At 43.7% G+C, this 144179-nt stretch overlaps 2 protein-coding genes across 5 annotated transcripts; both read right to left on the reverse strand.

Annotated features, from left to right (window-relative positions):
* Positions 1-788: 788 nt before the first annotated feature.
* bach2b (BTB and CNC homology 1, basic leucine zipper transcription factor 2b) lies at positions 789-85712 on the reverse strand. 3 transcript variants are annotated; one of them, XM_035423467.1, is made up of 5 exons: positions 85428-85712; positions 26200-26454; positions 15423-16994; positions 7629-7835; positions 789-6318 (listed from the first exon to the last, which is right to left on the reverse strand). In XM_035423467.1, the coding sequence occupies exons 2-5, from the start codon at positions 26440-26442 to the stop codon at positions 5794-5796; spliced, it is 2547 nt and encodes an 848-aa protein (XP_035279358.1). In that variant the 5' UTR covers positions 26443-26454; positions 85428-85712; the 3' UTR covers positions 789-5793. The 3 variants fall into 3 exon arrangements, with proteins under 3 accessions (XP_035279358.1, XP_035279357.1, XP_035279359.1); XM_035423466.1 differs by lacking the exon at positions 85428-85712 and adding an exon at positions 71483-71616; XM_035423468.1 differs by lacking the exon at positions 85428-85712 and adding an exon at positions 38749-38973.
* Positions 85713-96828: 11116 nt separating this feature from the next.
* map3k7 (mitogen-activated protein kinase kinase kinase 7) lies at positions 96829-114349 on the reverse strand. 2 transcript variants are annotated; one of them, XM_035423608.1, is made up of 17 exons: positions 113535-114349; positions 111367-111477; positions 110657-110722; positions 110344-110389; positions 109926-110064; positions 108975-109099; positions 108094-108222; positions 107478-107608; positions 107306-107387; positions 106829-106962; positions 106337-106484; positions 104854-104934; positions 101930-101997; positions 100087-100189; positions 99215-99276; positions 98598-98713; positions 96829-97054 (listed from the first exon to the last, which is right to left on the reverse strand). In XM_035423608.1, exons 1-17 carry the CDS (start codon positions 113619-113621, stop codon positions 96874-96876), a joined length of 1809 nt encoding a protein of 602 aa, XP_035279499.1. In that variant the 5' UTR covers positions 113622-114349; the 3' UTR covers positions 96829-96873. The 2 variants fall into 2 exon arrangements, with proteins under 2 accessions (XP_035279499.1, XP_035279500.1); XM_035423609.1 differs by lacking the exon at positions 104854-104934.
* Positions 114350-144179: the final 29830 nt, after the last annotated feature.

The following is a 144179-nucleotide window of genomic DNA, read 5'->3' on the forward strand; positions in this document are numbered from 1 at the left end:
ATGTGCTAAACAGTGTTGAGCAGAACTTTCTTTGGAAACACCTGGTGCTCAGATGAGACCAAAATTGAGATTTTTGATTACACACCTGTGGTGGATTGAGCATTGGAAGAAGGCCATTTACATTGAAATAAAAAAGTAAAAGATCTCCAATCTATGGTGAAATATGGATGGTGACATGGAATTATTTTTCATCTGTCCTTTGGGCGCCTGTTAAGGTGAATGGAATAATCAACTCCAGCAAGTACAAAGACTTTGACCAAAAAAAGTTGCATGGTCACAAATGGATCTGAAATCTGAATATTTGTGGTTTTAATTCAAGATGGCAGGCCACAGGCACAAAACAAAAATCATCTTTAAGGATTTAGTTTGGAAGAATAGTGAAAGATTCCCACCAATATGTTCACCAAATACTATAGAAGCCAACATAGTTGAGTTATCCTTGTGAAGGCAGGGTGCACAAAGTACTGTAAACAGTGGAATGAATATTTGTGAAATTTTTTTGGGGAAATAACTATATAATTTACTATGTAATTTTAGTTAATTCCATGGAATCATTATGAAAATGTCACATTTTTCCACATATTTCCGAATTAAAACAGCATAGTTGTGGTAGTATTTATTTTATACAATCTTTTTGTTCATCTTTATCAAGGATGTGAATAATTGTGGAGGACAGTGTATTTGCTTTTGAGAATAGTCTGTTATCCAACCAGCTGGAGTTTGTGTCCAGATGTTCAGGTGATAATTCAGCCCCTTCACTTTAAGCCATTATAACAGTAACAACAGCATTATACATGATATGTTCTTTATTTCATAAACAGAAATTGTGTCTAGACAAAAAATCTGTAATTTGAATAACACTAGCAATTGAAATGAATGAAAATGGGATTCACAATACTGTATTTACAACAGGTGTAAGTAATTAAATTCATTAGGATCATGTAGCATTCAAAAATTAAAAAGGGTAAAGACTCTTAGTAACAGAATATGCAAATAACACCTATTTCAATTTGACAATATTAACACAAAACAGTCGCCTAGAAAAAAAAAAAAAAAAAAACTGTGAGAAATAAAACAACCTTGTGACTATAAGCGGAACCATTACATTAAAAAAAAAAAAATGATGCACCGAAATCGACCAATACAATAATCCATAGAATCCTTGTAAAAAGCATGTAGAAAAAACACCTGATGCAGTTTGCTGATACAGTCATTGACCAGTTGTGAGAGGTATGGAGGATTTCACAGGTAGATAAGTGTGAGAAAAGTCCGTGCTGTTAACCTGGGGATGGGGGCGAAGTGCCCTGCATACACTCATTTCACTTGAATGTGAAGTATGGCCTCTGTAAGTTCTAAGGCAAATCATTGGAGGTGCACTTGTATCCATTTGACTCTGTTACTATCCATTAGTTGAATGGACAGGACATGGAGAAGCATAGTAATTGATGAAAATTATTTTTTTTTCAGTTTAAAAAACACTAGACTGTCCACCCAATTGAGTCTTATTAGATTTCTATGTACATGGCAAATTCATAAAACAAACAATATGACAACTCATTTTGTAAACATACTTAGTTTTTTTTTTTCCACTTTGAATGATCTCAGCTTGTGTATTCAGTCAGGATACCAGTATAAAGTTGAGCAAACTGAAAAAAAGTTTCATTCCTCTGTGAACAGAACAATTGGAAAGCCAGTGTTAATGTTCTGGAGAAGCAGCACACACACACACACAAAAAACCAACGATAAAACACGCACAACACAAAGATCTAAGAAAAAGGAGACCCTCCTTTGTACTTAGTCAAAATGTCATTGCATCCTTTGCAATGTACAAACACGCAAGATATCTGTAAATCTGCACAGAATTTAAACTTCAGCCAGTCAACAAATCTGATTACATTGCAGGTTTTGCCTTGATTTGGTTAACTGGAGACTTCGAAATCGATTAGGTAAATGTTTTTCGCTCAATTACTATAAAGCATTATTAATATCATTGCTCCAAATAATTATTTAGTCTTTTTTAATGTAGCCCTTACACAGGCATTCAACTGTGTTGTGCAAATCAAATGTTTCAGTCTGTACAGGCAAGGATCAGCTCAGAAGCAGGGAAAAAGAAAGCGTCAGAGAAGGGGTATAATTTCATAAATCCGAGAGAATAAAAAACAGCGACCTTGTTACATTACAAAAACAAGTTAACAGTAGAAAAGTCTTTTCCAGAATCAGAATTTGATTTAAAAAAAAAAAAAAAAAAAAAAAAAAAAATCTTATACCATCGGCACCCTGAGACAATGTTTGAGAGCATCAGAGAAAATCACTTAGGTAGGAAAATCGAGCGCATTGATGCATGATTGAAATGACAGTGCAAAGGGGTGTAGTTAGCAAGCGGGGGCCCAAGCAGGGTCTTAGGCTCCCTGAAACGGTGTCCTTGCCCTCCGCTTAACTTCCTGTAACCATGACAATGCTAAGTAGCGGGAAGAAGGACGATAACTGAAAGCACAGGGAGGACAGCCTTGGCGAAAAGGCCATGTCTTGGACTTTGTTGACAATTGTGAGATCCCCCTTTCAAAAAGGGAGTGCAATTAAGGTCCCCCTCTTCATCACAATTCTTCAGTGTATATTAACCTAACCACTGCTTCATGAAGCAGAGCAAGAAGCAGAAAGAAATTATGTAACATAGAGAAATGCTATGCATTCACTGCTATCCAAACAGCAATAGTCAGAATAAGAGGAGTAGCAGAAGTAGTACGAGAAAAGAGATACCTGTGGATGTCCATATCTATAGCATTTGACGAAGACCGACGAACTCTAATTGCATTATAAAAATCACAGCCAATTTTCAGGCAGACATAGAAATCTGTCAACATTTACTGAGTGTGTGCTTTATCTAAAACATCACATCTTAACTTAGCTTTTTTCCACATTTATTTTGCACAAAAGGCGAAAGAGAAAAACCTTATCTTTCTTTAGTCTCCCTTTAAACTTACATCCGTTGTATTAATTTCAGTCACTTCTGCGTTATAGCAAATTGTATGCATATGAACCTTACATTCTGAAAGTCAGAACAGGACACCACTAATTTGGAGACTGTGGTCAGGTCTTAACTGGGAAGCCCGCTTGTGTGCTCTGCACGCTCCAAGCAAACATGGTTCACAACAAATGTCCACTTCCTGTGTGGATATGCCTAATCCAACAGTTTGGATTCACTCATGCACACTTTCACAGATGCATAACAGGTCCACACGTGCACAGGCACACACACACACACACACACACACACACAAACAGCTGCAATGCCAGCTCTTGTGGCTTGATAACCGTTGGAATGAGGTCAAACTCGTCCAGCCAGAACAGTTTTTTTCTTGTGGGTTTCTATGGGGCTTGCACCAAATGGTGACAGGTTGAGCTCTCTCGCCTTCAGCACTAGTACAACATTTATTACGATAAACCATATATAACCGTACACTCTATAATCACAATTATTTTCTGTTCCCCGATACAGCACACTGTTCTGTACAAAGGACAAATTATGAGTAAAGCTTTGTTTTCACTTTTGTATCTAAGTCACTTGTTACAACTGATAATGTATTTGGACACTGATAATTCACCAAACAATTGACATTTCATTAATGTCGGACTTGAACACAGCACTGAATATGTGCTAAGTTAAACAGAGGACCAAATGAATTCACTTTTCACTTGAAATCTTATTATAGTTTAAAAAATGAAAATAAGAAAAAATTTTCTTTTTTTTTAGCTGAGGACTAAAGCGCTAGAGGCAAACAACAAGACGAAGTAAATCAATTTTACAGGCAACATGCAATCCCATCATATATGTTCTCGACAAAATGTACAATTAGGGCAAATATATGACTATTCCATGTAACTGTTACACCATCCTTTTATAAACAACATCTACTATACTATCACATGGATATTAAACTGATATCTGACTTAGCTTATTAGAGTATTAAACAAATACTAATACAAAGATCAAACATTTCCACTGATTGCGGATTAAGGTTGGGCTTCTTTTTTGCGATTAAAATCGGCTATATATTTTAGCCTAATTTTTCTTTATAAGGAAAAAAAAATTAAAATACAAAAACAAATTTGTTTTTTGGAAGTGCACTTTAAGTGCCAAACTAAGTGCTTACAGATTTTTCGGGGTTTCCGAATCTAAAATATACCCTCTCGAAGTGCTAACCTGTATCATGAGTGCCTCTTGCAGAAAAAGAAAGTGCTGGAAATTAGACCAGTTAGAGTAGGGGATTCCAAGAGAACTTCTTTACGTTGCATTTAAACAGAGTAGGCCTCAATTATTTTTCTGAAAGAGCATAAACTGGACTGTTTATTCTTCAGTGTACACATTTGTTCATACTCTTCAACACCAGAATGTAACACTGAAGATATTCATAAAAGTGGCAATGAATGTCTCAACACATACAAGTCATCTTTAAATACTGATGAGAAAAAAAACCAAAACATTTCCTTATAAAACATTACTCCGCAATACAACTGCCATCACAAGCTGTTTTCACATTTAATAAGAATCTTCAACAGGAAGCAACGGGTTCAATGCAGTTTGAACCACTGGTTAACAGCACACTTTACAATGTCCTCAATGTTCACATCCCATGTACATGCAAGGGGCTCCATTAATGTGTAAGTATGAATGTGTATGCACGTGTGTGGGTGTGTAACAAGCTGATTTCCTGAGATTAAGAATACACAACTTTTTTTTATTCTAGACAGGAAACAGCAATATAATATTTTCCCTCTGCAAAAAAGGCGCTTGATGTAACCCCACGAAAAAGCAACTTTCACTGCTACCTGTACACTTTAGCTGTGACGCTATGCTCCATATTATATACAATACACTATCTACCGAACAAGCACTTAAATATTCACCATTAAAATGTCCAGAGACAATGGTATTGCTGACGTGTGGGGACTTAGCCGTGTAACCTCTGATCAGATTGGTTTGATTACTTGCTTATTTTCAGCACTCTAGAAGGCAAAAGAGGAATGTTTAAATACAAACGTCTGTACAATATGCGCTAAGGGTTTCAGTAGAGAAATGCTAAAAATGAGCGTAGACGCAGCAGACTTTTTTGCATATGAACATGTACAGTCTAGCTGCTGTATAAAATTTGCTGTACAGATTCCGTATTTTATTTATTCTCGTGAACAATATTAAACATTCAGAGTATTTCCTGAGTCTGAACTGCCGTGACAAGGGCCACTAAGAGAGAGAGTTAGACAGAGAAAGAGAGAGAGAGAGAGAGAGAAAGAGAGAGTGAGAGAGAGCAAGAGAGTGAGAGACAGAGAGAAAGAGAGAGAGAAAGAAACTGATATTCTATTAACATTAGGTCCATAGAGGTTTGAGATCTAAGATGTGGTCTGCTCGTCCCTGCTGTGAATAATGGACTGTAATACATAAGGACAGTGTTTCCACTGAAGAGGTTACTGGGGAGGGGGGGGGGGCGTGGGGTAGCACCATGGTGGGTGTCTTTGCGAATGGTTCCCACTCTGTCACGGATTCGAAGAGCATACTCAGAGAACAGTATTGCTGCTGTTAAGACAACTGTAGTGTCGACCTTTAAAAAAAGACAACGAAAGTGAAAAACAAATCGTTACGAAGAGCACTGGCAGAAGCTGACCGACTCACCAACCCCGAGTTGGAGGTTTTTCTGAAAAAAAAAAAACAAACAAAAAAAATAAAACAAAACAAAAAACAAATTAAATAATTAATAAAAAAAACAATAAAAACTAACAGCGAAAGATGCCCGCCGCCGCTAGGTGCAGTCCTTCCTGGGCTGTTCATCGGTTGTACATTTCTCAGTCATTTCCTGGCAGAAATCCACAGTCACCGTCTGGTTGCACTGATCGAAAGAGAGCCCTGACTCTAGGTAAGCCCCGGGGTCCTGCCCCAGCCCCAGCCCCAGCCCCAGCCCCCCCAGGCTGTCCGGCCCGTTGCCCGCCCCCCAGTGGGCGGAGCCGGGCTCGCCCTCCGAGGCGCGGGGGGACTTGAGGGCTCTGACGGGCTCCGGGGTGGGCGAGCCGGAGCTGGGGGTGGTGAGGTCGATGCTGGTGGTGGAGGCGGAGGCGGGGGGGCTGGCGGCGGCGGCGGCGGCGGCGGTGGCGGGGGGGTCGCCGGGCCGCAGGACGGGGCAGCAGCGGTGCAGGGACTGGACCTGCTCGGGGCTCAGCTGGACGTCCCGGCACACCTCCTGGGACAGGCAGGAGAAGTTCTCCAGCAGCTCCCCCATGCAGGCCTTCAGCTGGTTCCGCTCCGTTAGCAGCTTCTCCTTCTCGCAGACCTGCGCCGAAACAGCCACACGCACAAAGGAAAGGGGGTGGGGGGGTTACACTTCCTGTCAATAACTGCACATCATCATAACCACCGTGGAAGTGTGCAGCCTGGATCTGCAGTCGTCTTTAACACTGACTCACAATCAAATGCAAGTGTTCACAGACACAGGTTAGCGGGTGTAAACTAAGCTAAGAAACACTAGCTTTTTATTGTCAATCAGATATATATATCAAAGGGAGAGTTACTATCTCTGTGTTGTACCCCCAAACATCTGGCCTAACCAACACAAGCCTGTGCTTATCAGATGACTGGACCTGTCATCATGTTTAACATATTTAGTTTGTTTGGGGCCTTCAAACAACAAACAGTTGCACTGGGGCCTTCAAAAAATAAACAGTTGCAGTGGGGCCTTCAAACAACAAACGGTTGCGCTGGGGCCATCAAAAAATGAGACAGCTGTGCAGTTTCCAGGCACATCTATCAAGGATGGGAAAGGAGGAGCCGTTATTACCAGCCATCCACCAGGAGTTTCCATCGCACGTCACTCTCGGGCTCCTCTGAGAACCGAGGAGGCTCGAGATCGCATCGAGGATGTGGGGAGAGGCGCGAAAGAGACGCCCGCCAGCGCTCTGCGGCCTGCGAAGCTGCGGCGCAGGAGATCAAAGCCTGAACGTGCGCACGCGAGCGCTCCGCCTCGCCCCGGAAACAGCGTGGGTACCCCGCGCAGGACCGCCCCCGCAGCGCTGCCATGGAAACCCGGGGGTGCACTGGGAGGGGGGGGTGGGGGGGGTGGGGGATGTCGCCCCTTTTGATGATGCCCAAATATAGCGCTGCCCCTTCTGATGATGCCCAATTATAGCGCTACCCCTTCTGATGATGCCCAATTATAGCGCTGCCCCTTCTGATGATGCCCAAATATAGCGCTGCCCCTTCTGATGATGCCCAAATATAGCGCTGCCCCTTCTAATGATGCCCAAATAGAACGCTGTCCCTTCTTCAATATGTGCTTAGTTACTGACTTTGGACATTGGGACACTGTGGGAAAGGGACAGCATCCCTCTAAATAAAGCCAATGCTACCCCATCACTCATAACTGTTCTATGTGGTGTTAAATTAGCACCAGCTAATAACCGCCTGAATAATGTAAGGAAGAAAAATATGTCTTCTAATGGAGCATTCATTCTTTCCTTCTTATCCTGTCCTATTCCAATGCCATAGCAGCACTAATTTTAAATGTACATGTCTGTATATATACACACACACACACACACACACGCACAAACACACGTTATCGTTAGGCTAATGTGTACAGCATACCAGTTTGTGGATCTCGCACTCCAGGTTCAGGATGCAGTCCAGCTTCCTCTTGCGGCAACGTTGGGCGGCGATACGGTTCTTGCTTCGGCGCCGGACGTCGTGGATAAACTCCAGCTGCTCTGAGGTCAGTTTGTGCATTTTTACCATCATTTGGAAGTCATTCCTTGGAAGATTCGTGATTTGATCGACAGGGAAAGGAAGTTTGACCTGCAAGAAAAGAGGCTATTTTGAAAACATATAACAGCACATAAAACAGAAAGTTGACATATTGAAATTTGTTACAGGGATATCACTACGCTTGCTTGAGAAATTGAATCAGAAAACACTGTGAAAGAAATTATACCATCCATTGAAGCAAATGACAGCTAGCAGTTCCTACAACTGCCACAAGATGGTACCATTGCGCTACTGACACCACAAGTTTTATCTGTGGCAATATTTTATGGAAGCTATGACTCACACTTGAGAGAGGATTCTATTTTTTTCTTTTTTTTCAATATGAGTATTTCACAGACACACCAATCTCAGGTACAGGAGAGCAGGTCGATCCAAGAAAAATATTTCAGTATTTCTCCATCAGTCCCCAGTGCTTGGAAAGCAGTTGTCATGAAAGATTGAAGACAGATGACATGCAACAACTTGCCACCTTGTTTCACATTTATGTCAGACAATTACCGGCAGGCACGAGTATGTAAATCAATACTGTCAACCTGCTGGAGACCTGTGGGTGTGACAGAGAGGTTGGACATCACAAGCTAACCCAATGCACTGTGCGCACACACACACACACACACACACACACACAGAGCGAAACGCAGAGAAATGTAACAGAAAGCCAACCTCAGATGCATATAAAAGATAAAGGAAAATAAAGACCAAAAATGAAGGGTTGAAGCCTGTTTGAAGGCTTTATTTTTTATTATTCATGAACACAAATATGATGGTGGAATCTCAGATGCATTTTGTCTTTTTTTTTGTCAAGAGCATCGATGACCTGTTTTCCACCCCCAGGTGCTGGCAAGCCTTCTGATACCCCACATCACTCACAGAAAGCCCTCCAATCGGCCAATTCACCTGGGAACCGTAGCTTCGGGGAGAGACAGAAAGGGAAGAACGTCAGAGAGGAGGAGGAACAAAGAGCGGAGGAAGACAACCCGAGAAATGGGGAGATGAGAGGAACCGCCTCGCTCGCTCGCTCGCCCGCCCGCTCCGACGGCAGTCTTCGCCACAGCGTGTGAGGAACAAAGGCGAGCGGGGGGGGGGGGGGGAGACTCGAGCGCTTTTTTTTTAACGCTCGGCTCTCCCTATCTGCCGAACCTGGCCCAGGTCACCCCTGGAGACTCCTACACCCTCAACCCCACCCAACCGCTAGCAGAGCTGTCATCGCCTAGCTAAAAATAAATATAAAAAAACCGCGTGAACTGGACCCAGAGGTACTGTTGTAGCGCTAATACCCCAAAGAGGCCTGTTAACAGACACAACTGAAGAAGGAAGTTCAGCAGCCACAGATGGAGCTCTCTTTGGGGTCTTTCCTGAAAAGAACTAGCATTCTTTTCTTCCTGGAGGAACCACAACTGTCACATCGCCACCGTATTCCGAATTCTTATTTATTTATGCATGCAGGGCTACGCCGCGGCACACGTACACGCCTTGTTGGTTTAAAAAGCCATGTTCCTCAGGGGAATGAAGGTCTATGCCCATTTATGGTGCTAGTGAAAGAAATATGTACCGATATACCTTCAGCCAAAAGACAATTTGTTATCCGATACATCAGCGCAAAGACCACATGCTAACCCCATCTTGTTCGTTCTGGGGCCTCCAATTTTTAATCACGTCAGTTGGTGAGTACTTGAGTAGCGGTACAGAGCCAAAGTCAGAGGGAAAGTCCCTCGTTGACAAAGCTGGGTTTGAGGAAGGGAAAGCTTAATGTCCTCCTCTTCAGCTCGAAGGACAAACTATGTTCTGCTGCTACCTCACGGTTCTGCTAAGGTACTTCCGTTACTCCGAGAGAGAAACTCAAAAATGTCTTCACTGTCAAAATAACAGTTATCAGTGTGCTTCATTTATACTTGTGCAACTCACACTTGTGTAATTCTTTTAGCTGATTTTGCAAGCTAGCGTTTTTTCAGTCGCTCTTTCACAACAGTGCTCTGACGAAGGCTTGCAGCTGAAATGTAGGGTTTAGAGATGCTTTTGTTCAACAGAAAGCACCATTTTCTTTCAAAGAGCGGTGGAAATTCTTACATCCTAATACGGAGCCCAGCCTGCTTGGTTTCTTATGATTAATATTGCACTGCCTATTGCGAAACACAAAGGGAGAGAATCTGACATGAGGCTTCGACAGAGGCTAGAAGCCACCCGCCAGGAGAACCATGAATAAGTCATGGCTACCGCTTCATCGGCCAGTCGCTGTCCAGCGGGCCCAAAAACAAACCGGTTTTGTGAGGTAGCTACTGGGCCCCCATACCCCACACACAGCCCCAGGGCTGGCTGCGGAAGGCTCCGGAAGACCACACAAGTGAGCCACATTAGCATCCTACACAGGAACAAAAGATCAATCCTTTGTTATGCCTTTAATGAGAGCGTCGGCAGCTCGCTCTCCCTCGCTCGCTCGCTCGCTCTCCCTCAGCAGGGGGAGCGAAGACGGTCGCGAACGCGCCCGCGTTTCGCTGCGTTAAGTCAGGTTCGCACCACCTAGTGCTTTTTTTCTTCTTCTTCTTCTTCTTCTTATTTTTTCTCCCCGCGAGCATGGCTGTCAGGAGTGATGCAGGAGACTGCCATCTCTCCGCTGTGACCTTGTGAGTTTTTTTTCCAGCAACGGGCGAAGGGCTCTATATTTAGCCGCTCTACCAGGAGAACCAGTCCAGTAACAAGGCTAGCATGACAGAGTGCGCCTCTTCGCCGCTCATAAATCCACACCCTCCTGTTCTGGTTTCTCACTCTTTCGCCCCCCAACCCCCCCCCCCCCCCCCCTCTTCCCTCACGCGTTCGGTCATTATTCTACAAATGGGTCCGGAGTGAAAAGTAGGGCTCATCTGTTTCGCAGGGAGGCCTGGCGTCGGAGGCCAGGCAGCTGGGAGACCGAAGGTGCGGTGGTTTGGGCCGGAACTGGCGATGGTGACAGATGGTACTGGAAGCTGTGGGGAGTGAGTAAGTACACACACCTGTCTGTACTTACTGGTGAGGCTGGGGAGGAACTCGGGGGTGTCACGCCTCAGAGATTGCATTGTAGCACACGGCAAATCCGCACACCGCGTTACATCTACTGACTGTCTGTCGGTGTATGCGCAAACAGACACATGAACACACACAAGCACATCATGCACAAACACACACACAAACACACACATCATGCACAAACACACAGACACAGACACATGCGTAAATCATGCACAAATACACACACATACACACATGCACGCATACACACGCATGCATACACACATGCACAACATGCACAGACCAGACACACACACACTCTCTCTCTCTCTCTCTCTCTATCTCACACACACACACACACACACACACACACACACACACCTCTGTGTCAGGTGCATGCTCCCAAGGTCCTGCTTTTCAGCTAAATGACCTTGGGGGTGTGTTTCCATTGATAACATAACCAAGACCACCTTTAATGTTTCACCTTGTACAACCACTGCAGCTACTACTAATACTATTGTTAAAGCTAGTGCTACTACAACCACATCTTGTACTACTATTTTTCTATTGCATCTGTACAACCCACTATCCCACTACTGTCACATAAACAAGCACTGTTTCTACTTCAGCTGTTACCCCTATTATTACTTCTGCCTCAACAACTATTACTTTATTAAAGCAACAACTATTGCCTCAATCCTATAACAAGCTCCTAAACTCTTCGTTCTGAGGCTATAAGCCGTGAGCTTAGGAACAAACCCACTAGAAAGGAACCATAATTCACAGTTCGCGAGCGCAACTGGATGCAGAACAGACGGAACTGCAATGCATTGAGTGTCGCGTGCAACGGTTAAACAGAAATGACTTACAACTGCTAATGGCTTTTAATCACCGTTTTCCCCACAATGGAAAAATGTCCACAGATGAATGCAAATGAATGAACGCACTGCGTGTGGCGCGGCCCAGTTTTGAGTTGACGCGCAACAGGAACGGAGCGGAAATCCAGCACAGTGCAATGGATATCTGAGGCACGAGACCAAGGCCTACGGTGAGGAGGCGGGACGCATCATCTGGCCACTCGATGCGGCCATGTGGTGGGGTCCCAGAAGGGCAGACGGAGGATGCGATCCCAGCCTGCCGGGTCAGCTCTCTCTCTCTCTCTCTCTCTCTCAGCGCTTCCCAGTCATTGGTCAGTCACAGTCCGACGGACAGCAGCTACTCGTCTCGAAGTTGGCCAACATCAATAACAAATAATGACGCGTTCTTCCCCGACCGAGTCCCCCCCCTCGGGATCGTTCGGACGGCGGTGCCAGGTTTCAGCTTGGCACGGGCGCGGGGCTGCGGGGGCGGGGGTAAAGCCCGGCCGCACGCCGCGGGCGTTTTTTTTTCTTTTTTCTTTCCGGCATTCGCATTCTCCCCGTCGCAAGCGCAGAGAGGAACTCTCAGCCGAGACGTGATTTCTGCAGAGCACAGCCCCGTGCTCGGAGGCCACTGAGAATGCGAACGTTCGAGATGAGCGCGTGCGGTTTTTACCCATTCACCAACAGCACTCTTGCCAAATAATATTCAGACCACAAATGTATCATATCGAGAATGGGACAGAAGTCACTGCGACGGTAGCGAAGGAACGGAACTGCTTCTCTTTCCTTTTCTTTTTGGGGCACATTGACTTCCTGTGTGAGTAACACATTCACTAACAGGTTAATTTTTTTTCGCAGGCTAGACGCGTGGATGAGGACAGGCTCTACGCCCATGGGAGCGCACGCCGATGGCGGCCCACGCCTTTTTACGCTGGACGGCGTCGCGTAGGGAAACGCTGCAGAGCACCGCCAGATCGCGCAGAGGACGACGACGGGGGCCTGTGACTTCCTGCTGACCTTTCACCTCTTCCTGTAACATTACGCCCATTTCACCCCAGCAACCGCCGTGCCCGTTTTCCTTTTACAATGTGGGGCAGGGGACAGAGGAAAGGACTCAGGGCCGGAAGGTTCTGCATACGTGAGCAGCGCTGTAGAATTCTCTCACCAAAAACTATACCTCAACAGGCCAAATAACAAAGGCAGCTGTATTACTATATATGACATAAAATATGTAAGATGTTTAACTGAAAATGTGGTGCTCGCCATCTGCTGAGCCAATTCATTACAGGCATTTAGCAGACGCTCTTATCCAGAGCGACTTACACAACTTTTACATAGCATTTTACATTGTATCCATTTATACAGCTGGATATATACTGAAGCAATTTCGGTTAAGTACCTTGGTCAAGGGTACAAGGGCAGTGTCCTACCCGGGAATCGAACCTGCGACCTTTCGGTTACAAGCCCAGTTCCTTACCCACTAGGCTACACTCCGTCCTATTCAGTGCATACAGGCTTTGTGTAGCGTAAACAGTCACCGCACTATAACCTTGGCTTGGGAGTGGCTGAGAGACCCGGTGTGACTTTGAGTACCTTGAATGACTATTGCCTCGGCGAGAGATTAGCTTGCAGTTTAACAACTTCCTTCCTCGCCAGAGTTCATTGTTTCCAGTTTCTCAGTCGCGGCTATTTTTAACAGGGCGCTCTCCGAGTGCGGCCTGACGTTTGCTCTGCGAACACACGGACGCCCTGTAAACACTGCGCTCCCTGGCCCTGTTTATTTACACAGCCAGCTGACTCTGAGAGAGGAGGGGGGGGAAGGGGAAGGGGGGGGGGGGGAGGACGAGGTCCCGGGAAACGTGAGGTGGCACTTCGCGCCGCAGATACTGTAGGTATTTAACCGGGAGGACTTTAGACTCCGCGCCTTGTTAATTATGTAAACACTTGACTTCCACTCTGGCGAGAGGTCCCGCTTTTACGCCGAACGGCAGGCAGTCAAAGTGATATGCATACGTTACGCGCGGGAGCCGAGCGAGGGAGACAGGCTCATTCATAATACATCTTATCGCCGCTGCCAGCGCGCGATAAAACAGAGAGGGGCCGGGAGACAGCGCTACGCAAAGGTCAACAGAGATTTAGCAGGCGATAGCGCTCACAATGGTCTCAGCTCAGCAAGCCAGTCAGTTAAGGTTTATTCACCCAGAACAAAAATGAAAGAGACCAACGGACAAAAGGGGCCTTTTGGTAGGCTTCCTGCTCTTCGGTCTCGTGTTTGAAATGAGATCCATGCATCTTAGAGCCAAGGACCCAGCAGTCATTGAGAGAGCACATAAATCAGCGAAAGAGACAGATGCAGCCAAGGTAATAATTACACATTATTGCCTAGGTTGTTTATCTTGCCGCTGCGTTTTTTTTTTTTTGCCGAACGGCTAGATTCTTTCCACAGTTGGAGGCTCAGTTCTGTCATGTTATTCAAACCAGGGGAAACAGGAACTGTTCTGGCAAAAAAGATTGCCATGGCAACACAGCAGTTTCCTTCACTCATCTCTGTAGTTCCAGGTCTTGGCCTTAGAAACAGAAAGCATTTCCTTTTCGGGTAAAGAAACAACAAAGTGGAACTGCAGATTGATCTCTTTAAGAAGAACATGCATTCAAATGTAAATAAGTGCATGTATTCTTTTGGGAAACTGATCATAAATAAATGTACGTAGAGTATGTACGTGTATTCCATTTATACAGAGATATACAAATTCTATTACATGTATACGTCTAATGTAGGAAACTATTTTGCAAAAAAACAAAATGTAAATTTTATTTTGTTAAGAAAAATTAAGATTTTAGATTTTTTTCTGTACTCTGCGGATGTCTGTGTTCAACAGGCTTTTCTCATCAATGAGTTTAAGTTCATTTATAAGATATCCATCCAGTTGGATGATTGGATGATGGGCAGATTGAACATTTGTCCATGTCAGCAACAAGCTGAATTCTCCTGCTGGTGAAGTGATTGTGATTTGAGGGAAGGCCCTCAAAAGGCTTCCACAGGAAAGCACATAATGTGAAAGTAATGTAGCATTTCTCTCTCTCTCTCTCTCTCTCTCTCTCTCTCTCTCTCTCTCTCTCTCTATCTCTGTCTCTCTCTCTCACACACACACACACACACATACACACATACACACATACACACACACAAACAATAAATTCAATAAGCTTGCATCTTAATACCCGTTGACCTAAGTGTAAATACTCCTGATTCGTCCTGGAAGAATGAGACAATATCCGGAGCCACACTTGCATATTTTCAGAAATTGAATTAAGAGTCATAAATTAGATTTCCAGTTTACACGAGGAAAGACTGAGTGGGTCTGCAGCACGCTCCATAAAGGCTCTTTTCAGGTCCTCTGGAGAGCCAGCGATAAGTGAAAGGCGTGGCTTAATACAGCCTTTCTGCCCTGAGGGGGGGGGGGGGGGGGGGGAGAAAACCCCTCTGCAGGTCAGGTGATATAGTCGCAGTAATGCTTTCAGGTCAACACAATGCTAAAATTACTCCCTGAAGAAAGATGACTCACAATTCAATTCAGTCTAGCGATAGGAAATCATGAGCATGCGCCAGTGCTTCCTTCGCCAGTGCGCAAGCGCTACGCATAGCATTGCTGCTTTCGCTGTGTTTTTGTCTGTCAAATCAAATATGCAGATTAACCACAATGACGAAACCTTCACTTAAAAAGGACTCTCAGCGGCCTGCTTTGGGTGGAACGGGGGTGATGTTCACGCTCACCTCTGGCCCTTGTTCTTGGACGTGGCAGGACTCGCTGTCGCCCTCGGAGAAGGACCCCGACTCGTCGCTGGAGTTGGTGCCGTACGACTGCTCGCACTTGATCTTGGGGCGCGCGGGTCCGAAGAGGGCGTCCCCGGGCCCGCCCTGGTCCTGCTGGTCCATGGCCAGGCAGCGCGTGGCGTTGGAGCAGGGGGAGGAGGAGAACTCGAACTGGGGCAGGCTGCACGGCGACCCCCCGCTCCCGTCCTCGGCGTAGGAGTACGAGGAGCAGGAGCTGGACGTCCGGGTGCGGGTCTCCGAGGGCGGCGAGCGGGGGCACACCTTGATGGGCACGGGGCAGCTGGTGTTGGCGGGGCGGGAGCGGCACTGCGGGGGGGGCTCGGAGGGGGCGGCGCCGGGCGAGTAGGCCTGCGAGCAGGGGAGGGACTGGCTGGCCCCCGCCCACAGGCCCTTTGGCGTCTGTTCGGACAGCTCCTTGTCCAGGGAGGTGCCCCCGGGGTAGGAGTGCGCCGGGGCCGCCCCCAGCCGGTCGCACGCCCCCGAGGAGAATATGACGCTGCGGCGGTCGAGCTCCGCCTCCTGCTTGCAGACCCCGTCGCAGGAGGCCGACTTCAGCGACAGCCTGGGCGGGAACCCGTCCGTTTCTTTGAGGGGCGTGGCGGAGGGCAGGCCCAGCTCCCCGGGGAAAGGCCCGTAGTCCTTTTTGTGGTCACCCTGAGTGGTTCCTTTGTCTTGGGGGCAGGCGAGCCGGCTGTTGGCCAGCAGCTGATGGGAGGCGTTGGGCAGGGCGGTGAGGTCGACGCTGAAGAAGGAGCGGAGGCAGGTGGGGTTCCTGGCGCCGCCCTTGGGCCGGTCCACGGACATGGGGCTGTGGTCCCCGCCGTCCGTCTCCATCTCCGACACCCCGTCCTTCTCCCGGGGGTCCTGCTCGTCGCCCGACAGGCTTAGGGAGGCAGGCTCCTCCTCCCGCGGCTCCGCCTTGATGTGGGCCACCGCCTGCCGGGCCGGGCCGCGGTTGCCGCGGGCGACGCCGCCGCCACCGCCGTCCGCCTCCTTGAATGTGCTTGGAAAACCTGAGGTACTGCTGTGTGAGGAGGTGTTGTTGTTGTGCTTGGCACAGGCCCGCTGGTACTTCCTGTACTTGGGGCACCGGGGCAGGTCCGAGGCCCCGTGCTTGTCGAAGTCCGGCTGTCCGTCGGCGTCGGCGTCCCCGGGGACGGCCACCGCCAGCCTGTCGTCGTCCGGCGGCCGGGAGGGGCCCAGGGCGTCCGGGCGCAGCCGGGCCCGCGGAGAGGCCGCCCGGACCGCCTCGGGCTCCATGCTCTCGTCCTCCGAGTTGTCGTCGTCCAGGGCGGCGGACGAGGGCGGGCGCGCCGCCACCTTGCGCCACCTCGCCAGGCCGTCCTCCTCGCTGCGCAGCTGCGCCTCCAGGAAGCGGAAGCAGGAGTCCTCCAGGTTGTGCACGCGCAGGAAGTCGGCGCAGCGGATCACCTCCTGGATGTTTTCTCTGCTGAGCAGCAGCTTAGCGGTGTAGGCGAACTGCAACAATGGGGCGAATCCCCTGGCGGTGACCTGCGATAAAAAAAACAGGGGAAATTGGCGGCGTTACCGTCGGCGCTGCCATTGTTCGGCTCTCGTGGAGTGTGGTGAGACAACCCGACAGCTCTAATGGCCATAAACAAACACCGCAAAGCACCCGTTAATCTTTTATTGGGTCAGCACTGAACGTTCTACGCGCTCGTAAATAAAAAAAACCCAGAAGCGGCCAGAGGCGTCCGCTTGCGTCCCGCGCCCGTTCTCACAACAATGAACCCTGTAACATTCCGCGCTGCCGCCGCGGCCCGACTTTTATAAAAAAAAATAATATTAACAGTCTTTCGACTCCACGCACTTCATACGGTCGTGGACTATTCGGTTTCTCTCTCCGTTTCCATGGCGCTCGACAGCCGTTCTGAGGTAAAGCGCTCCTGGAAGCCTAACGATTGCTAAGGCGCCAGCTTATCCCGGTTTCTGCCAGGTTAAGCGGGATAAGAGAGGGAAGCTTCCATTTCAGACGTAAACGCTGGATAATTAGGCAAACCGCTACGCCCGCGAACGCTGGCGGCCTTCCGTGCGATTGGTTAACCGGCAGACGCTCTAACGAAGAGCAATAATGGACGGCCAGAAGTCGGAATGAAAAGCAATTAGAGAGCACATAAAAGCCAGGTGCGCCTGCACTGCCAGACTTGACAGCGCAGAGCGGTTCAATCGTTACCAGGGTAAATAAATAAATACGCGCAGCAAATGGAGGGGCATTGTTTGTTTGCATGACAGTACAATATCTCACTGCTGGATTATCTACATGACTTACCAGAGCTTCCCGAGGTGAGGGAGAACAATGTGCTTTTAATGAGCGTGGAGAATGCTGTGTTCGGTGATTGTTTACAGAAACAACAACACAATGAATCTCCCTCACCGTGATGATATTCTCCCTCTGCCACACAAGCAGGAGGCACTTTCAGACTCACTGCCAGGCACCCTGCTAGTAAAACAGGATTTTCCCCCCCTCAAAATCAAGCGCAAAACCACAGAATTCGCTTTGTGGATTTTTCCACAAGAAACATAACTAGCTTGTGTGTACACACAGAAGGCGTAAGAGAGAAAAAAAACAAGCAACAGTTCTTATGAATCGTTTTTTTTTGTTGCCAAGCAAAGCTGAAATCTGGAATCCTCCATGGTTACAGCAGGAAAATCTTAAAATAACACTTATTAAAAAATAAATGTGACACATGCATAGAAATATGATATTAGCCTCCACTTGGAGAGCAGTTAATTCGCCACCCTGATCAGGAAAAACAGAACATGTCACTTTCAGTCAAATGCAATTTTTTAATTATTGCTGGGCAATTTTACTATTTATATGTTTTGCAGGTATGTATGCTCTATCACCTGAATAAAATAAACACACCTGCAAATAGTAGGGTCATCATACACAACAGTATACGGTATTTGATAGACCATTGATTTGGTGCAAGTGAAGGTGACCCAGAGTAGCACACCTGTCACATTCCGCAACCCTGGAGAATGTCTCAGAGTTCTCTCCCTCTCTCTCTTTCTCTCTCCCTCCCTCCCTCTCTCTCCCTCCCCCTCTCTGCTTCTTTTCCTCCCCATCCCTCTCTCTCTCTCTCCCTCTCTCTGCTTCTTTTCCTCCCCACCCCTCCCTCTCTCCCTCCCTCTCTCTGCTTCTTTTCCTCCCCATCCCTCTCTCTCTCCCTCCCCCTCCCTCTCTCTCTGTCTCTCTCTCTCTCTCTCCCTCTCTCTCTCCCTCCCTCTCTCCCTCCCCCCTCCCTCCCTCCCTCTCTCCAGTGGCCACAGCAGACCCGAGACCAAAACGGCAACAACAACGCGTAAACTTCACCAGGGTGGCTTTCTCCCTGAAACCCCTCCTCGCTCAAGCACCCTCTAGGCAGCGGAGGCGACTGAAGAAGCACTCAAAGGGACGAGAGAGCGAGCTCACAGACAGCACAACGGCTTCAGTCACTCAGAGCTGCGACAGAAGCTGCTGACTCGTTATCTCTCTCGCTTGGGGTGGGGTGGGGGATGTAGTGGTGGTGGGTGTGGGGGTGTGGGTGGGGTGGTGTTGTGCGGAAGGGAGGGCTGGAGGGCGGTGGGGGCGGCGTGAGCCTTTGACTGGGCACTGTGCGTCTGATGAGCGCAGCACCTCCGCCGCTGCCTCGCCGCGCGGCTTTATCAGCTAGCGCCCAGGGGGAGCCGCCCGGGGGAGCCGGACCGCCGTCCGAGAGGGCCCGTCCCCCGCCCTGCCGCCCGTCGGCCCTCCGTCCCGATCCCGGTGTCCGGGGGGGGCCGTCTTTAAAGGTGAAAGTCACCCCCCCCCCCTCCCCGCCCCCTTGCCCCCTCGCCCCTGCTTAAAATAAGTCTGAGGCCGCTCGGCCCGGGCTCTGAACGGAGGCTCATAAAGGAGGGTGCTGGGGAAAAGTGCTGAGCGTACGCTGGATCTATTTTCAGCTTGCATCAGCAGCTGCTGCCTTTATGTGTGCCCCGCACCATATGTGATTACTCTGGTGTTACAACCAGCAGGCTAATGAAGGCCTGCAGTGGGGGAGAAAGAGAGAGAGAGAGAGAGAGAGAGAGAGAGAGAGCGAGGGGAGAGAAAACAAAAAAATCCATACTAGAAAGGAATACCAAATGAAAGGAAGAGCTCGCGAGGAGAAAAAAAAAGAAAAAAGAAAACCGAAGTTGAAAATAAAACCACGATTTCTAGTCATTAGCGGATAGACTTTGACATACGACGCGTTTCAGCTGTTAATAGCACTTATTGTGCGAAGTGAAGACAAAGAGACAAATTAATCAAAGCGACAGATCTGGGCCGTCTTATGCTAATGCTAGCGCCCTGGACTTTGGCTGCCGCTTGCTCCCCGTCTGGTTAGGCGATTCCGTCACAGCGCAGGAAATTGTATGAATAACACATCGCAGATCCTCACAATTCACACGGCATTTTCGGGAAGGCTGCCAAAAAAACCCTCGACAAAACAGGCCGCGGAATGCTATCCCCCCCCCCACCCCGTCCCCCCTTTCTCCCACGGAATTCTCAGCACTTACGCCGCCCTTTTTTTTTTGCCCGTCTGTAGTAGAAACGGCTAATTTATGCAAATGCACTCCAACAAATTCCTGCATGTCATGCATTCTAATGAGGAAACCGCTCGCGATGTATGGCACCGGTGAAGCTTGCCGCGCATGAGAAAAACACAATGCTTCTCGAGTGGAATCTGCTCAGGCCCCGTAATATCAAATTCGCTGACTAACATTAACCTCCGAATTCGGATACCGACAACAGAGGCCCCGCGTCGGGCCGCTAATGGGAGAGCGCTTCTTCGGGCGCAGGGAATGTGTTTTAACCCCCCCGCGGGCACGCTCATCGGAATAGCAATGAGGAGCACGCCCAACGGCCCATGCTGTGATCAAGCAAGCCCTCATCTGTTAGCCTGTGCTTTTTCCGGGCTTTACAATTCAAATGCAGCATGCCGTAGAAGGAAACACACCCCCCTAACCTCCATGCATTTTTTCAGCCAACCTGTGCAATTAAATGAACGACACCCACACGGATGGCGGAGCAGTTGATCGTATACAGTATATACATAAATGCTGATATTGCTGACCTGTTTTTGGGGGGGTGGAGGTTAACCCCCCCCCCCCCCGCCCCCACCCATGGGATTGCATTTAATCCGCTACAATGTTTCCTAATCCTCTCCCATCTCAGTTTACTGGACACGGTGAGACTGCAGAGAACACTACTCTGTCCCACACTCCCCATGTCTGTTTAGGACCCACTTTGTGTTCCCTGTCACGGTGCCTGCCTGTCTGTTTATTGCGATGTGGGGCACTGGAGTTTCGAGCCGCCTCGTGGGACTAGGTGTGTCTTGCTTCAGACACGCGCTGCGACGTTCGCTTGTCATCCGACGCGTTTTCATATTTGGGATTCAGCGTCTCGATTTAGGGGGGCCCGCATGGTTCTCCTTCTGAACCTGCATGTTTCTATTTAGGACACGCTGGTGTCCTGGTTTTACGACCCCATGAGTGTTGCATGGAGAGGCTTTAGAGGAAACACAGTAAACACGGCCATGGGTAACTCTGCATGTGTGCGTTGCCTTTGGCACGACTACTAATTATTCCCACCAACACAGACACAGATTCCATGTGGTTCCTCCCAGATTGAAGACCGTTCCCCTCCCGCCTGTGGTCTACTGACCGCCGAGACACGTGCAGCGCTCCGTCCCCACCGCACCAACCCCCCACCACCGAGATGGGCAGGGGAAGGCAGTGTGGCAGGGTGCTGCTTCCATCTGTCTAATAAGCTGCAAATGTGTGATAGTCTGGGGGCCACGGTTGGCCAACCTGCTGCTACTTCCTCTATGAGCGTGAATCCTGAGATTAGCCTGCTCCAGCGCTTCTCAGGATTTTACTCCAATCAAATCGCCCGGAAGGCGGAGAGACGACAACAGAACCTTTCATGTTTAAACTGTGAATCCTGCAAGGTAGCTAAATTCCTTAAGTGTTCTGTAGTTCCCTCAAACAAGCCCGATTCAGTATTGAATCTTTTGTATGTATCACAATGAGGAGGTGGGGGAATGTTTTGCTGTTGCACAAGACGAGACAGCCCTCTCAGTAGTTGGGCAAGCATTTAACAGACAGGAGGCGGTTTGAGGTCTACACGCTGCCCCGATGCTGAATCATGGCTGCGGCTTCTTGTGTACTGAGCAGCCCGAGGCCAAGTGGTCACAACTGAAGTCCTTGTGTACCCCATACCTGAAAACCTCACCCACCAGCAACACTGTGCCTGGAATCCATTATACGAGGGTCTAAAGCATTTGTGTCACGTAGGCAACTTTTTTTTTCCTTCTAAACAACGAAAGAATGAATCAGTGAAGGAAGAAAAGAAGGTTAATTCCGTGTCGGTCGTCTCAGGCAGACGCAATGTGCTTTGTCCTTTCCGCACTGACGCGGTTTATTAATAGATCTATGTTGTAACCATGATAGCCAGGTGTTGCTTAAGACTGATGGCCTATTTACCCAATTTGCATAATCAGTCGTATTAAATTGTCCGTTAATGCAATGCTGACTGTGACTGCTCTAGACCCACAGTGTCGGTTTTCTGTATAATTTGGCTCGTTTGTAAGTGGCTCGCGGTTATTTCTAACAGCGGAGCTCTGGGGCTGTGAGAGTAGCCTACATATCCCAAGCAGACTTAATTGGGTGTCAGCATACTCTTAGATAATTAATAGCTAATTCCGCGGCTAAAGCAGCTGCGCTATTTCAACTGGACCGTTTTTTTTCAATAACGGAAAAGAATCTGAAGGGAACTGCGGGGGGTAAAACAGTATAATATGTCAACGGAGCTGGCCATAGAGCCAGAGCCTGCAGTACAAGTAGGTCACTGTACTCTGAGTCAGAAAGAGAACGAGCATTTGCTCTCAGTTTCATCATATCACAGAGAGACCGAGAGAGTGAGAGAGATGATATTGATACTGACGTCATTACATAAAGCATGATATTTTAATTGTGAAATCAAATATATGTGTTGAGAATAAAACACTAGATTGTATTTGAACATGTTCTACAACTGCAAACATTTTATTGTGAATTTAATGCTAAATGATATTTACTTTGTACTTTATTCAAAAAGAACTGCTTCACCATTTCCTATTTTGAACAGTTTTTCTACTCAAGAAAAAAAAATATTATTCTTTTCATTTTTCTGATCTGGAGCCGAAAAAAGCCTTGTTTTCATTAACAGGTCTCTCTCCAGCCGCCATAGCAGAAAATAGATGATGTCACAGACTCGATTCAGCCCCTGGGACTCCGGAGTATCAAGGTCATTGGGGTGGGGGAAGGGGAGGGGGTTGTCTTTGTTTCATATTTCAGCTAGGCTGCCTGCGTTTTCACTTCAGTGACACCGGTGATCAAAGCTAGCGGTCTCGACTGCGTTTTATTGTAAACAGGCTGCGCCGTCCCATCGCCTGTATTCCATACAGCTCCGTGGAATGCGGTTTGACTAGCCAAGAGGCGAACGAAAGCCCGCCGTGCCGATACGAGATAAGACTGGCGCGGTCCAGACCCTCTCCACATTACTGCCTCCACGTCCCGCGAGAACCGCCAACATTGTAGCAGCGGCGAAAGTGAACCGCGTTCGCCTCGTTCGCGCCGCTGACTGAAAAGTGGAAAATGACAGGGTACCTAACGACCTGAGAGATGACATCGTTAAATGATATATCTCCTTGCACTGAGATGACACCTCGTGCAGGCGTAAGAGTCATTTCAGCAGTGAACCAGCGCATCTCAACCAAAGTTGCTGCCACCAAGCACACTCAGGCACACTCAACCACCTTCAATTAAATTTTATTTGTAGGGCGCTATTTACAGAGACACTGGAAATTAACGGCTACAAACTACGTCGCTGATAAAGTTTCTACTTGTTCAAGTTGTCCACAACAATTAAATCAATAAATAATTGAACCGACAAACAAACAAATTAATGAATAATAATTTGAATAATCATTTGAATAATAAAAAAAGTTGTCACTTATTGAAAACTATGATTTATTTATTTATTTATTTTTAAATTAAATATATGAATCATAATTTGTTTACTTATGGACAATTTAGGCAGGGCAGGGGTGTTGCAGGAGGCAGCTGTTGTATGACACTCAAATTTTCTAACATGTTTCTACAGTTTCTGAGACACGTTTAGCCAAAAGTGCATTCAGCATGGTAATCAAACACCAGAAGAGCTGGAGATAATCAAATGAGTGTAACTGTCAAGGTGTTGGCCTATGGGTTGTAAACATGCTGAATGTACCATGGCCAGTCCTTGCAATAATACACATATACTTGAAATTCTTGCACCATCCACTCCTTCCAATATATGGAAGAACATGTACATGTGGATGGAGATTTCTGTAGCCAAGGACATAAGCCTGGGCAGTTAGGTAGGTAGGAGTCAATGGTGTAGTGATGAAACAAGTGGGAATACACTAATTGGGAGGAGAAAGATGGAACAGGAGTAATTTGCTAGAAATCTGTCACTGTCACTGACTCTAGACTCTTGAATAGCTAGCTAGCACTTATCATAGGACATATGCCATACGTTGAATTCAGTATTAAGGTATCTCAAATATTCACCACAATTTATTCATTACTGCTAATTAGATCACCAAGTTTACTGGGGAGATATTGATTGATGTTAGAACCAATACAGACCATCTTCGCATACTTCACAGACAGAGTACACTTGGAAACATGTTAGAGGATCTTTTTCCAGATTCAAGACAATGTGCCTTCCCTAACACAATTAAAATTTTTGTTATGTCTGTGCTAGACCTAGCACACAAAAGGACACATATAGACATTTTAACGGTGTATTTGATGTCCATAATGTGTGACCACATACTCAGTTATGCGTTTCAACGATGTGTATAATAACTGTTTAATTAATGTGTGAGCTCATGGGAAGGTTCTGTATCTATGTATATGTGTGCTTGAGCTCGAATAGTATTTCATACACCACCCACCTCTTATAATTGCATGCCCTTATAAACATAGCTCCTTCGGTTGCCAGTTATATGGATGTGGAAATTTTTAATAGTGGATTAGAAAAAAACATATGTTGATTGTTTACATTTTAAGGCTTTTGCTTGCCATTTAATTTCTCATTTCATTTTTAGCTTATTGTACAGTGCACAAAAACTGAGGCGATGATGGCTTCACTAATACTGAGACTTCGAAAGAATGTTTCTCAGAAAGAAACATAAACCTCATCCATTCTATGCAAAATTCACAGACATGAACCACAATGGAGGTTATGCACAATTAACCTCCAGAATTTAATGGATTTTATTTTTATCCAGGTGACCGTCTTCCAAGGTAAGCCGAAGCATTTCAAAACAAGAACAAGAACAAGATGCATCAAGGATCTTTAATTTAGCTCAATAGGAAGACATTGTATTCTTGCAGAGAACAAAAAAAAAAGAAAAACCAGTTCCTGCTTGTAACCCTCACATGAATGATCCATTCAAATAGTATGCATCCCGGTTTTCTGGCTTTCTCAAGGGCAACTTAAATGTGAATACTTCAGCAGGAAACTTGTAATCACATCATTTGTGTGTGAACACAAAGAAGCACGAGGCACAAAATGAGGAGTGCCAGAGGAAGAGAGACCCTGTCAGGTGGGTAATGACTGAGATAGCATAAATTGCATAGCCAAGTGCTACTTAGCAAGTATTGCAGGAGAGGTGCTAATTGGTGATTGTAACCTTGCCAGATTTCTCTCGTGCTGCTGTTGGTAAGTGTCACTGCTTGCGCATTCCTTTCTAGCTATTGGACTTCTTATAAGAAATTAAACACAATTACACTCTCCAGCTGAAGAGCGATAGTCATTGACTATTCATGAATAACAGTGCTTGAATAAACAGGGGCTCATATTTGAGGAGAATGCTGTCTTGAGTGTAAGTATGAATGTGCATACACACCCATTCACTCCATCATTGTCCTACATCAGGACATGATGTAATTCCTACACAGATCGCCCGATATGATGAATAAAACCAACCATACTTATATATATATATTATATATATATATATATATATATATATATTGTAACAATGATCGCATGCTTACCATTCCACTTTTCTTCTGTCCAAACTATTTCCTGATAACATTTTTCTTGAGATATCTCAATATTACACATGGTTTTTGTTGTCTTTACCAAGTATTTGACAAGCAAATGATTTTTTCTGGCTGCAAGTATAGCATTGCTCATGCTATATGTCTCCAGATATATACAGCAGATTTAAGTCCTTCATAAGGTGTATTTTAAAACATTATTAAGAATTTACCAAGCAAGAAGCATGTGCGTTTTTTTTACTTTGATAAGCTGTATCTAAATGAACGGGTCACTGTGTTTAGGAAAGCTGTACATACATGGGTGTGCCTCAAAAGTACCTAAGATTGTAATATTTGTAAACAAAGGTGCTCATCAAAATAGTCAGCTAACAAAGCTACTTTGCCAAATACATTCAAGTTTGTGTGAAGCAGTTAAAAGACAACCTTACGTTCAGATTGAAGGCACTCACTTTGGAGAATGCGCAAAAAGCCTACTGCACAGGCAGGGACACATTAAATGCAACCACTGGACCTGCAAGTTGCAGTCAATGGGCCTTCTCCAGGCAGGGTGGGCATTGTTTTTTATTGATTCGGTGTTACTAGGGGAAATGTGACATACCTCCTCAGGCAAGCTGATGACCAGCTCATTGTCGCTCTGTCCCACCAGCACCTGCAAGAAGTACTCGCTGCAGGCGGCCAGCACAGCCCTGTGGCCACGGAACTCCTTTCCCTCCACCAGCACGGTCACATCGCACAGGATATCCTGTTTCCGCTGATCGTTGAGGCACAGGAGGACATTGGTACAATGAACCGTCGACTCATACACGTACATGGGGGCTTCAGGCTTCTCATCCACGGACATTCCGCTCACGCCCTGAAAAGAAAAACAAAAAACGGGGGGGAAGTTAACTCACAGCGGGTGGACGCATACCGTAGGACTGACATCACCGCCCTGCACTCACATAACCCTGGCCACAAAAGCGCCCATACTGTACCACCACTTAACGCACTCAAAGTGACCCCTGCTCTTTTTATCCTGCATTTTCACACACACATTCAGAATATAAACACGCACACACACAGTATTTGCTCACTCCCACATAAACATTAGACACACACACGCACACAGTATTCACTTACTCCCACATAAACATTAGACACACACATGCACACACACACACACACAGTATTTGCTCACTCCCACATAAACATTAGACACACACATACACACACACACACACAGTATTTGCTCACTCCCACATAAACATTAGACACACACATGCACACACACACACACACACACACACACAGTATTTGCTCACTCCCACATAAACATTAGACACACGCGGTCAGGAGTTTTCGCAGGGCTTGGCTGGACTGTGCCTCGCCATATTTCAGCAAAATTCCTGGCCTCGGCCAACTGCATAGTGAGTAATTTACATCAGCGTGGCCGGCTTCCTAAATGAGAAACGCATGACAACATACCTCCTACACAACGTATGCCCAAACCAGTCCCAAGAAAAGCTGCGTCTTTCTGCTGGGGTTTCCACCCTCACACAACCTGCAGCCAGACGTATGTAACAGAGGACACGTCCTTACAGAGGACGTCAGAGCATTATTATGATTATTATTATGATTATTATGACTATTATGATGATGATGATTATTATTATTATAGTTATCTATTGCTATGTCTCTTGTTATAATAATTAATCACTGTGATTCCGATTCATAGCAATAATAAGAATCATAGCCATTTTTACCCCAATGTTTTCTTATTTTGGGTGAATGAATACATGTCCGTTAGTCCATGTCCATAATATATTCCATATGTTATGGAATGTTCATAAGTTCACCTAATCACAGAAATCTCCACCATCAATTTTGTGTAAACATGAATAATTATTTAACTTAAAAAATATAAGGAGAGACTGATACTGGCTACATTGAAACATGCCAATGAGCAAGGCACAATGGACTAAATGAACAGATTTTGGGAGTCAAAGCTGCAGTACAGAAGACACGTTTCTTTGGCTCTTCCACTAGGCATTCAGAAACATTCCCATGGTGCAGTAGCAGGTAACAGGGCCAGACCTGGACACTCCTCCTCACACCTCCTGTAGTTGTTACTCTCCTGAGTGCAATAATGTGTGAGAACAGAGGCTCCCTTAACTGTCGCGGATAGTAACGGAATGGTTTTCTTTCATTAAGGCACTCTCCTGTCACTTAAGGCCTGCCGCAAAGCAGAACCCGTGTTCGCTCTCGTCGAGGCGGAGAGTCAGAGAGCGAAGATTTGTGGTCGTCATCAAAAAATGGCGGCGGAATTTAATTGCCTCGAAAGAAAGGGCCGTAGCTTCATTCCGACTTGCCGTGCGTGTACCCTTTTTTGCTGAGTAATGTCCTTCTGACTGACAAAGGCTCCAGGTTTCAGGATCCATCTTAGAGAAGTGACGTTTATCTGCTTAAAAAATCTGAGATCATTTTCAAAGGGTGATCTTTTCTGCACGCCCATGGAGGAAGAAAATCCGTGCCAACATATAAGCACTTGCAGTGATTACACCAGTTATCTTCCTAATCTTCGTCTCAAAATTTTTGTAGAGCAGTGGTAGCCAACCCTGGCCCTGGAGATTTACCGTCCTGTTGGTTTTCACACCAACCCCAGCACAGCACACCTCATTCAACAGCTAGAGATCTTGTTGAGCTGCTAATTAGTAGAGTCATGGTGTGCCATATTAGGGTTGATATGAAAAACTACAAGATGGTGGATCTCCAGGAGCAGGGTTGGTTACGACTGTTGTAGAGGATATGTGCCAGGGGCAGCATTTCAACCATTAGCTTCACATTTTTATAGCATTTGTCAAAGAAATTTGATCAAGACAGAAAGATGAAGCAGAAGGGTGAGTGGTTCCTGATGTGTTCTGATTAGAATGACTGACGCTAGGCGGTTTTGTTTCTGGGACATCTTCGGCTCTTGCTAACCGAAGCAGTCCAGCGGCTTTGTGAATATAACTACGACGGAGATCAAAAGCGCCGCACGGTTGACGCGTTTCCGACACTCGCCGACAGCGTCGCTCAGCATCGCCGGCTCCAGGGCTTCCCGCCGCTCTCTCCCTCAGCAGCGTGACGAATCACAGGGCTACTGATTAGAACGAGCGCTCCAGCGCGCCGCTAGGTCCCGCAGGCACTGCTAGCAGTTTGACGCTCCGGTGTAGGCCTACCTACTAGCAGCCTTCACAACCTTTCCTGTCGAGCGCAGAGACACCGTCACCGTAATCCGAAACGAGGCTGAATTAAGGGCCCTTTCGTAACTACGGTTACGGTGTGTCGCGGGCTTTACATCTGAGCGTGGCGGCGGCGGCGGAAGCATCAGGATTTGTGCGCGTCGCACTCCGAGGATGGAGCTGAGCCAGACACTAATGGCCTCTTATCAGCGGCTTCATCAGATCGCTCATTCAACGCCTTGTCATCATAAAGTCCCAACAGGCTCCCGACAGCCGCCCCGCTGCTGGATCACATGACATCTCACCCCCCCCGTCCCCGCTTGATGGAGAATCCGAAACGCGAGAGATAATAACGCGCGCATGACTATGCACTCCACACCGCCGTCTGAATCACACGGCGCGTAACTAATTGCGTTCATCGAGCGACGTGAACCAGCATATGGGCCTACATTACAGAACGACGGCGTGAAATGGCGGGTGTATCAAACAGAACATTTTAATACAACCCCAAATAAAAAAAATTGACAGATGTCAGAAACTTAAAATAATTGCACCTTCGTTCCTATGCATAGCTGCAGCCGCACTTGAGGTGAAGGACCAGCTTGTCCATGATGGCTGCCAGACCACTTCACTCCATATTAGATGCTAAGTACACCAATTAATGTGAGTCTAAGCGGTGAGTGCAACGGCGATAACCGGAAATTTCATGGAATTTTTATTTTATTTTTCACAGCGAGCGGCTCTCACGTCGAGCTCGAAATGAAGAAAGACGCGCGGTTCTCCGGGGGGGGGGGGGGGGGGGGGGGAGGTGCATCGGTGCGCGGGAGCGCCGCGCTCTGAAGCTCCAACGACGCGCGCCTCACGCCCGGGCTTACAAAGCGAGCGCTCTCCGAGGAGCAGCGCCGTCTGACTGACGGCTCTCATCGGTCCCCGCCGCGGGAAAAAAAGCTGAGACGCGGCGTTCGGAACAGCGGCGTCACGTGCTCCAGTCAAAGCTCTGACGTCACCCCCTACACCCACAGCCGCGATACCATGACAACACACTAGATATGCCTCTCTAATGCACTCCCCCCTTTGTGCATCGCATCCCATACATGTAGAATACGTTTTATAAACACTCTATAGTATCAACAATATAGGAAAAAAAGGTTATTTTTTAAAATGCCACAACAAAATGGCAGCACAAATAGATCAATGCAATGTGTGTGCATTTTGTATTACATGTACAAATAAAGAATGCAAATATGAATTAGGTGATTTATGTGTATACCCATTCGTGCATACATGTGTGTGTGTGATAGAGCATACTTTTAGAAGGGACTCATGACATTTTCCAAATAACTGAATTATTCCTAAGCAGCAACTGAGTGAGGCATATTGAGTTGGATTAGGTCTATAATAATACATTTTGCTCACATTCCACTGCTGTATGTCAGCTCAATTCCTCGATATTGTCTACAGAAGGAGCTCATTTATCTCCTTTGATTCTTTGAAAATGCCAGTCTGTCGTAGAGTAAAACATTTCCTCCAGCCACTCTGACATAAAATCAGATTCAATGGCTCATTACATTCAAGCTCCACTGGGCATTAATCATAGGGTTCTATGACTAATCTTCTTGTTCCAAAGACCCACTGGTAAAATGTGCACTCAAATGCAGAAAGATTTAATTGCATAGCCTATGTACAAAGCTTTAATGAAAACCAGTGAATGCACACTGTGTCCAGCACTTTTAACAATACTACACGGCGCAGCATAATTTTGTTTTAAATAAATTAACAAATCAGATACGGTTTTGCTGGTTATGGATATGCTTATTCACTGATATTAGCAATCTCATTAGAAAAACATTAACAGCTGTCTAATTTGTTCTGGATGACACATTCAGTTGTAATTGCAAATAAGCTTTACCTATTTTTCTGATGTGATTGTCTCGTATTTGTATGAGTACGCGCGTGTGTGTGTGCGTCTATGTTATTGCTGTCCCACACTATATGAACAATGGCGATGATTTTTAAATAAAGTCTTCTTACAAACCCATTTTGTAATTCAAGCATTTGGGACCAATACCTGTGATTTTGAAAATGCCTGACTTTTTGTAAGATTCCTATGTGTGCGAGAGACTGAAGTTTAAGTGTAGGCGTGTTGGGCCCTGCAGTTCGAGGCCATGTGTGGTTTGTTTGTGTACCCTTGGAGAAAGCGTAACCTCCAGCCGCCGCACGTTGTTTCCAACAGGGCTGCTTCCTCGAGTGAGGCGCGGAGAGCATTGTTATTATTTTTGCTGATAACCAGACAGGGCTTCCTCCCGCTACAAGTCAGCTGAGAGCTGGAGGCGGAGCCTTCATACAGCACACAATGGCGGTCAACGGGAAACGCGCGCACAATACATTACATTACATTACAGGCATTTGGCAGACGCTCTTATCCAGAGCGACATACAACAAACATATGAATGCAAAGTCAATGAGTATCCTTGTATAGTGACAAAGGTTTCAAATGAATTCACTTCAAGCATATTCATGATTTAATGTAGAAGAAGGCACTATACCAGAGGCATTAAGCATTAATTAAGCAGAGTAATTAAGCTTTTAGGTGATGCTTTGGCTGAAGCCAAGATCCCACGAAATTAACACATTGCCTTGTTACTGGTCCGTAAAAAAAAACTAGTCAGTCTTTTTGTCTAACATCACAAAGGATTCATTCACGGTGTGGAATCAGGCCATCAAAAATGTTCTGAAAATACTGAAAAGCTATCTTAACACACACATACTGAAGCACCAACATAAAAAACAGGGATAGGAAAAAAAACATTCCTTTTTTAAAAAATTTCTTTTTAGCAATAATTAATTTGGGTTCCTTCACAACAAACAGGGCCATGGAATTTTCTGTTGTAAAATCTATATGGAAACACCTGCAGGGCTAAAGCAATCTAGCCTGATACAGGGACTTGGAGTACTTATAGTCAATGAGTGAGTGAAATGAATTAAAGAAAATAAGGCTTTGATTAAATCCTCTTGCTACTATGTTTAATTTAACAAATTTTTATGTTGTAAATTTTTTGTAAGCAGGAAAAAAGAGGCCACATTGAACACATTTATCATAGCGAGCACTTAATTGACCACCCAATGAACATAATGGCCAATGACCAGACAAACATACAATGTCCATTTTGTGAATGCGAGTCTTTCCACATTCAAACGCATCAAAGAGGATGAACTTCAGTTGGCCTGTTAGTGGGTCCTAATATGGCGAAAATCTATACATTTTCAAAGAGCATAAATGTGAATGTTATATTCATATTTCCATGAGTGTTGGACTCCATGGTTAGCAACATACTGTATTGATATATTAATGACTGAAATCACAATGCAGCTGTCCTTCTAAACCTAAGGTAAAGGATTTTATGTTTATGGATCACAATGTTTGGTCAGAGACATGTATCAATGTTATGAACCATTAAAATGACGTGACTTCCAATAAAATGAACGAAAAGTAAGAAAATACATAAAAACAAACACATAAATAATTGGATCCAAATTCATGCTGAACTGCTACTGGACTGAGATAGAATGTATTAAAAGAAGTGTAGTGAACCTGATTTATTTTACATTGTCTATCATATATTCTTCATGGTGTGTGTTTCATTCACCTGCATTTCAGGTGTGCACTGTAATAGGGTGTAATAGAGAGTGGGCTCTCCAAGTCTTGGCCAATGCTTTAACACATTTGCTTCAACAGTTATACAGAAGGCAGAACAAACAAGAAACATACGGGACCCCCGGGGTACCATGTACAATTAGGAGAAAAGGATTCCTACCAGATGTCTTCAATTACTGTCAGGATGAGCACAGCTTTTATTGCAATTTTGGGAATTAAGTACTAACAACCAACGCGCTCGGAGTGGAGTAAAACTGCAGATATTAAACGAGGCCTTCGGGGAATAAAACACTAATAAAAAATAAATGAGAAAAAAACAATGATGGGGAAGTATCATTAAAGGCTAATGTATTCTTTTTAAAAAGTCTTCTATAAATGAGTACAGTAGACTGTAATTAACATGCTGGTCTGAAGACAAAGGTGGAGGTTTGAATGATTCTGGTACATCAGACTTTTCAAGGTGTCCCTGTCTTTTCTGTTCTCTTGACGTCTCGCTGTTTGTACGTATTGATTATTCTAAATAGTTAACCGGGCAGGTCACCCTGAGATGCCCTGTTGTCCCATCCAAGGAGGCGCCCGGGAGAGGATTGGGGGGCCATTTGTGTCCACCCGTCCACCCCAATCTCCAAGGCTTCTGTCCGTTCACTCTCCTGGTAGACTTTGACATTACTCAGGAACACCGGCGTTCACGCTGAATGATGACTTCACCATTTTGCTGACACAAGTTTTGTGGGAGAACATAATTGCAAAGTAATTCCCTACGGTGTTCAGCTCTTTTCGAGTGAACAGCTTGATACAAAAGAAAAGATTTTCATCACAATGTTCAGTGTCATATCTGTGAGACCAAGAAAATACGTCAGGAAAACAAAGAGAATAATTGAGCGTGAACCCTTCATCTTTCTGTGTATGCGCACACCTATAACCTTACCATTCTGCTACCCTAGAGGCAGAAGGCATGACCATGTGATCACTGTAATTCCAACGGATTCATTATCTTTCTCCAGGAGCGGCATTGTCTTTAATTTTATTTTCCGCATTTCTGCCTTTCCGTAAGGTAACTAATTTCTGCCTGTGGAGAAACAGCACAAAGCCGAACAAAGTAGCAACAGGCAGAGCAGAGCAATATCTAACCTGAATGTAAATTCAGCAATAGGGACGGTTTGGTGTGATTAAACTATGCAATTATCTTGCGTTGATGCTTACACAAACAGACGTTTGTTGGGAAATAATTGGCTCGAATGCTGAGAACACATGTAGGGAACACAACCAAAATGAGAACAAAGGTTCAGTATAACTATTGGAATTTTAACAGGTAAATAGCTGAGCTGATTGCATGGAGTTACTCATAGTGATAGCCCAATAAATGCTCTTTCTTGTAGTGCACCACACCAGGATAACATGTATACCAGTTGGTGGGGCATTCCCCACATCTATATAGCCCTGAGAGTTTGGAAATTTTGAAGGCTTCCAACAGAAATGACTGCAGACTTATAAATATCAATATCAACCTCTGTATCCTCTGACCAATATATGACTGCATATATATGTACTGCTGGGCACATATGTTCAGACAACGTGTTACCTACACATTAAACACACATTGTGCTGACATTACTGGAGCCCCACACACTGTTATACGCATTCGTTAATTCGTCAGCGATGTTGCCCTGCAACCTTCTGTCAGTTAAGCTCCTTACTCACCATTTTATGCAGTAATTCAAAGACAAACTTAAAAGTGCTTTTAACAAATCAGTGGCTTCTTATGGACTTCTGTGAAATCACATCACAACAACCACAACAACAACCTAACCAATCACACGACCTTACTCAATTGGCTTTAGATATTGTGGGGAGCAATGATATCACAACAAAAATGTAAAAATCACATACACATACAAAGCACATATTCTATATAAATGTGAAAACACGATTTCTAAAATCTTACTGCATACCAAATTATTGATATAAAAATTATGGCATGTTTAAACCAAACTTACACCAATATGATTCACAGGAAACAGAGAAGCCCTATTTCAAAGTAATTCCACATTTGGTTTCTGATTTTCATTAATTTATCTTGACCCTGCATTTCTTTGTTCTGCCATCTCAAGAGAATGCGGTCTTCATGTTTGTGATCAATGTGTGCAGTCTTGCCTAGCGTCAGCAGAAATTCTGTGTGATGAAACTCTGATAAAGTGCCTGTGGTATACATGGAAATGTTTTCAACTTATACACTGTTTAAACTAACAGCAAATCTTTAGCATTTCTTCCTCACCAAGCACGTTCAGTATATTTGTGCTTTATGAAAAGTGAATGAAAGTGAATTTTTTATACCACCAATGCACTGCATATTCATGTAGTACCAGTGCTACGTTTCTGCGTAGTAAGACTATTATATAAAATAAGAGATAATAAGGTAATAACAGAAAAACAATGAACAAAAATATGTATTTCAGTAATTGTCATTATTACACAAGATCTCTGATTCAGAAGCCACAATATTTTGTTAACGATAACAATAACATGAGTTATGGATGACTGGTCATTTGTACATAGCACTGTTTGAAATTACAAAATGTGTGTCATTGTTTGAACTTAAAGATATGTTTAATATACTGTATGTATATAGATAAAGATCAGTTTAATATATGTAGGCACTTACATAATATTGTAAGTCTCAGTATTGTATGTAATGTTTTAGGAATTAAGAAGTAATGTGAAGTATCAATCAAAAACATAGAAAAGCTTTACATATACTTTAGGGAGCATGCCACTTTGAAGTGCACAGGATGAAAGTCATAGTAATGTTGACGCACATTTAGACCCAGGGATTTTCCTCTTTGATATGACAGAATATTTGAAGAAACTATATAAGACACGAGATGGCAAGATTAAAAAACAGGTTCACATTAGGAACATAAATGGGTTCCTACTTTCACAAAATAATATAGGAAACTATGGGTAGCTGTGGTTAGGAACTGCGCATGTTACGTTTTTGGGAAATATATTGATGAATTTCTATTTTTATTGTAAGGTTTAGTTGATAATTTAGTGCATACTTTTGCTATTGATTGTTCTGTATGCAGATTAGATTAGAGGTTTTTATACACGTATGGAGAATATGTTCTCTATAGGTGAACAACTTGGCTTTTTTATGTTGAAAATATTTCGTCGATATTCTAGGACCAGCAACAAAGTGTTTTGCAATGAAAGTGAAAAGCGCGATAAAAGTGCGTGATTATGTGGCCGCAGCTCACAGTAAACGACGTCGAAGACCGAATTGGTTTTCATTTCATATTATCTGTTGAGACAAACTCAAAACCGTGATTGTCGTTTCAGTATTACTAATGCGCCAGTCCTGCATAGCTGTTTGAGAATGAAATAGCTAACATCACACAAAAGAAAAAAAAAAAACTGTACAACGGACGTCAGCCTCGCTGTGGGGCTTTCCAGTCGGGTATCTGCGGCCAGAGACACGGCGGTGACATCACTCTCCCTGCGTGCAAGGCGGGCCGTTGGCGCAGGAGATAAGTGAAACCGTCTGGCTTTTCGTGAGGCCAATGAGATGCTGACATTGATTGTGAGATCATGCACGTGGAGGTGTCAGTACTGTCTTTGTCGGGGGCCCCGGGGGCTCTTCAAGCTGAACATGCGACTTGTTCGCCGGACTGGACTGACTCAATCGTTTGTCCAAGCCTTCACCCTCAGCCGGGATGCAGTCACCCTCAGAGTCACCCAGTTTCCTTTTTTTTCACGACGTCCTAGACGTATTAGTAATACGAAGCGCATAAAAAAAAACCCCCAATTTTTTCAATTTCATTAACTAAGAGGGACTCTTGTAATAACAGTTCTGTAAAATTTCGGTCTGAGCTTCGGAAGCTTTTATCGCCATCGCGTGGGACCGAAACCGAAAAATCACTAAACAGCCCTGACAATGCACACGGCACGGAGAGGGCCGACTGACACCGCCTGGGCATGCTGATGAGTCAGAAGGGGAAATCGGAAAGTTCAAGGTAAAAGCTCAGCGGCGGTTGCAAAGTCAAGATATGCTATTGCCGGGGTTCATTAAGTCCAACTTAATCTGCAAATGGATTCACAGTCTTCTGGCCCCGGAAACAAATCAATAAGATCGTCTGCCTGCGGTTCGATCCCTAGGCGAGGGCGAAAACGGCACATCGTCAATTTTCTGACCGGTCTGCCTGGAGCTCTTTAAATATTCATGCGTGAGGACCGAGGTGGCCGAATCGCGCAGGACAACGGCATTGAATAACCGCGGGACGCGGGAAGACGTGCCTGTGCGGCTCGCAAATTAAAACCGGGGGGGGTTTCACAGGCCCGTAATTCCTGGGGCTGGGATCCTGATCCCGATCCTGGCCGGTCCGGTCCTGGGTTTAGCAATGGCCGTGCCTTTTAGACCTTGACCAATCCCCAGTGCCATAGGAGCAACGGTGCCTTGTTGTTGTCATGGAAGCCGGGAGGTGTGCGCCCCGTCGTTTTCTTGCTGACGCCGACTCGCTGGCCTCCTGGAGCTAAAAGCAGAGGTGTCCGCCTTCTCCTTTGTCCCCTGTACATGCATGCACGTGCACATACGCACGCGCAGGCACGTACACAAGCAGGTGCGCAAGCATTCATGCATGCGTCCACATATACGCTCACCCTCCCATCCCACTTACTGTCTGCACTCTAACGCTAACAAGATTATCCTCCCGTCGCGAGACGGAGCAGGAGGAAAACAGTGCCCTGCTCCATCTCGCAACGGCACCCTAGATCTTTCACTCCATAATTGCTGTTGGAGGCGAGAGGGCAACTGGGAGAAAACAGTAGCCTGCCCTGCAATAAGTGGAGCTGATGGCAACAAAGACATCAAACAAGACCCAGAAGCAGAGAGAATAAAGAGCTTCTAATTGCGTTTTCAGAGCAGATCAGCCTGAGATATATATCTACTGTATGCAATGAAAATTTCAGCTTTTGAATATTCATCATGTAAATGAATTCATTTAGGCAAACTCTCAAAGGTACAAAAGGAGAGAGATCAATGCCTGTAAGTGTTGGAACAAGGAACACCCAACTGCGAAAGCTGAAGAGATGCAAGGGGCCATGCTAACATTTGAACAATTTTTTAATGTATGTAATTAAATCAAAATAAAATGGAAAAACAATCTTTCTAGTGATCACAATAGGCAATACAATGTGAAAAACATACATTGCAGAATTCTGTTCAAAATGATGTCGTTTGCATTCTGATATGAAAGGTTGGCACCATAATATAATCTGATAATGCGATGCCTTCAAATGAACATCAGGCCAGGAGTCAGTGGCACATCTCAGCCAGCTTCTGTCATCACGGCGCTGTTATCTATGCCATGAAACCCGCAGGACTTGAAAGACTCTTGCGCGGAGAATGTGAGACTTTACGTGCGTTTTACGCTCATGGGATGAAAGGATCAGATCCACAATCGTGGCATTTTAGATCAGAGACACGTCAGAGCCCTTCATCCCGGACAGCCGTATAGCGGGGTATAGCGCTCGGCACGCAAATCAATACAGCAAACACGCTCCGGGGTCGCCATCTTGGTTCAACAAACAGGGAACATAATGCCATGCTCCATTAAGATCATCAAAGGAAAACGCTAACAAATTAAGCTGCAAAATGCACAGCGGCCTATGCAGGGAGATCTATGAGCGGCCTGGGTGATCCAGCCCTCACAGATGTGGTACTGATGTCTCTGAAACACACTGGGCTAATGCAAACATTCTCGCTTATATTACTGCAAATGTGACAATCGACACTTTAAAACGATGTGAGAAATGAAATAGACGCCTTCCAGTGAAGCTCAGTAGAGGAGAAACTAAGCAACACCACGCATGGTGTTCACTCAAAGCACTTGCAATTGCATGAACCTGGAGAAAGCGATGAGGATATATGCAAATCAGGTGCAACCTAAGCATTAACATTAAATGCAAAGGTGTGAATGCCAGCTCAGTGAAGTATGATTCCTCAAGGATTTTCACTTTTTTTCTCTCATAGGGTATTTGATGTTTCAAAAAATTCTACACAATGACTACACAATGCCTGCTTTGTTGTTACAGTTCTATATATACTGTCAGAACTGCCTCAGCAAAAACAAACAAACAAAAAAAAAACAAACAAAAAAAAAAAACAGATATTCTAAACCATATTTCTAGTGAACTGAGAATGAAAAAAAGTACTCACATCACTTCCTGTAATGAAACATAAGCTAGGTCGCTAACATTTGTTCTGTTCAAAGAATACAGATGAACGCAGCATTACCTCAAAATGATAGCTCAGCAGACAAAATCATTCTTCACTCTGTCTTCAACTCACTTCAACGCCGTGGCAATAAATTTCCAGTCACCAGTAGGGTACAAATTTAGTCTAACGGCAGCGCAGCAGGTATTCCACCAAAAAGACAACACAGCAGTATCGGGACCAGGAGCAGGAGCAGGAGCGTTTTCATATTTCACAGTGTACGAAGGAGTGACAGTGTGCTGGAGTATTTCGGGCCCCTGGCTGATAAAATGCAGCTTGCATGAATCATGACTTCCCACATTGTGGGTCAGAAACCAGAGTGAGTCATAGTAGCTTTTAATATGGTAACAGACGAGACATGTGACAGAAACACCAGGCTATCTATAGCGCTATCCTTTACCTCCAGCAGGGGTCTAAAATAAAAATAATACGGGACTCCGAGTTGTTATCATGTAAAGAGCTTGCTTCATTCATCAGCGTGCTTAAACTTCAGATAATCTGATGCTTCAGTCAGCTGTGGTGTACTTCACTTCAAATGATCATTGTTTCACATCACTTTTTCATACAGCATTATAAATGATAAGACGATGTTTCAGCTTGCTAAATGGACCATTGTAGAGAGAGGAAGAATTAAACAACAGTCTGTTACTTCTTAACATTTAAATGCCCGTCTGTTCCACGCGCTCTGGCAAAAGCTGTATGTAATATGTGACATTCGCACATTTCGCCCATGTAAGATGCACTTGTGGGTGCCCTTAAGCCACAAGGGTTAGCAACAGTGATTAGTCAGTCTCATGCCTAGAGTTACTTGATTACGGAGGTTTAATACAGCAAACCACAGCAGAGGGCATTATAACACAGTGTGCATGCTAATAGACATGTACTCTGGTATCTATGTATATTATACAGCATTGCAGTGTGGGTTTCTTCTAACTGTGCATCAACATTCAGGTATATCTCATTTTTGGCATTCTGACAGAAATGCTGTAATATATAGGAGTGGACCAAATGCATCCAAATCAACCTAGTGAGACGTAATGAGAAAATCATCTGGCTCAAATCTTGTGGTAGTCATTAACGTCTGGATAAGCACTGGAATCAGAATTCTCTAATTGAACTCTGATTGAACTACACTTAGTGATATTAAATATAAGATGCATAATCAAATGGTTTTTAATGCACATTTGGAAACATATTTTGAATACATAAGAAATAACACGCCATCATATGAGAGGAAAGACACCATATTATTACTAGGGAGACATGAAATATATGATTCTTATATTCTTATATGGTTTAGCACACATAAATATACAGTATATTTTCAGATATATAAGGGATCTAAGGGAGGGTAATTAACCTAATTAATTCACCTTCAATAAAACATACTCAATGTAGCGCCTACTTTGAGGAACATATTTATATATATTTAATTATATATTTGGTGTGTACAGGATGCATGTTCCATTACAGTACCAACTTTCAAAAACAAAATTGGAAAGAGGAACTGTCTTACACACATTATTTATTTATTTATTTTTGCTTTGCGGGGAGCTTTGCAAGATACATATTTCCCTTTTTTTACTTAAAGAGGAAACGACCTAATATAATATTTCTGCATCAGCTTCTCTGAGAATATAGACGGTATAATCCTATCCAGGGATAGAGAAGGATTCTCTACCTGGAGAACATTCCTCTCTCCTCTCCAATGGCTCAAAAACAGCTGGACTGATGGTCACTACAGACAAGCAAGTTTCATGAATGATGACCCTCTCTCGACTGACGGTCAATTCTCAGAGACCGCAAGTAGACTGCTCTCACAAACACGCAGACAAGCAACACCGAAACCCAAACAACCAAGTGATGCTCTGACTCCTGAAAGCAGCGAAGGAACGACTGATTATTTTGCCGTGTTCCGCCACCTGGAGGTCCTGTACCAACGTCCGCCTTGACGGCGTGCTCCGTAGCTAATTGGTGTCATGATTGGTCAGGCCGAAAGGCCCTTGTCAGGAACGGATTGGAGGCGGGATTAGCTGCTGCATTATTGATGGATTGCTGAGATGGGGGGAAGCTAGGGGAAGGAAGGAAGGAGGGGACCCACGCAACGCCCGAGATGCTATAAGCAAATAATATTAAACACAAACACGGAAGAACCTTTCTCAAATGTCAAATCACCAACAAGCGGAAAAACTGTCTTCACAGGAAAGAGGTGACACAGTCAGCCGCCTCCGTCGAGCCTCCCACCACTCTTTGCGCTAGGGCTCCTCGGGAGCACGCGTGAGTGCGTGGGAGCATGCGCGCGTGTGTGTGGGAGCGCGTGTGTGTGTGGGAGCGCGTGTGGCCGTTAGCGTGGAAGCAATGCCAACTCCGACTGCATTGTGGCTGGCTGAACGTCTATTTCAGCGCGAATAAGCACAGCTACCACCCCGCGCCGCGCGTTAGCGGCTAGCCTATTTAATATGTGCCAGCGGAGATCAAAGCAAACGGAGACGAACAAAGGAGCCTGATGCAGACCTTTGCGTTGACTCACTGTTACGCACGCGGCGTGTACATTTTTGACAAATCATCACTGCCCAAACTGCCGAAAGCAACACCAGAGCGTTGCCACGGAGATGCTGTAATCCTTGGTTGTAATTTCCCGCCTCATTAAGCTAACTCAGATTCTTTCTGTAGGAAAACTCTGGCATGACAAAATGTAATCATTTTCCTGGTTTCTGCATAGAATGTACAGTAGCACCCATTCATAAAAGAAGCACAATGATCTTCTCATTGATACACTTTGTACTTCTTATTACGCCTCTTTAAAATACAACCACCGCCTGCTGTTATTTTCGAACCTGAGACACTAGTTGTCTGACACTCACGGAACTCAAAAGATATATTTAGAATTATCTGACTCATATTCCGTATTTCAATAAACTTCTAAACTGGATTAATTCGAACACATGCACATATATTGTACAGTCATTGTTCTTCCAAAAACATGACTGTTAAGTTCTAATACTTAATCAAATATAATACATTTAACTGTACACTAAATAACCGGCTAGTTTATTTTGGCATTTGCTGAACTCGATAATCTGTATTTGTGAAGAAAAGAAAAAAACAAGTTTTCATTTTGTAAGTCAGTGCTAGAGAAGCATGTTGATTGAATCCAGGCCAATGATAAACATACGCTTGTGAGTCAAAGTTAAGGTCGTTAGTGAAGGTCATTGAATCCGGGCTAATGACTGGGACTGTGCTAAGCCGTAAAGGCTTGACTGAAACAGACAGGCAAACCGTGACCAGTGTCCTTGCTGTATATGGATATTGTAAGGGGAGCATCACCTTCACACATTCCCCCCTGTGAAGTGTTTCTGGCCCTCTGGCACAGGGCCAACAGAGCCACACCAGGTCACGCTTCAGCAGGAGAGAGCCTCAGTTCGACCTAGGTCAGCTATCCTCCGATGAACCGATGTCGCTAAAGCCGCAAAGTAAGGAGAGAGCCCGAAGACATGAGAAAAGAAACGGGAACTGAACTGTGGACACTGCACACAGTTTAGGGTCACGTGTATGTGAAAGGGGATTGGGATTGGTGCTAATGTATGAACAGGAGTGTTTCTACAAGGGAAGGGAAGGGAGTTTTTCAAACAAAAAGTGCATCTTTCCTCACCATTGCCATGACAACATTGTAAAATTTTAACATTACAGAAAGGCTCCATGCACGACTTTGGATAGTATGACAAAATAAAAAATAAGAAAATACTGCAAAGAAGGAAAAGAACAGTAGGTCATTAGTTTTCCGGTCCAGTGAACATGACTTATTTGAAGTCCTAACAGGCTTACAACAGCCCTAAGTGGTTTTACTTTGACAACCTGTAACACTAAGCATAATTCTCTGCAGAGACCACTACAGTCAGGAAGAGGTCAATAAGGCAGATATTCACACAATCGACTCTAGGTTTTTTCAGATTTTCCAAAGGTTGCCTGACAAACTGGAGGGCGCCATGTTAGAACCAGTAAACACACGTCACAAAATACACCATCAAGTCTCTGTGTGATATGACATGAACTGGTCCCCAACTTTGAGAGAGTTAAAAAACAACAACAACAAAAAAACTAAAGGTTATGGTCCAAATATGCGAGGGTATGACACACGCTGTGGTTGTGGTGGGTTTGAAGCAGGTTTGAACCCTTCGCGAGTCAAAAGCAGAAAAGAAACCAGTGCCTTCGGTCTGGCTTTTGCGTGAGAGACACAATGGAAATATTCTGAGGGAGGCAGCAGTACACTGCGCACTGCACTGTCAGTGGGTTTACCAGGTCACAAAGGGAGAAAAGTTCAACTGAAAAACTGAAAATACCAAGGGAGGCTGCAAACCACAAACGCCCCCTACGGACCAGCCCAAGGACAGGAGACCTGCCGGAGACGGAAAATCTACCCAAGCTCTGGCAAAAGTAAACCCTTTTTTGGTGCACGCCCGTTCACATTTTGCCGGTGGAACAAACTGTACGTGCAGACTGCCCTTTTGAGGACATGTTCGAGCAGCACCTCATATCACGCCTTTGTGGTTTCTGCTGTTGTGTGAAGTGGCGAATGTTTTTGCGTTCACGAAATTAAATCAAATTCCCGGAAGTATTCATTTTGCCTTGATCATAGCACTGGAATGTAAAGTGGCTTCTACAAATGTAAAACGTGCCGAAAACCACAAATTGCAATGGCACTGCTGGATATCAGACAATACACACCAATGCAATATTTTCTAAGCATGCATGGAAGACATGCCAAATGCAACAGAAATGTCATGGAGAGCAACCAAAAATTATTGCACTGAACTGTAGTGGTAATGCATTATGGATCAACCAGGTTGATTCTGAGGTTCAGCATTATGCCATAGTAGAGCAGGAAACCTCTTCAATAATTATCTAGTTGGATAAATAATGATATATGCAAAAATGTCAGTTATAAATAACGGTGTCTGCTAAGCAAATAAATAATAATAATAATGAATTGGTCTCAAATCAGATTCAAATCAAATGTGTTTGTGTTGCACACTTGACAAATAATTTGTCACAATACACTTCACAGTATATCCCATCCTAAATCCACACAAAACAAGCCAAAGACAACAGTGGCAAGGAAAACCTGTTACCTTTGGCTTGCACGCACAACATTTTTGGATACATATTAATTCATTCTAATTTCTCGTTATTTGGAAACAACAAGTATCACGGCTCCACATGCTGATTCAGAGTATCCTGGAGACGTCTACTTGTTTGTTTACGTTTAGTAGATGTAAAAAAAAAAAGAAAAGAAAAAGAAATTCCTGCATTTACAGAAATCAGTAAAATACCAACAGCAGCAGCCAAAGTCAGTCATTCCTCCCTTGCCTTGGTACAAAGCTTGTGAAAGTATTTAATTACAGTCTGGGATTTTCAATGACTCAGTGCTTCACTGAATACAGATCAGAATGAACTCCCATTCATTACTCTAATTACACTTCCCACCCAGCATTAGCTGCTGTAGGATTGGGAGTTCTGCTGCCTTGATGCTCAGAAAAGTATTAATGAGCGAAAATGAAACACTACAAATGACAAATTACATTTCAATACCTTTCCACCCTCACCAGAAATACCATGCCTTTGGAATTAATGTTTGTTTAAAAAAAAAAAAATCTTTATAGCAGATTTTTTTCTCTCTTATGTCTCACTTCCTGTTGATTGTTGAAAAGCTGTCTTATTTTTTCCCCTCGGTTCAAACAGAGCTTGGGAGGATGAAAACTATGCACATTAAAATGACTTATCATTCAAATTTTGACACATGATGCGTCACATACAGGGACCACAGTGGGGGCTTTGAAAGTTCAGAACATACATACGTACTGATGCAGCCAGATGCCTTTAACGGAGAACGATATGCAAAAATAAAAAAAACACCACATCTCCGAACACTACAGCTGCAGGGAAAGGGCATTGCTAGCAGATTTTAATCGTGAGCCCCTCCTGACTGGCCAGATAAATGGTGACAGAGAGACTAATGAAGTCACCGTACAGTGAGGCAACCCACTGCTGAACTCCAGCTCCTCTGTGCAGGCATCAGCTCCCCTCTGTTAAATTACAATCCATTTGCAGTGTACTACAAATCCGCAAAGTGCTGCCTACTTTCTTATAACTCAGAATTCATTTGCAGCATAGTGATTAGAATAAATGAAAACACATAAATGACTACTTTTTTTAGGATCATGGTGGACATTCATAAAAATATTTATGAAATACACGCACTGTATACACACACTGTTTATTAAATATTCTCCACACGACAGCCACCTGGAACAGGATCAGACTGATTTTTAGTGAAACTTGATATTTAAAAATTTTAATTCCAAAACCTGTTTTAAAAAGGCTGTCTTTTTTTTTTGGGGGGGGGGGGGGGGGTAGGTTAGGGGGGACTGAAATTGAGGCTTTTTAATATGATGGCAACGTGGTGAACATCATTTACGATATGCATAACAACCAGGGTAAAGCCAGGCAACTATAGTAAAAATTAACCGCAGCCAACATGTGCAAATGGAGATTTTGTACAAACCATTCTGCTGCAGTACCAGCCCTCCTCAGTATTATCACATGACATTGGCTCCATGGAACATTCCAGTCAGTGCCCCAGGTTTGGAATTTCCCTCTCAAAATCAGTCATAAAATGACACTGAACACAGGCCACTTTATACCACACAGATAAGTTCTTATTTTTACATTTTGGAAATAAGCACAGGATAAGAGTCCGTCTTTTGGCCCATTCTCATGATGGTAGTGTGCACTTCCTGGCATCAACAATCCTTTATTTTTGACTTACAGATAAAGACGAGTGCATCTTTTTTTTTTACCAGAAACCCCAATTTTTTCATTAGCATTCCTGATTTCTGACCTGTTGGGAAGGCTAAAACCCACAAATGTTGTTTAAATGCAGATCTACCCCTTATAGATCTTGACAGGAAAGGAAGGAGACTGCGACCGTTTAGACGGACCATCGCAGATGTGTCAGAAGGGGCGTGATTTTCCCCAGGGATTCAGAGACGAAAATGCTTTGAGTGCCCAGAGCCAGCACAATGGCCGACACATCCTAAGTGGTGCTGATCAAGAAAAAGCCTCCATTAGCGAGTGCGCACATCCAGCCCGGACACATTTGGAGCTGAAAGGGAGCTCGGGCAGAAATTACACCTTCAGTTATTGTCGCCAGGACCGGTTTCCGTTCAGTTCTTAGAAGGCACGTTTGCCGCAGCATCCAAATCATTTCACTCCTCTGGGTGGACAGAGCTCTTGTTCCCCGTGTAGAGCCGCTGGAACAGCCCCTCAGCAGTCCACCATCTCTAAATATAGCAGTCTTCCCTCTCGTTTTTTTCCCCCCCGCCCGACCAATGTCCAATCCCAGCCAATGACAACCACTCCCTCAAAATCCTCCCGACTCGGGACCAGAATAATTCACGTTTGTTTATTTACGGTTTAGCCCACATACGACGTCCCTCGTGCAAGCGGCTATTTTTAGCGGACTAATCCAGGAAAGGATTTATAATGGTCCAGACTTTGCAGATGTTGAGAAAACATAAATAAAGTCTGTTGAACTGTGACTGGGGTTTTTATCTAATCTCTCATTATTCGGACCCAGAATATCCCAGGATAAAATACAAACCTGTTGCATATTCTATATTCTGCATATACTGTTCAGGATTAAAAAGTTGGTTGGCATTGTATGTGATGCTGAACATTCTATTATCTGGTGAGTTGTGTGTGAATTATAAACCCATGTGGTAACAGATTAAAGGAGAAACATTTTGTATGGTTTCAAAATATCCCATCCTTAATGAAAAATTAGCTTTCAATTGAATTTGCACTTGAAATTATTTTACTGTTTGAGGACCAGCAGTTTTCTGTTCATAGAAAAACCAGACCATATAATGACCAATTAATCTTGATGGTCAGTTATTTTTTTGTTTCATTAGCATTTGTTGTAATCAATATTTAATAATTTGTGTCAGCAGTCTTTGTAGTCAATAAGGATTTCATTTAGCAGCAGGGGAAATGCTGATGTTTTTTGCCTAAGCAAACAAAATTTATGTACAGTGAGAAAAAAGACAGCACAAGGAGGAATTATTTTGTTTGATTTGAATAATCCCCTGTGAATTGGATACATGACATCACCTTAACTCAGCTTTTAGAACAAAAAAAACATGCTAATCTCATCTCTCTGCACCCCGTGTGTAATAAACCCTAAAGTCATGCTATTATTGGTTGAATAAACCTAAATAACAAGCAAGAAATCACACTAACAGCCAATGATCCTGTACTAAACTGGCCAAATAGAGGTGTAGGTGCAGTCAATTCAGGTCTATGGCAAGCATTTTCCTGGCTTGAATCACACCTGACTCAAAGGCCACCTTCCACTTACAAGTGACACTTATGAATGTAAATTTTATATTGTCTATCCATACTGTTTGCAGCTGTTTTTAAAATAGAATAGAATAGAACAATTTTATTTTTCCCAAAGGAACTTCAATTGTGGTGTCAATGGCAAAATGCTATATTTTAAGCTATCTTGACTAAACACTAATAAACAATGGAAACGAAAGCCAAGGACTGTGTTACTGCACATAGTACCACACAACATTTGACTTAATATTCATATCTTTTTAAATGTCCCTGGCAGTAATGTAATAAAGAAAAAGGACATATCCTTTCTGGCTGATCTGATTATGCAAGGCATGTACAAATGAAAATGCACCTGATTGGATGAAATGCTCACACTTACGCCCACTTTTACTACACTCTGGCCCTCTTTGGTCAGCCTTTAATAATGTCACAAAGTCAGCTGATCACCACCAATCTCTGAACAGGCTGAGGTGCCTATGCAGTGTACGCAAGCGGCTCAAACACACGGGTTCTGGCTTGTTGAGTTTTAATCGAATCTGCCTCCGTGTAAATGTCCCTTAGCATTAGAGCAAGAGAGGGAAAAAAGAGCACAAAATGTTGCCTGCTGTTACTACTTTAAAGCGGAGCAGCCATCACTCACCCATGGCACATTCACTCAGTCTCCCTCAGACTACGAAGCACAACAATAAAATTGCCCACCAATTGCGGTCTGAATTACACACGTAAGTCGCTGATAAGGACTGATGAAACGATAAAAGGGGTGATTTATTCGCTCGGTTTTGATAAATGGGGCACATTCCGCATGTCTGGGACGTCTGCGGAGCGGCCCGGAGGCCGTCCCTGCGGTCTGGGCCCGTTGCCGTGACCTCACGTTCGGCGCTAAGAGAGCCGCCGCGTTCGCTGACGTTCGGAAGACTTCCCGCAGGGAGGCCAGACGGAGAGCTTCGCTGTCAGCAGGTAAGGAAACGCGAGAGAAGAACAGGTTTGGCGCTCTCCCCTCTCACAGGTCTCCTCATGTGCCGAGCTCTCGCTCTTTCAGCGTTCTTCCAGCCTTAATTTGCTCCCAGAGCACAGATTCGAGCCTTTCGGCGCTCGACGACGTTGTACGTGACTCTCGGCACGCCACCTCAATTTAGTCGCAATGTACAAAATACTTTTCCCCAGGGAGCAATTCAGCTAATCCCGTTAATCGTGATTCTTTTACGGAGACAGTAATAACGAGTTATGAACACAGTGTGTGAGGTCTACCACTGCCCGTTACGAGGCTATTCCCCAACAAGGCACCCTCAGCCCACGCTCCTAAAAAAACGTTCTCTGGAAGTCCCCTCTGCGGTACGAAGAACAGGGAGCTCTTTTCACAACAAATTCCACGATTAGCTCAGCAATGTGCGGAGTAGCTGTAAAAAAAAAAAAAATAAATAAACAAAAAAAGATTCACGGAAGCACGAGAAAGCAGTTTAACGACCAACCATGCGCGTGAAACGTGAAAGGGTTCTGCTGACGGAAATTTGGTTGTGAACTATGTCTGATGTCACAGAATGCACTGATTCATTTCGACCTGTCAGTCATTGAAAATAGACTTCCTGGTGTGAGGAAGACAAATCCCAGAAAGATGCGCACGCCATCTTCTGAGCTATCGGGCCATCTACAGTAACAACAAGGTGAGGAGGGGTCTCTTCCTGGACTGGACATTGAAGAGTGGGCAGAGGGTCAGCTGGTGACCTCACTATAAGTTCTCTGTCAGGATAATAAATAACCCTTAAAATGTTTTTTTTTTTCATTTTTTTATTTTTTAAACTCGCACAGCTGTATAACACCTGCCACCAGTGTTTGGGTCTGAAGAAGCCATGAATCACAGAAGATCCAGTACGCTGCTATGGAATGAATCACACGGGACCAGTGTCTAAGTTCGTCTAAGGTGAGTCAGATAGTGTCAAACACATCCTTTGGTTGAGTTGCCTACGAAATCTTAATATCAAAAAAACAACACAAAGACACACCAGGGTTTTCCCACAAGCTCCCCCACTTTAGGTGAAATCCCGAGATTGTCATTTGTTAGATAAAAATAAATGCATCCTAAGCTCAAATTGGATGTAAATGAAAATGAATAATTACATTTTTCTTGCATGGTAATATGAGTTCAGTGGTCCCTGACCACATTAACAAAAATGCTTGAGTTTAAAGTAAGAGCATAACTCTACATATCTACTAATCTAACTAATATCTTTCCTCCCCTAGTCTCTCTCATCCCTAACCCTGAATATCATCAGCAGAAAAAAAACTGTGCTTTCTGATTACAGCTTCATAAACAAACTTCGACACCGGACCATGCCAACGACACTGCAGTCACACCCATCGACCTCGGTGAAGGGGACGATCTACAAACGAGCCAGTAAAGGGTTCTAATTCAAAGTGAAGTGCCATCAACAGCTTGCACATGACACATGCAGACACCTTCATCCGTGAGCTGCACTGAGCGGACTCCTTCCCTGTCTGAGTCATAATTTCACATACGTAGCTGTGAATGAATCAGACGATATTCCACAATGCCACTATCACACTTTCAGTTGTAGTGCATGAATGAGTTCCATTGCTTTTCCATGCTTTTTCTTCGATACAGTATTAACATAAAAAAATCCTATGTACATACATACATAAATACGATGATTTTTTTTCCCATTTCATTTTTACTGTGAACGTTCTTCCATTCAAGAAGGATTAGTTATTTCTCCATCACGCCTAAACGTGTTATAATAAAGGTGTTAGAATTCACAAATGTGAAATGTGAAATGTTTGAATTTCTAAACGAATTGATTGTAAAACCAGCAACCTTTTGCAGGCTACATTTAACATAACCTTAACCCTTAAGAGAAAGCGGCAAATTATGACAAATTACTTATTGTTTTAGTTTAAGCAAAAAAAACCCCATCCTATATTCTTTTTTTGTATTTCAGTCCTGTTCAATAATTGAATTGCCTTTAAAAGATGAAAGAGCAGTTTATTGTGGAGTGCTCACTGTGCCATTGAGAAGCTTAGGAATAGCACATCACATCAAAGCTTCTCCGGTTGCAATCCAAATCCCCCACTCAAATGGGTGGTATGGGCAGGGTTCTATGGATACACAAGCAAGGCGTGGCTTTAAATGATTGCTTGTGATTATCAATCCACTGTTTCTTGAGACAGCTGCCCCCTGGAGAGGTTTCTTAATATCCTTGTGAGTGAAAGCACCAATTCACTGCATCCATTCCATCATGAGGCAGGGTCCAGAGACCTAAACCAAGAGACACTTAAGTCCAAATCTTCACTTGAATGTAAGCCATGAATGCGCAATAAATGTGAACATTTTACTTACGTTTTTAATTTAATTCCATTGTTTATTATAAACAGCCGTATGGGGTATCTAAATCCAAGGGAAAAAAAATAACTGTATTGTCATGTGATTTCTAAAACGTTAAATATGGTTGTGAATGTGAGGTCGTTTATGTTTTTGAAATGGGTCTGGAAAACCAGAGCTTTGGGGCAAATAAGGTTTACACTCTAATTCGTTCACCATGATTACAAATCTGTTTGCCTGAATCTACTCCATTTGGGTTTATTATGAAAAGCTTTATAGGGTCTTTCAATCCAAGAGAAAATATGTTGAACAGTAAAACAATTTTATGAAGTCTTTGATTTGTTTAATAATATAAATACAGATGTTGTGATTGTGTTTATGTTCCTGAAATTGCTCTGGAAACACAGAACACAAGATAGCATTTACACTCATACTTATGATTACAGATCCGTTTGTGACAAATTGGCTTGACAGAGGAATAAAACCACACTAAATCAGTGGTTATTATTTAAAATGTTTATTTTCCTTTTTGAAAACAGCAGTGTGATAGAAACTGAACGCTAAAAAATGGCATGCTAAGATAATTTATCGCTGACTGTTTTTGTATTGGATTCAGAATAAATTATTCAATAAAAAAAAGCCTGGTTTTGAGATCAGATCACTACTTGGCTCTTATTTTGTCTTTAGCGAGGAAAAGCATATCATTAAAATAGCATGGCATGCAGAAGAATAAGTAACTATGGAAATACTGTTATTTTCAAGGTGCTTTGGTATAGAGGTTTATTCACAACATGAGGAAAACAACTATTAGTAAAAAAAAATACCACTACACACACGCACGCACACGCACGCCCACACACGCCCACACACGGTGCTGCCAGCGGTAAGGGTGTAGGATTGGTGAGCTCTGCTAGCATGAAGACTAACTATATGCAATACTGCTGTTCCACTCCTGCCGTTTCCAACCGAACAATGTGGCTTAGCACAATTAAAGAAAACGGGAAACGTTTGCCACGACGATGTTTGACGCTTAGCCGTCAATTCTGAAAGGAGGAAGAACCACCCTTAACAGTTCATTGTTGCCTTTTGAGTCTCTGTGGATATGGAGCAATTCGCCAATTCTCCAGTGACCACTACACCCGCACTGTTGTTTGAAGTGCGGTCAACTTAGTCATGCTATTCAACGCATACCAGCCAAAGAATTTTAAAAAATAAAAATCCAGAGACATGAAAAAGGTCTTTTGTTTGGGTGCTGAGGGAATCCGTCAACTGTGAGTGCAAAGATCTTTTTTCCTCTTTTTTTTTTTAACAGCCATCCAAAAAAGAGACGCTTTCTTGGAAGGCAAATACCTCATGATGGAAGAGAAATTCCTGAAATAGTCCAAGCTAAACACACTGCACATACTTCTGCTAGATTTATTTGTTAAATCCAGATGTCTTTGTCTCACGCTTCTTGACAGTGGTTTGTCACTTTTTCTCCCCCTCTACGGTATAATATTCCAGCTGATAAAGAACAGACCTGCTGAAAGTTTAATTGAGGTTTGAGAAAGGGCAATTCTCCTACCAAAGAGATTATAATATGAAGGTGATTTAAATTTGTATGCTATATATCAAGCAAATTCCATATCTGTTATACTCTTTTCTTTCTATGGAATCCCCTTCTACTATAAATATTGATTTATACTCCTGACCTAGAGGATGGTATAGGTTTAATGTAACAGTACTTGCGTCATATATAAATCTGGTAATGGAGAAAACACACAGGTTTTACCCAAGTGGGGGTTGGGTAGGAGGATGTGGGGGTGGTGAGGGGGGGGGGAGGGTTACGCATATGTTCGTCAGACCATGGGATTATCTGAGGCTACAGAAAGATAGAGGGGTTTAACTCCGCTACCCTTAGTAGCCACAAACTCTCACCTTAAGGAAAAGGGCACAGCTACAGCCTCGGGTCCTTTACAACCCTGAAATAAAATCTTACGCAAGAAGCAAAGAGCGCTCTCTTAAAAGTAAAGAAGAAATAAACAAATAAAACATTCCATGGTCAATGAATAAATCGTGAGTCATTTCTATTACACCTCCCTCCCCCTCCCCCTCCTCCTCATTCTCTCACTAGTGCCTTCTCAGCCTTGGGGATAGGAAGGCCTCCCCAGGGATGAAGTCAGTGTTTATTCACCGGCGTAACAATGCGCGGCCCCTCGCGAGAGGAGCGGCGGCCATCAATGCCTGCCTTTCTCCGTCGGGGCCGCTGTTTGCTCAGCACGGCCACGGGGACAATGGCGCCCCTGGTTCCCCTCGCCAGATATTGATGTCATTCGCCTCACCCCCCCCCCCCCTTCGCCCCTGCCATTGATTAGGCTGAGATCAGCCCCGAACCCGCGATGCCATCACACCGGACCTCGTCTCCGTCTCGGACCCGTGTGCAGTTTATGCTAATACGCCCCCCCCCCGGCCTCGGTTTGCTCCGTTCGTTACTCCGAGCCGCTACGCTAACGCCGCAGAAACGCTGCAGTTGAGTAATCCTCTGTTATCCATTAAAGCATTTTCGTGCTTAAATACATGCTAAGTTGAGCAGAGCCAGTGTATCCGCGCGTGCAAGTTTTTGTGCAACGCCCTTGGCCTGCTGCTGTATGAACCACACTAGCCGATTTCACACATAGAACAGGGGACATTGCTATATTAACTTTTCTGGAGATCCAGTGGCTTTTCTCCTTCACACAACCAAGAGCTGTTCAATATTTTATGGGGTCGATATCATTAACACATGATGGTGCCAGTAATTGTATAAACAAGCAGCTGTCAAAGAGCTATGGAAGTAGGACAATCATAACAGCTAATGTCCTGCCATATTTTAATGTCCACATACACCAACATGAACTTTACAAACTCTAAAACTATATAATATAGATGTGATGGTGACAATGTGCACATATCTAGTCATTAAGGTAGCCTATCATTTATTGGCGTAGCCTATGTGCTCTGTGTAAAGACATAGCTTGATGAATGTCCCGGTGAAACAATTTGTTTTACGTGCTAGGTCTGGTAATGTCACAGCTCTGTTTACACCGACGTCGAAACCGAACATTTTTGCAAATGTCACTGGGGTCTTGGGCCGGTACCCTTTCCCAGAATGCCGTCTCTGGCGCTCATTCACGTACGGCTCCTTAAACGGTGAAGTTCTGGAACTTTGCCGGCTAGGGCTGCACGTGTGAAACGGCTGCCGACTCCCACTCCTCTGGGACGCATTGCAGGGGCTGGCAGAAGCCGCGGACACGTTGCTGCGAAATCGGTACGGGAGACTGAATGAGGCCGGGCTCTGGTTTCCGCTCGTGCGCGCTGTGGCCCCTTGTGACAGAGTCACAGGGAGTACGGCTCCGTCTCTCTGCTGAAAGTGTGTCAAGGTGATTGGGCAAGGCCAGCTTCCCCCTCCTGCCTTGAGTGACACCAATTCCTCTCCCGCCCCGTTTGTGATCTTCCACGTATCCGTCAGTTAATCGGGAGCTGGCGCCTTCATTAAGTATAAAGAGAATCCTTTTGCAAAGACTCAGATTAGAATAATGACCCCGATGTAAAAAGATTCCTGTTGAACCTGGCAGATGATGCTATCAGCATTGTCAGCGCAACATGAATACAGTAGAAGTCTTTAAGATGGTGTCATACCACTCTGCTAACAAATTAATCATCGAGAAAGAAATGAACCTCATGTGCCAAATGTCTTATGGGTGGAAAATCTGAATCACACACACAGTAACATTTATTATTTAAAAAAATGAAAGTGGAAATGTGGGTAGTGGTTTTCCCTCACTGTTTCCACAGAGGAAAATCTGCAGGGCTTGTATCACAATAACTTCATTACATCTGAAAATGTACTTAAAACATGCATTTAGGAAATTTACCACATTCCTCACGAGGGCAACTGATTCATTCATCCTGTGCAGTAAATGTTTTGTCTGAAAACAAGAGAACATTTTCAACTTATTTTGTATAAGTATAGATATGTGGAGGTGGACGTAACGACAGCAGATGCCACTGAGCTCTGTGCACGCGCATTCAACAAGGATTGTTTTGCAATAGGCTGCCACAATTCATTGGGGAAAAGTTCAGTAAAAATCTGAATCAATTTTTGAATCAGAATCTATTTCTCCTATGAGCTATTTCCTGGTCTCCTCTCATCTAAATAGATGAGGAGAGCCATGAAGAACAGACGGATATGAGCAGGAAAATTTCCTGTTCCGCTGCATCTGTGCTTGCAAGGATTAACATGAAAATTCAAATAAAGCACACGAAGTTGCTCTCATCTTTCAAACCACCGATGAAACGAAGCACTAAAGCGAGCCTTCACGGGGTTAACATTCTGGAGACGGTCTTAAAACATCCTTTTGATGTCCACAAACGTGTTTTTTTTTTTTTAATCAACCGCTTTCAGAACATGACTCCGCGTTGCATCACTCCCGTCTAAATAAACACCTGACGGCTTTTCGGTTGTTGTTTGTGTTTTTCTGATTGTGAAGCAGACAAAAAAAAAAAAAAAAAAAAGGAAAAACTCCGGGCGAGCGACACGGCGAAGCCTGCGTCAGCGGCGGCACAAGAGGGTGCGCGTCTCACACACGAGCCCGGGCGCCGCGACCGTGACGCCGGTTTCGGCTGCCACCTCGCACCGCCGGCTCCAGGGACTCGCGACCGAGAGGCTCTTTCCCGCCCCGACGGAAATGAAATCCGCCGCAAATCTATAAAGACAGACAGTACTGTCAAGACGCTGTAACGCTCCATGATTCATTTGCAAATTATTGGCGCTCTCAGATATTGCAGTTGTTTAAAAAAAAAAAAAAAACAACAAAAAAAAACATTGATTTCAGTGCAATTTTCAGCCCCAAAATGGGAAATATGTTGCAATATGTTCCATTTATGTTCGGGTTTGAGCTCTAGTTTCCCGTGTTTCCTGGGGAAAGAATCTGACAATGGGGTGAGCCCGCTTCACGGCCATTTTCCATTTCAGTACAAATGGTTTCCAGTGCAAGGGTGGGTCTTTTATGCACATTTCATTTGGAGTAAAAAAAAAAAAAAAAAGACATTATATTATATTCTTGAATGTTGGCCCGTTTCTAGTATTGTATCAATTGTATCCAGTCTCAAAGGTGCCACTGATGTGTAAGAATGAGGAGGAACATGCACTCAAATTCACCCAAGGGCAAAAGTATGCAACCATTTTATGATCTGTAACGTTGGCACTGGCATCATTTCATTCAGGAGACAGGTTGTTCTGGACTCTGCTTCTCTTGCCCAGGCTAGGGTTTCACAGACGGTTGGGTGTGCCTTCAGCACAACTAGTCCTTCTGCGTCTGGTCACACTATCTGTTATTCCAAAAATAAACTTGGCGTGTCCTCACAAACACGTGTGGGAACCCCCAACAGAAGACAAAGGTGAGCGTGGACTGTATTAATGACGGAAAACAAATAGGAAAGTGGATACAGTGTTCTGAGAGTGCTTCTCACTCACTGTGTGAAACCTGAGGTGTCTGCACGAGGATTGTGAACACCGAAATGTGCAAATAGATTTTTGCTTTTTTCTGATTTGAAAAACAGGTTAATTGCTGCTCTGCAGTCGGCCATTTTGGAAAAGGTGAGCGCGCTCATAAACCCGGTGTGGTTTGCAGCTTTTACATGTGATCGAACTGTCACACATTCTGTCTAAATATACAACGCGGCTGGCAAATGATTCCGAGCATTGAGGATCTTCAGTCTAGCAGGCTGTCACCACGTGCAAGAACCTGTCCTGCCTGATTTTATCTCTCATTATTCGGGGAATCAAATCATAATAAAAATGTTCCGTTTTATTGGTTCTGTTTGTTTCCAGGAGGGGGTTGGGAGGGAAGGAAGAGAGTCGCAAGGGCAGTTTAACTGAAAAAGCAGCCTCTTCTTTCTTCTGCTCCTTGGTGAGCACAATGCGAAAAGACTGGTCTTTTCACCTCGGTGGAAACAGATGTCAAACAGGAACTGTGTTTTAACGTCTTCTCTGCAACAAGTTTCCTGAAGCGGGGCTGTGCCGCTTGCAATTGGCAGGCCTGTAAACTGCTGCCTCACTCTTCGGTCAGCTGACGATCTGCTTTTTTTGTTCTTTGAGAAAGAACCAAAACAAAACGGACATTTACTATTGCAGCATTTCTCGCTTCGAAAGCAGCGTAGCATAGAGAAGCTCCTTCCACAACCTTCTACGGTTGAACAGCCTCTATCTGTTGGCTTAGCGTGTATTCTTCCGAGAGTATTCTTTTGCAAAACCTGAATGCACTTGTGCGCTGTGATTAAGCGAGATAATTTACCTGACAGATGTCTTTGGTGCAAAATTGTGATCGCATCTTCGACTAAAACCTAAAGCGCTTTTGTCGTAAATGAGAGCTGGGAGACTGTCACTCGTACCGTTCAAACGAGACAGACAATCTCGATTGAAGATAAGAGTTGATCAACGTAGCGTTCATTATGCACAGAACAACAGAAATTTTTTGTGACTTATTTAACGACTCACTGATGCTCATTATAAATGTAGGGACTTAACACCAAGCCCGACGACCTAATGCTCAGTGCCACTGACATTTCTATACATAGTGTGCCTCTCGCGTTCACGCATAGCAATTATCACAAGGTGCCAGTTCTGTCAGCATAATTACAGATAAGTTGTTCTTCGCTGCACCCAAGGTTTGAGGTGATTGGATCCAGTGCCTGGCTAAGGAACCCTTCTGAAGAATCGGGGGCTTCTGATCTCAGACAAATTCATTTTCATACTTTAGGATCATATTTATCTTCCATATAACAGTCTCTCACAGTCCCATCTCCACCGGCAACTCCGCTTTCAGCTTTAATTGGAATCCAGCGCATTGCAAATGGTGGAAATCATTCCACGCGTGAGCTTCCCACAGGGGGCCAATTTAGGGAACCCTGTGTCTGAAGCTACAAGCTGTACTGCATAACCCGCATATCGAAGCCGGGTATCAATTTAGCCGAACGCGACGTGAAAGCCGGTGACGCACGCGCGAATGCATCCCCGGGCGCCGGCGAGCGCTGGCACCCACCTGAGAGCACATATTCCATTAGCGTCTATTAGCGAGTGCATTCGATATCCTGCATGACATCAGCCTTTCCCGTAGCTCGGCCCGCAAATCATTTACTCCTTCCTTTATATCGCTGGATGGGGCGAGGGCTCGCGAGAACGAGGAGAACGGAGACACGTACCCAGACATGTACGCACGGGCAATTAAGTGAGCTTAGCGTCACAAAAGGGTTTACTCTACACCTGTCTGTCTTTCAGCCCGACGCACTGATTCTCCTCGCACAGCCTCAGTGAGCGCTAAACCTTCAGCAACTGCATCTGCATGGAATTTCCTCCACGGAAGGGATTACCGCTGTCACTCAGAATGGATGGGGTGCGAGAGTATTTACTCCACCCCATGTCTCTCAGGGACAGGGAGGTGTCTGATATTACCATAAAGCAAACAAACAGACAAAGCCTGGCAAGTTCAGTCAAAGCCAATATGTCTGCTTATATCTAAGAGGACCACAGACACCACAGTTCTGCGTAAGCGCATATGTTTTGCCATCGGTGCCTGCTTTGTAACCTCTGAAACCTGAGGTGTAAATTGTGTGAAAGAACGTGTTTGTTCACAATTTGTCTTTTGTCATTTCAACTACAAATCAGAGTGATAATTCTGTGCTGAAGTACCGCCAGTAATATTTGCTTTTAAATTGACAGTAGCCTACACGGTTTGGTTTTAAAGCACCTTGCATTTTGCACCATGAAAACAAAGCTTGTTATCTGCGTATAATTATAAATGAGCGCTTCTGGTGGTTCTGAGGATCACCAGACAATTGAAGATAAGCGGGAAAGACTGACCGTTGTCAAAGAACAGATTATCCTGTTTGAAAAAAAAGAAAGGGGTAGCGGGTGGGGGGTTGAGGACATGGCTTAGGCCATACACAGTCCACAACATTGACAGATTCAGTCATTAATGGAGTGCCAAAACAGAGTGCATTGCTGCCCCTTTTAATACCAGACCAGTCCTGTTTGCTGTGCCAATGGCCGGCCCAGTTTACATCCACATCAATATTTCATCATCCATCTCTTAGCATATGTTCATCTTGACCTCTACAGATTGACTGGAGGGCGAGTGCGGGGGAGGGGGGGATGAGGGGCAGACAGCCCAGCCAATGGGATGACGGCAGGTCGGGCCTCAGTGTGAGTGAGTGAGTTGGAGGGAGAGACACTGAGAGAGAGAGAGAGAGAGAGAGAGAGAGAGAGAAAGGCAGAAACCACAGCTAAATGAGCAGCAGAGGCTAGTAGGAAGCCGCTGACTCAGACAGGGGCAGGTCAGCGGGTTCAGTCAGTAAATAAGTGATGGCTCAGAGCGCATTCCAAGGCTCCGCCTCACCATCCCACCCGACACCTCTCAGGGGATCCCTGCCATCTCTGGGACTGCTCTCCCCGCACTCCTCTGGCGCCTCACCCTATCAGGACCCTCCCCCTGATGAGGTGTTGCGGCTTCTTTCTTCCAGCGTGTCCATTTCAGGGGATGGGGGGGGGGGGGGGGGGGAACTTACTGTACCAACCTCTGCTCTCTCTCAAATCACCCTTTACAATATATTACATCCTAAAGGGCTGTCAAAATTATTTGCCATACATTGAGAAAATTCACCACAAGCTCCCATAGTTGGATCGGCCTATCCTCCTGGCGCATTTTTCGTAAGGGTTTTGCATTTGGGAAAATGCCATTTCCTTTGTGCAGCACCCCCTTCGGAGTAACAGTCAGCGGTGCACCGAGCAAAAATGATCGTGTGCGGCAAACGAGCTTATCCACAGAATATGCAGATATGCACACCCCCATTGCGGTGAAGAAGCTGGCCCTGGCGCCATCTGCCCCAGCTTCTGCTAATCACCTCAGCCAGATGGGTTGGCAGATCATTTGAGAGGCTGTTTTTTTCCATGCAAGGGTACGTGGGATGCTCTGCTACTGCTACCACTCACGGGTGAGGCTGGTGTAGTACCACCCCCCGCCCTCATCGCATCCTTTGTTGTTGGGGGGGGGGGGGGGGTGTTGTATCTGCATGTGCCTGTGGTAAACGCTATTGATTGGGTGCTTGTGGGCTGGCAGTGCAGTCTATAGAGAACTGGGATTACCTGAACCCTCCAATGCTGTTGCAACCTTGGAAATGCTGCATCACATAATTTGCATTAGAAATTATATTCTACAGATGCCTAATATGGAGAAATGCAAGATGACAATAAATAGACTCATTGCACCAGACTGCCCAGCGGAGGATGGGCTCCCCCTCTTTAGTTGGGTTCATCCCGAGATTGGGGAAATTTGACTCAACACCATCTCAGTGTTTCTCTTCCCACAAGGGAGTTTTTTTTTTTTTTTTAACCTCAATTGCTTAATATTTGGGGGTTGCGGCCTGGCTTTTGCTGAATTTTCATTTATTAGACAATGTTCATGTATGTTCACTGTAAAGTGTCTATGTGATAGTTTCTGTAAAAAGTGAATTGAACTTAATTCAAATGTTCATTGATTTAAACAGGTGTGCACAGCAGAACATGATCTCACTATCTCTGTTGCAGGATTCAGGATTCAATGGATTTATAGGAAACAGTCAATACCAATGATTCATAAACAAAATCACATGTAATATGCCATCTAGCCACTTGTTAGTCAACTGTGGTCTTGGTGCATCCAAACTGTGACTTGTTTTGCCCAAACACCACAATAAATCTATGTGTCCATAAAGAGATATTGATTCCACATTTCCCACATTCAATTAAAGTTTACATGGAGCTCAAGTTAACTTAATTGAAAACAAAGCAAATATGTTGGAAGTAATGGGCACAGTTGGCAACATATTTAGAGAGATTTTATCTGATACAATAGCAACTAGTCAATAAAATTACTACAGTAAAAAGAAGAGAGACTGTCCAATAATGAACAAGAAAAGCCAAGATCCAACTTTAAACCAGAGACAACAAACAACAGGTAACTGCACAAATATTTCAGCCAGTGACAGCTGTGAGAAAGCAATTCAAAGAGCTATTAAATTAAATTAAACTAGAATTCATAAACAATGACGCGTCTTATATTACGTATTATTATTTCCATATGATCTTAATGGCTCCCAGCCTGCAGTTATTTCTTTCCTTATTTTTTTCTATAGCAAGAGATGAAATATTATAAAACACAAAACAAACTCATCTGCTTTTAATGGTTTGGTTTTACAGACCATTGAAACCCTAGGTTATCCGGAATGTTCCTCAGTTGGATACATTTGTCCTCCAGAGCAAAAATATGTTTAGCACAACCTTTGGCTGACCGATTAAAAATAAAATAATTCTTAGCAGAAAGCCAGAGCAAGCCGATCAATCAAAGACAAAATATCTAGATTAAGGCTTCGATCCCCCGCCCTGGGCGTGTCGAAGTGTCCCTGAGCAAGACACCTAACCCCTAATTGCACCCAACGAGCTGATTGGTACCTTGCATGGCAGCCTTTCACCGTTGGTGTGTGCGTGTGTGTGTGAATGGGTGAATCAGAGGCATCAATTGTAAAGCGCTTTGGATAAAAGCGCTATACAAATGCAGTCCATTTACCATTTACCATGAAACATGACACGGAATGAAGCATGGCTTAAGTCACAATCTTAATCATTCGGGAATTAATTATACCTGTGGTGATTACACAATCATCATTGCATTTTGCCACAGAGAGGCAACTCGTTGACTGCGGGTCAGGGGGTGTAGACCTATAGCTCAGTTATGATTAATTTATTGACTTTTAACTACGTTTAAAAGATCACAAAGCATTGGTAAACTCGTATTACTGAAACACCCTAGTTCAGACCTGGAAAGATCAAAGGCTCAGGGAAAGTGCATCACTACTTCCACTGAAGCCACGTAGTTGTGCACTAAAGGCTAATGCCATTTTACTGATATGTTAATTCAGAAAGATCAAAAGCTTTCTGTTTGTATGACTGAACATTATGCAGTCCATCTCACTAGTCTTCAGGTCATATTCATTTATTAACAGATCATGCAAATTTATACAGGACATTTTTATAAAGGGCATATTTATGAGCTACATCTATTTGTCAATCATACAAACAAGTTCAGTCAACTAGACAAATTAACAAGCAAGTTATGATTTGCTTGAGACAAGACAACAGTCAGTAAAGCTGCATATGTACATTTTACAATGAGCAAAGGAAAAAAAAAACACATTGTAACACAATGAAAATGTTTTAATAAACAAAAGGAAATAAAATAAGTCAAGTGTACAGTTGTATATCTGTGTTCATGTACTCAGTTCTCCACTTGACAAACCAGCAAACTGGAACTAACGTGACCCCAATCGTGTCATAATGGGACCGTGCAACAACAGTGCCTGCCAATGGGCATGACCTCTGACCTCTGATGATGTGCCTCACCCTCGGGGGCCAGACGCTTCCAGACCGGCGCTGGCACTCCGGACATGCTCAGTGTGTAGGACTCTGAGGAATGGTGCCGGAGGAGAGGCGATACAGTGTGAACATCCGCAACTCCGGCGCTACCGCACTGAAACAGATGCTATGTCGCTAATGCTAATACGCTGTGGGTAATGTGGGCAGAGACCCTTATTAAATATACTGCAAAGACTTTGTCTTTTACAGTTATGTCCCCTGACTTTGAGCAATCAGAATAAAAAATAAATAAAACTGAGATCACCTTGTGATAATGTGAGTGCGCTCTAAATTTCTTCTCCTCCGCCACAATGAATTCCTTTGCTTATACACGGAAGGTCATACCCATGTCAGGTCCTCTGTTCACTTTTTCCCCCATACATAGACTTCAGTTACAGATCAAATTTTTTTCACAGTGTGGCAGTGGAAAGAAATCAACTGCTTCTTCCACCTTCTGATAAGTACTTTCCTAGTACTGACAAAGTTTCAGACCAATGAGTGATTTTTGTCCATGTTAAAATATAGATAGTTAATAATGTTTTCCCTAACACTCCTACTGTCATTACACATGTTTCTCCACACTATGCAAATAATTGGAAAATCTGTCTGTACTCAGGAAACACAATAGAGAATGCCTCTTCCTGCAGATGTAGTAGGTACAGGACAAAAAAGCACGGTAAAAACAACAGATAGAGGCAGTGTGAAGCTCTGATGCCACTCTAATACTTCCAAGTGTTTTTTGATTTTGTTCATAGAGGTAAAACAAACATTTAGATCCTTGGGGGCTTTTCCAGGTTGCCCTGAAGAAGATCCATTGGGACCTAAACCTTGTCCTTTAAACTACTCCGTGCAAATAAATCAAAACCCACTTGGGAGCAATAGAACAGTGTGAGGACTCTGTTTGCGGTTTTTACTCTTGAGCCGACCCACGGATACGCCTTTAAATAGCTTCTTGGAATTTTACTCTAAAGAAGACAGAAAATGCAAAAGCTTCACCTGTTGTAAACAAATTACACTACTTATGTGTGACACAGCATGGCAAATATGGTGAAACTATGAGACTGGTTGATGTTTCCGTTTTCCTGTTAGAACTGCTTGCAATACTACAACAGTGCACAAATAGCATTATAGCACAATATGGCACTACTGCTGCTGCATCACTTATAACTACACTCCTCTGCACCACAGCACTAGCAACCCATTGCTAGCATAACCTGCTAACAGTACAGCAACTACACAGAGGCATCACTTGTATTGACATCTTATTCAGCCGTGTTCCTGTACCACCACACTGTTCCAAGTGCTATCTGCGCAATAGCAAATCTACAGCAGGACAAATTGCACAGCGGAATTCGCAATCTGAAACAAATGCCTACAATTAACGCTATGGATTTTGCTGACTTTGAACCTAATTCAGGTGAAGTTGCTTTCAATAATTTTCTAAGCTGGCCACAGAATATGGCTTAAATATCTGATTCAGAGAGGGCATCAGAGGCTTTCCTGCCAAAGCGAATGGCTTCACAAGAGCCGACGTGGGCTTGGACAAAGTCTTGTGTCAGGTAGCGTGGGTTCGTTCCCTGAACAAAGAAGATATAACTCCGCAGATTAACCAAGCTGCGCAAGATATGCTCCATTTACTACCCCCCGTTTGTGTATGGATTCGGGGTCCGTTCCAAGGAGCATCTGGGCAGAGCGTTAAGGACACAAGCGGCTCGTCTTCAGCGCAAAGGAAGTGAGAAAAGCCGAGCCGATACCGAGAATCTACAGACGAGCCTCCCGCTCAAAGGAAATTTGCCCTCCTGCAAACAGCGCTTTCAGGGTGTTAGCACGTGGTTGCTTGTGCGGGGTCGAAAGAACATAGCTGTCGGCTACAATTTGGTAAACCATTGTGCCCCACGCTGCTCCAGCAAGAAAAGCTTTCTTTCGGTCTTTCGGGAGCTGGGTGTTGTTAAATAAGCGTCTGTCATTCTGTGCCTCCACTGGGCGTCCCAATCCCTCGTCCTGCACCCAGGACTGCCTGTTCGCTCAATTATGCAACCGTCATTACCGAAACAGCGGCTCACCGAACACTCGCAGTGGGGCTTCTTCACACCCCCGGTCTGAGAGAAGACAGTGCTGTTTGTCAAGAGTGCCAAGTCATTTATCTCCGCTATGCGAAACTCACCGATGAGTTAACACTGAAAAGGCGAGACTGCTCGCTTCTCTACGCCGCTTCAGAGATGAGAAGACTAAGGGAAAGGACAAAAGCAATGTGACCAGCAAGGTTTCTGGCAAAACGGGCACTCTTACGTGACTACAAAACCACGCTGACAGCCCAAAGTGTGACCTGAAGCCGCACCCAGACCGGGTCAAGGAAAAGGGATAACTTTAAAACAGGGTGGCGCTTTGGATTTTGTGCTTTTCCTTCGTCACTGACCGGCATTCACCTAATATATCCTCCACAGCCGTCAAAACAGACTGACTGATGTTTCCATCCGCATTTCCTTTTGGCGTGCTCACTGGCTCACAGATTCAGTCACCGCCAACAAAACACAGGGAGTTCCAAGCCGTTTCCTACCCTCAAAATGCTGAGCTGCGATGAGTGTGCACGAACCTGCAAACGCAGCAAATACATCATCACGGCGCTATCGAAATATATAAATCTAACACTTCTCCAAAACTGAGCGAAGTCTTATTTAAGGTGTGCATTGGTTCTCAAAGGTATTCGGTGAAGGCTGCCTAAGGTGAGAATCTATGTTAACAGGTGGACTGTCAAGAATTAAAAAAAATGTGGCATGAAAGATCCTACAGTTTTGCAGTTACATGCCTAATATTTTGTTCGCTTTGTTTTCCTGTACGTGTATTAACAGCATCAGACACTATGGACTTTAATTGCCCCCATAAAATCGCTGAATGACTGCCATTGGAGCACAGCAGCAGTGAGAGTCCAATAGGTAGAAAAACAGTGCAAAGGCCAGTACAGCTCAAACCCTTTCACCTTAAATAATGGTATAATATTTTTAATACTTTTTCCAGTACAAGCCCTGTTGCGGTGGGGGTGATTTTGTTGGGTCATTCAAGGTAAGACTTCTGCAAACGTGCATTTGACATATGCCTACAGAAGGTGCGGTTCAAGTTAAGTCATGCTAAAAAAAAAAAAAGACACTGCCTCCGTTGGGAACCCAATGCATTCTTCCATCAGGACAGAGCAGCTGATGATGAGACCAGTACAGTAAGTGAAAAACAAACTGACCTCTAAACAATGGCGAAAGATCAATCCAACCTCAGCTGAAAATGCAGATTAATCATTTCCGACCTAAACGCGCCTCTTCGTGCATTTGTGACTCCTAACCAGAGGTGGAGGGCTGCCCAGTAAAGTTCCCGGTCTTGTCCTGAGAATGACTGCGATCCTCAGGGCAAACGAGCAGACCGCAGGAGCTCCCTCATCGCCCCCAACCCCCCTCCCTCCTCCCGCCAGCAATGCGTTATAATAAATCTCCCCACATGTCCCTCCTCCCCGAGCGCTCAGCAGACATTACCTTATACAAGGCTGGGCCGAGCGCATTCCTCCGTCTGCTAGCCCGAGAGCGCATTTCACCCGCCCCGTCTCCCATCTCCCAGCCCCGCCCGAGCAGGGGGCCCGGTTTCAGCCTCGCCGTGTTTCTGTGTACATGATCTCACATGACTCGACAAATCCGGCTGCCGGGAGTAGGCTAAGTTGGGAGCCTCTTTCCCGGGAGGGGGAGAGGGGGGGAATGACTTTGTAGAAGGGGACCCTGGAGCTCTGCCCTCGCGCCGGCTCAGATTACCCGGTCGCCCGTCGGGCCTGACGGATCGGGCTAAAAATAAAAAGAAAGGAGCGGGGCCGGGGCGGCGGGATGAATGAACCCTGGGCCTCCTCCTCCTCCGACGACGACGACGACGACTCCCGCCGCGGCACTCCCCCCCCCCCCGGGAGGCTCGCGGCGAAGCCGTCCCTGTCGCGCAAGGCCCTCTTCTCAAAAGCGAAGATAATGGAGAGACGTGGAAGTTGGAGGAGGAAGAAGAGACAGAATGCAAGCGGGCTCTGTCCGTCTGCCCAGCAAGATGGAACTTCACCCATTCGTCCATCCATTATCTGTACCATGCACAGGGCGAGAGGCAGGAATACACCCTGGACAGTTTGTCAGACCATTGCAGATGAGGGAGCTTCTCCTGCTGTAACATAACAGCAAACAGATAGGGGGAGGGAGGGGATATCACAATAATTTGTCATAATAATTAGCTTTTAATTTGCTACTGCAGGATAAAGTCCAAGTGCATCCCAGCCAGCGTGCTGTTAGAGATCTTCTGCATACAGTAACCAGCAGCCTGGGCATGGACTTGGGAGGCAGAAATGTACAGTTAACGCAATGAGCAATGCCTTGGCAAGAAGGGCTCTTTTAAAATATCTCTTAGCTGTTTACCACATGTTTTGGTCCTTGGAGCTCTGCTCGGGTGCTCCAGCCTGCCATCTGGATCTTACCCGGGCTCTCAAGAACAGCAGCGCTGTTGCTGGGGGTAGCAAGAATCGCGCTGGCCCCTGGTAGTAGGTACAGTACACAGACGCTCTTTTTGCCCTCAGTACCAGGTCACTGTTTAATTACAGGCTGACGGAGTGAACAGCGTCTCTCTCCACAATCCGTACACACTCCCCCCTCCCCACCGAGGACGCCTGACGACAGACACTTGAGGAAGAAAACCTCAACTTCGAGCTTGTCAACCCGCAGGCATCCATAGAAATTACTGAGGAATTTGGTAGGCTGCTGTGAAAAGGCCTCAGGGGGAGGGGGGAGGCGGTAGTTGAAGGGAGAAACAGGTCATCTCGTCTGGCGGAGACTGTGAGAGGACCGTGAGCGTACGACGCCTCCGCCTCTCCCCAACAAAAGAGCGAAACGGCGAGGAGCCGATACGTGATCCGGCCGGGTTAAATATAGACCTGCTGCTGACGGGCCCAGCAGATTTTTGTGACCTACGCGCATCTCCATTTACGCTCCCGCGAAGCACGCCCCCAAAATAATGGGGCCGCCGTTTGGCTAACAACGGACTACGGTTTACGAGCCGCTCCGGGGACAGAGACCGCTGGTCTCCCCCTTACTTCAGACAATACGACCAGAGGAAACCGAAACCCACTTCGCCGGCTGTAAAAAAAAAACGACAATCTCAAACAACACCGAGCGTGCGAGAAGTAACGCGTTTCATCCTTTTTTGTATTCAGCAAAAAAACTGGATAGCCTTACTGCTCACATGGAACTTTGTGCTGAGATTGAATGGCACAAAATCTGAGAACACAACTAATGCCATTACCCAGAATTCTGACTTCCGAAGTACTGGGGAAGGAGCTTCCCTGTAACCCAACATCAACAACTGTTCACGGTTTGTGTTAGGATTCTATCTCAAGAAAAACACACGAGACAATTCTGTGCCTTGTCGTTTCAAAAAAGTGTTTATTTTCTCTTCTGTTGTGTGATGCAGTGTTTAGTGGAGCATTCAGCTGCTACTTTTTAAAATTTGCCTACACTTGTTAAAAATAGAAAATTCTTCTTTGTTTTTAATTGAAACCACATATGAATTTTTTTACAAGCTTTGAGAGATAATATCAAGACATTATGCACAGATAATCCTTGCGCAAACACCCTGCACCATTGGGCTGTTCCTATTTCAAGCACTTCATTTTTGATAAATGTAAAGAAAGATCAAGAAAGCATAAAGGAAAGAAAGAAAGGTCTGGAAATCCGCTTGTTTTTTCAAGGAATTAGCCAAGGATTTGACAGAATGGATCTGGCCTCCGAAGCACTCTCAGGCGGTGGTCTTAACAAAGTTTATTCCCCACACATGACCCAAGAGCACTGAGTCATGCAATAAAATGAGCCATTTTTCCCTTACATATGAGAAAGTGAGGGGGCCATTTTGCAGCGAGCGAAAGCAAAAGATTGATTTAAAAAATGGAAGAATTTAATATTTATTCAGTGTTTCTGATTTCTACCCCTCAGAAATGTGGGCACTGACTGTTTACCCTTCATTCCCGCAATAACAATCCATATTATAACTTCATACCTTTGTAGACACCAAATACTGAATATTTAATAGCTGCACGATTAAAATTTCATCGGTGAATTAAGCCGTTCGGGGAAACACGGCCTTTCTGACTGCACGGGCTCAGCTTTTTTCATCCCATTACAATCCTGAACATTCAGTCAAAGAAATTCCAGATGTTTAAAGGGCAGAGCTTCTCCCACTTAGAATCGTAAGTGTCCGCAGCATGCCGGGCAGTGACGGGAACAATGACCCCTTTCACTCGGTCTGCCTGCTCAGAAGAAGAGGTGCATCATGGGAACTAGACAGACGGACCGTCGTTCACGGCACACACACTGGAGGAACGCAGTTGGCGAGAGTGAAATTAAATGTCACGCAATGTCACTTTTTGCTCGGACACGTCGAGCCCCCGAGTCGCAGGCTTTCCCTTCCAAAATGGGGGCCGCGCCAAACAGGAAACGTTTACAGTTCTAAGCCGAGCGGTCGCGTCTCCCGCTCGGCAGACAGAGGAGCTCGGCTCTCAGCAGAGACAAATCCATCGGCGGCGGCGGCGGCGTGATGCATTCGCGCGGTCACCGGCGCGAACGCCGCGCGTCCATCTTTTCCCGGGGCGGCGGTGATGAACGAGGCTGCCCCGTTTCGACGCCGCCCGATGCGCCGCAAACCCTCGTGCCAAACGCACGCTGAGCGCCGGCTCTGATGGCTGCGGATTATGGTTAGAAAACATGGCCGTGGCGGCTGCCATGTGACTGCCTGAAGCTACTGGAAATCCATCTCGGGGCCGGGATGACCGAGCTGCATCACTGAACCTGTGCATACATCTTACTCCGAGGCCTTCCTACCGCATGGATGCATGCTCACATGCGCCACAATGGTATTAACTCTGGCATTAACCCTAAGAAGCAAACCCAAACTATGAGACTAATAGCACAAACAGAGGATTTCTTTGTGCTCTTAATAGCCTTCCAGTTAAGAGGGGATATTAGTCTTGACTTCAAGTACATACCCTGTATAACTGAGACTATTCACTGAAAAATTTCTCATTTTAGTATGTGCTTAGGATTCTTAGCAAATGAAGTTTAGTCTGGGGAAGTGCTTTAAATGAAAGATGAACAAAATAATCAAAGTGAAATACGTGCTTATTCATTCCTGATGGGTACACGATCTTAAATGAATGAAAATCGCCGGACAGATTTATGAAACCACAAACAAATTATAAGAAATTAACTATAATCATGTCTTCTTAAGTCTCGGTTCTACAAAACACACATTTATACACCTTTAATAGTCTGCCACCTGCAGAGGAAGTCACAAAAGGAAGCTTTATTTCCTTTGCCAAACAGTTTGTATAATCTGCAACTAATGTAGCAAGAATATTAAACTGAAAGTTAGTACACGTCTTTGGGATTCTTTAAATTAGGTCAGGATTCTGGTAAAAATGAATAGTGCCCTCACAGAAACACGTTTCACGCACCAGGTTTTCTGAATTGCAGCATGTCCTGGACCATTAGACTGAATCTCTCAATATTCAAATATCATATTACATTATGAAAAAAACTGTAAAGTTAGCCACATTGGCAGCGTTTCGCAATAGCATTAATTGATTGGCAGGTAGCATGGGATTCCCAGTCTTGTTGCTCTGTGGACAAGTCTGTGGCGCATTATCTCATTGGCTATTCTTTTAATGCAGCCACTTTCTTCTTTGTTGGTAAATGAGTACCGGGCAGTGTTAAAGCAAGTAAGTATGTTAAAGTAAGTACGTTAAAGATTGACCTGGTTTCCTGGCTTGCTCCCTTGCCACATGGTGATGTATGGTGGATGGCCCTTTCGAAGTTTCTTAAAGATCAAGAACTGGGCCAAAAGTAAAAGTGTGCTAGTATCAAGCCAGTATTTTCCAGAATTTTCTGAACGTCTTCCTTTATTACTTATGAACATTGTTTTCCTGAACTGCAACAATGTGAAGAGTTTGGGAGGGGTGGGAAGATCAGGGGAACTATGATATTCCCGACTTCAGGTGCACCACTGTATGTAAAAACTGTGCCCCAGCTGGATATGCCAAAATACATAACTTGCTCATATATAACAGCAGGTTCCACTACGCACTACACACTGATTCATCTAGTTACTTTATCCTATATTTTCAGTCAATACAAAAGAATAACAACAGAGCAAAGATGGTTTCATTAAAGGGCACGTTACATGTTACACACATTTAGAGCACGTGTCCAATGACCAACATTTCTCATGGTCACAGTGATGCCCCAAACTGATCTGATGATTCACAAACAATACAGATTTTCAGATTTTTTTTGTCGTCTTCTTAAGGTGGCTGGATGCAAAAACAATGGAACAGATAAGGTTGTGTAAAACCATTTCTGGCACGCCACAGATGAAAAAGATATATTTAATTCAATGCGAACTGAAAGCATAAACTAAATGGCTGAGACACACTGTTCGGATCACACACGCGAATCACATTGGACTGTGCCGAGCATTCATTCAATAAACAAATAATAAGACCATTAAAGACCTTTGAGGGAAGACAGTGTGGATTGTTTCCGCTCTGTTGCTGTACGTGGTTTCATATTTTAGATAAACAGGACTTAGTTGGTTTGTGGACATTTTGACATTTTTAGTGACAGACTGGTAAGCTTGAGAAAACATTTTCATACACGCATTTCAGAGGATGAGGTACCACTAGTCCAGCATAGCTTCGGTAAATTCCACGCTGTTAACCACTTTCCACTTCTGGATCCAAGACATTTAGTTATGCTCTCAGTTTGGGTAAGAGGGAATGCCAATGTACTTTAGCAATGTCAAAGGGAAATAATGTGTGTGTGTGTGTGTGTTCGAGAGACAGAGAGAGAGAGAGAGTGAGTGTGAAATTGCATGGCCTTGCAGTTTTCATTGCTAAGTTTACACAATAACTAGTGTAACTCTGTTTTGTTTTGAACTGCTCCACATGAAGATCAGTGGTTGCACCATAACGCCACTGGTAAAACTGAACAAGAAACACTGTCTGCCACTTTATTTAAAATAAAAAAACAAACATTTTATTTGTATTAACTATATTCATAACTCAAAGAGAGTTTGTTTTTCAAATGATTCACTCAAGCAGTTGCTTTTAAACTAACATCACTAACTGACCTTTCCTCCTAGATGCTCACACTTTTGCTTGGACCAAGCACTGCACCCTGAAGCACTTTCCTTTCTTCCTCTTGCTTCCTTTGTGCCTTTTCTGCGCATTCCTCCACAACAGGGCAACCGTCTCATATATATCCAACAAACTGTCTGCAATTTAGCCTGAGGCCATTTTGAAAACATCAACTTGACATAAAAGCCACAGCAACGATCACCATCTTTCGCACGTAATCACGCAGCAGACATCGCACTGCTACGCTCAACAAAGCACCTCAATTCTCTGTGCCTAACTGTGGAAACACACAACAGCCGAAACCAGAGAACTTCATTAGGGACCAATAAGAGAGAGCGGGCCAAGCGTGGTGAGAAAGGTACGAGCCACTCACGTTTCTGCGTTCCATTTCTTGATTCCTATCCGTCATGGCACCAGCGGCGGCATGCGTGTGCGGTGGCTGCTAACTGTCAGTTTGAACGGCGAGTGAGTGGAGGCACTGTACCCACAATGCGATTTGTGTGCGCGTGTCTGTGTACGTGTGTGTGCGTCTGTGTGCCTGTGTGTGTGTATTGGGGGGGGGGGGGGGGGGGGGGGTGGGGGGGTGTCAGCGTGGGCCTCAAACCAGACAGGAAGGCCCTGCCACATCATCAGAATGCAGCCTACTCATTGCTCCTGCGCACTTTCACTTCAGTGCACATCCCGGTCGTGGATTCATACCTCATACGTCGGTGCGACTGAAATAAGAACGGGTCTGTCTTAAGATGCAATTTTACATACGATAAAGAACAGGCAACCTGCCGTCACACGCTAGTTTGGACGCACCCTTCAATTTACTGACCATAGCATAAGGGCTGTGGAAGCTTACATGTTCTTTCAAATAAAATCTGCTAAATCTTTACATTTTTTGACAAAACTGCAAACAAAGGACTCATTCACAATAATGCCCCATAGTTAGACAAAGAGAATTAAGTTACTTATAAATTAAATTATAAATTATAATATAATTTATAATATAAATTATAAATGAACAATTTAATGCTAAGCACCTTCAATTCAGAAGATCTTAATAGAGGATTCTTTGCACAAAACTGCTTTGAACCTACTTATCGCCAATGTGCCAAAATGTCGAGAAATCCCTCCAAAAATACAGTTGTGTCAGCCTTACAGAAGGCGGGGAAAGTCAACGGGTCTTCTACTCTATAAGGTTATTTCCATAAACTAATTATAAATTACACTTGCATGCTCTCATAATCTTAAGAAAATGGCACAAGTACATGCCATTGACATTGGTAACGAAAGTACCAAATCATAAATATTTGCTTATGAACGTAGCTTAGACTAGGTAAATTATTTTGTGTATACGAGGATTAATAGTACTGTAATATGAGACATAAAAATAAAAATAATAAAATGAAAAACAAAATGTGGCAACCGTTTTAACAATATGATGTGAATAATACATGTGGAAAAAGTAATGCTGATTAATTATGTAAATCTGAATAATCTTTACACACTATTTCTGTGAGATAGGGAACCTATTTTAATATAATGTTATTTCAGCACTGCACACAGTCTTGCAGTAAGAACAGTTGTTCAAAATGAAAACATGAAATGGCACAGTCCTTAATTCTGTGACTCTGAAATAAACATCAGTGGCTTATCAGTTTCTTCTCCTCCTAAGTATTGTATCGTCAGCATGACTGTACCCACTTTAAAATTTTAGAGAGTACAGAGATAATGCAATGTAAAAAGTAGAGATAATGTTTCTTCAGCTCTATTATGCAGCCAGTTTCTGCACTTATGGATCTTCATCTGAAAAATGCAATATGGACATTAAAAAAGTAAAATATTTTACTTCAAGTAACAGACACAATACAGAGAAGGTTTTGGCCACATGAGTTATTATGTTGAAATTTATTGTCTAGGCTTTTATGCAACATCATAATTTATTTGGTGACTGTTGAGCACACAAAGTTGTAAGAAAAGCAAAAACAAAAAATGTCTCCTTGAATTCATAAGTGAAAATTGATTTACATACCCATAAAGGACTAGATTTAGCTCATGAATCTAAGAATTTAATTTATATATTGCAACAAAATTATTCAAGAATGCAAGAAGGAAAATATTGCCATTCTTAAATTCACAGCTAAGATGACAGTAACCTCTTAAAGGAGACAATGCCACCATGAACGACAGTTATTTTGAATTACAATTCTACTTGAAAATGTTTGTAAATTAAAGGAAACCTGCCCAAAATAGAATGGCAAAAATGAACCTTTTGTGCAACCAATATATACAAAGACAGATCAGACAGACAGATTGACAGGCAGTCTAACTGACCGATAAAATATATAGATTCCTATAAAATATATAATTTTATGTGGGACAATTTATGTCAGGCAGTTTGTAAAGGATACCTCTTTCCAGCTTTGAATATCTGCCTGCATATTGCAATTTTTAAATTGAAAGGCTTATCTGTTGAAAACAGAATTTTAGATAACACTTCTAGATTCCAATTACTGTACATATATAAGAACTTAGTAACACAACTTTCAATTAAAAATTTGTGGATGCATAATTATTTCACTGGGCAAAAAGTAAACAAGGTATACAAAGCAAGACCACTTCACAGTATATTTTATTACCCATAGTTTCCATTCAACTCTCCACCTACATATATTCTCAGTGGAAAGTATTCTGTAATGTCCAAAATAAAATATTTTCTAGAATGAGGAGATAAAATCTGAGTCACTTTGTACATATGTCAGCACAGACCTGAATAGCAAGGTATATATATTTTAAAAAATCTTATAAACTTTAAAAAATTATTTTGCTAAGCAATAGATAAAAAGATTAATTAATATGTAAAACAAACAAAAAAAAGGAATGGTTACATGGTCATGAAATGGTGATCGTTTATCTGGTCTTTTCTCACACTTCTGGGCTGAATACAGCATGGACGCAGTGACCTTTTAACTGTCTGCCCTTGCAACATTGCAGGTTGGCCAGGCGGAGGATAACACAGGAGCACATGGCTACTGGAAAACACACCTGTTCATACGCAACACAGTTAGCACTCCTCTACTGAACGCGTGGGGATCCATTCCATTGTGTTGGACTAACGTCCTCAGAAACTGCTGCTTCACACTTTTATATTATGCCCTTCTGTGTACCAACTGCGATCTGACAAAACAAGGAGCAGCATTGCTCATTAACTGAAGACCAATTTTAACTACTTATCAACAGTAAAAGACAGTAAAAGTAATTAGTGACAAACATCCAGTTTGGTATGGGGAAACCAGAATTTGGACTGTAAAACACAATTGCAAACCTAAGGACAGGGTTGCATGTCTGTAATGATAACATTTTCCATTGAACTGAGCATGATTTCCTCCATTACTGCCAAGTTTCTTTTCATTTTTTGCCATTGTGCTACATTTAAATTTGTGGAGGTAAACTGTAAAGATGAAAAAAACTTTTTGGTGGCAAACAGCACAAGTTCACCTTGGGAATCTGATTTACTTAATAGCTCTAGCAATTAAACCAAATGATGATCATCTTTTACAAAACAGATTCAAAACATTCAAAACAAGTGATGACTAACAACGCTTTTATTTATAATGCAAAAATACTGCTATATTGTCGTTACAGTTACTACAAACAGAAACAGAACTATGCATGATTGACCGCAAGTTTGTCACAGAATACGAAGTCTGATCTGGGACATGAGCAGCCACCACAAGAAGATCCTGTTGATTTCAGCATCTGGTAACAAAGCAGCAGGTTACAGTACATCACGGTGCACAATACAGGAAGTGGGTACTACGCCCATGTACTCCCCCTGATCTCCCACCCCCACCTTCACTCCTCCTTCCAACCACCTGTACAAATCTCACAGGATGTAGAGCCCCCTCCCTCCGACCCACACCCACACCCACACACGCGTGCGCACACAAACACTCCCACCCCAGCTGCGTTGTGAAAGGCGCAAATGTTTTGTACTTTCATACCTCACTGCTTCAGTGATGACTAATCGACCTCAAAATATAAAATATGTCTCAATATTTGTTTGAAAGGAGTAGACGTTTTTGCATAGAATTAATGCAGAACAGACCACTTTAAATCTGAAATTGCGGTGTGTTCTTTGGCTTTGAACAAGTCTGAGAATACAAACTGCTGGAGAAGTGGAATAAAACTTAACAACACATGAGAAATTAATAAAGGCTCACTGCTGCATTATTGGAATATTTATAATATTTCCATAATGGATACACAATGGTTCATGAATTGCATGTGTATTGTGATTAAAATAATCATAAAATATCAATCATATTACTATGCACTTTTGCTTGATCCTGAAAAAATTTATTCTGAAAATAATCCATAAAGATAACAAAATTTTGTTCAAAAATTACAACATGCAACTCTCATTTCTTTGCATGACAAATTCAGACCCATATACAACCAATTTCCTTTTTCAATACTTTTTCCAACAAACTTCAGTATGACTAAAAATAACATGAATTATTTTCTCCTAAATATGACAATAACTTATTCCAAAAGGTCTCATTATGATTCATAAGGTACGTTTTCAGACACATATGGTTCAATGTCCCTGTGCTAACATCTTTCACACACACACACACACACACACACAGGCAGACACACAGACAGACAGACAGGCACACACACACACACAAGCAGACACACAGACAGACAGACAGGCGCACACACACAGTGTGGATGTTTTGAGTTTAGTGCAACAGCAGTACAAATAAATGAGTCTGTGAGGATTTGTGACCTTTGTCAAAGCCAGTGTTACTTCAGAGTTCAATGTGTCTGCTGAGTGGCCCTGGCAAACAGACAACAACAACTCCATCACAAGGTCATCCTGTCGCTCCCTCCCTCTATTGCTCTCCCTCACTCTCTGCCTCTAGCTTTCCATCCCTCCCTCCCTCCCTCCCTCCCTCCCTCCCTTCTCCTTACGCTCTCCCTCTTTCTGAAAGAATGATCTCACTCCTCTTTCCAGGAATCCGCTGATTGTTTTAAATATCTTCCACTCCTCTGTTCTTGAGCGACTGCAGCTCCTTTTTCCAGCCCCCCCTCCCCCACAACACACACACACAGACACATACACACACACACACACACACACACACACACACATACGAAGGGGAAAAGAAAATGATGCTGGCAGGAAACACCAGTCCTGAAAGCAGCCTGGGATTCTCTCCAGTCCAGCTTTCCACCAGCATTGTTTCAAGTTACAGGCGAGGACTACAAAAGCGCTCACAGCCGAGCGCTTCTCCGAGAGCGGACGGAGCAACTGGTCCGCTACTTTTGGAGGGAGTTTTTCCTGGCAAAGGTGCGAGGTGCTAACTCGATGATGAAACTGATTACCAAAGTGCAGGACTGCCCAAGACTTAGGGCAGTCCTCCACATGCATCATTCACACTCTTTCTCTCCACATTTGATACTGCAGGTCAAAATAAAAAAGGAGAAAAATCTGAGTTTCTCACTGCATAGCGGTGGCGTGTCCACCTGGGCAAGGTGCAAATGAATCACGTTAACCGTGTGTTCGGAAATTGTGGGTTCATACGATTACCCGTTCACTCGTATTGAGCACTGGGCTTTTGCAACAGATGCACCAATAACAAGTCGCGAGCTCAGATGCGTGCACGTGTGCACTGAGCAGCCGTTTGAGATAAAATCAGTGAAGGATGTCCTCCGAACGGACGCAACGAATGCAATGAACGCTAAACGTGTAAAGATAAAAACCACAACAACAACTTTAAAAAAAAAAAAAAAAAAACAACTAAAAAAGCACTCATATTTTCCATTCCCGGCCTCAGCGTCTGATGCTTCAATAACCCGCGCGCAGCGTGTTATATTTAGACTGAGCATAATATTGACATGTTGTGTTGTATGACTCATCTGTGACACCCATGTCCTCCCTCACAGGTTTCCTCTGTCCCCTCTGCGTGGCTGGTGGTGGCTTCTGCTGAACCCCCCCACCCTCACCCCCCCCGCACCCGACCCCTCTCCACCCCCTGCACCACACCACCCGAACCTCGCCGGACCCTGCGCTGTCCGCTCCACACTGCCAGGGCGCCACTACCGTGGGTACGGATCTTTAAATGGTCTTCCTCTGGGAGTCTGAAAGAAGCATACGGCTTCGGCCTCTACTTTTTATCCCCACCGGCGGAGCCTAACCCAACAGCCACCCTGACACCATGGCACTTACGGCAGGGGTACATTATACAAGTTGCGGGCTCCCGATCGTAAGAAAAGCGCTTGGGTCTTAACGTAACAAGGTATGAGATACCATTCCAAACCGATCTGGCTGGCTTACGGGCTCCAGATTGTTTTTTGACATGTCAAAAAAAATTTAGGCGCAATTGGCTTGAATTCATCTGGTGTCAGAGGCCATGCGAGCCAATTCTGTAGTTCAATTCTCGTTGACCAATCAGGAGGTGACTCCGTGCATGACGTTTTGCCCGCTGCGCTTCGCCGACTGTAATGCTATCTGATCTGGTCGTGAGCTGGCGTAGTCTACGCTATGCACCAGACCTGTTGTCACAATCTGAACCTCGTTAAGTGCGAGAGGGCATCTGATCTCCCGTCGTCTCAACCCGTGAGGAAATCGTATAAGTACGCCCGCCCTTACTGGTTCACAGAGCCGCTCCACCACACGGGACCCGCCTGAGGTTAGCGCCGGTCGCGGCGGGACCGAGGACATTTGAGAGAGTGGTGAAATCCCGTCAATGAGAGTCAGAGCCGCGCCTAGCGACCGGCTGAGGAAATGAGCGAGCTGATGGAGCCTCTCAAGGATCAATGACTGGAGTGAACGAATGAGTGTTAGGGTAAACAGTGAGTGAATGAGTGAGTGAGTGGTCTCTGGAGGTCCACGACCTCTAGCCCACGTGTGACTCAGCAGGTGGAAAATGCTTATGGGTGGCACGGCTCTAAATTTAACTGCATGCTCCCACTCACACCCAGTACACAGTGGAAACATGTAGGAGCTCATGAAAGACACCTCCAGTCAGTTCCTGTTTACACTGCCATGCGCTCAAAACAAACAGAATTCATTTGACAAAAACACGTGAGGCATACATATGTATATATTTATATATTTTTTTGCCACAACGATGTGAGAGTTGCCCTCTGGGAAATTTGGCGGGCACCTGATGCAGAGCTGATCTCTCACCAGTGAGCATTCGGAATGTTAACCCTTTCCTGTAGGGACAAATGAGCCTGACGAAGCAAATGAAACAATACAAAGATATATGGTGTCCCTTTAAATAAGGATGTTAGGAAAAATACATGCCAGGTTATTCAGACAAAAAAATAAAAAATAAAATAAATAACAGAACACCTAATTCTCTGCAGATAGATTAGGGTGGGGTAAGTCCCTCTAACACTGGTGGGCAGGAAAGCAATAATTATTATATCAGATGCACACACCAAGGTGCACAAGCACTGCTAAGATACATACTGGAGTGGGACTACTTTATCTGTATTTGTCAAATATCATATTTTATATATGACAATCAGCAATACAATCATGAGGGACAGGATCACTCTGGTAAAATATACAATGCTGATCCTTTAAAACGTTCACCACTCTTAATTAAACATTGTAATTTCAAAAACTGCACTAACAATATTCACAAAAGGACAATTTTTCAACTTTGAACTATTTTTGTATTATTTTTGGCTTTGTTTACAGCTCAGTAATGTTGTAACTATTACCTGATGTTGCTGTTAAGATACTGAGCATTATACTTAAAACCACTGCATGTCAAAAAGGTTGCAAAGCACTTGTAAAGGCAATAGCTGTAATATTCATGCAATGCAATGGGAGTGAGCGATACCATTTAAAAGTAATTCTAGAATAATCACAGCTCACACTTAGCAGCAATACGATTTGCCAATTTTAATACTCCACTCAGGAAGGAAGCCATCTTCATAACAGTTAGATGCATGTAAAGAAAATATTTCCATCTGAAATGTGAAAACATATTTGAAGTAAGCCGGAAAAAATGACAGCACAGAACAGAGTTCAGAAACTTTGAGGTCTCAATCAATTAATCATCAGCTTTAAACTACAATATTCATGAATTTGGAAAGTCAAGTCTTCATTTTCCATACTAACTATGTCCTGTCCAGCCTGAGTATGATGCAACATATTTTCTTGTTTTTTTCCCTCTCATATACATTGTTCACTTGAACAATGTATATGAGAGGGAATACTGCAGCTCGATTCCAGAGTTCCACAGTGCTGGCAGTTTAGGTGCAAGGGCGGTTCAGAATAGTATGAGTATGAGTATGATGCAACATATTTTCTTGTTTTTTTCCCTCTCATATACATTGTTCACTTGAACAATGTATATGAGAGGGAATACTGCAGCTTGATTCCAGAGTTCCACAGTGCTGGCAGTTTAGGTGCAAGGGCGGTTCAGAATCATCAAATAACATCTTTATGGAAATTCTTCAATATGAGTTGTATGTTCGACTGTAAGAAAGACCAATTAAATATGTACAAAAGAGATTCCCCCATGCCAACTTATAAATAAATAAATAAATAATATCGGTGAGACTCTACTTACAAATATCACCTATTATAACAAATTATGATCATGTGATCTGATGGAAACTTCTTTAGTGAACTTTATTGGGTTCACAAAGGATTTACTTAAATGGCAAAGCCAATACCATACACTTTGGAACTAGGATAGAGTTGATTGCTCAATAAATAAAAAATAAAATAATAATTTCAAATGTTAGAGGGTCTAAGGAGTATAATTTGTCTGTATAATTTCTTACAAAAATGAGTTACTTATATAATTATATACAATTCGCTATCTTGATCAATATATGATCTTATTGGTGAAATTTAGCATAGGTATAAAATGTGCTCAAATGTGTGATTTTAGTCCACATTTAAACATCACGCAAACCTCCAAACCTAAGTTCAATGAACAATTACAATCCTCATCCCTCCAACATCGTTATAACATCCACAATGAGAACAATAAAGACATTCATATATGTGATGAAATAACACCCGGTGGCCATATGATCAGTTCCTAATGGCCATTATCTCCCTACAGTCTGCAAGTGGAATCCTCTGATGAGGTCAGAGGTCAACTGGAGGTGATTTGGAGGCTTTCATAATCGCAGTTGTAAAAGGAAGGGATTATGGTGGCCCGGGGAGAATGAAAGGCTATGCAAGTGATTTACAAGGGACTGAGGCCAGTTATAGGAGGAAAAAAAATTGTTTAGTTGGACGTGGCAAGCATTTCTAAAGTTGTTAGCGCAATTTACTTGTGCGCTTATAAGCACTTTTCCCAGTTAATTTCCTAATCCATATAATTACACATATCTATTCCCCCCCCCCCCCCCTTTAAGAGCGCATGGCAGTGCCTGAAAACCACTTTCAAGCATCAACAGATTCCCGTCGAGGCTACAGACACAGCAATACTCATCTGGACCCTGAAAACCTTGGCATGATATTTATTAGCCTGTTGCACACATCACACATCATGAGCCTGCTGTGAGACATTTATAGGGGACAGACTGCTTGGTAACCGTGGATGAGGTTTTCTAATGTGATACTGCCGCCTGATTTCACATGAGCAGAACAGCCAAAAAAAAAAAAAAAAAAAAAAAAACTTAAATCGTACACCCAATTTTGGTCCTTAGCCTCTGTACCGCACAAATACTGGTGCACTGTCAAGCAAGGCTCTGTGATGACGTGGGGAAAATCATGAGAACACTGAGTGTGTTTGGTAGGTGCAATCAACCAATTCAGCAAACGAACCAGGTATAAACCTGAAGCCACTGACCAGCCCTTTTGGACGCACAAACATGTAACGTCACTTGAGAATGAAATGAAATATAATTAACTTCATGGCATTTCAAGATTTCATAGATAATATTTTTATCCCATTGTCTTGCTCAAATTACATGGAAGCATGTATGAATTGGTCTTATATATAATAGACTGAAAAGAGTCTGCACAATATAATTACTCACAGCAAAAATGAACATTTCACTTTTTCACCGAATTCTATGAATAATAATGACATCCTTAAAAAATTATGGAAATAGAAAGAATTGTCAGTAAATAACCTGTGATCAGTGACAACAAACCCTTTTTGCTAAGAGCTGGCACTAAATTTAACTGCATACCACAAGGTTTTCCAAACTCAATATAACAGCGAACAAAACAAGTGGACTCCAGCCATGGAACTCATTAATTCACCTGAACAAGAAACCTGAGATTACCTTTGGATTGCAGAAAAGCCACACATCTGACTACCCTGTGTAGGATGTAATGTTTCACTCTGATGAAAGCGAACAGGTCATTTAATGACAATTACACAGCATCAACCATATCTCATAATTTCACACTTAATGTACAAGATTTGCCATCGGAAGACATAATTTGTTTTGTCTGGTTATTACTAGCTATTTATACGTTTTTGTCCCCTTACGTGCTTACAAAATGAAATATACTAAGCGTTCATTATCATTATTATGTGCTAGACTTTGCAAGAAGACTATACCTGTATCATGTCATTACTCAGTGAGGTGATTGGGTCAAAGTGACGAAGTGAATGAATCACTTGAATCACTCTTTACCGCCAAGCTGGTATAAATATCAAGAAAGAAACACGCTGAAAATAAAATAAGCAGAGCTGCATGCAAACAATGCCTCTATACGTTGTAAGTTGGCCCAAGTCAACATATCCTCACTCTTGCTTTCTGCCTTTGGTGTTCACAGCCAGCAATTTCTAACCTTGGAAGGCACCACTGACAAACTGTTTGTTAATGATAGACCGCAATCTTGGAGACTACGGAAACACTAGGTCGCACCAACCTGTATGCCAACAGTTCAACTATGCAAAAGCAGTTCCGCAGTAATAGTTTGCAGTATACATACCAGTACTGGGGAGTAATGCTTACCAGTACTCATTTGGTCAGAAAAATGAGATGGTCAATTGAACTCACCAGAACTGGAGCCAAATATTTTGTAGGGATAAATACAAGTTCAGTTTTCCACCACCCTGATAGACGCTAAATTGTTTTGCATATATATATATATATTTAAGCAGTGATACAGTTTTGTGCAACTGAACAAGCTATGACAGTCAACGGGTTGGTCTGCGTGAGAGTTTGTAGTCACCACTCATCTCAGCTTGCAAAGTTTTATGGATGAAATCCCGACTGTACAATTCCAAAAAGATGGTGATCCTGTTGTGCCTGATATAGAGGAAACATGGTACAAAAATGGTCACAAAGCTAGAGCATGATGATGTCACAACCTTGGTGAGATGTGACTCATGGTTTCCCAGATTGTGGTCTATCGCTGATGGATTTTGTTTGGCAGTAAAATCTTGCCAGGTTAGAAATAACTGTTTGAGAACACCCTGGTCGATGACTCAGAGAACAGTGCAGCAGATTAAATAAACAGGGTCAATTTCTTTATTCTTCTTTCTTTATTTTCAAAAGGTTGCACATTTAACATTCATTAAGTTCTGGTTTAGTCAAATTACCTCTACATCCACCTGCAGAGATGTTGTGTATACACAACATACAGTCACTTGAGCATAGCAGTGTCTGTCACAAAATCCAAAATGTGCACACTTTTCTAAAACCATGCATACTTATTGAGTGTATGGGAGTCTGGAAAAACATTTAGAGTTCAGCCTCTGAGTATACCAAAAAGTAAAACTAAATTGTGACAGACTCCAAAAACAAAAATGCCATTACTTTCCTTCCATCATGGATTCATGAATGTATTCTAGTGATAATATGATACATAATCATGTATAAAATGCAGTGCAAACCTAGTAGCTGGTAACTGTGGATAGCATAGCAGAAAGAGGGTTTTTTATTTTTATTTTTTTAAATCTGTTGATAAAAAAGGTTATATGACGTCTTTTTTGGACAATGCAAAATTAGCCCCCAGTCCTATACCATCCGCTTTCAAAGAGACATGTAACCTGATTCTGACAAACCTGTTTTCTCACAAAAAAATAACATATGCAAAATCATGAAACAAAATTATTTACATCAACAGAGAAGAAAGGTAGAAGAGAAAAACCAAGGGGCGCGCAACACTTAAAGAACAATGGCGTCATATTTGCAGCGCGAGACTATGCACGTGCCTTAATATTATTCAGATAAATTCTGCTGCGCCAAAAACTAAGCTCAAGTAAGTTCACAGATGAAAATATGTGACTGTTGAGGATTCGAGTACACGCCCTGCTTTTAAAAAAATTCAATCAGGCTTAGAGCATTCAATGACTTTTGATATTTTTAGTAGCATGTCACTACCATTTAAAAATAGCTTGGAATGCAGCGGACAAGATTACACAGTCAGTTTCTTTTACGACTGCTAAATCGTCTTCCCAATATATCACTACTCCACCTTTAAATACTGCTGCGTAAATACATTTCACCATAAATTCAGTAGCCAATTCTTTCGCCGATGTGCCTATATATTTCAGTCAGAGATTCTGAACAGATTTCAACGTCAATAGACAAAGGAGTAGCGCTCACTGGATCGAGTTCCCATTATTGTACAAACTGCTGTATCACCGCATTCGAAATATCAGCATCTGCTATAAAGTTGCAACGCTGTCATTTCATGTACACGTTTTCACACATCGTAAACTTGCAAACACATTATTGTTTTTGTATAGGCTATGTTTTGTATCATTTGCATTTGTACTGCATATGCGATTTCACTTTTAGAGATAAATAGCCTACATCACATTTGCGAAGCCATCAACTTGTGCCACGTTATTTTAACATACATTGCCAATAAATGGTGGCATCTTGTGTACAGTACAGTAACTAACGTGGGCGACTTGATTTTATAGGACGAAAGGGAGTATATGTGTTTGTGTGTGTGGGTGCGCGCGCTTGTGTGGCTCAGTTGATACTGCATAAATCGCCGTGCACTGAACATTTCGGGACAAAGCAGTCGAGCTACTTATAACAAAGTAGAAATAACTGCTTCTATTTACCCTACATAATTCCTGAAAATAATATACCGCCAAAGCTCTTCTCTGTAAAATGGACAGTGGCGAGATATTCACGAGTCTTGTTGCAGAACTCTAAACGGACAGCACACAAAGCAACGACGTTTATCTGAAGAGCCAGGTTATCGTTTTTTTTCCGAACCAGACGCTGAACACGCATTTCAACAAAAGCATGAAACCTAAATTATTAACTGTTTATGTGACGTGGCGTTTGTCCTGTCCTGTGTGCTTCAAGCCGACCACATGCATTCCAATAGTTTCAATGAAATCAAGTCTCTGGTTCTTTAAATGACAGCCGCTGGCAATCTAGCCATTTGCATTGGCTGAACCAAATAGGGATAGCAGTCCCTTACACAGCAAATATTTTGCTGATTTTATGTGGATTAATGGGGATCGTAATCTATCTCGAATAGGTTTCGTTTTGTGGCCGCATGAACACATAACGCTGAAACAATGAGTGCTTATTTCTAATTTGCACCCTTACCTATTCGACAACCGAGTGATCTTAGTGTATTTCATATTCCATTATACCTTTACTGCAACAGACCATAACCTTCTTTAGCAACTACAGATGATATGAAGAATATACACATCTGAACTCCTAGTTTAAATTTATAATCCCTATATAATACAATTGTAGGCTACGATGTAATAATAATAATAATAATATATTCCCAATCCCAATAACTCTTCCTACGTAATATGATAAACAGATGCTTATTTTTTCGTCGATTTCATTCATGAAAACCGCGCGGTGACGGGGGCGGTAGAGCAAAGTGGGGATCCTTGTCCCTGCAATAGCCGTGTGTGATCGGTCAAGGCCTCCGCAAGTGACAGCTCCTTTTCTCTGAGCGCAAACAAGAGCTCACGCCTGACCCCCAACACTACTCTGCGCCTCCTCCTCCTGGATCACACCGCATACAACTTGCAAAACACAGAACTGAGAGATTTAGCACACACTACCTCCGACTGCCTACAACAGGATGTGGCACCCACACATTAATCTCACACCGCGTCTATTTACACTCATAACAAATAAAGGCAACTTTGGAAACTCGGAACACCAAAACCAAAAGCTGCTGAACGAGAGCTGCATAAGCACAAACATTATGTTTGTCCTTTGGCCAGCATTAGCATTATAAAAGCCCACCCAACGTTCAAGTTTTGAACTGCACTCATTTACAAATGCTAGTCAAACAGAGGGAAGGCAGAAACATCACGAAATCAATTACATCAAATAAACACATTTAATTTAAAAAAACACATATGCATGCCGCTCACCTTTTAACTTTCGCTTTTTTCTTGTAATCCAACCCCTTTGTCCGTTTATCAAATTAACATTTTTTCACATGGTGACTTCCTTGCAGTTACCTAAAGCCCCCCCAGGCTGCAGGGAGAGTGTGTTTGCGACACGCTGTACAGATATTTCTTTGTGTAGAGGGGAAGTTTAGTGGTTGTAACGATTGTTGTTGTTCTTCTTCAGCTAATGTCAGTGTGTGTTGATCCAGTGCAGCGTGCTGCTCCGTCTCTGCTGTTTGTTACACTCGAATGGAACGCCTACTCTGAATCGCTACATTGTTGACATTCGAGCACTGACGTCATCGTATCCCTCATTCACAACATTACGTGGTGTAGTTTGCGTTAGTGCCCGCGGCCATTAGGTATCTACTCAAAAAATGTCCGCATATGGAGTTAGTGAATTGCCATAGCGAGTGCGCGCAGCGCGCAACCATCCATCTGTTCGGCAGCCTCACGCGGCAGAATAGTTTTTCTATGAGCAGCAGTGCCCCGCGCCATGACTAATGAAATATACAGGACATTGAGGGAAAAACACATCGCTGCAAAGATGTGTGGGACTTGTAGTTGAAGGCAGGAAGACCGGCGTTTTTATTTTATCTATGCAGCGAGAACAGAGGTATGCAACACATTGCAACCGATCCGGGAGCTGCAGGGATCGCCTTGGTGTTGGCTGGCTAATAATTATACAAAATGCATTAGAATCCTGAACCATAGCAAACAGACGGAATTACAAATCAATCCACTTTTCAGCATTTGGAAATGGGTTTAAACAATTTGCGTCACGTGAATATTCTCTGAAAAACTGAATTTGAATATTTTTTCTTAAAAACAGAGAATCTTGCCACAATATTTGTCACTACATGCGTATGAATTATTTCTTGAAAGACATACAGTATCATTTAGCAGTGGGATTTATATTAAACTTCGATTTAACACTGAGAAGATCCATATAGGCCGACCTTGCTAGGATTAAAATGCGATGTAAATTAATCTTCGCCAAAATTAGTAAAAAATTCCAGCAAGCTGCAAAGCTTGAGGAAAGCACCAGGCACGTAATGGAGCCACGTTTTGCCACGTATCAGCCCACATACTGTCTCTACAAGGCAGCTTTAGTCTGAAAAATTATGATGTAGAATTCTACCCTAAGGGAGTTTGCATGCAATTATAAATTATCATGCCGTACCAGACAGATTTCCTTTACAGTGTTGGAAAGAAATCTCCTTTCATCCCCCCATTCTGTACAATCCATTCTCAGTGTGTCATTTTTTGAAAGAAAATAACCCTCCTACAGCTCCACATATGGAATTGAGAAGGAACATTGACATCAAAACACACAGCAACAGGCATCCATTAAAGGAACAGTCAGGCTTTGCTAAAATATGCAGGTTTTTAAACAAGCATGACCAAAAATCAACATTAGTTTTGATGTACGGTTTTTTTACAACACATATTTGGTACAAATTCTTAAGAACCCACCTGTGATGGGGTTGGCTTCACTGGTTTTGTTTCAAGCACAAAGCTTTTCCCTTGCTATCAACAACAGAGACAATAACCTTCCCAAATATATAGACTCTTAATCTGTTCTGGTAGCATCTTCTTCATGGTAAGATTTGCTGTATGAGATAAGATATGTTTGGAGTGCCCACAGTGGTATTCTGACTACTTTTGAAATGTTAACTTTTTGGAGAAAAAAAAATGCTTTTAAAAATACATTCTCATTTTAGTGAAGTTAGGATCTAGTGCTTCTGAATGAACATTCTACACTATTAATCTTTGATAATGGGGATAAATACTAAAACAAGATGCAAGAGAACTGAAATTAATTCCATTTCAAACATGAACAGATTGTATGTTACAAAATTGGTGGCAGGAAAAAGACGACAAATCTGGGAGGTATAGATTTCCTGAAAAAAAAAACTGACAGTACGATTATGCAAAACTAATCCACCAGATTAGTGGATGCATTCACATGCATTCACTTGTGAGTAGGCTTCTTCCAAGTACATAAACAGCACAAAGAGCCAGCAGGGTGGGAAGGTGTGTGTGTGTGTGTGTGTGTGTGTGTGGGGAGGGCAGTCTTGTACTCTGTGACCTTTTCTCAGGCCTATAGCACAAGTTCAACTTTGGTTCAACTACAGTTTTCCTACAGCTCTGAGGATGAACACAAGCTTTAAGCCCACTTAGAGCTAATACAAACAACATGTGCTGTGTCTGTTACTTGGACAACAGATTGAAATGAGCTGTATAGAAAAGAGCTGGCTGGACTCAGCTAACTGACAAGAATAAGGTCATGTCACGACCCAATCATTTACTTATTAATCAAAGTAATGTGCTTACTGATGTATTGGTTTTCAGAAATCTTGCTAATTTCTTGTTGAAGTCTAATAACTAGGACAAAAATGCAGTTCTATTTTCAGTTTTTATATTCCAACCATAATGCAAATGTGATTCATCTTGTAAACTATAAATATCTACAGTATGTATTAATTTATTGGATTTATGAGCAAAAGTGCGATTACGATTGACTTTCGATGCCTCTAGGATAATCAGCAGCGTACTGTTCAACAAAAAAAAAAAATGGCTTGATAACAAATAATAAATTGAAAATTATTATTCTTGTGCATTGACCTATCATCCCCACAATATAAATTTAATATTGCACCATTTTGAAAACTGGAACAGCCATGATTGAAGAACTTCCCTGAGACCTTATGCAAATGCACTCTCACATTCACACTCTAAATAGTTGCATGGTTGAATCCTTGCAATATGGCTGAAGAAAGTTTCTCTATATTCGATCCTCAAAATCTTTAGCGTGAAAAAAAGTACACCGTGTAATGATGCAGCCGATGTGCACAAGTCCTGCGACTGGAAAACGGAATGAGTCATACCTGGAGTGCTTGTTGAAAAAAAAAAACAAAAAAAAACCAAAACAAGCGAAGCATTCAGCTGGGGCTGGTCAAGAGACACATCAGAGAGAGTGTGACTCATTTCGGGAATGATTAATTGGGTTTTGCGGTCACAGAGATAGGACCCCGTGCCAGAACGCATCCGAAATTCCGCCCGCTAAGGAAGCAGGCAAGCCGGGACGCTGAACGCGGTGTTGTTGTCAGACAAAAGCCAGGGGAGGAGAAGAAGGAAAGAAAGCCAAACGCCTTCATTACGTCAATTACTGCAATTCTAACGGTGCCCCGGGGGATGATCCTAACCGCCATTCATAACGAGGCCCGCCAAAGAGGATCGTCCCATCTCAGGTTTCCCCCGGGACAGGTGACGTTTCCCACACAGACGGGGGGGGGAGGAGCACACACGCCGAGGTTCGGCAAACAAACAGCTGAAAGCAGGAGGCGAGACGCAAGTCCAAACTTCTCCAGGCTAGCGGTTTGGCGGGTAGATGCCGGGACCGAAGCTCTTTGGCGAGGGGCCACTGTAAGCCAATCCCTGCCACAGGGTCAGCCGCATTTCCACCACCTGCCAATAAGCTGTTTCTAGGGGAGTTTCGAGTCTGACCGCCGACCTTTGTCGCATGTCTCTCCCTCTCTCTCATCCTAGTCCTTCATGTCTCGCTACACTGTTCTAATAAAGCTGAAAAAGCCCAAAAAAAGAAAAATAGAAGAAGCTGTTTCCAGGGCATAAGAACGTGCCTCTTCGCCTTACAGGTCCTTGTAACACGATTGATAACAGCGCAGTAGTGCGTGAGCGAGGGTGTGGGCGTTTAGGTGGGGTGGCATGGTTCAAATCGGTGTCAAACTGCAAGTTTTGTTTTCGCACATCGCCCACTCAATGTCCAAGGTTTTAAAGTAAACTGTGACTGAGCACTGTGTACTGAATGTTCAGCCTCTGTCTAACACACTGAGGTGTGTACAGAGGGTTGTCCAACGTGAAAATCTGCATGCAACCCTCAGGGTGGGGATGGCTTCTGTAATTCTGCCAGTTGCTTTTGTGGTCTGTCTTAGTGTTCTTTTTAACCTGCATTTCTCAAACCAAGTCAAAAGTTTTCCCACGAGTCAGTTTACAGACACCGGTATACAGATATATGGTTTGGCCCGAATTATCTCACGTACGGTCACGTGATCGGGAGGGTTCATCCGAGCAGCTTGTGCAGACTAGTTGCACCACGTATGCAGCCGAGGGGCCAAAAAGGCACATCAGGATGAGACTTGCCATCGCATTCTGTAGAGACGTAAACAAACAAAAGTGAATGGAGTGTGAACAGAAATGAGTCATCACTTTTGAGCGCACCGAGTGCTTCAGTCTGCTGCACATCCGCTTTCCTGGCCCTCGCAGTCATAGCACCGCCTCAGAAATTACCTATCGCCCACACGCCGCCACTCCGGCTGCCCTTGGCAACAGCCCGCCGCTGTGTCCCCGGCGGAACCTGGTCAGCTTTGTGCAATGAGACAGCGACCGGTTTCCGCTGAAAATTTCAAAAAGAGAGCTGAACTGACGCCTGAAAGATAAGCGCTGACACCCGGAGATGCCTTTGCCTCGCGACCTGAGAAGAGATGTTTGTGGGCGGAGGGGTGTGGGAGGGAGGCGTTTGAGACTTCCCCCCCCTGCAGCGGCGGGTTCTCAGCTGACGAGGCTGTGGTCGGACCGGCCTGCCGTCCCCCGTCCTACATGAGTGACGAGCGGGAGGATGCTCCCCCCCCCCCCCCACCCACCGCCCCCCCACCCCCCCCCCTCCCCCTCACCACGTGCACTGATGGCTCAGGGCCACCTGGAGAGGAGACGTGGCGTGCGACTCCATTACACGCGGGCAGAAGGCCTGCACCGCTCTACTCATCACTCACTCACCGCGTGCCTCCTCGACTGAGTCACTGTCTTTCAGAGGGGAACATCTGTTTGCATTACACCGCTGTGTGACAGGCCATAGGGAGAAGGTTCTTCTCATTCCTTTTCCACCGTAATGGAAAGAAAGGTTAGGCGCCGATAGCCTTGACAGCTGTTGTACAACAGAGCGCACAAGCCTCAGCTCATTGAATACGCGGGAAAAACGAAAGGAATGGGACTCCTGCCATCTCCTTGCGCTACTCTGTAGTCTCCCTTGACATGTAGATATGACTGACACTCTTATTTCTGGCTTTTTTAATCACTCGCTCTTGTCAGTTCAGGGATCTGGTGAGGGTATGGATGCAACATCTCCACAAGTTTCCATATTAGTCAGACTGTCTCATGTCATGACTTATCAGCATTTTATTACAGGTACTGTATTGACACGTGGCAGAAGTAAATATGACATTCACTTTCATAGTGTAAGAATCCCCTCAGACACAGCAAACAGCAGAAGTGTCTGAGTGGTGAAGGAAGGCGGGTAGTCTTACCTAGTGCCACTGGAATGGGACTAATATTACCTCAGTTAACTGACTGTTTTCCTCTGGGCTAACAGTTGTACATAGGAAGAAACTGCAAATGAGGGACTTTAGCCTCTTTCCTCCAGTAGCACGGCTCTGTACGAATTGCTATCCATCTTGGTAGATGTGGACGTGCCTCTGGCTTGAGTAGCCTACAAGCATACTATGTGTATTTTGCGACGGTACTAGTGCATAGGCGAGTGACTCTGGGGTGCAGATATCCTGTGTTCTGTGTGTGGTGGTGGTGGTGCATAGTGGCTTACAGTCAAAGAGGAATCCCAGGTTAAAGTGAATGCAATTTACAGTATGTTCAATAATGGTAATATACAATAGTGGGGGCAATAGCACTGTCTTTATCAAACCTTGTTGACCCTTGACAGCACTGTGAACACAGCCTGTTTTCCTTTGGAGATCTGGTAAGGGGCACACTTCTGTAAACCATCCAGCAATAGGGAGCAGAATGTTTTATTAAATATTTAGAGTTTTAACAATTTTAATAGTTTCCACTGTAAGACTGGGGCACAAGACTAATTAAGGACTAATTCTTCAGCGATTTTTCTTTGCACTAGAGGGCAGTCATAACACAAATGCAAGTCATGCTAACCACAAAAACAACTTCCTTAGATGTAAACATAGTCAGAATTTGGCAATTAGGCTACTGCAGAGTACCTAATGGGATTGCAAAAAAAATTGTAATACCATCTTATACACAGATCTTATAACCACAAATCAAATGTATCTTTTCATCTGCAGTCGCATCAGATGCGCCCAACACTGCTGATGCTTCACATCAGACAGGTACAAAGCTGCAAACGCACACAAAGTGTGATGCGTCACGTCGGCCAAAATTGGGTTGCTCTTGCCCTTTAAGGACTGAGCCTGCGGTAAAACCTCAAAATCAGCAGCAAACGCTGACATTTCACATTTGCCATTTCAATGTTCGAATGTGCGAAATCGTACAATGCAATTTACCGCTGACTGTTTTTTTCCCCTTCGAGGTCTCTAGAGCCTAAATATAACGCTGTGTGTCAGAAGAACAAGAAAGGTGACATAAAAGAGGGGGTTCAGTGGAGCTTTGACTGGAATTAAGCATGCAGGCACTGTCCTCAAGAGATAAGTGGTGTGACGCTTCTTACCATAACATTATTAAACAGCAGCACGTTCGCTCTTCTTTGGAAACAAGAGGCCTCAGAATTACATGGAAGTATCAAACGATCAAGTGGAAAAAATAAAAAGCAGAACTCTGCCTCCAAAATTATCATCTACCTCAGATACACGTATTCCAAATTCAGAGAAAAAAAAAACTAAACAAACTAACACTAAATATAAAAATAAAGAAAATGACCATGAATAATAAACTAACACCAGACTGTCACAGTCAGATCTGTCTGAACAAATCTTAGGATGTTGCAGACATCCACTACATTAATGTCAGAAACTACAGCTTTTGAGAGGAGACATTTTCGATGTTGTCTCTGTGCGTAAACTGAAGCAATTCTCCAGAGAGGTGTCAAGTCAGATTTCAGCAAGCCCTTAAATAATAGCCCACAGCCACCTCCCAAGCCAGTCAGGGATTCACATAGATTAATGGAATACGTATCTGGCACACAGTGCAATTTATAGACCAACACAAATATTATGACCTAAATTATATCCATTATTAAAAATGGCAACATCTCTCCTGTTTCTAGCCTATTTATGTCTCGGAGTTTCCATGGATACCATTAGATGGAAATAAGCAGATATGAATTTCAAGTTAACTTATTCTCTTTTCCGCCAGAGATAAATGAGGCTGCCTCCAAGAGTTATTAATGGACTTCAGCAGATGCATTCGTTTCCACAAAGGGCAATAAATCACAATACTACAGAGCTATGTGACTTTCACAGACAGTATTTAGACTTATTATTTAGAAACTTCTTGGACATGAATACTACATTACCCATAACACGCAAAATATTGCCTCCGTGAATGCGTCGTAAAAGCTCTTTACATCCTTGAGAGCCCCATTAAAGTAATAACACCTTTATGGCCGCTTGCATTAATTCGTCATGTCAGCGCTATTGCTGGTGACTGATGATGCATCTACATTCAATAGCTACTTTCCCTCAAATTGGCGAATCCACGCTAATAGTCTATCGTTAAGACTCGCAGCCTAGCGAGAGCACACCGATGCACTTGCACACGTAATCCATCGCATACCGTTCCTTTGTTAGAGTTATGGTGTCATTAAAGCAGCACCACAGCATCATTTCCCCTGGAAGCAACAGGGGGAGATGATGTCGTAACGTAAAGATCCAGTGACCTGATTCTGATGTTCGGCGTTCTGCACCGAGACCCACGATCCATTTCAATCTGAGCTAAATGTCCATTCACGATTAGCTGAGAACGTTCCTCCTTATAAAAAGCACAGGATGGGCACATACTGTACTGCAGAGAGCAAGACTGTTAAATCTTCACACACCTGTGCTCTAAAACCTATGGTGTGGACAAGCACACCATACTCGGCTAAGAGGGAAAGGATGACATCACCTGTCTTCAAAAGGAGAAATTTAACAGGCATCTGCTGTATTTGCCTCCATTGTCAAGATGAAAATAAAGGCTTTGTCAGCAACATGGACATTTTTTTATTTTTTTATTCCAGAGAAGCAAAATATTCAAGAAGGACACATTTACTAAAAAAAGCAAACCACAGGTTCTGCATTTTTTTCCTTTTCAAAGAAATCTGTCTGACCTCGGCCAAACAACGACAATCACAGAGAAGTCACAGAAAGCTTTCGGAGGCACTAAAACTAGATATGAAATGAATCGTCAGTAGATTCAGATTCTTTAACAATTTTAAAGATTATGTGGTATCAACCATTTTGTGGGACAAAGGTTTATGTTTAGACTCTTGCATTTCAGTCCAAAAAACATCTTCAGGTTTCTAAGATGCTTAATGATGAAGTAAAAATATTGGAGACCTGCACTCCAGCAAACAGTTCTCACACTAAAATGGTCAAAAAATCAAAGAGGGGCTGTTTTTTGTCACCTGTGTATTAAAAGGGTGGTCTAGCTGATCTCTTCAGCTCTACTGCTATAAAGGACACATAAAGAATTGCAGACACTGCAGAGCTGTTTCTTTGTCTGTGAAAATCACACTCGCTGTAGCTTGGGGCTAGTGCTGTATGGTAAATGGTCCTGGATCGCCACCTATTGGTGGAGCCTTCATTACACTTCAGTCCTTTGCCCCCTACAGATCTCAGTTCTTTTTTTTTCTTCTCAAAACTAAGGTCAATTATTTTGAGGTTGGATGCATCCATTTCCGAACATCTGAAGCATCATATCCCAATTCCAAACACCATGGCACAAAATTTAAATCCCATTCTAGTTTGAGTCAGTCCTGGTTCCCAATTCATTTCTTGGTATTAGACATCTTTTCTGAGGCACGCAACCCCATATCCTAAGTGACTAAAAGTCCAATTCATTGCACCAAATAAAGAAATTAATAACTGAACAAATAAATGGAGCTGTGTGTTCCACTACGTGACACAGAACAGAAATTATAACAAAAGTGGATTATGACATTATTTGAAAAGGTGCCACTGCAGATGTGTGACCGTATTTGTATATACACAAACACGTACAAAAATACATTCACAATTAGGAAATGACAACAGAAACCAGCAGGCAAAACATTCTTTAATCCCTTTATTTCACCACAGTTCATGTTTCCACTGATTTATTCCCATATCCATAGTTTAAGAAATCAGACATTTTATATACAGTACATAGTAAATAGTATAGCGTGAACTCAAAACCTTAAAAAAAAAATCTGTGGGGAAAAAACCTCACTGCATATCATAAATGAATTGTTTAAATATGTATTCTATACATATTGATAAGTTACTATTTATTTGGCTTGTATAATAAAACGGCTGTTTTCACATACAAGACTCGAACTGTATAATTATTTGCTAACGGGTGTTCAGTAAAACCATCTGATTGTGCAAAACACTTGAGGGGCCTCTAGAGCGCATGTAAAATTAAACAGTACAAAGGTACACACTTAAATTAAAGGTGGTCTCCTCAGCTACGCTGAAGCAGAGCAGGTTCATTCGTTCATTGCATGAGTGACTCTCCTGGTTTCGGAAATTCTAAAGTGAACGAGATTTCTCTTGCAGCATATCTTCAAAACTGAAATTACAGCGAACAAGCAGGGGCATCACCTTTCTGCTTCCTGGTTTGTTCATTTGCATATGCAACTCCCGGAGTAGTAAAAGTCACATTTTTTTTCAGACGGCTAATTATGTTACACGAGGTGCAATTTGACAAGCTTTCGGTACGGCAAATAACGAAGGAAATACTTCAAATTGCAAGCGGTACAATTCTAAGGCATCTCTGTGAACTAAAAGTAAACAAAACGTACTGTGTTGAGGCGGAGGACGCCTTTCTGTTATGACGTACCAGACCAAAGCTACCGTCCACAAACCGGCCTACGTATCATACGAAACCAGCTATTTCACAGAAAAGAAACGGCAAAAGGAAAAAGAACGACGAAACCATGATACACGTGAGTCTAGCGTCACCTCTCCCTTAGCGTGTTCAGCAGACGACAGGCAAAGAGCTTTTCGTTTTTTAGTCTTGCGTGTGAAACGCGGTTCCTGAAAAACCAAAATCTGACATCCTTCACAGCTGTCTGAAGTTTAAAGTACCAAGTACACTGCACTGAGCCTGTTTTCACCAGAATTAATTTAGTATCGCTAATTATGAGTTTAAGTAATTGGAGATCTCATGGAACAAAAACTTGGAGCATTTCAGGCGTCGCAGGAAGGGTTCACAATCGCGGGATTTATTTGGTTGCGTTGTTTAAAAAAACCCGAAGAAAATGGAACTAAAACAAGTCTTGCATCTCAGCATGTAGAGACAAATACAAGGTTTGTATTGAAACGTGCTCACCATACATTCCTTGTCTTTCTCTGGATATTTGACCCATGTTCAGTTAAAGCTATACTTAAAATACATCCACCATTAAAAAATAAAATAAAATCAAGAACATCTACAAACATTTCATGTTAGTGAAAAGGTTGTGGCAGATGTCACTTGCTCTGCTTATGTTCACATTAAATTCTTTACAGAGGGAGAACATTTACCACTGAGCATTTGCCCCCAGACAAAACCGAGATGGCCTCAGGTACCCTAGCAACGGCCACATTCCCCACAAAGGCGAAAAGGTATACAATCAAATATGCGACATTTAAAACAATCGGTTTGGTGAGTGTTGCGCACAGACTGTTCAGTTAAAATGCACTGGTAACGTTCTAGTGGAAACGTGGCCATCGAATCCCAACCCATTTCTCTTTGATTGGGGGGCAGGGGGGAATAATTTGCACGCCGACTGACCCGCTGGTCCGTGTGCTCTTGCGAGAATCTGAGACACGTGGGGTGAGGTTGGAGACCCGCCCCCCCTGGCTTCTGCCCGAGCCAACAGGATCCCAGAACCGCCAGCGTCTCAGACTCTCGACCTGCGGTACTCTCGGAGGCCCTGACTGGGGGTGTTAAACACCCTCCTGTGTCCTACGCTCTCGCTATAATGAGGAATTCTGGGACAGCCCCCCCCCCCCCCCCGCCCCCGAAGCACCGCCTCGTTTGGGCGAAGCGATGCGCGTTTGATCCGCGTCCGTTGCCTGCTGCGTCAGCACCGAACAGACGCAACATCGGCATTCGTTATTATTCGAGTTACCGGGACGCGGCGGGGGGGCCTTGATTGTCAATGGGAATGACGCCCCGTCCCCTCCCACCCCTTCGAATTCTCCCCGTCCCCCCCCCTGTTCTGAAGTCACATCATGAAGGTACACAATGCAGCATGCTCCAACACAGTAGATCATAGGTCTCTTACAGTGCAAGAAAGCCAGTAACCTATAGACCAAGGCAACCTATTACCCATGTCCCACATGTTAAGGGGAAGGGGGAGGAGGGTGGGCGGCAGGGAGGGGGGGAGGGGGGTTTGGACAGGCATTCGAGGGGAGGGGAGGAGGGGGGGTGGGTGATCTGTTGTAGGGAGGGGGGCCGGGGGGGCCAGGGGAGGGGGGCACGGTCACGAGGTGCCCTGTCTCTTCTGCTGCTGCGCGCGGATCAGCTCCAGCTGCTTCTTGCACTTGTGGAAGTACGTGGACAGGCTCTTGTTCTCCTCCATCAGCTTCTTGTGCTCCTGCACCAGGCGCGAGGCGTTCTGCTGGTCCTTCTCATCCTGGTCCAGCTCGGCCGTCAGCTCTTTCCTAACGGGAGGGAGGGAGAGAGGGAGGAGAGAGAGGGGGAGGAGAGATATAGAGAGAGGAAGAGGGAGAGTGAGGGGGAGGGAGAGAGGGAGGGGGGAAGAGAGAGAGAGAGAGAGGGGAGGAGAGATATAGAGAGAGGAAGAGGGAGAGTGGGGGGGAGAGAGAGAGAGAGAGAGAGGGGAGGAGAGATATAGAGAGAGGAAGAGGGAGAGTGAGGGGGAGGGAGAGAGAGAGAGAGAGAGAGAGAGAGGGGAGGAGAGATATAGAGAGAGGAAAAGGGAGTGTGAGGGGGAGAGAGAGAGGGAGAGGGGGGACAGAGAGAGGTAGAGGGAGAGAGGGGGGCAGATAGAGGGGAGAGGGAGTGGTAGAGAGAGAGAGTGGGTGAGAAAGAGAGATCAAGAAGCAAGAGAGACAGATGAGACATAGGGAAGAGATGGGCAGAGAAAGACAGAGGGACAGAGACAGAAAGAGAGCAGGAGAGAGAGAGACAGACAGAAAGAGATAGAGAGGGGAGAAACACAGAAAAATAGAGCAAGGACAGATGGGGAGAGATAGAGAGAGAGAGAGGGGGATGGGAGGGAGAGAGAGGTGCTGAGCTGCTCTTTAATTAAAGTGCTGACAGCTGCGGGGCGTCAGTATTGACAGGCCGCCGGGGGTCTCTCGCGGCTCGGCGCGGCGGACGCCGCTTCCAGCTCGCGCGGGTAATGCGTTTCCCGCCGCGGCGCGCCGGAACCTTCCGCCGCCCGCGCTCCGCCATCGGCGCGGCTAATTAAAACCGATAGCGCCGAGCGACGCGCGTGCGGTACGCGTCGACGAGGTCCGTCTCCTTCCCGACCGCTCTATAAAATTAGCCACTTGCGCTTAAGCCGCGTACCGAAACGCCAAAGAATCGGGCCCCGTGCTGCGATTAGCAAAAAATAATAATAAAATGGCGGTTGGGAAAAATCTTGGACGGGACGCTGCGGCCGCCTGAAAGCCGAGAGACGCGGGAGAAACGCGAGACGCGCCCGTCTTTCCGCTGGAGTCACCGTCTAAAAATACGGGGCTTGGGCGGAACGACAGCGGCTGAACCGGCGTGCTGGGCTGTCGCTAGGAGAGCCGCGGGCTCGTTTTCCTCTGCCTCGCCCGCCGAACGGCGTCGTCTTCAGCATGCGCCGTTCTTATATATAGTGCTTTTCAATCTGACCGTACTTTCTTTGGCGTGGTTCCCGTGGCGATGGCCTCGCCCGCCCGTGGCGGAGGACCCGAAATCTTCCCGGCTGACGGAAACGTGACGTCGTGCGCGTTCGGTCCCGCTACGACGGCGGGCGTCATTTCCGCACAGCCCCGACAACGGAAGAACTTAATCAAAACCCAACGAAACGTCAAAGGGATCTAAAATGGCGTACGACGCGACAACGAAGCAAAATACGAATAAAGTTGTGATGAGACTCCGTTACAGTGCAAACAGACAGTTTGATTGACAGTTAACGACACAACACTGGCAAAGACAGACATCTCTTCACACTGACAGATGGACAAACGGGGTTCTCTCTCCACTTACTTCCTCTGTAGCAGCAGGGCGATTTCCGTCTGCACCTTCAAGTACTCCTGGGCCATTTTGCAGTGCTGCTCGAAGACGGCCATGGACTCTTTGGAGTTCGGACAGGGCGCGAGAGGCTGGAAATACACGGGCATGGCGACGCCGTTAATTGGTTCTGCAGATTGCAGGCTGTCGGACGGCGACGCGAGCATATTTATAACGCCGGCCGAGTCCGAGCTTTTAAAAATACCCCTCAAAATCAGTGTCGACACGTCTCGCCCGCCCGCTGCCGGTGCCAAAGTGTATTTATACCGCCATTTTCTCCGTTTGCGACGAGAGGTAATCCCGGCTTAATTATCTAAATTGACAGAGTCTGCTCTCAGTGTCCGTCAAAACATCTTTGAAGCTGCGATGTTTTAGCTCAGCAGACACACATAGACTTTTTTTTTTTTAGAGAGCAAAAAAAAAAAAAAAAGACAAACTAATTTTTAGGAGTACACAAACGTATTTATTCTTAGTGAAAGTGATTCAAATTCACGTGGACCGACATGCGTCGGATGACTTTTCCGTTGGTGGAAGCCTTTTCCCTGTGGGCTGGGGGGTGGGTGGGGGGGAAGAGACCTGGACTAGCTCCCTACCTGTAGCTGGTGGTCCAGTGTCAAATAAGCCATGGGAATGGAGTTGTCTGATCCGTTTGAATCTGCGGGGTGAGAAAAACAACAGCAGCCATTTTACACCTTACACACTATGGAAAAACAGTCTGGTTATGAGCGCACACAAGAAGCCCTTCAGGTTGCTGGGCGCACGGAATTGAGATGTTTAATTCGATGACTACAGGGCAGCTGCAGCGAATAACTTCACCAGCGGCGACTCAATGACCACAATGGGGATGCCTCAGCCAAGCGTCTCACTTAAGTGTCTGAATGCACACACGACCCGTCGGAACAATGTAGAAAAAAAAACCCCTCACTTCAAAGTGCTCCAGCGAACTCCACTCGCTCCGTTCCTCAAAGAAAACTAACGGGAAACACCACAGACGCATCCTGCAGCTCCCGCGGTTGCCCTCAGTAACCGAGCTCTGCATTCACACGGTGCCGCTGTGACGGCTTCAAACGGACGACGCGAGGAAGACCCACAGAAACGACGGGTAGCAAATGCCCTAATGAGGAGAGTGCCTCAAAAATTATACGGCGCAGTAGCTAGTCCCCCTTTGAAATAATGAAATGAAAAGGTGACCAATGACAGAAAAAAAAAAACCTCACTGAAATGCACTCCTAAGTAAACCGCTTACCAATTCTGAGGGAATGAGAAAAATACCACAAAAACAAATTGTTTAACATTTACCCCTGCCCTTTTATAATCCTCCATTAATCTTCCAAGATGCCTAGGAAATAGACTTGTTGCAGTCTGTATCCAGTCTAACAAGCCTGTAATAAGTCTGTGGCAGTAAGTCTGTAACAGTGTGAACGCAGCAGGAGGATTCTCTCCGGGCCAGTGGACGTGCTCCTACCTGAGGGGTCGTCTGGAGAGAAGCTGTAGCCGCCCCTGCCTGTCTTGTCCGACGTGATCATCCTCATGCTGGGGCTGGAGGACCTGCTGCTGTTCCGGCTCCCCTGCAAGACAGAGAGCACGGCCAATCAGGGGCGCTCTCGGTCCGCCGAGCGGCCAATCGGGGACGCGCCCGGTAAGGGCTGCAGCCAATTATCGCAAGACATGGACGGTGGACAGCGGGGCGGGGCCTTTCTACAGCCGCACAGAAAGTTTCACAAAACATCCTGCGGAGTGTGTGTCATGTGACAAATCGGTCACTGTCGATGACTTAATCACGGCAGACACTACACCAGACTGAACTAAATCTGGAAAAAGATTCAGACAGTATTATCTGTGTGTATTATCTCCATTATCAAGCCAGTGAGCCGATTAGCAAACAAAGGTTTGTCGTTACAAAATAGCATCGATGTTAGCCCGCTAATGCTGACGTTGTGTTTGCTTAACCAGTTGTTGAAATGAGCGTTGTTAGCCAGCCAGCTGTGATGAACTGTGATAAACAGCTCCACAGAGATCGCCAGAGGTCTCCGCTTCCATACGGGAAATACAGAACTGATGGGCTGATGTTTTCACCTATTTCTAAACTCAAAAGGTCCAAGAGGGAACCGTTACTGATTTTACACATTCTTTTCTCAAAACCACTATTCCATATAAAAAATACCATTAGCTGTTAATACGTAGCCCAGTAGGGTAGAGGCTAGTGTTGTGACATGTTCAGAACCGCAAATTGATAATAATAATACGAGAGATTCTCCTGAATGTTGGCATTGCTCCTTTACTGGTATACGCTCTTCAACAGGAACTCCTGCTGGGATGAAACAGGATGAGGAACGAAACAGCCAACTTAAGAAAACATGTGGGTAACCTAGATAACACTGGAAGGAAATTCTCCCGTCAGTAAATCTTCCGTGGGCATCTTCATCTCAAAGAAACACGCGAGCACGGATTTGGTTTTCGGGAAGAATCGCAAATTCTATGTGAAACGGAGATAAAATGGCCGGTGCTGCCACTGTTTCAAGCGTTCGGACGGACGGCAGTTCCCGTCTTGTTCCGCGGCTCGTTTCCGTTAACGGGAAGCGGGCCGTGTGCCGGTACGCCCGCCCGCCGCTCCGGGAACGGTGGGAGCGGCGTTTCCCCCAAAACGGCGGGACTAGGGAAGCTCTCGGGGAAGACGCTCGGCTTCGAGGCGGCCCTTAGGGGGAAGGGAGCGTTTCCCAAACCCGACGCAAAGGCAGCTCCAACCGCCGCTCTTCCCAGCCGCTACGTTACGCCACGCCGTTCGTTCTTCGACAGAGGGCCTCGCAACACATCAGTGGAGCGGGGGAAGCGATGGCTTCTGACAGCTGGGTTTTACACTGTAAGCAGAACACCCGAAGGAGCATAGCGAAGCATTCGCTAAAAACAAAATAAAAACAACAAAAGACGCAAAAACACATATATAAATAAAAAATGGGAGAAAAACTAATCATAACTTTCGCCCTTTTCTAGGAACGTGTAGGAATGGGGACACACAACGTTAAATCTAGGAACATCTACCTATGTTTTAGATGGTGTTTTGGCACAGCAAACGTTGGAGGGAGTGGGGGGGGGCGGAGGAGAGAGAACATTCCTCCATCTACTCCTAACTACCCCCCCTTCAGGAAAAGAGGAAAAAAGCAGCTCAATTAAGAGCACATACATAGAATACACACAATGTAAATTCTGAACCTGAAAACAAGCCCTATAGTCTCTATGCAGGAAACCATAGAGACTGTGCAACACCAGGCAGACTAGCAGGGTGAGGCGTTAGCTTTGGCGCTCCATACCTGGCTGGACTCGGTGCCGATCCCCGGGAGGTCCTGCACGGATCTGCGTCTCTGGGACTCGCACGTGGCTGTAGGGGGGTGGGGGGGGTGGGAGAGAGGGAACAGGCTATCACACTGCGTGCACACGCCACCGCGGGGGCCACGCCCACTTCTAACGCGGCGATTCAGAGGGAGGCACAGGGACAGCTGCAAAGTTAGAGCTCTCACACACACACACACACATGCACACACGCACCTACCACACTAATACCTAATCTGGCTCTGCTCTGATTCTTTCCTTCATGTATTTAGACAGACCTCTCCACTGAACAGAGAGGGTGGCCTTTTCGAGGCCGTTACGCTTTGGGGGCCTGACGTTAAGGTCGGGACGCCGTGCTAAGCGGCCCTGTTCCTGTTCCTGTCCCTCTTCCCCTGCCAAAGAAAATAAGAGGGCAGCCGTGACCCCACCGGCATCCTCTGAGTAACAGCGCAGACCCCCCAGCTCCCTGCCAGTCGAGCGTGTTAACGGCTCGGTCTCCGCCAGACACCTCCCAACGATGTCCTCGGTCACGTCTTGCCATGAAAATACCGAAACGCTACTCTAAACTCTGCTGCGTCCACCTGTCGCCAATTACCAGACAATGGCGGCAATGTCAACCCCCCCCCCACCCCCAACACACACACTCACAGCTGTCCCATCTAAAGGAACCACACGATCACAGCAAAACGCACCAAGACACGCACACAGGAAAGGTCCGGAAAGCTTTTCTCTTTGGAAAAATCAACACCAGGAATGAAGTCGTTAAATCAGCTGGCGCTGCAGGTCAGTGACATCACATGATAGCGCACGTCAGATTAAGGAGGCGGGGCTAAAAAGAAGAATCAGGATGATGATTACATTGGAGAGAGAGAGAGTAGATTCAAAGCCCAAACTTGAAAGGCAGCTACCTGTACATGAAAACCACAGGAATTCTCAAAGGGTGTGAAGGAGCTAGTCAAAACCACACTAGGGGGTATTCAAAAGCCCTCAAACATGTAAAGGTTGTGACTGGGAAATGTATAAAAGCGTTCCTGTGAACGCCCCTTGAATGTCCAAATACTGTTTGTTTAGTTGTCAGTGAGTTACAGGTAAGACAATGCCATCACCAATTACAGTAATAACGTGTGAAATGGTGCCACCTGCAGTATAAATTACCAAGCACAACCTGTACACTGGCACACTGCAGAAAGCTCAGGTCAACACTGTACAACACAAAGGGACCAGATACAGGAAAGAGAGCGCTAGGCCCCAACTGGGTTAAAGGAACGTCTACCTATCGTTTAGATGACATTTCGGCACAGCGTTGGGGGGGAAGAGAGAAGATCCCTCAATCTACTCCTAACTACCCCCCCCCCCCCCCCCCCTTCAAAACAGGAGAATAAAGCAGCTCAATCAATTGTCGCTCCCACAAATAACAGCGCCAGGAGAGATTGCATTTGTGCGTGAAATCAATACACTGGCACTGATAAGCAGGAACTATGATAAGCTGTAAGCATTCCGTAAAAAAAAACAACAAAAAAAAAACACTTGTCTGGTTTGCTTACTCGTTTGCTTTTTCGAACCCGAATCAATACAGCGATGGACTAATGCACACTCCAGACCCATGGTTGCTTCTCCCATGGATAAGGGTACGTGCTTGAATTTAATCCAACTGAATATGACCACAGCAGTTCAGCAGTTCAGATGCATCAAGACTGCTGCGTATTGTGAATGGAACCAATCTAGTGACTATTTTAATGATCAAAATACATGTAGAGTGGGTGCATAAGCAAGAGCACTGACCATCTGGATGAGTGGATTTACTTAATTGTACTCAAGTGTCGACGACAGTAGCTTACTATTAATTAAAATCAACCCGCCTCGGCAGAGCCACAGAGTCACTATGTTTAATTAATTAGTGAGTAATTGAGTCGGTTGTAACTTCCACTTCAGACACGGTCATGCTTTTTTTTTTCTACGGTCTCTCAATTCCTCGCCCCCTAATCCCTGATAATAACAGAAATGATCCTTGATGTGAGACAAATTGATTAATGTGACATTTGGAAAAGTTAATGGGTGTGAGCGAAAAACAATTAGTCGTGCCTCTCGAAATGCCATTGGAGCGCGAGGGGTGACGGCGGTCCGGTAGCCGGGGGCGACCGCGTGCTCGTTCGGCTGGCTCGGCCGCGGGGGCGGAGCCCCGGGAGCCGACCCCGGCGGCTCGGACCCAAACACCGCAGAGCCGGAAGGGCGGGGGGGAGAGGGGGGGGGTGGCCCTCGTGCGTGTTACTCCAGGTCTCGTTTGCTCGAGGGCGCGTTCAATCACAGCCCGCCAGTGTGCGCCTCGCATGAATATTCATCTCCGGGATTCCGCCTCGGAATCGTCGGAATGCCGAAACTGACAGAATTCCGTGTGTGTACATCGGAAAACCTGCTGCTGTGGGGGTGTCACAGACTCTAGTCTCACCACTCAGCAGTATTCCGAATATGAAGTAGTGTTTCCCTGAAGCCAAAACATTCCAGTTTACTGCAGCTTATGAATATTAATTTAGGGGTGTAACCAAGTGCAGATACTGTGGAAATAGATGTTTAGCAATATAATTCTGCAGTAGAAGTTCTGGTTTCCGACTAAAACCTGCTGCCTTCATAAAGCAGACAGAATGGAAGGTACACAGGAGCTGAGCATCTGGTTAGTCTATACAATCAGTGGTGAACGGTTATGACCGTCAGCTTCAGGCCGCTGTAAGAGCCTGCCTAAATCGCGATGAGGCGGTGACGTCTCTAAAAAGCCTACGTCCTGGAGTAACAGACAGGAGGGCCGCGCTGCACAGCAAGCCGCGGATTGAGAGCAAGGTTCAGATGGAGGCCGGGGGCTCGGGCGAGCGGGGGCGCTAGAACAGGTACCCAGGCCCGCTGTCGCCGGTACCTGTGACGACGATCTTGGGAACGTCCAGAATGGTGCCGAACGAGGCGGTTTTACGGTGGCCTCGCTTATGCTGGGGGCGTGCTGCGAAAACACACACACACACACACACACTCACACGGCTGCGTACACGCGTGCACACTACACAGGAGGATCCAAGCAGGCAAACGGTCAGTGTTCGGGGGGCCGTCTCTCTCCTCCGCCCTCTCCTCCCCCCCCTCAGGACCCCCCTCCCCCCCCCCTCAGGAGGGGCATGCAGGGCGCTGCGAGCGTCAGGAAGCGCAACGTGCGGGGGGGGTTAAGGGGGGTTAAGGGGGGGCCGCAGCAGGCATGCTTCGACTAGTCAGACCAGACACGTTACAGACATTTACCTCATGCAGCCGCTAACTTAAATGAAATTTAAGTGATGAATGTTGGAACAGTGGAAATGCTGAAACAGAATGAGGAATGTGAATGTTAACTGTGAATCCTGGGAGCCGCGCCTCATTTATAATGGAACACATACTGGCAGATAAACTGATATTAGTCTTATTAAAATACATATTCAGCCAACAATTGGTTATTTTCCTTTATCCACAGTAATTAGCAATGTTGTAGCAGGGGTTTTCCGACATAATTTAACCATGTATTACAGTACCACAACTCCATAATTGACACAGTTAGTCAATACCCAAACAGTGTGGGTACTGGCCCCTAATACAAACGTTAAGCTTTCACAGCCTCGATCTATATGCACGTGGACTGTCAATGCGGAACGTGCCGGAACAAAATTCACGTCAGCAGAGTCCTGCAAATGGTTAGAGTACATAAAACAGAAACAGAAGCACATCGACGCAGCACTTAAATTCCTGCCGGTTAAAAAAAACCAAAAAAACTGACAAGCGCACAACCAGAAGCCGGGTGAGATGGCGGTTAATGAGCATGCGTTTCATGATTTCGCGAGCGGCTCGGTGGCGGCGGCGGTTGGACGCGGGGCTGGAACGGGGAAGCTCGCGCGCTAGCCGGCGCCGCGAGGCGCGCAGAGCTCCGGTGCGCCGTCGCGGGATGATGAAAGCGGACGAAACGCGGCTGCCTGAGCGAGAGAGAGAGAGCCGCCGCGGGGGCGTTTCCGCCGCTCGCTCACTCGCTCGGCGTTACCGACGAGATGAAACGCGTTCTGCGCTTCTGACAGCGCTCAGAACCTGGATGCCTAACAGCTATTGGAGCAGATCCTGCCTTCTGAAGTTTCCCTCCCGTTTTCTCACAGAGGCCCGCGTGCATCTGGATTGTTTCGTGAAGTTGCCCGCATTTCTTACCCGAACCCCTCTGACGTGCCTTTCTTCGTTACCGTTATCCCTCTTGGGTATCTGTAGGTACGAATGCATCTACGCACGAAAGCTTTAGGAGTTTATCCGGGCCTCTTACAGATTTCCCGTTTCTTAAATTGACCTTTGTCTTCGAGATGCCTGCGCTTCGCTTTCCGGGGTTACCCGTTTGCCGGCGTTACCTGCGGGTCCGAAGGGCATCCTGTGCTCCAGCTCCGACAGGTCGGTGCTCATTCGCTTGCTGTCAGACGACGCCAGGCACTGCGGCCGCCCCGCGAGGCTCTCCACACTGCCCCCTCTGGACAGGGGGAGGCTCCACATCGCGTCGCCCTGGGAAACAGAAGCCGCAATAATGCAATCCTGTAACATCTTTTCCCTAATATCCACCCCATTGTGCAAAAAGCACAGCAACTGGAATTAATGACTCATTTTAGGAATTAAATCAGAGACCCCTCAGTGAAAGGTTGATTAGATGCTTTGCATAATGCCATTTCAAATAGGGAAAAGCCATTCATTTTATAGGATCTTTTCACAGTCTCTAAGCAGATCAATGAACAGATTGTATTTTTGTTCCTCCTCTCAGATAGTAGAACAGATGGAAATGGATCAAACAGCAACGTCTTCCGACTAGCATGACTGAATGCATCATGGACACACGAGGGACCGAGAACTACCTTTGGTTTGAACGGAGGTGCAAACTTCGTCTCCATGATCTTGATGGTGTCGTTGCTCCCCTGAGAGTCTCCCTGTTCCATGTTAATGTCGCTCCTGTTACTGGTGCTGGTGCAGGTGTAGTCCACATAGGACCCTGCAAAGAGGCAGAGACCATTCCCTTTTTACGCAGTACAATAAAACGTGTATTTTATAAATACATTAACATACACATGTATACACACACATCGGCAAACTTGGGCCCTGACAACCAAGGCTAATTTCGCAGTAGCTTCGCTGCAATACGTAATTCACAGTAAAACACAGGCTGCGAGGTGGAACATCAGAATAGGAAAAATATGGGAATGGCAGCGCCTAATGTCTCCGATCTAAGAAAGGATAAAGCGATCCGAAAAACTACAGCATCTACTACCTCCACTACAGTCTTTTTGAATTCCTCAACCTGGCTGTTGGCTTCAGTTGAGCTCTTCCAATTTTACCTGTGCTGGTAGCGGAATTACTCTGACCATCATCTGAATACTGGTAGGGATACTGCAGGGGTTCATCAGATCCTGGAAAGTACTGGAAAGAGACAGTGAGCGTCACCTAACCATTTCCATAAGAAGACTGCACTGTTCTAACGGGGGGTGGAGGGGTGTGGGGGGGTGTTACCTTCATGAGGTGGGTCATGATCTTCACGATCTCCTCCATGGAGGGACGCTGTGAAGGGTCTTTGGACCAGCAGCGCGTCATCAAGCTCTCGATGGGCTTCGGAAGGTTCTTGATCAAGGGAGGCCGCGTACCTGGGAACGCGCGTCACGGTTAAAAGAGCCGGAATTCGAGCGCAAGAACTTGTTTGTAGACGCTCCCTTGAGAGCGCTAGCCATTAATGCACAACGCAACATATGGGATAACACGGTACTGCTGGTCACGTAAATGCAGCGTAGGCAGCGAACAGCAGCGCCATTTAAGGGAGAGAGGGAAAAAAGTCTGCACCAAACGAAGCGCCGCGTTATCTGCATAATGAGGAGCTGAGGACGCAGCCAAAGTGCGGAGTAAGTTTAAGATTACTGCGCGCCTCACTTCTGGGCCCCGGGCGTATTCCCTGCGTCCCGCTCGCCGTTTCGCTCCATCATCACGCCGCTGAGGCGTCAGCTGGAACCGTTACGCAGGTGAGGCTGCTCTTTTTAATGCCTCCTCCCCCCCTCCCCCGACGGGGCGCTAAACTAATTAAACCCGGGCGCGGTGCGGCGCCTCCCCCCCTCCCCACCCCCGCACGCGCGCTCACCGTTGTGCACGGCCCACATGATGCGGAAGGCGGGGCCTCCGATCTCGTCGAAGGGCTTCCGGCGCGTGATGACCTCCCACAGGATGATCCCCCAGCTGAAGACGTCGCACTTCTCGCTGTAATTGCTGCCTGCGGACACAGGGGGACATTTCGGATCTTTCGGAGGCCCCGCTCGGAGGCCCCACTTCGAGGCCCCGCTCGGTCTAGGCCCGACGCTGCGGAGCGAACGGGAATTCTCAGCGGTGCTTTTTTACCAAAAAAATAACCTAGCTATTTGCTTTGCGAAGCGCGGGAGCGCCTTACCGTTCCCGCAACTTTTCGAGCGTTTAAAACAAGGAGGCAATTTACTGGAGGACGGCTCCTGAGATAGGTAATTACTGTGTTTATCATAGTGGAATTAAACTGCTCATTGCTCCCACATTTTAAAGTTATTATGTTGATGCCTTTTGATAATACAAACGCTTCTCGGCGATGCCAATAAGCTTAATTGAGTTCATTGCGAGAGCAAACGCGCGGGGTTTAATTGCACGAGCCGCGCTATTCCCTCCGCAAACAGGGCTAAATTGGAACCTGCGCACCACAGCAACTCCCTTGGCATAAGGCTTCCATAGGTGATCAGTGAAATGAGGTACAGTAAAGACTGAAGCTAATTTAATATCCCCAAACACTTTGGCAATTCAGTTTCGCAAACTTTAATCGGCACCAGAAGAACAGAGGTTGCCATCCATCTCTTAAACGAATGCTTTACAATTCCCAAATTATAACAAACATGCGTGGCTACAATCAATGAATACCGAATGACATATGAAAAAAAGACTCGCCACTCAACCGGACTGGCTCTCATTATAGCACACGATGTGCGTTGTGCTTCCGGTACTGGCCTTCAAACACTTCCGGGGCCATCCAGGCTGCGCTTCCTTTGTTGTTGGTCATGTGCGTCTGAATGTCGCAGGCCGTCCCGAAGTCACATATCTTCAGCACCGTCCCGCCCGCCACCAGCAACAGGCTTCAGAGAGGCAAACAAAGGAGGCGGCCATGTTTTACTCGCACGGCGACCCAACGAACCAGCGATCGTCCCCTCATTACATTACATTACATTACAGGCATTTAGCAGACGCTCTTATCCAGAGAGACTTACACAACTTTTACATAGCATTTTACATTGTATCCATTTATACAGCTGGATATACACTGAAGCAATTCCGGTTAAGTACCTTGCTCAAGGGTACAACGGCAGTGTCCTTACCCGGGAATCGAACCTGCGACCTTTCGGTTACAAGCCCAGTTCCTTACCCACTGTGCTACACTCCGCCCTCAAAATGCAGACGTCTAAGCGCGAGAGACTGAAAAGCACGGCTACTTTTTTGCGAAGCTCCGAGATGCAATCGATCACGCCCGTGCAAGCAAAGAACTTAATGGTCTGGTGAGGCTGCGCTAAGCAATTCAATCAAAAGTACATTAAAATGCCCTCATCTCCCAAATCCTAATACCGCTGCAAAGAACACTTTAATGAACATACATTAAAGATCTCACAGCGGGGCGCGAGTGTACTGCGCAAATTAAAAGCGCTACCAGCTAACACCAAAATAACAGGCAAGCTAACGCTACTTCCGAATAAGTGAGACATAAGGAGACCTGACCCTAGCAAACATCTGTGGACAACTACGTAATGTTAACTGAATGAGACAATAAGAGATAGTGAGACAGAGAGATAGATAGATAGAATGAGAGCGAGACAGCGTGAGAGAGACAGAGAAAGAGCGTGAGAGAGAGAGAGTGAGAGAGACAGAGCGAGAGAGAAAGTAAGAGAGCACGAGAGAGACAGTTCATACTTTGGTGGTTTGAGGTCCCTGTGGATGAGGGCCTTGGGCTTCATGCCGTGGAGATAGGAGACTCCCTGGGAGCACTGTAAGGCCCAGCTCATGGCGTGAGAGGCGGTGTAGTAGGGGAGGGGCTCGGCTCCGTGCAGCACTGCAAGCAAACGGCACCGTCAGTGCTGCGCAACAGCATCCTGCTCTTTGGACCGGTCAAGACTTCTAACCATTACTGTGCAACGATCACAATAACGACCAAACATGCATGAACATAAGCATGCATTTGGCTTCTAGCTCTCCTGCACAGTAAATATCTCCAAGTTTCATAAGCCAGATAATCTCACATTGTCCTTCCCAGTACGGCGTCAAAAATTCATAAATAAATAAAAAAGACGTACAACACTGCGAGACCATTTCAAACAGTCCAATGTCTCACCATTATATAAAGATCCACCTTCAGCATATTCCATTACAAGGCAAACCTGCAGACGAGAATGAGCATAAGGCATTTAGATGAAGCATACCGTAAAACAGCAGGAAACTGAATGCTGGGGGACCAAATAATTATATTCTCTTACAGTCATATACATATCTGAAATACCCCCACAGCCTCTGAGAAAGACAGCACACAATCGGTTTCACTCTATAAAACTAAGCTTATATTTACTGTAAGAACAACCCAATGACAGACAATAGCTCCACACATTCCCCACAATCCCATAAAAGTGCACTTTAAATAATGGACTTACTGGGTTATTACATGAACCATAAAGCTTCACGATGTTGGGGTGGTTCACCCTCGAAAGTTGTCGAAGCTGAATGGGACAAACATGACACGTAAAGGAGGGTGATGGATTCGCTTCGCATCTGAACGCAAAGAACGTCAACAGCAATCAATCTTCCGAAGGCTTTCAAAAGGTTTTCAAAAGCGAGCACTTAACGGCACCTCTCTCCCCCTACCCCGCCCCTTCCCCACAATCCCCTAACCCCCCTCCCAAACACCCCCCATCAGCTGCAAAGCGTACGGCGGCCTTCTCATTTCCTGCTTCCCGCTTCTGAATACACGCTCGCAGGTCGAGATTAATAACAGAGCCGGCATGCCTCCGAATGGCGCCAGTGTCTCAGTTTAATAAAATGCAGCTCCGCTCCGTGATTACCGTACAGCGGAGAGATGCGCTAATGAGAGGATACCGGGAGTAAATGTAAACACATTACCGTTATAACTAAACTGGGAGCCGCCGCTGCCGTTGCTACATTTTTAATCAATATTTGGCGCACGGCGCAATAATGAAACTCTTTGGCTCCTCCAGGAAGCGGGCTTAAGTAATGGCTGGCCGCTAACCGAATAATGTTGCGCCCATTTATTAAGAACACGCTTGCCCCACTTCGGGGACAAGGCACAAACTACAAACAGAACCAAAAAATCAAAGCATTCGAAAACAAAAATGAGCGAGAATACCTCGACTATAAACGCTTTTCGCTCGGACTCGCTCTCTATCGTCTTGATGGCTACGTCCTTGCCTCTCCATTTAGCTTTGCAGACGACGCCAAAAGCTCCTCTTCCAACCACCTGAAAAGGAGAAGAAACAAGGCGAGTGAAACGTCTCGAAAGGTACTGCCTTTTAAAAAATGTATTTTATATATGTAATTTAAATAGTAAGAGGTTTAGATGAGTATGATTAGGTTACTTTCTGAACATGACATTTTCGCTTAATTTACAGCATCAGCAGATGCATAAACGCATCGCCTCTCTGACGCATGAATGAGAGGCGATGCACATGGGCCCTAATCTTAGTTTACCAGCTGTTGTAATACATTTGTGGCTCTAAAGCCTTAATATGTTTGTGCATCATAAATACTAACGTTAAGCACAAGGGTTGACACTTTAGGCTGTGCATTATTGTGTGGCTGTGGCCCAGTAGAGTATTTGTTAAACAGCCTGCTGGAAAGTCAACTTCAAAATGTGTCGCTTTTTCATTCAAGTTGAAACAATTACGGTTAAACAATCTGAAAACATAATTATGACTGAGTAGGACAGGGACACATCCACTGATCCATCAACTACTTAACATAATTCTTGAAGTGACCAGATTTGAGTTAGTCAGGTGCACTTGACTGGCCAGTGACTTCTGCACACCCTGTAGCTCATACAGTACTACAAGAGAGCTAGCGCCTTTTGGAGGATCTACCCTCCAATGATGACTCATAGCTTTGCTGCACTGTTGAGACCTAACGCAGCAGCAACTGGAAGAACCTGGCCCACTTAAAACCTCCTAATCCCTGGCAAAGCACGGCCAATATTGTGCCCTGCCACTGCTGGGCCTGGTGATGACTGCTAAGGCTAAGGCTTTAGCCAACATTTCCTTTTCAGACTCCACTGCATTATAGCTTGGAAAACAGTGCAACCCAAAACCCTACAGTTGACTCATTCTTCATTAACAGGAAGCACATATTGTATAGCTAATCTTCAAACATCTCAAATAGACATGGTGTGGGCAGGGGAAAAAAAAAAAAAAAAAGGTTACTTAAAAAAGGTTACTTGACAGTAAAACATAACTGACAAAATAAAAATGGGAATGTAGGGGAAAAAAACATGCAGCTTGCAGAGAAAGCAACACAGCCAATTGAAGGCCACTTGTTTTACAATGGTTGTGTCTTTTTTATATTGCCATTCATAAAACTGCAATGCATTTCAGTACCATCTGCACTGAGACTAAACAGTGCCGTCCAATCCACAATCAACAGTGTAAGCTATTACCACTGCCTAACAGAAACCAGGGAAGAAAGATGTCCATATGCAGGGAAGGGGTCAAATCTAATTTCTCATCCCATTAAAATAATCTGCATGTGTAAGAGGGAGATTTAAGAAGGAAAAAAAAAACACTTTTTAGTCATACTGCTGCTATTTGCCATAATTACCAATACAAAAATGCCAATTTCACAGCAATCTGACAGATGTTTTTTTCCCCAACACGTGAGGCTTGCATATAGAAAACTAACGTTAAATATAACAGGTTTATTCAAGGAACCGAGTTTCATTTGCACTGGGGAGGCTAGCAAAGGGAATTTTCCCGATTGCTCAATTTTGCTAATCAAGACGAACAAGTATTACCACAGTCTGGAGGACTTGGCTATCCAGATGACTTAAGTTTTCTAATTACTATCTTGCATAAAATGTAGTAAATTTCCTAGGACAAGTGAAATACATGCAAAAAGTCGAGTTGCCTGTCAACAGCCAAGTTAATCAGATGAACGCATACGGAAGAATTTACTAATTTCCATTCACTTGCTTGTACACAACTTGTGCTGGCTACTTGTTACTGTAAGTTTACGATTAGCCTTTTCCAAGGTGAGTTCCTTCACAACTAAATGCGAGAATAGCGACATAAGTTTCACATTTAACATTGCGTCAATGGTGGCAGAACATTTTATTTGTGTTCTCTATTAGAGCGTTTTGGTTTGCAAGCCATACAAGCAAGAGATTCAACCTCATTTGACACTGGCTGCACAGCGTAGCTAGCGGCTAACCACAACGACAGCTACTGCTAGTTATCAAACGTTAGCGAGCTACATAGTTTAACATGTTACAGTGGTTTTGACTGCAGACCCAGTCAGCTCCAGACTTACCTCTTCAACCTCAATATCCCCATATTCTATCTCTTCAAAGGGATATCCAGTTGGGGTTTCAAGCATATCGGCGGAAGATGTAGACATTGCTATATTACAAATTCCGAGTTATATGGCTATCTAGCTAAAATGAAGCAAACATTCAGGAGGTGCAGCCTTTCTAGCCGAATTATAGGTTTTTGAAATAAACAATAAAACGTATGCAATAAAAATAAACAATTCAAATGGAGAAATTGTGACTTTGAAAAACTTAACTAGCTTGCTAACTTAGCTGTCCAGATTTAATATTAGCTAGCTAGCAACCTACAGCGCAACTCAAAACGAGCTAGCATTAGCTAACGCTGGCAAGCCAGCTAACTGTGTTACACTCAGTTAGCCAACTAAGTGCCATAAACACACAACTAACTACAGCCTGTTGAAAGGTTACAGGATATAAATATCCATGTATTGTTAAAACTAACTAGCTAGATGTCACTGATCTGAGTGACTGCGTTTAGGCCGCTTGGTGGCCTAAAGCCTACGGATGCAAGTAACAACCCCGCACCGTGGACCTCCCCACATCGGCGCAGTAATATTGAGACATGGAGCCTGGACGATACCCGGATTAAATGCGTCTAGGACCGATGCTATTTGACATATCTGTTGTACAAAATGGGTGCTTTGGACCCATCTGTATAAGGTTTTCAACTTTACAGCGACGCTTCCATTGACTGTTATTTTTTCCGCAGTTAGCAAGCTTGCTCCTGCTGCAGCTCCAGGAAGTCGGTGCTCCTTTGAATTCAGCCCCTCCAGCTTTTGTTGCTTTGATGGCTTGCAGTAATATGTCCACAGAGGCGCTGTAATGTGACAGCCAATCCTCAATTGTTACTACTACTTAATACAGGGCAACCTCAATTCCACTTCACGTTTATGCTTGTTTTGCTACAATGCAAATATTTCAATTGCGCTTCCAGCATAATGCACCATTGCCTTTCCTGTATCCACTATTTTGCATTACAAAATACACACATGCATGCATCCGACATAACACAACACTGGACACCTATTTTATTTAGTAAAAGAGCAGCACATCTTATGTCTGCACAGCAACCTAAATACTTTGACACTTGGGTCTAAATACACTCACAGAAATTGCATTCATTGATCGTAACAGAAGGATATGATCTCTATAATTTACTAGAACAATACTGTTATAGTGAATTAGCTAAGGAGGTCAGATCCTTTGTGTCCTGATCAGTGTACACAATTTCTGTGTGCATTTCAAACCATTTAAATCTTTCTAACAAAACAACAGATTACATTTTTCTGGGAAGAGGTCAAGCCACACAAAGTAAAAAGAAAGCCGAACGTGACGTTAATAGAATGATTGACATTGTTCTTGGACCGAGATTAAGTTGAAATATTGATCAGTTGAAACTGATCATACACATCCAAACCTTTAACTGATAGATATATTTTCCATATTGCCTAATACTTAATTCACTTCTATTGAGAATGATAATTTAGAAGCAACATACTGTAAAATTTGTGGTTGGTTCAGTAAGAGTGTCATTCATATTTTACTTAATGTTGAGTACACAGTAAAATTTTCAGTCTTAAATTGATGCTTACAGAGTATGATCCCTATTGGGGAGCCATACATACTCTGAGTTGAATTAACACTGGACATTTTACTATGCATTTAGCTAATTCTTGCTAACTTAACCCTAATGATTAGACTGTTCTGAAATTGCTATGTTTGATCAAGAGTTTATACAGGCTACTGATGTTCAGTTAAACTGTGAAGACGTAAGTTCTGGACATCATATTAAGTATTGTTAAGGTTAATTTTGAACACACTGCATTGTTTCCTATTTCAAAGATAAAGGGTGGATTTGACTCCAGTACAGATGATGGAATTCAAAATACAGTGCCATGTTATTCAAAATACAGTGCCATGAAAAATTATTTGCCCCCTTCCTGTGTAGATTTCCTCTATTACTGCATATTTGTCCCACTGAATGGATTCAGTTCTTTAGACAAAATGGCAAAGGGAAACAGAGTAAACACAAAACATTAAAAAAATTATTTCATTTATTTAATGAAAAAAGTTATCAAACACCCATATCACAAAAAAAGTAATTGCTCCCTTGGTTATTCAATCCACCAATTAACCAAATTGAATTGATAATTAGATGCAGCTGATTGAACACAGCCAGGCTTGATTACAGCCAGCCATGTTGTATCAAAACCTCATTCACATTGAACCTTAACATCAAAGTAGTTGCCACAAAGTTTCTGCAAGCACGCTGTGCCACAATCTAAGGAAATTCTAGAAGAGATAAGAAAAAAAGTTGTTGAAATATATCAGTCTGGAAAAGGTTACACAGCCATTTCTAAGGCTTTGGGACTGCACGGAACCACAGTCAGAGCCATTATCTCCAAATGGAGAATGCCCGACCTGCCAAAATGAATCCTCGTGCGCAACGACAGCTCATCCAGGAAGTCACAAAAGATCCCAGAAAAACATCCAAAGAACCTGAGGCCTCACTAACCTCAGCGGTGGTTAGTGTTCCTGACTCCACAATAAGAGACTGGGAAAAAATGAGATTCATGGGAGAGTAGCTATGCGGAAACCACTGCTAACCAAGTGAAACATCAATGCTCATCTCACATTAGCAAGAAAAGCACCTGGATAATCCTAAAGCCTTTTGGGAGAGTGTTTTATGGAGTTAAAAGTGGAACGTTTTGGACGGCATGGGTCCCATTATGTCTGGCAGAAAGAAAATACAGCATTTCTCAGTAAGCATCAATCAAAGCTGACCTGTTATAAAAAAAATCTTTACATTTGTTACAGAGACACTATTTGAAATGATGGTGCAATTACCCTGCATTTTCCCAGCAGGTGCTTTTACTGAAAATACCGTGGCTACCGTTACCGCTACAACAAGTAGCGCAACTAATAATGCTAATAATAACTTTAATTACTATTAAATGGGAACTCTTAAATTACCTGGCGTTTTCTGGGACAATAACTAAAGAAGGAATAAATCCAATTCCCTGTTTAAAAAAGAGGAAAGCAATAAAGGGGATACATTTTAATACACAACACTGTGATTACTGTCTTGGTGCTCCATAAATCACTCTCACAGGTAAATCTAATGAGATTAAAACAGCTCGTTGTAATTTATTATATTGTGTGCACGATCTAAATCCCCTTACAATAATTATTTTAATCACGAAGGCGAACGTCTCATTATATTTGTTCCCCCGGACCATTTGCAGTGACTACTGATTGCAGCATATGGTGTGGGAACAGTATACGTAACTGTTTTTCAGACTTTTTTTTTTTTCACACTGCTGCCCTGCTATCTTCTCAATATTTATTTATTTACTTATGCAGATATTTATTAAATACATTTATTTCTTTAAGTACATTTATTTATTTAACAAGTGAATCAATTTTGTTTTATGTCTGAATAGGATCCTTTATCCTCAGTCATTCCAGTAAAACTCCTATGTCAGAGACATGAGGATGACATATGGCCTGCATAATATTTAAGAGTGTAGGCATTTAAAAATGTAAAATGTGCAAATTTATGGCATCTACTCTGCAAATAATTAAAACAGAACACAAACCAAAAAAGCAATTATGGCTTTCCAAAATGTGAGCTCATAATCACGTTATCATGGTATTTTTTATGTTTTCAGGAAATGTCATTCATAACATTGCAATTAAATAAGTTACAAAGTTATTTAGTCAGAATATTATTGAATTTGTAACATAGGAAAGGAACACTCAGTATCTTTCCACCTAATTAAAAAGGAACTGACGTTAAAGAAGGTGTGTGCAATAACCTGTACTATCCACAGAGTGGTGCTGATGTACTTCCAGCAATAACTATTTTGATGGCGCATCCTTGAGACCAGTTTTTTTTATAGCTTTGGGTGAAGTAATATGCAAAAAGAGTCAGACGGGTTCCAGACATTTGTATTTATGCACGGCTTTCATACAATTAAAATACTTTCATTAATATTCTTCTGTCAGTATCAGCAATCTCTTAAATTGGAAATAATCCTTTACTTCTAATAATTTATATGATTGATCGCATAACACTTCTGCAGCTGACGAACATTTGTCTTCCATTTATGGCTTCTGGTTGCCACAAGCTCTTTAGCTAGACATTATGAATATCTATGTCCCAAATAAGGCTAACATTGTTTAATTAGGGTGGGAAGAAAAGACTAGTCTTGCAAATATTCGCTGGAATTGTTATATATATAAGTAGAGCAATTCCCTAAGCAGCAACAGAACAAGTAAACATTGCAGGCACACGGGACTGCCGTGCTGTCACTTTGTTAAATCATTTCAACTTCATCTAAACGCTCCATTCATTTGTGCTGAATTCATTTGACAGACAAAATAAATCAACTGAGAAATAACAAAACAGGCTAATTAGTACAAGTTCGGAAATTCTGTACCTGTAGTTTCCGAGGCTGAAACACCCAGGGGGATACTTCTGTGAGGCAAAGCAAGGTCTCGACAGAGGGAACGCAAAGGCTTTCCAAAGAGTAGGCGTACTGTAGCTATTGTTTGGAGAGGTGGTTTTGGGGCCTGCGATAAAACTCTTTTCATTTTGCGATTCAGCCTGAAAGCTTATGTTAGATTCATGACAAGCAGCCCGCAACGTTGACCTGGCAAAGATGACCTGGCTTCTTTTTCGTCATAGATTGCCGTTCGAGTCAGTCTGGTGCCCCTTCCCAGCCAGCGGGGATACGGCCACTCTCCTCATTCGCAGCTTGATGCTGCAGCTCTGAGGCCCGTACCCACCGCTGTGCGCGTGGTACATGGGCGGGTGCGGGGCGACCAGCTGAGAGTGACCTTTCCGGATTGTTCCGGCCCGAACTCCGAGACATCGCACTTGATAAGCGGCACTGGGCGTGAGGGCCAAGAGTTCGGCCACAGCACACTTCTCTCCCAGATCCCCACGATACCGTCTACATTCTCTACCTCTTCTGTGATCATTTTTTTCCCCCCCCAGTCCTGGCTTAAAGAGGACATAACTGAGGGGAGAGATTGACCTTTTCATTTCAATGTGGTGGCGCACTGCTCTATTGAGACTGGTGCTTTTAATCTTCTTGACGGAGGAACATCTCAGATGAGCGGCTAATTGTTTACACTGTGCAAAGTGGATGACGCACGCTGCTTTCGGTTGACCCGACCCAAACCAGGTCTCTGGAGCTATTTTCTGATAAGTTTGCACTAGACATTTCAAGTAATGTTCATATTCATCTCATCACAAATGTAAACACTTTAAAAAAGCAACTAATACATAAACAAGTTACTCACCAACAGCACAAATGTTCTTAAAGAAACAGCTGCCATAAATTAATTTTAATTAGGATATTTAAAAGAAATGAATAAGAAAATATAGGCCTCCAGTTGCTGCTAACATGATTTGAAAAACTTGTAAAATGAACTTTCCTGCATTGAATCTCAGCCATTTTTAGAACTATATTCACTGTTCAGGAATGTCGCTGGCGAATATCTCCAGGTGTAGTTTCACTTGTCTATGCAAAGTTCTTTGCTTATTTTCTTTTTGTATTTCCTGTATTTATGTCAGAGTGACTGTATCTGGTTTCCAAGAGAATCAATCATAGCTGAAGTGATTCATGCCACATGGATAGTGTCCAGAACAGTAGATTAGCTCTCTGAAAGCCTCCCTCGCGAGGCACAGCAGTAAACGCCCATTTCATTTATAGTGCCGTGAGGTCAAAATATTTGTCTCTGGGGTGACAGAGACCATGCCTACCATCTTTGTGACATATAATTTACTGGCTGCTGTGGAAGGTTGGTCCAAATAGCAGGTTAGGTTCATGCATTGGAATACATTAAGCTCAGTGGAACTCTTTTCTCTCCTTAAAGGATAATTCCTAAAAGGGAATTTGGCATAGTTGTGACACAGACTTAAACCAAGGGGATTGCAGTTTAAGAGCTGCTGTCGTAGAACAATTCATCAAATGACAATTAAAATTTTCCCCCAGCTATTAATAGCTTTACTATTGTAAATAAAGACTCTTAAGTAATACTTAAAGTTTGAAAAAATATGCCCCTTAAACGTGGGCACTACATCTGTCCATACCAAGAATAACTGAGATGAAGTGAAATAATGCAATTACGTTACAGTACAAATACAGTATTACCTAGTAATTCTGAGCTTTCTCAGAATTGTCAGGTCTTAAAGCTGTGGTTCGGGTTTTGGACTAGTCATCTGATTGATTTCCCCGGTATGTGTGCCCAGGAAAACAGCCCTGGCTGTAATAAGCCGTAAACATTTCTCATCATGGCGGATGATATTTTAGCCCTCTCAGATGAAGAAATTTCAAAATCGATGAGTCAGATGCCTGGCAGTGGGGGAGAAAGAGGTGTGGGTTTGGCGCTAATGTCTGTGCCCTTCGGTGGACGTGCCGTCGCGGAAGATGGCGAGGCCCGGATTTCGCCCGCACGCCTCTCGTGAGAAACGAGAGGGGGATCAAGCGCATTCCTGTTATTTGCGCTCACTCCTCTCAGCGTTGGCCGGATTTCGCTCCGAGAGGCGATAAAAAGCTCGGCCGGCAGCGAGAGCCTTAGCGCAGCTTTCCCGCCAGTCGGGCACACCTAAAGAAATCTTTATGGACCGGGGAACTAATTTCTTTTTCGGTGTCACTGGGTCAGGCGCACAGACTGGTGAGGATTTAGGGGATTACGGCCACCCCTCCGCGCCGCGCGCTTCTCTTGACCGCTGCATTTAGCGGCACCGTCTGAGCAAAGCTCCGGCTTTACCTCACCGCGAGCGGGGAGTGCGCTCGGGGGGTCACCGGGAGACGTCAGAGACCGTAATGGAGTGTGAGGATAGGGACCGGCACCCCCTCCCCCTGGCCCTGCCCTGCTGCCCTCCAGGGAGAGAGAGAGAGAGAGACACACACACACTGAAGGGAACATCAGATTCATAAAGCCGTAGAGAAAATAAAGAGTGGAGAAGGAGGACAGGCCAGTCAATGAGGCCTTCACCCGCGACAGTGCCCTCACCCTGTCACATATGGCCCCTAGGTGTTTGTACATCTTGCTAATGATTTGCCCTGTGCCTTTGAGGTCCATGGTGCGCTCTCTGTTGGTCTTCACTGCTACAACACTGATGTTAGGGTCATTGTGAGAAGTGCACTATGGAGTTCTTTCTTTACGATGCAATAGGGACAGTTTTTTAAAAGATGTAATATGAATAATTTGTCCACTAATTATCCCATAAGAGACCATAAGAAACTATTTAAAGGGCCTAAGACAGTTATTTACAATAACTAACATGTAGTTTAAGAACCATTTTGATAACTATAATGCTGCCTTTGATTATCAGTAGTTCTGTGGCCACTGCTTAGTTCAACAGCAGATGTTTTTCTTGCCCTCATCGTGCCATGGCTGATGAGCTGTGACAGGTGACGTCTCAACAGCCAGTCAAAGATACTGCCTGTAATGAGACGTCTGTCGCTTGACAGACAAACGGCATCATATCTAAAATAAAGTTATTCCCCCCTCTTCTGTCGGCACATCACCTCAGCCAGGCAGAATTTATGCACCAGCAGGTGTCACGTGGAAGGCTATTGTAAGCTTTTCTTTTTTGTTTGTTTAGAAAACAGAATTGATTGACAACCATGGTTTCAGTATGAAGGCCAATGAATGGCCAATTTATTTTCCTGCATAAACACAAGCAGCATCTTTGAGACCAGATGGTCACAAAACCCTCAAAGGAAGTGAGGGCTATTATCATATTGACACACATCACGGTGTACTTATATATTTATACATATACATATATTTAACCATAATTCCTTTTTCGACCACAAAGAACTCAATTTAGTCCAGTGACACGATTGGCCTTAAATTAAGCATTCAGACATTACAGCATTATAGTAAAGAGATGCTGCCCTGATTGTCTGAGGATTATACTTGAATACTGAGCAGTGTCTTCAAAAACAACATTAAAGACATTTACTTCATTAGATAGAAGTACTTTTCCATTAGAAACACTGTGCAAGACAATGGGGTCTAATAGAGAGAGAGAGAGAGAGAGAGAGAGAGAAAGGAAGACAGAGAGAGAACAAGAGAGAGAGAAAGAGAAATTTTAAGAGCAATTATCACTTATCAGTTTTAAAGAGCTACTAGATTATGTATTTGATTAACAGTGTAAATCAATAGATTTAAAAATGTCAGATTAATCTAATAAACAACATATTAATATACAATGCAGTCCATAAGTATTTGGCACAATTTTTGTTGTTTTGGGTGTGTACTCCAGCGCATGGGTTTTTAAATCCATATTGGGTGAATCCTTTTTATTCATTGACTGCCTGAAGTTTGCAACCCATACTGCATATATCACCAGACACTGAGTATCTTCCCTGGTGATGCCTTGCCAAGCCTGTACTGCAGCCATCTTCAGTTCATGTTTTTTTGGGGGGTTTTCAATCTTGTCTTCAGCAAGTTGAAGTCAAGAACATTCCACTTTTTGGGCCTGAGGGTTGGGTCATTGTCCTGTTGCAAGGTGAAGTGCCATCCAATGAGTTTTGCGGCATGTGAATGGATCTGAGTAGATAAGATGTTTCTGTCACTTCAGAATTCATCCTGCTGCTTCTGTCAGCAGTCACATCATGAAGGAAGATAAGTGATCCAGTTCCAGTGGCAGCCATACATGCTCAAGACATAACACCCCCGCCACCTCATTCATAGATGAGGGCGGGGGTGATGGGGGGGGGTCAAGCTTTGGATCCTGAACAGTTACTTTCTTCCTCCACATTTTTTTCTTTCCATTGCTTTGGTACAGGTTAATACTACTTTGTTCCAGAACTGTACAGTTTTTTAAATGCACTTTTTAGGAAACTCTAACCTGGCTGTTTTGTTCTTGAGGATTACCAGTGGTTTGCATCTTGCAGTGAACCCTCAGAGGTTATGTTGGTGTAGCCTTCTCTTTATGTTCTTTCAAGTATTCTTCATTCGCTACAGTGGTCTTCTGTGGTCTGCCAGGTTTTTTGATATTACTGAGCTTACCAGTGTGTTTTTGCTTCCTAAAAATGCACCAAACAATTGATTTTGCACCACACTATTTATTCAGATTTCTCAGCCTCCTGATGACTTGCTTCACTGATATTCACACTGGTCCTCATGTTCAGAGACAACAGTAACTCCAAATGCAAATGCCACTCCTAAAATCAACTCTAGACCATTTGTTAGTTTTCTTGTGCATGAACTAATGATTCAAGGACACACAGCTGGCCAAGAAACAGCTGAGCAGATAATTGTCCAATGACTTTTTTAAATTTTTTTTTTTATAGGGCTGTAATTCCTACATGGCTCACCCAAAATGGATGTAAACACCCTGAAATTAAAGTTGATAGTATGCACTTTTACCTATTAACCCTCACTTCTAATCCAATGTGCTGGAGTACAGAGACAGAGCAAGAAAAACAGTGACACTGCCCAATTACTTATAGACGTTACAGTAATTCTTCATAGTACTCTAACCACAGCTAAATTGCTTATAGCCATAAATCAATTTGGGATTACTAATTTGGCCATGGATTTGTATGGCTCTGGATAAATGACAAAAATTCTGTATATCTTCCACAGGGCCATATCTCTCTGGAAAGAGATCTAGCACAACAGTGCACAGGGGGAACCAATCAGAGATCCCCATGGCCTTGTGGGAGCAAGTGACATTGCATATGAGACAAGCCACATATAATGTAATCACAAGTAATGGCAATAAAAAACACCCCAATAGGAAATAAATAGATATAGGCATGTTTAAAGTTTCTATGGGTGCCAAATCCATTTTAGGGGTCAATGAACAGATCGAAAAAAAATAGAGGAAAGTCTCTGAACAGTGACATTTTCTTAGAAATGTTTTATTTTCTTTTAGGCTTTTTAAATTAAGTTTATAATGAAACTTCCTAAAAAGACTAAAAGAAGACTGAAAAAAAAGTTTTCTAAGCAATTTTCACAGTTTGGAGTGCCTCCTCTTTTATTTGAAAATTATTAATCACAAAAGTAATGACCAGAAGGAATTGCAATAGTTCACAGAATACTGAGTAGGGTATTCAAAAACAACATTAAAGCCATCCGCCTCATTAGATTAAAGTACCTTCCATTAGAGACACTGAGTATGACAATAGGGTGAAATAAAGAGAGTGTTTTTAAAAGCAATTACCACTTATATTGTCTTAATGACGGTTGAGTTGTTAAGCGGAACTCTTTTGAAGAGATATCAGCATGCGTGTCAAAGAGCTCAATTCACAATAAAAACAGACGGGTATAAAAACGTCAAATCAGCACATGTAAAAGATCAATAATGCATTTCTTAATAAAACATGATCATCTGCTGTGTTATGTATTAGTATACTTCCAACTTTTCTATTACAAAACGTGCAGCGTGCACATTTTCAAAACTGCAATTTGGATTCGTATTCCATTATATTTATGGCCTTAAAGAAAAGAGAGAAATTGTAATTGTATCTTCAGGAGGGCTGTGCTCCCTCTGCTAAAAGGTCTGCTACAAAAATGCCTGAGGGGGCCCAATCAGACATAGTCACCCTGGTGGGAGGACCTTACATTTTGCTGTGAGCACAGCCACACAGTATACACATAAACATGATCACAAAAGTAATGACCAGAAGGAATTGCAGTAGTTCACAAAATACTGAGTAGGGTCTTCAGAAACGACATTAAAGCAATTCGCCTCATTAGATAAAAGTACCTTCCATTAGGCACGCTGAGTATGACAATAGGGTGAAATAAAGAGAGATTTTAGGAGCAATTATCACTTATATTGTCTTAATGACAGTTTAGTTGTTAAGTGAGACACTTTTAAAGAGATATAAGCAATTATGTGTGTCAATGAGTTTGATTAGCTATAAAAACAGAGGAATCCAGACCTATAGACTTAGACAGAATAGAAAAAAGCTTTAACCTTATTTATAAGATTGGGTACAAATACTGCCCTTTGTTGCCTGTTGTTGTTTTTCCCCCATTTTGTCCACACAACAGAAAAAAAGAGACTTAGGCTTCTCAGTGAACCATGCTGAGATGCCGCCTGGACAAGTCTCCAAAGAAACAAATTTATACTGACGTGGAAAATTAATAACGGAAATTGAGATTCATTTATACATGCCGGCATCAGCAAGCACATCAGCAAAACTGTCAAGCAAAGGTCGCGGCTCGAACGACAACATGTAAAACCCCGGCCGAGTTCAAAATTGCTCCTTTTCCGAGTTCCCTGAGACACATTATTCAACCGTGTGGCTGGCACGGATCTTTCTTTTTTCATGCAAAAGCAATAAATCAGCTGTTTTCAAGAAGACCTGTCAGGGCCGGCTCTTGTGGATTTTGCGAGAAAGTCAATATGCTCCTGATAGAATTACAGCTCCCTGCCAAAACACGGGAAACACATCTGCGACAGTGGCAAAGAGCAAATCAATTGAACATAGTTCCACTCGCCGTAACTGAAACCTCGAGGTTGCAGAACCGAACCCAAAACGATGGGCGAATGTGGCTTCTCACCTGTGTCGGGGGCCAGAGATTTGTATGACCGTTCGTTTGTTTGCTGCCGCGTGCTGAAACACTTCAGAGTGTTTCCCTTTACTCATTAACCTCTTTCGGATTCGGGTTTCAGTACACAGTTGCGTGATTAAAGTCTCACCTTTAATGTCTTTATTAAAAAAAATACTGCGTACGGTGAAATCTAAATGGGGCTATAATGATCTTCTTTGTATGAGATGATGGTCTCAGGTATTTGATATTTGCAGCTGAGCCATAAGACACACAACTCATCTAACCGATTATGGGATGCCTGGCTCAGATAATCCCCCGGTTATGGCAGTTTGTCATAGAAGCTTGTAGCGTGCAGCAGTATCCTTTAATCCTGCATGTAGAATCTCGGTTGGCCATCAGCTCACTTTAGCTTCTGTGTGAAGTAAACACATTGGCAGAAATGAGTAGCATTATTTACCATCCACTATCAAACAATGAATGGAAGCAAATTAGATTTTTTTCCCCAATAATTAATGGAAGCAAATTTACTGGCCTTACACATTCAATTCGATTCGACTTTATTGTATTAGACACTCAAATAAAGCACTGATTGATATTTTAGAAGCTACACCTTCGCAGTCAAGGTGCAACTGTTGAATAATAGCGGTAACTCATGGTACTGGTGAATTAGGGTGTGCCGAACTCAATTTTGGTAATTTTGTGACTCCAGCTGTGACTTCAACAGCAGCGCAATTTTAAAAGAGGCTGATTTGATAAGAATAAATTAACTGTGGGTTTGTGGGGGTTTAGTTTGATTTCGGTTTGGTTATATTTTTTCCCCTTTAAAAACTGTGTGTTAATATTGCAGCCAACCATCTGCACTATCATCATGGCTGAAAAGCAAGCATGTTATAAGAGGGTCCATTATGACCACCAAAAATTAGGTTACTGACTAGCCAATATAACAGCTTTAGCCTTATCCATTATACCATTGTTTGTAAAACAAATGCCATTGGTTTGGGATGAAAAGCACACTGATGTAGGAAGCAATGCCACAGTTTCCTTGAGCACAGGTTGCATGACCATATGAAATAATTCTAAGAATAACTAGGTAGTAAAACCTCGAGAGACAGAATGCAGCTGTACAAGCTGCTTTAGAGCTACTTGAAGTGTGTTTTCTTGCTTTAAACCACAAGCCCATGAATGCCCTGATACTTGCCATTCTAAAGCCAGCAAACCTCTGGAAATATCTTAAAATATTCTTCATCACACTCAAAAATGGTATGGGCCAATCAAAGGAATTCACTAAAACTGAAATATTACAAAAAAAAGAAAAATAAATTCATGAAAGTAATTGATTCCTTTAAAGAAGCCATACTAAAATGGTACTTATTTAAAAAAGACATTGATGCAGAATCCAGGTAGCCTTTATATTAAAAATTGAAAAGAAGAGTATAGACAATGCTTGCTTAAGGACTAACTTATGACTTTACTTTTTTCTGCCATAATTTTCTGTACATACTGTACATGCTCTCTGAAAAAAAGGTAAAAAATTGCCTAAAAAGATACAAATGCTTGTCACTGAGGTAGTACTCTATAGGTACATAAAAATGTACAAAAAATTGTGCATAATTCATTCATACATTTTTTCTGCTTGTAAAAGGTACTTTTTATTACCCACATAGAACATTATTGTACTTTCAGGGTACATTTGGGAAATTTGTTCCTTAAAGAACAAAAATGTACCTCCTCTGGACCTTTATTTCTATGAGTTCATGCAGTTACTGAAAAATGATAAAGTCAACAAAAGAAAAAGAACAACACCCAAGAAATATGAACAATAAGGTTACAAGCCGTTTAATTGCCATTCTTGTCATTGCAAAAGCGGCAGGGGATGGTGGGTTTGCAGTAATCCAGAAGTGGTAGCATATTTATTTGTGAACCATACGTGACAAAAGTTTGTGAAATACATTTTGACAATAATTTGTGAGCCGAGAGTAAATGCTCCCACGTTGCTTTCCATGCCAAGTGTCCAACTGGTGCTAATGATGAAGTGAAGCTATGTTGCCGTTATAAATAACAGGCCATCCATTCCTTTTTATTAACTGGTTACCTGATGCATTGCTCTCAAATTCATTGCTACGATTAATACTGGCGTCTTTTGACCATGCATAATTATCCAGTAATTCGTTTAACATGCCATTCTAATGGAAAGGAGAGAAGCAGCAATTAATTGTGGTAATTACATTTACGTGAGTCATGATTCAGTCAGATAACATTTGGGAAATAATACCAAGGAGTGTTGCTTTGGGTAACAGTTTATTTAGAAGAAAGCACCGCACATTTCATCATTGGAAAGCCATTGTCTGGTTTATGAATGCTGTGTGTGGCACGTTTTTTCAGGAATGACCACATCAAATACGTTCCCCGTTTTCTGCTTTGCTATGTGTACTGATATAAATCGGTGGTGACGGAGCATGAGCACAGTGATAGGATAAACATGAAGATGCAGTATCTTTCAGGAATAGAGGCAGGTTTGCTGCGAATCGACTGATACGCAATAGCAGTTATATGCTGCAGGCATGTTTTACAAAACTTGATATGCAATTAAACCCATGTCAGTCAGGAACTTTGGAGAACCATCACAATATGATGATGTATTCCAGGAAAGGAAGGTACACTAATTTCAACTGAAAGTGCCTTTCCAATGCTGTGCTGTAATTGTTACTTTTTTCAAATAAAAAAAAAAATGTAACCGACACAACTTTACTTTCCACACGGTACCCTTTACAATTCCTTATACTCGCAGAGTGTGAATAGTGGTCAAAGGTTGAACTTTATTTCTTCTAGCTGGAGAAGAGCAAGAAAGCTGCTTTGCTAGCTACCAGAGTGTTTATCTTGCCCTCTATGCAGAGGCTCGCTCACAGCAAAGGATATACTAGGCCGGGAACAGGCAAGTATTCCCTGGTGTAACCTGCAGAAAAAATGTTAGCTGATTAATTGCTGTGATCAACAGTGGTGCCTCAATAGGTATAGTCAGCACTACCATATGTATAAATGGCTGGACATGCTAGTGCCTCAATGAAAGAAGTGGACAGCAAAACCAATATGAGGATTCAAGCGCAGACCTATTTCATACAGTAATATTGGTTTCATATTCCATAAAACCACAAACAGCACGGAGAGATTTTGTGCTTGAATATACAGTACGTGGCGAACAATGGACAAGGTTGTCTCAGAGGAGGCAATCTAAAAGACAATCTCAAACTTTCCCCCCTTTTTTCCCCGTACTTATTCATTAAAAATTCAATTAACTTGAATTTTTCATTATGTACAGGTTCAATCACATTAGTGAACCTTGTAGGTGACTAATTGATTTAGAGAGCACAGCTTGCTCACTGCAGATACACAAGTAGAGCCTCTCAATTGTCTGGAGAATAAGGACAGGAGTAATTTGGTCAAAAAGCTGTTTTTGTATTAGATTAGAGCAATGAATCTAATTTGAAACAAGAGGAGTTGCAATGCCAGGCTCCCCAGAGTACCGGTGAGCACAGGCATTTAGACGTACCGCTGGCAGACGTTATCTTCACATAGCCGTCTGGCCCTCTGCCGGCGATCGCTGACACCCCGCAGCTCAAATAAAATAAATGTCAATTACCCCAAATGGATTCTGTTCCGTCCCGCCCCCGCCATCCCCCCCTCCACCCCCCGCCCTGCAATTAACAAAAAAATGTCCGTCATTGCCTTAAGCAGCACGAAAGGGGAGTACTAAGGAGAAGTACAAGCTTTAAAAATCGACTCACTCGCGACGAAATCCGATTAGATGAATGTCACCTCATTTCACGGTAACAGGTGAGTCGCCCGTGACCGTGTCTGATACAGTAACGGTGCGAAATCCCGAAAGTTTTCGGCCGTCGAAAGTTTGCGGAGGTTTTGAGGGCGTGGCTTCGGACGGGGTCTCGCTTCCTCCGGTCCGGGAACGTCAGCGCTCGCTAAAGGCGCCGCGGTCTTGATAAAAAAAGACTGGCCGGTCCCCTGACGTGGCAGGGAAATAAGTGCCCTGCCACAGCTGGTGGACCTGCCGTACGGGGTCCTCCTGACACGCCGCGGAGCCCGATACCGTGGCCAATCTGTCCCGTTCTTTTTTTGGTCCGGGACCTCTGTCTCAGCACAGAAGGCACGTCCGAAGCAATCAGGCGCCAGTCGCTCACGATTTGCGGGGATTTGGATAAAACACGCCGGGGCCTTTTCCCTCCAGAAGCTAGCCGAGCCCAATTATTGCCTCGGGAGCCTGACGTGCACACGCCGGCTCCTTTCTTCCATCTTTGTGCTTTTAACACCATCCTGTCACCTGGCTTAAAAAAAACAAACAAAAAAAAAAAAAAACGAAATGCAGTCTCTCCACAGGCGAACAGAGTAAACATCTTCGTCTAATTATTTCAGGGGACCGGGCTCGGGAAGAGAGACAAGGTAAATCGGCGTTTCGCAATTCGGCGAACGCCACGGTGGTGTAACGTGACAAGCCATCGCCTGGCACAAGCGCCTCACGCCACTGCAATTTGGGTCCTTTTTTTTAATCTTCGCCGATGACATTTGTCAAAAGGGCATCGCTAAGAATTCGGGCGAGGTCGTCGCCAAGGCCATGAATTCCGCATTACGGTCCGCCGGACGTCCCCATTCCCGTAATGACCTTTTTAAAAATCGCGAATGATGCCTTCTTTAATGTACTGCCGAGTATGAATGTGGCATAATTGAATAGAATATACTTCGCTCTAATCATAAACATCAATGCGATGATTACCAGATGCAGTGCAGTACCCCCATGGCAGCGCGGAGAGGCATCTTTTGATACGGCAGTAGATCAAAGCCGTTCGTGTCGCATATAAATGCAGAAATATGTTCATCCTGGCACTTCGGATTGATTTGCTTTAATAGCGTTCGCTGTTGCGGTCGGCCTCCTTCGGTGTTACATAAAACCTCCGAATAAATGCGGTGTTCCTGCCTGCCTTTTCTCTCAACACCAGTCTCACCATGCCTGTGTTCCATTAAAAAACAGAGGAAAAAATGCTCACAATTCCAATTAGCAGGGGCATTTGTCGATGCTGCATCTTATTTAAAAATATTTCAGTAATGAGTCAATCCCTCAGCATAAGTATGTACAGCACGGGTGGATACCTGTGACATTAAAATTATTTTTTCGTAAGCCAGTAGCATATTCGCGCTTCATTGCGCATACCGTATTTACCTACTTGGCTTGTGTTGGTTGAATGCACACTCATTGCTGACATATTAACAGTGCTCCCCACTGACATATCTTTAAGAGATTTCAAAGAGCAGTGTCCAAACAGCTGGATTGCTGGTGTAGAGAGGAGGTGAGGTGTAGAACTGTGTTACACAAAAGGCTGAATGGCTGAACATAGTGCACGTCTGCCTGTAAGCAGTGGTGTACAAGGTTGTTGTGAAGCTGCATGACAACCTGTTATTTACCCTTAAAGCAGGTGACCGTGAACTTGAACCCCAAGCCAATGATGGAGACTAAGACAAGGCGTGAAAGAAAGTTTCAGCACATCCTATTTGTGTGAAAAGAATGGCTTTAGAATGGAAAAGGTGGAAACTCGAATGGGGATTAGATCAAATATGACTGAGAGTGCGGAGGTCTAAATCTTTTAAAAAGTTAATCCCCCCTTTGTTTCCTTCCTTGGCTGCTGATGAGAGGGAGAGAGAGAGGGCGAGAGAGACATAGTGAGGGAGAGAGAGAGAGAGAGGAAGAGAGAGAGAGAGAGAGAGAGAGAGAGACAAAAAGGAGACCTGGCTACTTTGTTTGTTACATCTCAGCTTTCACAGGGCTCAGACACTTTTCATTATTCGGCCACAATGGCGATGCCAGGGAGAGTGGTGGAGAAAGGGCCACTCTCTCCAAGCTGCGCTTTGGTCTGACGACATGAAAGGCAGCGAGAAACAGCCGGGCATTCATCAGCGGAGTCGCGAGGGACAACCTGAGACACACGCGGTCGCCTTCATTTTTTAAGGAGAACGCGTCTCTCGGCTGCGAGGACGTGCCCCCCTCATCCGACCCCGACCGTGACCTTCTACCCCTCTTCCTGTTTGGAACAGTCATCGAACTGAATTTCTGATGTCCCCTGAAGTGCACGGCTAAGCATCAGCATCGTTTAATCCTCTAAACAATGTAGTTCAGAGGCCAGCAAATCCTTTCTTTCCCCACATTCTTCTTATCACTTGAACAAGAGTGATATTATATGCGGCACTGATTGACGCAAATGCAGTGAAAAGACAAAGGTCTCTGGAAGTCGTCACAGGAAGTGTTTGGACAACATCTGTCTTGCCACCGCGCCTGATATAGGCTCAGAATGAACAAAAAAATCACCTTACTAGGGAAACGTCAAACAGACTAACCCGGAGTAAGGTCAACACTAAATACTGCACAATTTCAGGAATCTGGGTGGAGGAGAGCAGACAACATGACAATGTTTGTCAGGTCTGAACGAAAGAACAAATCCATCAATTAACAAATACATATACATATATATCAATATTATAAGATCCACACTGCATAAAACACAGGTCAATAAAGCCTGCGTTACAGTCTGTTCCTGATCCTGGCACCACTACGTGTAAGCGATGTAAACAAAAAAAATAGAGCATAAAGGAAACTGTATGTCAGAAGCCAAAATTAATGTTTGCAAAAACATGACAAACTTAATTCCTTGTACAAATTGCTTGGTCTAACCATGCTGAGTACGTATTGTCCAAAACATATCTCTTGAAAGCAAACTAGTACCAAGTGTCCATCTCTCGGAGATGGGGCCAATGCCAAATTTTTTTTACAGGGTACCAGAAATTCCTCAGTGTAATGGTGTGCAATTATGTAATCAAGGTTTTTGTTCCACATAGCTGCCTTGTGATTGGCAACATTACCCACACATTTTGCTTGTTCAATACACACAGGTCTGCAAGAATACTTTAAGATATATACACTTGTGGCATTCGATCTGGCAGTGAACCGGATTAGTCTCAGCTGCGCCGGCTGGTGGTGAGACTACACGCACCTGGGTTGCGTTAACTAATCAGCTCAGGTGCTTAAAGGTGTGTTCCACTCCACAGGTCGGGGATGAGACTGGGAGCACACACTGAAAGAGCGATTTTTTGATTTTCATTTCGTTTCAATTTCTGTTTTGTTTGTCAGAGCAGGACGGAGAAAGTAAACTAGTGCTGAAAAGTTGGAGGAGCTGGTCAGGTGAAACTCTGGCCAGCTATTGAGTGGGGAACTGAAAAGTTACTACTCAGTTTTGCTTTCTTTTGTCTCTTGTTTTAGTTTGTTGTTTTAGTTAATTGTTTTTGCCTGGAACCCGTGAGGGAGAAGGGTGAAGGTGTTCATTTATTTCATTTTGTGTTGGTGTGGGTGTGCTCTCTCTCCATGCGGCAATCAACCGTGTACTACCGGAAATGCCACATCTCTCTCTCGCTCCACTATATGACCAAAGGTATCTGGACACCACTTAGTCTGGGGCTGTTTTTCATGGTTTGGGCTAGGCTCCCGAGTTCCAGTGAAGGCAAATCTTAATGCTATAGCATACAGTCACATTCTAGACGATTCTGTGTTTTCCCAACAGTTTGGGGAAAGCCCTTTCCTGTTTAACCATGACTATGCTCCAGGGCGCAAAGTGAGGTCCATATAGAAATGGTTTTGTCGAGAACAGTGTGGAAGAACTTGACTGGCCTGCACAGTTGAGTCCTGACCTCAACCCCGTCCAACACCTTTGGGATCAATTGGAAAGCCAACTGCGAGTCAGCCCTAATCACCAAATCACTCCTCGACCTCACTAATGCTGTTCTGGCCAAATGGAAGCAAATCCCTGCAACAGTGCTCCAACATCTTGTATAAAGCCTGCACAGAAGAGTTGAGGTTGTTATAGCAGCAAAGGATAGACCAACTCCACATTAATGACCATAATTTTGGATGAGATTTTGGATGTCAGGTGTCCACATACTTTTGACCCTGTAGTGTATCTAAGTGAAGCTGCAGTTAGTTTCAAAAAGTTTTAAAAGATGAAAAGTTTTAAATCTCATATTGGTTTCCAGGAGTTTTAGCAATCTACATAATGGCTACAGGCAACCGAATGTATGTCTTGGCAGTTTGGATAGATTCGTTCAGTAGTAGTTGGTTGTTCACATTTTGTTTGCTTTCCTTCTCACAGTCTACACTTTCAGTTTTTAAAAAAACACTTTTTAAACATTTAGCCCATTTTAATGACAGAGTTGTGAAGTCACGAGGACGAGATTTAATCTCATATCAAGTCATTAAGTTATCATGATTTTGTTTTGTTAAAATACACAGGCCTGAATGTGTAGATACTCATTTTTAAAATTATTATAAAATAAAAAGATTGTATGAAAAATACATCACCAACGAAAAAAGACCAAACAGATTGAAGAAGGTTCCATTTTGGATGAAGGCCTGAATTCTATTCTGGTAACCTGTCATTTCCTTAGTAACAAACACTCTCTAAAATAAAATGACAGCCCACTTCAAGCCAAGTTAATTAAAAGCCTAGTACCATACCATACCATACCAGCATTATTATGAAGTCTATCAGCATGCTCCTACACGTAAGTGGTATGTGGGTGTAGTAGGCATGTGAAGCAATTAGGCAAATTCTAACACTTACAGGAAATGAATTACACTTTGATTTGTAATGATGGAATATTAAACAGGTGCAGCATTTTGCAAATGCAGACAGGATTATTGCTCATTTACTGGTAATGAGTCCTAATCACATGATCAGAATACAGTTGGGTAACCATTTTAAAAATGGCATTCTGTAACTGCTATTAAAGCAAATGCGGTGTCATTTTGTGAATATATAATTGGTTTTTATTTCAGTTTATTTCTGGCATTTAAAGTTTGTTAAAAATGACAGAGAACAATATATTAAAGAATATCGAACAATATATAAAGAGATTGTGACATAAAATTACAAATCCCAACTCACATTTTTATCCCCACCCTGAGATGCCCAGTTGAAATTATAGGTCGATCCTATTGCTGCACGACAATCCACATGAACACAAAAGCCTCCAAAATGCAGTACTGCTGCTTATTTTTCAGTCTGCAGTCCACCATCGTGCAGTTGCCACACTGGAAGGCAGCACGCGTCTAATGCAGGCAGATCCCAGGCACCTGTGCAGACCCGACGAGTTGCTAACGATTGATGAGGCGAGAGATGACCTTGGCTCCCCGTACGTTAAAATGGTCTCCCACAGACGCAGTCGGCAACGGTGGCCGTCGCCAGGCACGTTACTACTGCACTGAGTACAAGTGCCTCAGTGGGATGAGCCACATGCATCATGATATGCATTACATCTCAAATTCTTCATAGCACACTACAATAAACACAAATGGGATTATTTAGACTGATGCATGATGTTGTATATTGCAGCACCGTTGTAAACAATTACGGTTGTAGAATACCATTTGAGGGATGGAAGTAATTGGGATGTTAACACACAAAGGATAAATTAGTAGGATTTTATGTAAGATATTTGTTATTTATTTAATCTGATTACAGAAGGAAACACTAGATTAACTCCCTTTTCTCAGTGGCAATATTACCGATGTCTTTTGTGCATCTTATTGTTTCATACTGCATTCCAAAACATCAAAATTTATCCAGGAACCAATTAGACACCATTTCATCATCTGAATTGTAATTATTGAAATCACCCCCAACAGCTTTTTCATGTGACTTTATTGAATTTTTTGTGATCTCTTTTGCCAGCAAGCTGTACATGTCAGCTGCATATGGGGACACCATTAGCAGATCATAATAACTATGCAAATGTGGCAATACAATCTTCAGCTTTTGCAGGGCTTGGGTAATGAGTTATAGAAGAAAACACATAAGCTGTCGTGAGATGAAAATTTGAGGTGGAATTACATTGGGAGCGGTTTCAATAATATGTGTTGCTCTTACATCATTAGCTATCTAAATAGCTTGGGCTAATTTTGCCTGAGATATCACGCAATTAAATAAAAAATTACTTTGGGACTTGTGTCTACAGCAGCTTAAGTCTTTACTAGCAACTTAACTTTAGCTGAGGCTTTTTTATTTGAAAATATTTATTAATTATTTTGTATTTTATACATGTTAAAGGGATAATTCACTTGGAGTTTTTTGGCATTATTTCAGACCATTTCTATGTGTGATGAACGATTTGCTAGCTTTACAATGGCAGGAATCCAGGCTGTAGTTGGTTTGAGGTATAATTAGAAAATCCAGGCCAGATCTACCTGTGGATTGTGTAGGATGCTTTCTTATTAGTTAATTAATTCATTAATTCACTGTCAAAGATACATAACAACATTCAACTACACACACACAAAATAAAAACATGTTTACAGCCTTCTAAGTGATCAGTTACTGAACCCTAGTGACTTTGACAATGAATAGTGTTCCTCCACCTAATGAAAAAATTCAATTTGCATATCTACTGTTTTTTCAAAAAAACAAAACAAAGTTGTTTTTACCAGGTGATAATAAAACTTTATAAAAAGCTCAGCTAAAAATATTGTCTGTGTAAGGTCTATTGAAAGATTAGTTGTTTAAAGGACAACTAATACCATTTTACACACGCTGGAGGGTGAAATTAACTATAGATTATTATCAGGTTTTAAGACCCTTTATAAATGTCAGGAAATGTGCACTCACTCAGCTTTGGCAATTTGCAGTACAGTTTCCCTGTATTATGTCATATTTGAATTTGCACACATTTTTAGACGTCTATCATTTTCAGTTTTACTTAATCTAAATGGCAGATAATTGCATTTAAAGTGCTGGAAATTAGAACGGTGTGGAATAAGAATGGCCATTTTGCAGGCCTCTCTCAGAGAAACGTCAGGCAGTAAAAGCTGGCGGAAAGCTATCGAACGCTTGAAATGTTTTTCACGCACAGGTCTGTTGGGTATTCCACAGTCCATTCCACACAAGTTTTGCTCCACACTTCCAGCGAGTGTGTTGTGAAGCAGAATACTATGCTTCCACTTGGTTTGCAACAGGGAATAAAAAAAAAATTGGGATAGGAGACACGTGTCGTCACCTCTCGCTTAGAAACCAGGCAGGAACTCCACCAATCACAGAGTATGTTTGTAATAAAACTTATTACAAGGAGGTGTCCACCAATTACTGTAGGGGTTGTTCTGTTCTTATTACTTTTGTACACTGTGATTTGTGAAGCTCTACTCTGGTTTCTATTTGAAAAATGATGACACATTCCTATCTCTGTTTTATAATCCCTGGTTTACAGCTATGGGTAGCAAGAGCCTGAGAAACAAGGCATTATACAGTGATAAAAGACAGAAAAAAGGAGAGCAGGGAAAAGAGTGGCAAAGACAGCCACAGCTTGCATTGACCTTGAAATAAAATATGATTGGAACAATAACTGCCTTTACTGATACATTAGCATATTGGCATTTAAATGTATGCATATCTAGACAGTAAAATGCCTGTGGAATTCTTGGCTCTGTTTACAAATTGCTAAATAAACCTGCCAATTAAGAGACAAGTACATAGTTGTGCCAAGATACAAACGTCTCTCCACACTGCACACGTCTCTCCAGTACCTTGACATGATTTGCTTATTTCAGACTGCGGTAAATATGCCAGTGGTCTGTTGGCTAGTATTAAACAATTTAAAGCATTCATTCTTCAAAACATTGCTGGGACCACCAAGTTAGTTTTCTGGTCATTCCTAAAATAATATTATTTTCTACAGCTGCAGTACTTTCTTCTAGAAGACTATTAAATAATGCCTTGTGATTGTACTCCATTGAGTGAACTCATGGCCTCTCACATCCAGTCATTTATGTCTGTTAGTGCGTGTCTCAAATCATAAACTGTGGAAAATGTATCTTTGTTTTTATCCAAATATATAGCTACGGTTACCCTCTGTCCGCTTTTGTACAGTCATTCTGAACTTTAAACTTGCTCACTTACACTAAATAAATGATGCAATACCATTCCACCGTGCATTTTTATGCATGATTTATGAAATCATGCATAAGATCCCACTCTGAAATGACACAAATATGAAAGAATGTACAGCAGAAATAAGAATTATTTTCGATAAAAACATCAAAGCAGTAATTCACCATGGACCTGTAAGTGTGTATTTTGAGGTCCAATAATACTAAAGGGTTAAGTCTACGTGCAGTTTCTATCGTTTTACATGTCCTAGTCTAATTTATAACAGTGCATTTTCGGGTATTTGTTTCAAACCTGGAATGACTTTCCCCAGAGGAAGGATAAAAAAATCAAGGAGATTCCACTGTCAGCATATCAGGAAAAAAAGATGGCGTGCTCAGAATATACTGGCCTGATTTAATCATCAACATTACCTCAGACTAAGGTCTGTGTGCTATACCACTCAGCAAGGGGAAAAACCCAGTGCATTATTGATGAACTGTTGGTTTAGCCTCTGCTTTCTGAAATGAGTCTATAGTTTACATTCGGTGGTGATTCTAGGACATCTTAAATGGTGGGGGGAGGAGAGGTGGTGGCAATGTGGAGCCAAGAATATGGGGTGGCCATAGAAATAAACAAAATTGATCAAAAATGGATACAGCTTTGAAACCTGTATCCATTATCCACCAAAGTTACACATTACGTTTTGTCATTTGTAGAGATGGATGGCATAAAGTAAAGACAATCCATCATGAAAACTAGCACAATTACGCCCCAAAGCAAGAGGAATATTATTCAACCATGACAGTTAATGTTTGGACCCATCATGGTTCTGATGTCTATTTCTCTGGGTTCACACAGCTCACACAACACATAGCCTTAATCAATGGAACTTCATTAATTTAATTACATAGGGCCAAGGCTATTCTGTGTTGGTACTTTGCATGACACAATAGGGAATGACTGCACAATCTATGGAGAACATGCATTGAAAGAGAAAAACAGAGGGAGTCAAGCGGATGCATGGGATGGTTTACGGTTTAGCCACAGATCCAGGATCAATCTTTTTTTTTTGTTAAAGGAGAGTGGTCAGTCTACCCTCCTTTTGCATTTTTTTTCTTTATTCAGACAGACAGAAAGAAGAGATGGCAACAGAAAGAAAAGGGATCACAGCTCAGATGATACCTTGGCAGGGATTTGTCCCATACCAAAGCTGGGAAAAGGCCAAACTACTTGGAAATGTGGCTGCTCTACAGCCTATAGCCACAGGCCTTACCTGACAGTTTCGATTTTGTCCTTCATTAAGATTAAGATTGGGCCAAAACACATGCATGTGAGCACGTGGACAGTGCTATGAGCCAATGTCGATTCCTGTTGATGAAAATGGGGTGGCAACTTGGGTCGCAAATCATGTGCAGTTTCTCCCAGCCACTGCTCTGGTTTCCTACTGTAGATGCCAGAAGTTCTGCGGTAAAACAGACTTTTTCACACTCCAGAGACATTCCTTCTGGTCACCTCTTTGATGGCCTTTTTGTTGTGAGGTCAGACCCCTGCACTTCCTTATCCTCAAGTTCACCGTTGCCCTGGGAAACACAGCTGATTGTGCTCACAAAGGATAATTGACCTGCAGGTTCCTTTCATTGCTGATCAGCCTTCTCCTCAATCACCCAGAAGGGCATCAGAGCTGACTTCCACCTGCAGGTGGAATCACTGAGGTTACGACAATTTCCCACACTGGATGTACAGTGTGAGAGGCCAAGAGTTCAGCCAATGGTGCACAATTGCAAGAGTTTTTTGGTAATCTAGAAGCAAGAGAATGATCATTCATGGCCATTCTCTAGCTGCCATCAGAAAAGTCCGTAACGGATGTGAGAAGACAAAGCAAAACAAGGCTAAATTCCGGTAGCCAACTGTCATGCAATATGCACTTGAGAGACAAACACTACTCCGTCTATTACCTATGGGCCAGTCAGGAGAACTCTCAGCCATTCCAACATATTCATATAAGAAACCCATCTCAGGACTCATGTAGTTAAACACCTGCCATTTTAGTGCCTTTCAGGGAAGGTCTTTGACATAACCATCTGCTTGAGAGATGGTTGCATCAGAGTTCTTTAGCGTAAAAGACTGCCGTTTTGCTGTTGAGTGCTGCGGTCTGAGAGTAAATTGAGCCTTCTCTGATGGAGGGAGAGGACACAGGGAAGGCAGGAAGGGCATCAGTGTTTAGACAGGGGGTGCCAGATCTCCCAATGGGGATCATGCCCAGCAATTCAGAAGTAAATAATGCTATTTTCTTCCCAGGTGATCAAAACACTCTCTCTGACAGCATGTGGTGCACACAGAATGATTGGGCAAGTTTTCCAGAGGAAATCCACTCTTCCTGCTTTGGTAATTCTCGAAAACTTGAAACTGCCTGGGTCTACCTGACATTCAAACAAAGAAAGTGATATTGCTGTGATGAGGAAATGAGGGAATGGGGAGATGTGAACAAACTTTGATATTTAATGCGACGGCGTGCACATTCTTGAATATATAAAGCTCAACCACATGCAGTTCCATATTTATTTGTATCCATGGCAAAAGTATGAGAGCCCATGTTCAAGGAAGGCTTATATAAACACAAGAGGATTTTTTTCAAAATCTGGAGTATTTCTAATCCAAGGACGCTTTTATTATTTTCTGTCAAGCCTCTTTTCTTTGAAAACTTTTTTTTTTAGCAAACCTAGACTGAAGGTTTTGAATGAATACTGAGTTTAGTAAATTTGTTACATATATTCTATATACATATATTTTATATATTTAACTAGAAAGGAACTTGGTAATATGTATAATAAATAAGGAAATATTTATAATTTATCATTTATATTCCTTATATGATCCTGCATTTGAAAGTCCTATACATTAAGTATGAGACTGGGGAACAAAGGTCACTTTTACAATTACATTCAGTATGCATTATGTACCCTCACCGTCATTGAAATTTGACTTCACAGAATGGAATGAATTAGAAATATTTAGAAATAAATAGAAATTAATCCATACTTGAACTGAAACTGTACACAGTCCAGCACATACCTCCCTCCTCCCATCACCCCACATTTTACAGCCCTACCCAACATTCCGACGGCTACTGGAAAGCCGTATCGACAAATGTGGGCCGTCTGTACCGCGAGCCGCATGGAAACAATTACTCTCTCAGTTCAGCTCTTAACACTTATTTCATTTCCAGCCAATTCGACTGCTTCGCATGAAAGCTGCCCGGCGGCTTTCGTTCATAAGGGCCTACCTCTTCCTCTGCGAATGCCGGTCGTAAAAAAAAAAAACAAACGTGACCTGAGGGACGTGGGTAACTCTCGGTAACGACACAGAGGGGCGGGTCAAAGCCGAGGACACGGAAAGGGAACGGGCGGGGAGGAAAGCGGTTCGTTTAAAGTTAAGCAGCAGGCCTTTATTGAAACTTACTGCCCTGTGTAAATGCGCTCTTGCATGCGGCTTGATTGAACCGCTCCCCCGAGGGCAACTCGCGCTTACTTTCCATTTGCAGCGCCACGCGTCTGCGTGTTTTCGCCTCCCCGTTATAGTTCCAACTGCAAATCTGCGACATCCGAGTTCTTTGCAGCGACGGTTTCCTGTAGAACCTGCACGGGCAGCGTCATAGCATTTCAAGAAGAATGAATTTAGACACGGAGAAGACTCAACGTGCACAGTTACAGAGCTGATACCTATCGCACTAATCCTTACAGAAAGCTTTCATTTTCGTGACCATGCCATTATACTGAAGGGCAAGGAGATGAAAAGGGACATGGTGGGAATGCCATTTTAATTTTAATGATAAGGAGACATTATTATCACGGAAAGCCAAAGTGGTATCTGCACTACAAAAATAAAACAAAAAACAAAACAACAAAAAGACACACTTTTCTGTTTGTTTTAATTGGATTCCTCAATATTTGCAGTTAATGTGGCACAGGCTAGGCTGAATGAGAAAGTATGGTGGGGGGTGGGGGTTGAAGAGTGACAGAGCAGAGGGAAGTACTGTCACCTCATAATCTTCAATTACTTTCGATTCATTTCTGTAAGTAAGACGGAAGAAGTCTAATCAGTCTCCCAGGATCGCTCCCAACAGCTTCTCTCCTCGGACAAGTGGCAACATCTGCTTCAGCTATCAAAAGAGAGCGCGGCGCATTCTTGCTTTTCTCCGTTTTACATCTCCCAGCGAAATGAGCTCCCATCGCCATCTCTTCTTTCTGTCAGCGCGGTATGTAATTACACTGAAAGGAAGCCTTCGCTGAGGAAAAGAAGCTGTTTGTTGCTATCTTTACAGCCCCAGCTGCAACGGTCATGTTTTTCTTTGTTCAATATTTTTTGATTCTTTTTTTTCTTTCTTTTTTTCCCCTGAAGTATGAAGATTAGAGAGGTGAACTGGCTCTTACTGTTAAAGGGAACCAAGTACTCAAATACATACATATATATATATATATATATATATATATATATATATCAGCAATATAAATATCAGAAATAGTCAAAAGCACTCTGTCGGTCCTCTTCTGTCTGGTGCGCTCTGCTACTATCAAATGGTGGACATGTTTTAGGACATGATCCTTGCCCACATCGTGTTCCCCCTCGGCCCGGGCTAAAATGGCAAACCCCGCAATGCTCCGCTGTGTTGTGGGTCTGACCAGTTTGTCTCTACTCATTTTCTCTATGCACTTCTGTCCTCTGACAGCAAGAAGTCGATTTTCCTTGTCGCGAAGCGATGTGTCAAACAATTATCCCAATTGCACCACCCTACGCCGAAGTAATTAACACTAATCAAGCGCAGACGATGACTGACAGCGATGTTTAAAAGCCACACTCCTGCTAAATTCAGCCCGACTATTTAGGGCAGAGGGCCTGTGATAGTACTTTGAAATATATACAAGATGGTGGTTCTTCTTTGAAAAATACTCACAAAAAAAAAAAAAAAAAAAAACGGGAGCGATTACATATACACAAATAGTTATATAAATAAATAGTATTAATAATAATCTGCAGCGGAGATATATGAAAGAAAGATAAATTAATGAATGTGGTAAATGTCGTGTACACAGCTCAATTTAAAATTCAAAAAAGGTTGAATACTCTGTGAAATTTAATCATGGTCAGCTGTTTAACCGTCAACTGTCCTTGATTGAGAATGCTTGGATAAAACCTATCCGTAAGATGAGGCACATCTTTCTTCAGTGACAGAGTTGGTTACAACTGACAAGTATTGTTTTGCCTTATGAGATAGATTTGGACATACTGTAAGTCCACAGCTGTATCCCAGAATTCACCTTTGACATCGTAGCGCCATTTTCTTTTGCAAAAAATTATAATTGCCCTGCTCTTGTCAAAATCTGGAACTGAGTCTAGTTGAAGGATTGTCACATTGTGTCTGAACACTTGCGTAGGATCAAAAATCCTCACAGCCTTAAAGAAATTTGTGAGCATAATTATTTGCTCAAAAACATGCATTTGGCATTCCATCAATGTTCACTTCATATTCTTTCAACCCCCTTGTATTAGGTCAACTAATTGTTTCTATAAATGTCACCTGAGTTCTGGCTTAGTGAAAATGAATAAACTAAACCCATTTCTAATTCTTTTTAAGCAAGACTCTCGCTTAAAAATATTGAGAAATGGGTTTAGTTTATTCATTTTCAGATTGTAATAAAATAAAAATATAAGAAAATCTGGCACTGTATTGCCAGTGGAAGTCCAAACTGCTGGTGTGGCAGTTTAAAAAAATGAGATGCAGGACAGGTTGGACGCACACCATTCAGGCGCTGTACAGTGCTGATATAGATTTATTGAGGGAGCTGCATAATTTCAGGTCCTCCTGTCACCTCTTTCAAGAATTATATAACCTTGTTGGAAGACAGTATCACTGTGTAGATCATTGTCTCATATTGCAGGTAACGTTTCCTGAAAATGAGTTATCTCGAGTGATCTCAATTTATATAAGGGCTGAAGAGTTATTTTAATGGAGTGCAATTCCCAGTCTGGTAATTGAAGATGTTTCTGACATCATTTCTTGAGTTTTCTTAGTTCTCCTTAGGACTCTACAGGAGTACTGGCATACCTGCACAAACCATAGGAAAATTCATCATGACATTTAAAAAAAAATAGTGGACTATCTTTAAAAACGTAAAACATAAAAACAAAAAAACATGTTGACAATGTTTACTGGTCAGACCACGATGGCCACCAGTTGGCAACTGGATGCACACTGATATTAAATTTGGAGGTGTTCATGAATACACTGTGCTTTGAATTAGTCATTAAAAAATCTCACTGCTTCAGTGTATGCCTGTAACATGAAGAATGAAATACAAATAAAGATGTCTTTCTGGATGAGTCATGGTTTTACCACTGAATATGCAATGGCCAGGGTCATTTCATGAGAATCCATGAAAACACAGTTAATGATTGGACCTGATTAATTAATTTCTACGGCAGTAGAACGGCAACTGTTTTTTTTTTTCTAAAGGGATGGGAAGAGGGTTGGGTGGCCTGATATGACGTAAATTGAAAGCATTATCGCAAGGCCCACCCCAGCAATCTGCAACAACATTTCAGTTTTGCTATAATAGCATGTGTTGTTAGAGCTATGTTGCTGAGGCCTTTTCACACCGTAACAAATTGACAATACTCAGCCCATGAGTGTGCCACTACACACCAGAGCCATAATGATATTCCATGTACATCTACCGAGAAGAATTGTGGACCAGGGCTTGGCCAAGTGTAATCGATTCTTTATTCATATTTACAAGATAAGAAAGTTTAAAGGAAAATTGACCCAATCCAGCCGACTGCTTTTTTTTCACAGCCAAGAAGAATATACACAGCATGCTAACAATCTGCAGTTCAGAAGGTGGGACTTGTAGAACAGCAGACTCCCAAGTGTCGTGTGAATAATTGGTATATATTTTCTTGATGTGGGTAGTATCTAACTTCAATTGCTCTGTGTCACATGGAAATTAATCAAAGTCTGACTTCCAGCAGTGCTGAGCAATGCTAGGAATTACTCAGTTCCTGACAAGAATCTGGGCAGGCTTAATTTTTCGGGCTTTTTAAAGATAGGATGACAATGAGAAAATGAGTCGA

This window comes from Anguilla anguilla, chromosome 6 (genome assembly GCF_013347855.1).
Source record: "Anguilla anguilla isolate fAngAng1 chromosome 6, fAngAng1.pri, whole genome shotgun sequence".
Lineage (NCBI taxonomy): Eukaryota > Metazoa > Chordata > Actinopteri > Anguilliformes > Anguillidae > Anguilla > Anguilla anguilla.

Bases quoted from the DNA above. Each gene is read 5' to 3' on its own strand.
- bach2b (XM_035423466.1), bottom strand. From the start codon at position 71,518: ATGACGGATAGGAATCAAGAAATGGAACGCAGAAAC. The intron at 26,455-71,482 runs GTGAGTGGCTCG...TTTTCTTTTCAG, and splicing joins AAGAAATGGAACGCAGAAAC to GGCGTGAGCGGAATGTCCGT. The intron at 6,319-7,628 runs GTATGCTGTACA...GTTTCGGCGCAG, and splicing joins AGTGCGAGATCCACAAACTG to GTCTGCGAGAAGGAGAAGCT.
- map3k7 (XM_035423608.1), bottom strand. From the start codon at position 113,621: ATGTCTACATCTTCCGCCGATATGCTTGAAACCCCAACTGGATATCCC. The intron at 111,478-113,534 runs GTAAGTCTGGAG...TCTCCTTTTCAG, and splicing joins GGGATATTGAGGTTGAAGAG to GTGGTTGGAAGAGGAGCTTT. The intron at 106,963-107,305 runs GTAAAATTGGAA...GCCTCTTTGCAG, and splicing joins TAATTCCGCTACCAGCACAG to GGTCCTATGTGGACTACACC.